The sequence below is a fragment of the Centruroides vittatus genome, unplaced genomic scaffold, assembly GCF_030686945.1.
Source record: "Centruroides vittatus isolate TY-2023 unplaced genomic scaffold, ASM3068694v2 contig_5, whole genome shotgun sequence".
NCBI classification, from domain to species: domain Eukaryota; kingdom Metazoa; phylum Arthropoda; class Arachnida; order Scorpiones; family Buthidae; genus Centruroides; species Centruroides vittatus.
Genome location: NW_027122286.1, coordinates 3,138,189 through 3,242,811, shown reverse-complemented (window position 1 = coordinate 3,242,811; position 104,623 = coordinate 3,138,189). Strand labels below are relative to the sequence as shown.

The 104,623-nt window shown below is 29.3% G+C and overlaps 3 protein-coding genes across 5 annotated transcripts; 2 read left to right on the top strand and 1 right to left on the bottom strand.

Annotated features, from left to right (window-relative positions):
- Positions 1-304: 304 nt before the first annotated feature.
- LOC136978180 (probable G-protein coupled receptor Mth-like 3) lies at positions 305-5,927 on the top strand. Its single transcript, XM_067273829.1, has 3 exons — positions 305-440; positions 532-1,475; positions 4,894-5,927. The coding sequence occupies exons 1-3, from the start codon at positions 329-331 to the stop codon at positions 5,911-5,913; spliced, it is 2,076 nt and encodes a 691-aa protein (XP_067129930.1). The 5' UTR covers positions 305-328; the 3' UTR covers positions 5,914-5,927.
- Positions 5,928-11,552: 5,625 nt separating this feature from the next.
- LOC136978225 (alpha-tubulin N-acetyltransferase-like) lies at positions 11,553-40,044 on the top strand. Its single transcript, XM_067273886.1, has 8 exons — positions 11,553-11,720; positions 17,398-17,458; positions 19,050-19,141; positions 24,403-24,574; positions 29,635-29,782; positions 32,750-32,802; positions 35,818-35,870; positions 39,263-40,044. The coding sequence occupies exons 1-8, from the start codon at positions 11,596-11,598 to the stop codon at positions 39,402-39,404; spliced, it is 846 nt and encodes a 281-aa protein (XP_067129987.1). The 5' UTR covers positions 11,553-11,595; the 3' UTR covers positions 39,405-40,044.
- A 13,711-nt stretch (positions 40,045-53,755) lies between these two features.
- LOC136978223 (uncharacterized) lies at positions 53,756-93,726 on the bottom strand. 3 transcript variants are annotated; one of them, XM_067273882.1, is made up of 3 exons: positions 89,191-93,724; positions 55,541-56,209; positions 53,756-55,093 (listed from the first exon to the last, which is right to left on the bottom strand). In XM_067273882.1, exons 1-3 carry the CDS (start codon positions 93,617-93,619, stop codon positions 54,099-54,101), a joined length of 6,093 nt encoding a protein of 2,030 aa, XP_067129983.1. In that variant the 5' UTR covers positions 93,620-93,724; the 3' UTR covers positions 53,756-54,098. The 3 variants fall into 3 exon arrangements, with proteins under 3 accessions (XP_067129983.1, XP_067129982.1, XP_067129984.1); XM_067273883.1 differs by having other exon boundaries at positions 54,665-55,093; positions 55,296-56,209; positions 89,191-93,723; XM_067273881.1 differs by having other exon boundaries at positions 53,756-56,209; positions 89,191-93,726.
- Positions 93,727-104,623: the final 10,897 nt, after the last annotated feature.

Sequence of the window (104,623 nt, the reverse complement as noted above, 5' to 3'; positions counted from 1 at the left end):
GGTCAGGGGCCTTACGCACCACTTAACTGCGCTTAATAGTAAAAGATAGGACTCGATACTCGTATATATGGTATATATATTGGCTACTCATAAACGTTTATGAGAATTAGATTCGGATAGGATTCACGATCCATCGAAGAAGCAGGTCTTGAACGCTTTGATCATTCAGCTGCCATTTAAAAATATTAATATAAAATTAATAACAATAAGAATTATTAATATTTTAAAAATTAATAATGTAATTAATATATTTGTAATTCATGCTTTAGTACAAAGAGTTTAATATTTTTTATTTGTTAGATCGATTCAGTCATTGAAAATATTCATCATGAAGCATCTCATCATCTTTATTTGGATGATAAATGGAATTAAATCATTTATTATACCAAATTTTAATAAAATATCCGAAGAAAGTCCGAAAAAAATTACAGAAATTACAAGTAATAATTAAAATTAATATGACATTTTTTTATTCTTTTATTTCCAAAATGATGCTAATTAAAGATAATTTTTAATTTGGAATCTTTTTAGGAGAAATTCCAATAATATCTCATGAAGAAAACTTATTAGAATGTGAACATGCGCACAAACATTGCATGAAACCCAATCCTCTACTGATGGGCAATTCATTTTGTCATTGTAATTCCAAATGTTACAAATATGGTGACTGTTGTTGGGATTCTGCACATGATAAAAGTGATCAAGTAATTCGTGTGAAGTTTGAGTGTATCCGTTTAAAAGACGAAAAAGATTCTCCAGCTTATTATATGATTTCTCATTGTCCTTCCCATTGGTTGGATCAAAAAACTAAATCTTGGTGCGAAGAGGTGGATCTCTATCCTGATGATCTTCTCCTTTACATACCAGTTACTAGTAAATCGAATTATTACGTTTATAGGAACGTATTTTGTGCCATGTGTAATAATGTTCACAATGTGCAAGCGTGGACACCATACACTTCGTGTTATAATCGCAGCCTAAGTTGTCTAGTAACGATTGTACCTCCTGACTTAATTCCAAAACCGAAAGAATGTGACTGGCATGGGATCTTTGTGTGCCATCATGGTTCTTCATCGGTTCGTTACAACTGTGCCACATATTATGCCCCAGTGAAATACACTGATTCGAATGGAATTGAATATATATACAAGAATAAATTCTGTGCCTTTTGTGCTGGTTTAACAGAAGATCAATTGCAATGTTCCATAAGATACTCTTTGCGTAAAGAATTAAATCTGGAATTATCCATTGCAATTCTCTTGGATGTCGATTTCATTCAAGGAGGAATTATTGTTGGCAACACAAACAGATGCCCCGAAGGAAATATATATGATCCATGGAAGAAAAAATGTCGAAGTATTTATTGTGGAAAATTGTTTTATTATAAAGATGGAAAGTGTGTTAAATTATCAAGTAGAAATGGAGATAATGATTTAATTTGGACTAACGGCAGTCTTGATAAAGATTGCGCTAAAGTAAGTAAATGATTTCTAAAATTTGTTTACATATTTAGAATTTCTTTGAAAATTTTAAAGGCAATATTTTCTTAAACTAATTTATTAAAATTTTAGTTAAGTTGATTTTAGTTAAATTTTAGTTAAATTAAATGTTAAATTGAGTTTTACTTGCACCCCTCATCAGGTAATACGTATCTACAATAGGGAAACATACAGATGTTACAAAATTATTAAAATTACAGCATTCAAATGATTTATATTATAACGAACTAACCTCTTTTGCTAAAACATACAGCGCTCCACTATATCGATGTCTTACCCTCGAGGCATCGTTCTAACAGTCTTTTTGTCTGTTTACGTGCTACTTTGCCCTTACCACTTCCTAAATAATGGGATGGAGATAGATGACGGGCGGGCTCAAGTTCCCACACGTTATCTATCTTCATCCCATTATTTAGCCTAAGTTAATAGTGTTGTGTGCACTTCAGTCGAGATGCAAAACAGATATACAATATTTCAAATGTTTTTTAAGAGAGGAGTTCACATCAACAACATAAAACCTACCTAAATCCATCTCAGCAACCATAGAACGTAGAAATATTTGGGAGATCGAGAGACAAATCATAAAAGCTGCAATAAAATTCAAAATTAAAAAATCTTCCTATTGAAATGGTAGATACAAAGATAACAAGGAAATACAAAACCAGTTAAAGAAATTACTGATTGACAATATTAGAAAACAAAAGATCAGAAACTACAAAAACTATTCGGATATCCAACGCCAAGTGAAAAGGGGGGAAGTAAGTTAATATTAAATAAGACAACTAAAAAAAATACCGAAAGTAATAACAAATATACTGAAACTAGGACTAGAATACAATATGCCACTAAATGATAAAGCAATTAATGTAGTTTCCGAAATTGATAAAGCAGTATATCAAATAAAACAAGGAAATAAGAAAAAATTTAAAACACCAAATAAAAAGTGACATTAAAAAATTAAAAAATAGCACTAAAAAAGGTGAGATAATGTTAATAGAAAGGAAGGGAAAAAATTATTCAAAAAAGTGTATAATATTAGCGAGGTTGAAGCCGAAGTTTTAAACGCGAAAACGTGTACGTCGGACGTTCAGCGCCGCTTTCCTGTAAGCCTAGAAGTTTGACAATGGCGTTTGAAAAGTCAGTGGAATCGTGCTCGACGTTTCAAATGCCATTGTCAAACTTCTAGGATTACAGGAAAGCGGCGCTGAACGTCCGACGTACACGTTTTCGCGTTTAAAACTTTGTCCTCAATCTCGCTATTGAAAAAAATATTTAAAGAAAAATAATTTAAATCTAATCAAAACAGATAAGACAAATCAAATCATCATTGTTAATAAGGAATAGGAAAAAAAAAGAAAAAATCTGAATTTGTGTTAACAGATGATTTTATAGAACTGTCCGAAGATCCAAAAGAAGAAATACAAAAATCGATGAAAAAAGAAATCACAAAATTATATAAACAGAAAAAAGTTACATCAAGTGAGAAAAAACAAATGCTCAACTATAATGACATTAGAAAACCACAACTTAAAATTCGACTAAAAACACATAAAGCAGGTAATATATGCAGACCATTAGTAGATTTTAAACATACACTATTATCTAATTTAGAATTATTTATTAAGGAGAAAGTAAAAGTAGTACCCTATTCAAATTATTCCATAAAAAACACTGATGAATTATTAAGAAAGTTGATGCAAGTAAAGATGAAATCAACATATAGGTTATTAAGTTTGGACAGAGTTTCTATGTACCCATCAGTAAAGTGGGAACTTATTGAAAAAGTCTACTTAATCTAGACACACATAACTGGTTACTAGAGTTAATAAAATATAGTTTTGTGAATAATTACTTTCATATCGATGAGAAAATATATAGACAAAAAAATGGTATTAGTATGGGTATAGTAATTGGCCAAAAACTTGCCGAAATATGCATGATAGAAATAGATTTAAAAAATTAGAAAATTTAAATGGAATAGTATTTATAGCTAGAAATGTGGATGGCATTTTAATAGTATACGACACGTTAATAATCAATGAAAATATAATATGCAACTATGCGAATACATTAAGCGATACTTTAAAATTTGAAAGCGAAACAGAAACTAAAAATTAAATTAATTATCTGAACATAACTATAAACCGCGGGAAAAATGTTCTTAATATAGAACCATATAAAAAAAGCTGCAATGTAGATAAAAATGTAAACTATAAATCGTATTGTCCTATAACAATTAAAAGGAATAATTTTGTGACAGCACTATCAAAGATATGGAACAGAACATCTAAAGCAGAAGATAAAGAAAAACAACAAAATGAATTAATAAATATATTTATACTAAACAATTACCTCAATAGACTATTTTTAAAAAATGGATAACGGAATTTATAAAAAATACAGATTTAATGTTAAAAACAAAAAAGATGATAATATATATATTATGTATTCCCTTATATTGAAGATACATACGAAAAATATAGAAATGTTTTCAAAAAATATGGAGTTGTACTAGCAGCCAAACTAAAAAATAAAATCAAAAATAATATTAATATCAATAAAGTTAAGAATAAAGAAACACTAGAAGAAGTAGGTGTTGTATATGAGCTAAAATGTACGTGCAAATAAACCAGCAATTTACATAGGTGAAACAGGAAGGAAACTCAAGACTAGAGTAAGGTAGCATGAAACAGCTATCCGGCTAAAAAATAACCAATTACCATGGACACTTCATTCTAACAAATATGGATGTGTGATCAATAATAATAATATAAAAATAATCCACAAAGGAAAAGATAAGTTTTTGCAAAGGTTCAAGGAACATTTCGCTATTGTAAGTGCACACGACACCATTAACTTAAATAATGGGATGGAGATGGATGACGTGTGGACGGAAGTGGTAAGGGCAAAGTAGCACGTAAACAGACAAAAAAAAAAAAAAAGAAAAAAAAGACTGTTAGAACGATGCCTCGAGGGTAGGGCATCGATATAGTGGAGCGCTGTATGTTTTAGCAAAAGAGGTTAGTTCGTTATAATATAAATCATTTGAATGCTGTAATTTGTAATAATTTTGTAACATCTGCATGTTTCCCTATTGTAGATATGTATTACCTGATGCAAGTAAAACAAATTTTTGCACCCGAAATGCATTGTAATGTAATAAAGGCTAACGGTTGTAATCCTTAGTAGTTTTGTCTCTGATAAAATGCGGTTATAGCTAAAAAACGATGGTTGTCTTCGGCATTAACCCTTGAAGTTTTTTAATTTTTTAAGAAGTTTTCTTTTAAAAGATTGATTTTTTTTAAAAAAATATTTAAAAAACTGCACCATAAATAAATAAATATATATATATTTGTTACTTATACAACCTATTTGTTTATTTATTTTTATTTAGCTCTCTATAGAGAAGAATTCATACATAATATACGAAAATGGAACAATGGTGTTATTAGAAGACAGAACTGTTTTCCCATCCGGAAGCTATGAGATTAGCAATAACGAGAGCATCTTGATATGCGCACAGAACGAAAGTATAAAAAAATTTTCCGAAGGACAAACATATTTAACCATCATATGCCTATCAATGTCGATATCTTGTTTAATTTTGAAGATACTTTTATTCATAACGCACGTAGAACAGCATAAACTATCAACTGTCTTAATGTTTTACTTATCTCTTTCGTTGTTCTTTGCTCAGTTACTATTTTTGATAGGTGAAGCAGAGCTTTATAAACCACTTTGTATAATTATTGCTGTAAGTACACATTACTTCTTTCTTGTTACAATATTCTGTAGTAACGTCCTTGCTTTTGACATCTGGAAAACGTTTACGAATTTAAACAGGACCCCAAATTATAAATTCAAATATCTTCCATATTATTCGTTGTATTGCTGGGGCATTCCATCAATTATCGTGTTATCAGCGGCAATTACAGAATGGGCATTTCGTGGTAAATTTTCTCCAAAGTATGGTCAATACGTGTGTTGGATTTCAAATCGTTTTGCCTTATTAATCTTCTTTGCTATACCTTCAGGGATAATTTTACTAGCTAATGTTGTACTGTTCATAGTTACTGCTTTTTCTATCGTTAAAGCATCAAAGTCTACGAAAGTAGCTCGAGAAAATGCACAAGATAAAAGGAATTTTCGATTTCTTTTATACATCAAATTAGCCTTAATAATGGGATTATCTTGGATTTTTGGATTTATATCCGCATATTCTAACAGCAATGTATTATGGTATTTATTTATTATACTTAACGGACTTCAGGGTGCATTTATACTCGCAGCATTCACTCGTATAGATACAATTAAACAATTTATAAGAAAAGTTCCAGGGAAAGAAACAATTTATAATTGTGGTTTGAAAGCTTCCCATATATCAATAGCTTGTATCACTAGAAGTAAGACTTGAGCTGTACGGAATGGCCCAAAGTCAGTAAACCATTGAAAAAGTCTAAATTGCTCTTCAAATATTTAATCATACATGTTCTAAACTCCGTTTACGATTCACATTCGCAAGTGTATTTAGAACATATAAAACATAACGAACTGATTTTGGGGCCATAATATATGCCGACAGTGGACTACCGCGAACACGCAAAAGTTACGGCGGTCGCGCTACGTAGTTTTTGCGTAACGTTATTCAATTTTGTACCATTTAATAACTTACGCCGAGGTTTCATTTATATTGGTTTTATTACTAAGAAGAAAGAGATTTTATAATAGAGTGCTTTTTGTTTAAAATAGAAATACATCTGTAATACTCTAATAATTTATATCAGCAGATTTTGTCATTCATTATATTGTTATACTTTTAAACTTTTTCTTTGTAAAATTGCTTTCATTTTCATATAAATTTACGTTGAAATAGCTTACGTTTAATAAATTTGTTAATAAAATTATACATTTAAACATACAGTAATTTCTACAAATTATTTTTTTTTTTTTTAATTTTCCAAACTTGTTGAACGGTTTCATCCATAATAATAAACAACGCTTTTAGCCCACGACTATAAATTAGATAGAGTTAGATAACCTAATAAATAGTATTTAACAATTTGGAGGGCTTATCATATCAAGGCCGACGGAAAGAAGGACCAGATCTTTTACAAAAAAAGTTAGTCTTTAATAATCACATTTCAAATTTAGGTAAGGATGATTTCGGGTACAAGGAGCCCTCATCAGCTTACAAACACATGGCACCAACATAATAATTATAATAATACTAATCGTTAACCAATACAAAGGAATATCTAATATTGATACATACAGTGCACTGTATTTACAATTTTTAATGTAAGCCACTATTAATAATAAACTATTAAACTAAATCCACTATTAATAATAAATATTGTTAAATATATTAAAAACCAAAAAGGGAGGGAAACTTCAGTCCCACGTTGTTATTAATTCTAATGTCTTCCTGTATTTTCAGAATTTCTAGGTGTTCCTGTAGTCTTCTTTTTAATTCTTCTCTACAGGAACACCTAGAAATTCTGAAAATACAGGAAGACATTAGAATTAATAACAACGTGGGACTGAAGCTACATAAGGGTGGATTGACATTGTTTTTACATAACCTTGAAACAGATGCTGAACAGATGTGGGAGTAAAGTCACATCACTTTGTAAATTAATTGTAACAAGACAGTTGACTTCACACAGTCTTATGGATCAGGTGTATTTGTTTTTGTTTTTGTTTAAAGTCTGGAAACCAATTATTTTAATAATAGCAAGTTTATTGTTAGTTTCCTTCCATTTTTGGTTTTTAATACAGTATACTTATATTACTGTATATATTAGATATTCCTTTGTATTGGTTAACTATTAGTGTTATTATAATTATTATGTTGGTGCCATGTGTTTGTAAGCCGATGAGGGGTCCTTGTACCCGAAATGCATCCTTACCTAAATTTGAAATGTGATTATTAAAGACTAACTTTTTCTAAAAGATCTGGTCTACCTTTCGCCAAACTATTTTCCGAGCATCGATCGGTTCGTTCCGGAAACGACGAACATTCGTCAATTCTCAAACAGTAGTTTGTGTCACTGCTTTTATAGTTATCAATAGTTCAAATCTGTCAATGGAAAAAAAGAAGATAGTGGATGGTATCACTTCACTTAAAGAGAAAAATATGAACGTGAAGAATTTTTTAAACAATAACAATAAAATGGTATTGCAAAAAGACAAAATAAACTACATAGAAAAATTAAAATAAATATTTAAGTATAATTTGCTTCTTGTTTTGATGACCATGTTAATTTTCTATTGGCTATTAATTAATATGCCTTTGGAGTCAATAAAAAATGAAATGAAAAATCAGTCACCTTAAAGTCATATGTGATCGTTGTGATAAGTTTGGGTTTAAGGAATATTAATAGCCAATAGAAAATCAATATAAATACTGTATTTAAACTATAAACCAAATCGAAAAATAAACCAAATTCAAAAATAAAAGACGATCTAATTTTGAAAATCCAGCTACGAGTTGCGTAACTTTCCCAGCAAAAAAATTAAAATTGTGTGTGACGCTTATGTTATATTTCATTTAAAAACTTTTTATATTACTAATCATTATAAAATGGCGAAGAGCTTAATTTTGAGGAGAGAGATGAATTTTATAAACAAATTGTAAATGTTAATAACCAGTAAAATCTTCATCCGACCACACTTGAGATATGACACATGACCCTTCTATCTCCTTTCCCCCTTGACCTTTACCCAACAAAATTTAATAGCATCAATACCCCTAATACACAAGGTTACGAAAAGTTAATATCAATACACTTTATACGAAAGGTTTATTACGAATGTCAACGATAAGACCGAAATTCCATAGAAAACCGGCTCTTGTGATGGGTTAAGAAACTACAGAAATGACGAATGAACACCGAAGGGACCAATGTAAATCCTTTTCTAGGGCCAGTTAGCCTACGGCGTATTCAAAATCTCAACGTGCAGCCAGCATCTCTCAGTACCTCTGTTCAAAATCTCAGATGACTTACGGTTGCTGCCAGCGTGCTTTCAGCAAACTGCAGGCGTCTTTTTCAGTGCTGGATACACCAGCAAACAAGATGGCAGCCATTAATCAATTAAATTCAAAATTGTCAACGCAAAATAGAGCTCTTACGAGCGCCATGCTCTTAAGAACTCTATTTTGCGTTGACAATTTTGAATTTGATTTCTTGATAAATAAACCCTGAATAAATTAAAATTTGGTTAGAACATTAATAGAATATTTTAATGTACTTGTATATTTACGTAAGACATCACATAATTTGTTTTAGTTGTTAATGTGTAATCTTAGGATTGATTTAATTATTTAAAACTCTTACTGAAATTTAAAAATTCTCCATCCCTATTTCTCTTTTCAATATATTCATTTTTCATTAAGCTGTTCTCGTTAAATAAGTTCAAAAATAAATTTAATAACGTAACGTGGAAGTTCACATCGTTCGCCATTTTTCGTTTTTCTCTTCCTAAATTCCCGGCAGCCAGCGTTTGTGTTCTCTAGAAAATGACAGCAGTGCTTCACTTCCAGCAGCATCTCACTGGATTGATGCTGAGATTTTGAATACTCCTCTAGTCACTGTCTATAGACAACTTGCATGGGACGTATTGGAGTCCCTGATGTACTATACATGTTGTGTATGTGCGTTTTGCTCTTGCCATATTTGTGACGTTTCCGTTCCTTTTAAATCTCACTGATACTTGATAGACTGGGTGCATTCTTTCATTTCTCCGCATAACTCCGCGTAAGCCGCATCTATTTAAAAATTCCTGCGGAACGCGTTCCTATATTCCGGTCGGAGTGCGCGCTGTCGGACGGCAAAAACGGCTCTTGTAGTAGCAGTTTACGGTGGAAAGCGACATGGCGCTCTTCATGGCACAGATAGTTTCGTTTTGGAATCCATTACGTGGTTTTATGAATGATAACTTAGAAGTTGTGAAAGCGCAAGTTAGTGCTCGTGGTGATGTGTCTTCTCGATTTTTTTTTTCCGATGATAGCCGGCACTCTAATTTTTTTTTCCGTGATTGCTTTGAATGCTCTGTCGGCAAGATAATTCATTTTATGATTAAATTTTACAATTGGGACCCTTCTTTTGTTTCTAAAAACTCATATTTTAAAATCATAAATAACTTCATCACAATATTTTCTTCTAAATGCCTACAAACTGCAGCACACTCTCATAGAAGCGGAGACGCAAAGCGATCGCTTCTACGGAACTGGATTTGTCAGTTTCGGGTTGTAGACTACGACCCGAAACTGACAAATCCAGTTTCCGCGACCGACGAACAGCTGTTCACCGTAGCGGCATAATTTAAAACTAACATTTACCAGGGGTCACCAAACTACGGCCCGCGAGGTCAGTTTTATCCGGCCCGCCGCACTGTGCCACAAATGAGCTAAAATATAATTATTTATATGGAAATATCATAGATTGTAGATAAACTTACTATGTAGAAATAATTAAAATAAGTGTAAGTAAAAATTCCAAAATTGGTCAATCTGATTTTTGCATCTGACAATAATATAATTTTTAGGAAAATCAGTAAAATGAAATTTTCGGCTTTTTGCGAATTTGGATATCAGAGCACTTTTTGTATAACTACTGTACCTGCAATGAAGTTTCTAAGAAAAGCGATTACGAGCTTGCTGCAGATAGTGTTTGCGTATTGGTAAATAAATATATTGGTTTTGTTTATTTTTTGTATATTCAGTATACTATATTGAACAAAATGGTTATGTGGCCCGCGCTTGTCATTCTTTCAGTTATCTGGCCCGCTATGAAAAAAGTTTGGTGATCCCTTCTTTAGACGTGTGTGCACCCACTAACCAAACTTTAAATGGGGGAAGGCGTAAATTTTGAATGGTTTACCTAATGAAGAGAAACGGTGAAAGTAAATTTTAAAACAGAATAAAACAAATTTGACAATTACAAAAATAAATAAATAAATAAATAAATAATAATTACCATACAGCATTTACAAGTGATGCTATGCAATGGTCAATAAAATTATCTTTACCAGTCGGATTTTGTGGGCACTAAAGAACTTTTTCTTTAGTGAACACAAACTGGAAAAGGTTTTTTGAAATAACCACAGGTAGAAAAAGTTTTAAAAATGATATCTCATTATTAATGGCTCTTAACTTCTGCTGATTTAATCCGTAACAAAGCAGTTATCCTGCCAAAAAGGGGTTTAATCTTTTTTATGGTATCAATAAGGCATCTCTGGATCATACTCATTCCACACAATCCACTATACGGAGTCCATCGGTTTTCGAGTCGAAAGAAGTATCAACTATTGTAATAAATTTAAACATTTAGTCATTGGATATCGCTAATCAATAGACCACGAAATCCCATACAAACGATATTAATAAAATAAAATGTGCTTAAATTACATGCGCTTATTTTTCTCGTTAACAGAAGTCAGCCATCGACAAATCACGCGGCCCGATAGAGTTAGGGTACGTTCGTTAAGTCGAACGAGTTAAACGCGTTAGTAACGAATCGTTCGAAAAGTAGTAGTCTCGCTCAGTGCGCATGCTCCGCGGTGATGACGTATCGAACGAAACTCTAACGAAGCTCACGAAGGAAAGAGTTAGTTTACTTCGTTAAGAAAATGGCGCCGACGATATCGATGTTTCTAGATGTACTCGAGTGTTTAAATTGTGAATTAAAAGGTGAAATGATTGAAATAACTGTCCGTCCGAAGCAACCTAAGTAATATTTTGGATAAGGCTGCACTAGCAACATTCATATCTTCGATTTTAGAAACAGCCATTTAGTTATACCGAATCGTTCGAAAAGTCTAACGAAACAAGAATAACGATGACGTCATTCTCGTTTAACTCGTTTGACTTAACGAACGTACCCTTAATACGTAAAACTTATAAGCATCAGAAATACAACATTAATAATATATAATGAGTTTAAATATTTCATTATCAAATGTCGGTGATTAATAAATCATAGCGCCTCATAAATTCGATATTAATTAATATCATAGTATGAAAGCTTCTTGAATATTTTACTCAACAGGAGTCGCTGTATACGCGACATTGGGAAAATTTGGAATGTAAACAAACATGGAGTTTTCCTTCGACGTAAATTTGATTCTTCCTGATAAAATTTGTGTGTTAGATAAAAATCTCAAACCAAGAAATATCCTGAACAAGAAAAACGTTAATAATTCTAAAAATTCTACAAGAAGGTAATAAGAATTTAGGTATATTTTATAACTTGCATGATTAAACTTATAATTCAAATAAGCATTAGTAATTACTTTTGTATGTAAATTTAATAATGTTTTTATTTTGATGATAATATTTAGATTTGATTCATTTATTGATATAAATTGTTATGAAAGTGATGTCATTCTCGAGATTACAGTTATCAGCAAACATCTTAAAATAAACTGAATGATAATGCATCAGCTGGAAGGTTACACAACTACATGACAGTTAAACTTTGCCAGGAAGTAAAAATTAAGCAACTGGAATTCTAAATTAATAGCTTGTTGTTAATGTACAGTACAATATATATTAAACATTGGAACTTTAATGTTAATAAAACTTAATTGTAAAAGCATCAATATTATAACTGCAAAATTGAATATAATATATCAAATGTTAATTTATTAAATCTGTACTTCTATTTTGTACAATATATCCTAATTCTAATAACTTTTAATATAGTTAATTCCCATTTTTATTATCTAATTGATTCCTGAAATATCATTGTTACGTGAACTGTCAAAATTTGAACTGTAATTATGATGGATGAGTGGACAGATGGTAAGGGCATCAACCTTCCACTCTGAGAATCTAGGTTGGATTTTGATCAGAGGCCTGGGGAATGTTTTAGAAGTGGTTTGACCTTGGATGTATTGAAACCTGGCTACTCCATTATGGGCCTGATCATACCTATAATGGCCTGGAAAAAAATCTTTTTAATTATGCAGGGTGGAAAGAATTTAAAAAAAAAAACACTGCAGACTCACTGTCATAAATTGAAAATTTATTCTTAGAAATATATATTATATCAAAACAGCAAAAAAATAGCTACAGTACTTGTGGAATTTCATATAGCTATAGTAATAAATTGATACTATTCAAAAATGGACCATAAAGGGGATTTACTAAGTTTGAATAAATTAGAAAATATCAAGATTAAATATATTTACATTCAGATTATGATAGTAGTTGTAGATAATTTAATAAGAAGTGATATCACTTTTATAATAAGATGCCGCATACATTGTGTTGCAATGCTCAAAATCTAATCTCTTATAAAATCCAATAAATACAAACATCTGTATTCCTACAAACTCTGCCATCAGATTAATTATCATTTTCATTGAGTAGCAGATTTATAAATTTGAGTAAAATTATTATTGTTGTTGTTTTTTTAAAATTACTGTTTTAAATGCTAAACAACTATATAAAAATTTCAAAGCAGATTGTCAAATTGTCACATTTGACAATTTTTGGTCTAATATTTGACTCATGTTTATATTCTACTATGACTTCATAATAATGATAATCCTGACAAATCCTAAGCACAGTGGAGCATCATTTACACTTCTCTTAAGGAACCTGTCCAAAAAGAAATATAATTGAAAGGACATATCTGGCCTAATTGAAATTTGAGTTGAGTTGCATGACAAGATGATAGAATTAATTGTTTTTATGACCAACTCATGTTATAACTGTTAATGAATGTTTTAACTTTTTAAACTTTTTAAACTTTATATATCTCTATTATAAAAAACAATTATATTTTTTTATTACATATTTGAAGCTGCAATGATCAAGTAGTGAAATTTATGTACTTGGTTAACAACAATAAATTCCAAAATGATTTTTTACATATTTAAAACTCAAATGCCACTGTAATGGGTGATGTACTGTCTTATACAATTTTTTTTTTTTTTTAAGTTTAGTATATTTATTAAGAATCAATAGTAATTCTATGTTAGAATAATTAAGAATTGATGTTGAAATAGTTCCTGAAATAAACTTATTTTCTTAAAGGAACATATTTTGTTTATGAACTTTGTTTTTAACAAACTGTAAGGAGAAAAAACCTCTCAAAATCATTTTCACCAGAAATTTATTACTTTTCTCACTAAAATTTTCAGATGTTTTTAATATCTCATCAGGAAATCTTTACATCACATGTTAAATTCCAAACAAGACAATATTGAATTTCAAAGATTTCATCTAAATTAACATGTTTGTAGGATCTATGAGTGCTAAGTTTTAGGCTTTATGGAGGACTTATCACACACTATATTAAAAACTGAAAGAAATACTACCAAATGCAAATTATACAAACATTTAGAAATGACTAAAATGCTGTAAGAATTGATGTAAGAATAAATAAAAACATGGAAACAACTAGATTTCATCTGGCATCCTTATTTAAACATCTGAAACCTATTAGACAGCAGGTAATACTTTCATCAACACTGGATACCACTCTATAGTAGCTCCACTTATGTAGTAGAAAACATTGTACAAGCTAACTGACTGCAAAAACATATGTGACCTTTCTTAAAACAGCTCTTACTTTTGTAACTATAATCTTGTTTATAACTTTGTATTATGTTTGTTTCCATAGATTATTTACTTCACAATTAATTTCATTAAGCAACAATTATAATCTCTGGTTGCTTATAGCAACCAGAGATTACATTGCTCTCCGTTGGCAACAAAATAGAATGTACCTTTTAAGTATGTATAAAAAACGTAATTTTAAACTACAGTATTTTAATCATAAATCCAAATGTTTGTAATGAAAAACCACTTGTTTTTTGTAGACTCCTGTAAACCCACCAAATTGTAACAAATTAGCTGAAGAGGGATAGACAGCCTGTCCGAAATGCATACCATTGTCATAATAAACCTGTGTCTACCCCGTTTCTGTGTGATTACTCTGACAATGTCAATAATGTGTGATAAGTCTTCCATAGAGCCAAAAACTTAGTTCTCATAGATTCGTATTATAATATAAGGACAAAAAGCAAATCATCAATGTTTGTAGGATATTACAAATATGTAGACTTTCCCTATATTTTGGTCACATCTTTTCTATTTCTGTTTTCTTTTTCATTTTTTTTTTAAGGTAATAATCTATTGTTACTCCTCATTCATTGAGAGATAATACATCCAGTGTTAAGATTAAATTTTTTATTTAATATGCATGCAATAAGCACGTGAATGCATATTGTATGCATATGTTATGCAAAATGTTATGTTTGGTCGACCCTGCTTTATGGAGCAGAGAGTTGGACAATGAATGCAAATAATGAAAAGAAATTAAAGGCATTTGAAATGTGGATGATTTGAAGAATGCTGAGAGTTCCTTGGAGGGCAAGAAGAACAAATGAAGATATCCTGGTAACTGCAAATCAGAAAAGAACCTTACTAGAAGTAGTAAGGAAAAGAAAAGTGAGTTATCTGGGGCGTGTACTGCAACACCAAAGTCTACAAAAACTATTACTGGAGGGAATGATTGTAGGGCAAAGAGGCAGGGGTAGGCCAAGAATGAACTGGTTCAACATCATCAGGAATTGGACATGCTTAACATATGAAGAGTGCTCAAGAGAAGCACAAGATAGATCATGGTGGCATGAAATGGTTGTCAACCTCCTGACAGGAGAAGACACCTAAAGAAGAAGCAGCATTCACAAATAAAAACTTGCTTCAATTTTTACAATTTTAAGTGTCTGAAAGCCACTTACTGAAGATATATTTTAAGAACAATTGCAGTTGTTCCAATCTGGTTTTAATTGTTCTTAAAATACATATTGGTTAACTGACTTTTGCACTATCTTGCAAATGAAAACTTTATTTATTTTATATTCCAGAAGACATAATTTGTTTTCTTTCTTTTCCAAACTGATTAATTATAGAGCAGTTTACTTTATAATTTAAAAATTTCACTGATTACATCACCTGGTTCTTATAGACAATTATAAATTTGTATGAAACAATTGATTGTGCAAAGTGACACAGTCTGTATGCATGCAAATTAAAAATTGTCTGTATTCTTTCCTTCATTCTTTTTATCAATTTTAAATTTTTCTTTTGTTTTAAAAGCAATCTCGGAGCTATTTTTAGATTTCTTATATAGTAACTGTTATATTGCAGAATCAAGAATTTTTTCCTCGGTGTCTCGAATTGAATTGGTTATGAATCTAAACACAAGTACCATAATTGGCTTCTCTTCTGTTGTATATTCATTGATGTTTCACATATGAAAGCCATACAAAAATAATAATAAATTTATCTAGGACTTAATCATATATGTAGTGAGTGTTTGACTAATTTGTACTGTTCTAAATTTTATTAGCATTATTGTATAAAATAAAATTAAAAACACTAAATAATACTATCATGTTGACACTATTGTGTAATAATTATAATAATTAAAAAATATTTTAAAGTTTAACACTTAATGTTTGTAAGATGAATCTGTAAATATTGTTAATAAGGATTGAGAGAAATAAGATAGGATCTAGTCCAATCTTAACTATGAAGCACATCACCCTCTAAAAGCCATAAAAATATACAACAAAAAAAAATCTGAAAAAGCAAATAAAATATATTTTTTGCCACTTATAAAAAAAAAACTATTTTATATCTATTAAACTAAACTATTTTCATGTAAAAGATTAAATTTTGGAGTTCGTTCTGCATTTGGGATTCAGACCAAATGGCTGAGCTTGCTTTTTTCTATCTGGCTTCTTTTTTGTGTCTATAGGAATGTACTTTATTATTTAAACCAGTGTTTCCCAACCTTTTTTGTGCTATGCCCCACCTAAGCTTTTCTAAAATCCTTATGCCCCCCAACATATATGTTGAGCTCTTTTGAAAGGTATCTCGTTGTCGTGTTCGTTGAAGTTTTTCTTGCACTTAATTGCTACACTGTTTTATTGTAACCACGATAAAACCCAATCCTTTCATCAAAGTCTTTTGCACTTTCCAGTCATTGCCAAACATGACCTGGAACACCACAACTCACGTCTGCCCACCTCGAGGTCTGGGCAAAGAATGTCCTTTCTCCTCTTTCACCGGCCTCAGGGTCTTGTTCATCTCTTTGTTCTCAGTGGTTCCCAGAATTGTTAATCCCACTCCAAGGGAAAAGGGTTATAAAGGGAAGTTCTAGAAGGAAAGGGAAACAAAGAACAAATAAAATTAAAACTAACTTAAATCAATATTTACAATAAATATGGCATACAGCGGCTATATGGTTAACTTAAACTCTGGATGAGTTCATTTTCGAATTGCCCCCCTTAACAATGAAATTGCCCCTCTGTGGGGCGTGGGCCCCACGTTGGGAAACACTGATTTAAACCATATTATTGCTTTAATTCAAAACAGAAATATTGAGTGAATAATATTACAGAAAATTCAAGCAGTATAGCAAAATAATAATAATTATATAATTTATTCAATGCCAAAAGATTATATTAAGGTAAATACAGAGCCAGAAATTCTCAGAGGAACCTAATTCTGATTTTTAAATTTTTCTCTTACAGATTTGATTTGGCTTTTGCTAAAGAATTAGGTATTATTTTATAAATGAATGACACATGTATTAACTATTTATTACTCATGCTTTCTGAGAATTAACATGATCAATATTATTTTCTCATAACAAGAAAATAAAAATTGAATTCTACATTTATCTCATTTTCTTTGAAGAATTATTATTTGTATGAGTCAATTACTATGCAGATGATTCACATTTTGAAATGTTTACATTATTTTAACAATTATTTTTTAAATTTACTATTAAAAACTAATTAAAACTTTATCTTGTAAAATAACTTATAGAAATGAATATAATATAAAATATTAATAATTAAATTATTTTTCTAGTAAAACTATGGAAAAACATTTATCTGAAATTATCAATGCAATGGGAGAAGCTTCTGCTAAGGTATGATTTTAATAAGTATTTATGTATTTTAAAACTGTATTTTTCTTATCAAAGTTTAATGTAATGAAATGCCATTTTAATAAATATCAAAGTTAAATTTTAAATAATGATTTTTGAAGTTATAACCTGATGATGATGATTTTAAAAAAATATTCTAAATATTCACAGCATTATACCTTATTAATTATTATATATTATAAAAAATAATTTATGTAATAAAAATTTTTGCTTTAACAGAGTAAAAATTAAACACAAAAAATAAGAAAAGCTGTCATTAATTTGAACCTGCACTACTGTAAACTTCACTTAACCTGAACTAAGTATTTATTTCACTGCTAAATGTTCCAGCAACAAAAAGTAATCAGAAACTATCAATTTTTTTAAAAACATAATGAATTTATAAAATTGATATGTTTTATGCATTTTATCATAAATATATAAATACAGTCAAAACACTAATTACTTCTTGAATCTTCAATAATAATTTTATTTTTATTAATATGAATTTGTTAACAATTTTAGGAAGGAAGAAATTTTTTGTTATTTAAGTAAAAATTAATAAATTATATAATAAATTGTCTGTATATTTTTCTTTAATATAACCCTGCTAATTTAAATTTCTCTCTAAACTAAACAACCCAGTACAATAATTAGTTCAGATTAGCAAGAGCATACCGTAGTTTGAACACAACATTCATATTCAGAGCTTTAATTTTGATATTCTCAAAAATATTCTGTTGCTATGGGAACAAAAGTTTAAGTAAAGAATAATCATCTGATTGGATCATCCATAATAAAGTACATAACTATAGCTAAAAAGTTCAAAAATATTATGTAATAGTCCCACTTCGTAATGTAATGGCTCATAACACTTGCTCATACCAATCCCAAAATTACATAATACACATCATCGATCAGCCTTTTTAAGGACTAAGGAACAATACACAGCATGGGATACTGAGTGTTACATTATTTTAGTAATTACATGTAAAACACAAAACAGTGACGTAAACAGTACTGTTTGCTAAGCAGCAGTTCCTAAATGAAAATGAATCTTTTTTTTTTTTTACCCAACAGTTGAGCATTGAGTAACATTTTTGTAATTCCCCCACCCTCTTGTAATGCATCATAATGATTACCTGCATATCTACCCACCCATATCTGCATTACATAATATATGGACAGCAGCCCATTGCTATGCTGTTCTTTACTTTGCTTGTTTCTATAGCAATAGAATGTCTTTTAAAGTTTCTAATGATGAGTGTTTAGTTCTTGCATTTCTTGTTGTTTTGTTTAATTTCTACTATGCTAAAAGCAAAAGTTTTTCTTATTAATCTTATAGTGGAGTTATATTAGTTTTTAAGAATTTAGACAACTTTGAAAATTAAAAATGCTTTGTAGTTCAGAAAATTAATAATAATAAAAATCATCTCTCAAGATACTTTTATTTTTTGCTTATAGAAGTTAAAATTGCTGAATGATAAGTATTGAATTTTATTATTTAGAATCTTTCTTTAGTACAATGTTTGAAATATTATTATATAATAAATTGCAATTTATAATTTTAATTAATTTAATACTTCTCCAATAGGCACAAAATTTACAAGTTGCAATTACTACAGAGGAAAAATTAAGATTTTCAGATCATCGACTTTATATCATGGTGGATGAAGAAGCTAATGAGTATTTATTATTTTATTACTTTAAAATACAAGTAAATGAATCTATGTAAAAGATAATGAACAAATTGATTTTAATTATAAAATTTTGAACCGTAGACTTTACCTATTAACTATTTATATTTTAATGATTGATTCAAGAAAGATTATTGTTTAAAAAATTAAGATTTATGACAATTCCAAAAATATATATAGTTAAAACACTTTTATAAAGAAATTTTATTCAAAATAATTGATATTTTTTCCACTTAGCTGTACAGTTGATTCTCAATAACTCAATTAAAGAGGAAGGGATAGAGAAGAATTTCTGAGTTAAGGAAATTACCATTACTTTAATGAAATCATAAGCATTCCAATACGAACAATACATACAGTTAGACTTAAATGTGTTATATTTTTGCTATTTCACAGTTTTATACATATCGGGCCATCCATAAATTACGTAAGATATTTTGGGGTGGGTGGGGGTCAAGGATTTCTTATGGTTTCTTATTCGGGTAGGGGTTATAGATCTTATCTTACGTAATATTCTTATTTTTATTTTTTGATCTTGTTGAGTGATGGAGTTTTGAATTTGGTTTTAATTTCTTAATTCTATTAAGAACGCTCATTGTACTAATGCTATTTTGTGTGACGTGATAGAATAATAACACTAGCAGAATCATGCTTTACACATTTTTTATCATGGGAGAAAGGCCGTGTAGTGGTTTCTCTCTGTTTTTTATATTAGAATAAGTGCACCACTCCCTCCTATGGGTGTACAACACTAAGAATACATAAACCAAAATACATGATACAAAGTAAACATAAAATTAGTATTTGGCTTTTAGTGAAAATTAAAATGTAAAACTAGAAATTATAAATAGTCTTTTCTTCCATACTTTTTGAACATAATTGTAAAAAACATCAAACAGTGGCTTATCAAGTGGACATGACCACCTGAAACCAAGCATAAAGATTTCTAATTTCAAAATAAGTCTATCTTGATTATAAATTGGACAATAATGTAAAGTTCTAATTGAATCCGAATAACTAAAGTACTATGGTAAGACCCAACAGGTACTTTACACGGGTTCACGTAAAAAAAATTATGCCAGGCCTGGACTTTCGCGGGCTCTGGAAATTATAACTATAATTAGTCAACCAATACTAAAGACAAAGTCAAGTTTTAATATGAACTAATAAGACTATACAAATTAGTAAATTCCAAAACCACAATTTATTGTATAAAGAACACTTATTTCGAACCGACAAACAAGAAAAACTTATCAATTACTACTTATAACTAGTCCCCTGAGACTTCCAACAAAAATCAAAATTCAATTTAAGACTATGTACAATTCAAACTTAGAACCTATGACTATTCGTCACCTCAGCTATAAGAATCTTTTATCCAATTCCTCTCTGTCGAAAAACTTTCTTATCCTTTTCTTTCAATCTGTAATCACCTGCTCGAACCTCGCTTTCAATCACCTTAGGTAGCACACCTCGCTCTCAATCAATTGGAAGCTCACCTCAATCGTCTTGTCGGAACTTGCTCGTTTTATAGTCGTGAGGTGACATTACAATCGTTCTGAAACCACCTCCTCATTAACATACTTAGATGTTAACAATGGTTTACATTTTTACTTGGTCAGCGTATTTCGACAATCGACTAACGACTTTTACATTACTTTCACTTAATTATTTTTTTACACAATTGAGATGTCTATTTTTAAGTCCTTTAGTAACTCCTGATTCTAAGTGTGTGTGTGGGGACTCCTCCCTTTTCTCAAGTTGTAACGTCCATATGAACTTTCGATTAAAGGCGCGCAATGGCATGTTCGTTTTTTTTCCTATGGCGCTTTGTCAGTTTGGTGAATTGGTTCTTTTATTCTTTTTGTTTGTTCCAGAGGGTGAGTGGGGAACTTTCACCCTAACTAAACATAAGCCTTAAAATAAAAATACGCATAACGAAAACAAAAATATAGAAAATAAAAATACAGCTCGGACTCAGTTCCTTACAATAATAGATCATATGGTCAACGGTGTCTAAGTTTTCTGTAGAGCAAAAGCAAGAGGCAGTTTCTGCCTGGTTATACATCTCCAGGTAGCTTCTAAAATTATCATGCTCAGTAAGAAGTTGAGCAGTAGCAAACGTTAAATCTCTAAGTGGTGATGAGAACCTGCAATCAACACTAAGAAAATAGTCTTGTTATTCTACCAGTTTTACTGCTCAACTATTGTTGATTTCACTTTTGCATAGTGTTGTCATAAATATAATTCTTAAGGCTGCTGCATGAGAGAGAGATGTGAGTGTAATCCAATTCAGTGTCCTTTGCAGCTGACTTAGCCTCAAAGTCGGCTTTTTCATTTCTTAGTATGCCACTATGGCCAGAAACAAATATAAAAGTTATCTTATTTACAAGATTTTTAATATGGTGCTGGATATATGCAAGTTTATTGCTATTGCAATTGGGATTTAATAGAGCTTTTAGGGCAGACTAAGAATCACTATAAATGTTGATAGACAGAGTTTTGTTTGGTAGTGAAGTGGCCCACTGAATAGCTTGATAGATTGAGGTATGTGGTGGGTATCTGTACCTTCTAACATACTTTGGGCAAAATATGTCAGTTTGGAGGAAGATACAGATACATGAGCAGACGTGAAGGTGGCTTTTGGACCCATCTGTGTTGATATTAATGTCTGCATGGTTATCCATGGAGGAAGCAGATGACACCAAATGTACCCCGGGGATAACCTTGTTTACAGGGTGATGATCAGAGATGGGATAATTGCAATGTGATAGCATATGAACAGCCATAGATAGGAGTAGAGACCGTTGTTGAGCGTTGATATCTATAGTAGTAGTATAGTAGTTCAGAACTTTTTCTACAATACATAGTGACAAAAGAAGGAACTCTGCTAGTATCAGAGAGGCATTAGTAGAAACAATTTTGCAGCACTTTGAAATTCTGATGGCAAACTGTCTTTAAAGAGAGAGTAATCATCTCAATCATGAACAATTTATTTTAAGAACTTTATTTTTTAATTATTAACAATCTATTTATTATCATCATCATTAATCAACATCATAATATTCATTTTATATTAATTTTAATTTTCACAAAAGGATGTTTCTTGCTACTTTTTACTATTCACTTGCTACTTTTTACTAGTTACATAACCCCAGCTAGAGGCCACATAAAGTAGCATTGCTTGTATTGTCCCATTATATAGAGTTTTATAAGCTTTATGATTTAGTCCCAGGTGCGCCTAGCACATTTTATCAGCATGTAGTTTATTTTTTTTGCTTTAGCCAAAATGTAATCAATATCGCAACAGAATGTGGTTTCTCTCTATTCTCTCTTGTTTTATTTTGTATGACGTTTCTGTTTACACATACACTAGCTAGTCGGTCAGTCAAAGTTTTTTACGTCCTTTTGTGAAAATTAAAATTAATATAAAAATGAATATTATAACGTTGATTAATGATAATAATAATAAAAAGATTGTTAATAATTAAAAAATAAAGTTCTTAAAATAAATTGTTCATTCGAATTCATTAAAGTTTTATATTTTAAAATTTGCTCACATAACCTTTTATAAATAATAGTACATATTAATTAACTAATTAATAATTATATATTTTGGATGTAAGGTTTTTAGGGTTTCATAAAAAAATTTTTTGTTAAAATCTTTTTATAAAATGATGCCTAAATATTACGTAAGATGGGGGATTCAAAGAAAATATTATGGTTTTTTACATGGGTGGGTGGGGGTCTAGAATGGCCAAAATTGCCCTTATGTAATTTATGGACGGCCCCTATACAAAATAAAAAATATCTATACTAATCAATAAAAGAAGTCCATTAAGTGAGCTTACTATCAACAGTCTATTTCTTTCTGCTCAACAATGTCATAAATGTGTTCAATTGTTTCAAAAATATCTTTGTTACAAATTTGATGTAACTTGTAGAAAGTCTTTTTGAAAATTTAAAAAGAATGCTAACTATAAAATTTGACTGGCTAATTTGCATTTAAAAATAGTTACTTTAGGCATGAAATGCTCTTAAATTTTTTTGTATTTTTGTGGCTCCGGGGCACTAATATGTCAACTATTATAATATATTCCTTCAAGTGTACATAACTAAATGTTTGATTTTATTTCACATTTGTCTTAATATCATTTTAATGTGACCAATTGAAATGCAATAGAAAACACAATATCAGACATGAAATAAATTCACTAGCATTCTAGATTTTGAGTTGTTCAAATGTAGGATGCATAAATCAATGCATTTTGACTTATAGAGACACAAAATACATTGAATTTATGGAAGTTATGTCAAGACAAAAATGATATTCAACTTAGCAAGAAATTCAATTAAAGGTGAGTTATCTATAGTGAACTGCATAGAATCAATATGATACTGAATAATACATTCTTAAGCCCTATTCCTAGAATAACATTTCCTGTCTATCATTTTCTTAATTTCATACAGTTGTTCCTTTTATTTGTATTAACTTTTAGTTTACATTGTATAGCTTATAACTATATTTTGTAGATATTTTTCATAAAAAATCACTCAAATAAAAATTGATGGTGCATTTTTTTTAAATTTAGCTCTATTAGCTTTTTGATAGAGCTAATTCATTCTTAATTGACATTGATGTTTAAGATATATATAAAATAATAAATATTTATTGCTTATTGGACTGGTTAATGTGCTGTAACATTTGATTGGTATGAGTTTCAATATATTAAAGTTGTATGGCAAATCACAATTTCATTCATTAAAAGTGCCTGATTTGCAATTAAGTCACCTATTTGAGCAAAGGATGGAAAAGATTTAAACTTTGATCCTTCGTAGCAATAGAATGCTATTTTACTGCTGCATCTAGTTAATGTATGCTGTATGAATAAAACAAATGCCAAATGCAACATAATACAACAACAAATGCAGTTGGACTGATATGCTGATATTGTTCCTACTTCATGTAAAATTGATTGAATAGGAAATAAAATATGTCTAAAATTGATTGGACAGACAATGAAAATAATTATATATAACATAAATTTATTATTTATCAATAAGTAATTTACATTTAAAAACGTTTAAGAAAATTTTTATATTAAATATAAAATTCAGTTCATAAAAATAGAATTTGTAGAGTATAAATCAATAAATAAATATTTAAAAAAAATAATATTTACTAAAATATTTATAAAATTATCTTGAGTTTTCAATTTAGTAATTTACTATTAAATTTATTTTTTTTAGTGACAGAGGTGCAGTTGTTGGTATTTTAAAAGTTGGATATAAAAATTTATTTGTATTGAATAGAGAAGGCAAACTCTTTGAATGTTTCCCTCTCTGTGTGCTTGATTTTTATGTGCATGAATCAAGACAGAGGAAAGGATATGGTCATGTTCTTTTTGAAAGTATGTTAAAGGTGAGAAATAAATGTAGTAGCAGTAATATATAATGTTTAAAATTCTTTCTGGATTTATAAACAGAATGGTACACAAAAATATATATTTTCAAAAACCATAGTTCCTTCTTAAATTAAGTTAGTGATAAGTAATAAGTCATCAGTAAGTTTTAATATCAATGATGGATATTGAATTTTCTGAAATCTGAAGTACTAAGAAATTTTACAGGATGTTGTGGTGTTAAAATACATTGATAAGTTACTCTGAAGTTATTGAAGGTCACAATGTTTTTATTTGTGTGGGGAAATTAATTGAATATCCTATCAGTTTACAGAAAAAGTGTTTATTGTTAAGAAATTCATTCAAAAGTAAGGCTTTTCTTCACATAATGTGCTATTATATTCATTGAATTTCATATTCATCTATGTAGTCTCAACACCCAGAACTATAGGTATCTAAAGTTGGAGAAAATTGAAGAATACAGTAATACCTCGGTTTTTGTTGACTTTGGTTATCGTTGGTTTTGGTTTTCATTGATTTTTTTACAAAAAATTTGTCTTGGTTTTCGTTGGTGTGTCCATATGACCTCGCTGCTAATTTTGCAAAGACAAAGGGCGAGCCACGCGTTTTCCTGTTCAGTGTGTTGTTGTTTCTTGTGTGAGCATTAGTCCATGCATCTAGCCAAACAACTCCTTTATGACAGCCGGATGGCCAAGCGATCAAGGTGGCAGCCAACTTCTCTGGGAGACCCAGAATCGAATCCGGATAGGTTGAAAAATCCCCAAGAATTTTTTGGTGGTCCGTCCAGATACGTTGGGCCCCATCCCTTACCAACCGGCTGCCCCCATTGTAGGCCTGGCTGAACCCATAATGGGCTTGCTAAAAGAGGCCCTATTAGTGCCCACAGGGCAGAAAGAGTTTAAAAACAATGCCAAACAATTCAATTGCTTTTCTTTCCTTTCAGCTCCATTGTGGGACCAGAATCGGCAGCCCTTCGAATGCCATGTTAAATGTTCATTTATTCATTACATTAGTAATTTATATTAAATTCTTATTGTTTTTAGTATTAAACACTATATTTATCTATATATATAAAAACGAATGTATGTCTGCCTGTCTTTCTGTGTGTGTGTTTGTCCTTCATGCATTACTACACCATTTATCTGATTACCATGAAACTTTGGGAAGTTGTTTAATACATTTCCACAAAGGTTTGTGGCATATGTGAAGACCACCATTTTCCCCTTCCAAAAATATCTTTATATGTGGATTAAGGCTTTTATGTCCAACAGATGGCGCTAACTCTGACGACCTAAGTTTGCTTTTCTGTGAGGCATTATGCTTTTCTGTGAGAATGGACTAAAGCAGATCATTTTCTATTTATCTATATAAATAAAATATAACGTTCATTTGTTCCTACCGATTCTTTTGAAATTTTGACAAAACATTGCATTCGAATACACATGTGTTTTTATATAATATACATGTCAAAATTCCCCCCATTGGGGGGAGATGGATAGGATTAAGGCTTACCGTGAAGAACTTGGCTTCTATTATACTATTTTAGATGTGGTTTTTTGCGTTTTAATAGGTTACATCAACAGAATATATACTAAAAAGGGATTTTTCGATATTCCCCAGCAGGGAGAGGGACAGGATTAAGGCTTACTGTGAAGAACTCGGCTTCTATTTATACTATTTTAGATGCGTTTTTAATTGTGTTTTAATAGGGTACATCAAGAGAATGTACACTAAGAAAGGATTTTTTGAAATCTCCCCCACGGGGGAAATGTTATACATTTATAATACATACATTTGAGCCACAACAACGCGTGGCCGGGTCAGCTAGTTCTCTATAAAATGTGTTTTTGGTATGTATTTCGGAGTGTATAGAACAAATTAATTGGATTTACATTGATTCATATGAAAATAATTGCCTCGATTTTTTGTCAGTTTCGGATTTCACCGATTGTTTTCGAACTGATTATCAACGAAAACCGAGATATCATTGTATTACAAAATAATTTGCTAAAGTATTATTATGCTTTTCATAATAATAACTTAAATTTTCAAAAAAAAATCACAGAATATGGCATGGACTTTTGCCAGTTGTGAAGATGTTGAAAATATTTGTATGACTAGAATTGGTGAGAATTAATATCAGCAAAGAACAAGAATTCAACTTAACACAAAAGTAAATTTATACATCAACTGATAGAAATTTTCAAGTTGAATCTCTGAAAATGAAGCTTTATATTTCAAAAGTATTCATAGAAGTAAATGTAGATCATTTTAAACACATCTTAGAGCATTAAAACTTTTATGAGATGTATGTTGATTTGTTCAGAAAGGGTATTTGATATGAATTTGAAAATAAAATAGCGTAAGTGGGACTTTTTAAAGTGAAATATTTTTTGTATCTTTCTGTATAGTACTGTAAAAATGTTTGAACTGTAAATTAAATTACAGTAGAACGTCGATTATCTGAAAGCTGATCAACTAAAAATGTTGGTTAACTGAAAGCATTCCAGTCGGACTAGATTAACTTCTAAAGTATAATTTTTTTTTGTTTTTATATTTTTCAATATATTTATTTTGTTAGTACAAAATAAAGAAATAATTTTTAACGATACAATAGCCACGATTATTATTAGAGGTTGAGGCCGAAGTTTTAAACGCGAAAATGTGTACATCTGACGTTCAGCACCACTTTCCTTTAAGCCTAGAAGTTTGACAATGGCGTTTGGAAAGTCAGTGGAATCATGCTTGACATTCCAAATGCCATTGTCAATCTTCTAGGCTTACAGGAAAGTGGCGCTGAATGTCCAATGTACACGTTTTCGCATTTAAAACTTCGGCCTCAACCTTGCTATTATTATAAAAATTTTCATTAGGCTTAACATTGATGAAAATTCAACGCAAAGCGACATGCAATGGAGAAAAATTTCAACATGAATATACTAATTATTGGGATATACTAATATACTATATTAATAATGTATTTTTTCATACATAATCAATTATTCGAAAAATTGATTTTCCGAACAACCCCAGTTCCCAATTGATTTGGATAATCGACACTCGACTGTATTCATTATCAGTTATTTTCTATAAAATATACATAAAACAAACCATATTTAAAGAAAAAGAATGAGATATATTAATTGAAAGTCTGACCATAAAATAATGTTTAACACTTGAAATTTAGGTTCATTCCTTCTAAAGCTAAAAGAGACAAAACAAGCCATATCAATACTAATTTTTGTAAAAAAAGCTGAAAACTTTTGTCTGTTTCACAACTGTTTTTTAACTACTAAAACCTGTCTACATTAAGTAATTAGGTTTACTGTCATTTCTTTCTTACTCGGTCTCTTCCTTCTATATTTATTTGTTTTTATACTTTTTTCTATTATTTAGTTGTGCCATTAAGAGATCCTAGTGTTTCCTGTCTGCCACTGTGAAAATATTTCTCTGAGTTTATATTTAACACCAAAAATACAGAGATGCACATCATCATCATTTCAGATGAAATGTAAAGTATCACATTCTTTTGCCTATATTGTTATATTATACCTTATACCAGACGTTAATGGAAAAAGGTGCAATATTTGTATCATTAAATGAAAATTTACTGTTGTTGTTGCTTGTTTATGAAGTATTAAATAACTGCTTTGATTGTTCCAATATAGACATCATATAAAAATTTGTTAATCTCTGGAAGTAATCTATATAAAGCAGACAATAAATAAGGTTGTTTTAAGTTAATCTTATGCAATATATTTTCATTCAATAACAACAAATATTAAAAATATTCTTTTGGTCAGCTATTTTGCATCTGTTTTTAGGAAAATAAAATATAAACAATAAATCATATATTTTTTACCATATCCCAGCATACTATAGATCATACTTTTCTAAATATGTGATCATTATTGAATCTATAATTTTCAAATCTGTAATATCAAACTCAGAAAATATAAACTCAATTCTTTTAACGTCAAAAATTTTTTAAATTTATGTATTTCATTTAAAAACACTTTTATTCAAATCATCACCCATGAAGTATAACTTTCTAAATCAAGAAAGTCTTGCCAATTGTACAAGGGCTGATTATTTAATTTGTGGAATAATACAAAAATTTTCTTTATTGACATCTTTATCTGTTGATTTATCATGCTTAAATTACTCTCCCTTGACTTGTATTCTCCTCTGCCATGTTCGTACCCATACATTATATGCTTTCTGAAATCTATTTTTGGCAAAGTCAGAGTTGTTGTGATTGACTTCCTTATATGAAAAGCACTACCAATTTAGACCATTTTTCAGTTGCAGAAACAAGAAGTCACATGGTGTTAAAGCCTGTGAGCATGGGCATATTATGGTTAGCATTGTCATGATATTGAAACCATTTCACATTAGTAAGTTCTGAATATTTTTCAGAACTTACTAATGTGAAATAAAGTTCTTAGAATCTTAGCATATTTAGAATTTCTTATTCAGAGTTTTTTCTTGAGGAACACAAATGAAATAAGGACTTTCAACATAGTTCTCACTTTAAAACTATGAAAGACTATTAATAAAAGATCTACAAATAAAATCAAGATCAACATGAACTGATCAGTATCATTGGAGTCTAATCACAAGGATACAAACAATATATTTTCCCATAGATTTGGTTAGGAAGAACAAAATTGAAACAATTTCACAAATTTAATGATCATGCCTTGTAAAATGATAGTGATTCTATATATCTTAATAGTAAATTTTTATTTAATATCCAAGTAACTGTTTCTAGACTGCAGAGATAAATGTAAACATTGATTTCGAATATAATGGAATTTATCAAATTAGTTAATAACTATTACATAATCATAATTTTAATATGGGTTAATCATTGGGTTAATAATTTCAATATAACAAGATCAGTAATGTGAGTTTTTTCAATATCTTGAAAAAAACCCATGTTACTGATGTTGATTATATTGATTAAGAAATAACAATTGTTTATTACTATTTATTAAATTTAATATCTTTACAGTAATACTGCATGCCAATGTAATTGTTTTTATTAAATATTTAGGAGGAAGATGTACGCACTTGTCATATGGCTGTAGATAGACCGTCTGCTAAATTTCTTACATTTTTAAATAAATTTTATTTACTGGAAGATCCTATTCCTCAGACAAATAATTTTGTCTTATTTGATGAATTTTTTATTGATAATCCAGGTATAGTAGAAACATATCTTAATATATAAATTAATTCAATTCTTTATTGTATAAACCTTAGTTCATTACAAGGAATTAAAATATTACATAAAAACTGAAATTAGTACAGTTTGACAAATTAATATACCATATTTACTCACATATAAGACAAGGTATGACTTTAAAGATCAAAAAAATTTATTTTTTTGATCTTTAAAGTCATACCTTGATCTTTGATCTAAAAAAAGATTTTAAAAAATTATATTTTTTAATACAATTCTAATTTTATTTCGTTTAATCACAAATAAAATATCAAATGCACATAAATGCATACATTGTTTTGCAAAAATTATTGACATTTTAAACTTTAAGGAAAAATCTTGTAAAATTGACAACATAATTTGTTCATGTAAAACTGGACAATCAGGAACCTTTATTGCCAATTTGAATTCTCTCTCCATCAATTACACTTGTGAGTTTCTCCTAATTCTGATTTCCGAATAGTCATCTGTTTTCATCTTTACTCAACAATACGCAAGAACAATTCAAATGACCCATATTAAAATACTTATGTTTAAACACCAGAGGGTGAGCATCTGCTAAAAAGTGCAAATACACTGTTGCAAAAATTATTGCAAAAATGCAAAGAATCCTTTGCTCATATGTATAGGACAACCTAGGTTTTGGAAGCAGCAAAAAATGATTAAAAACCTCGTCTTATATGTGGGTAAATATAGTAATAGCTTAGTACTACACAACAATAATTATTTTATACATATGTAAATCTGAAATTAGTAAAATTTAATAAATTAATATATAAATTAGGATATAATATATATAATTCATGATAGTAAGTTGTTGTTTATACCATACAACTATTCAATCAATTTGGCTTGAATGAAATCTATTATTTGTCATTATAGTCAGACCTTTTAACTAATTTAACTAACTACAGTCAGATTTAACTGACTTATGAGTGTGTCATTTTGTCTTATTTTCTATTTCTAATATCAAAATGTATAAAATCTGATTGATAGTGCTCAATCAGATTTTATTTAGTTGATCAATCAGATCATTTGAGCTCTAAATGGGACTGTTTTCTGGTATTATTCTAAGCTCTCCATCCTTTATTCTATGCTAGCCAGGTCTTAAAACATATCTGTTTAGACTGTAAGATAATGAGGAACAGTATTCCAACTAATCTGTCCATAATGGATAAAATTGAGTTTGGTTATTTAATCAACTAGTGAGATAACAACTCACATTAATAAATCAATGCTGATTATTATTAAAATGAAGTTTTCATAGCATCCAGAATTGATTATTACTCTTTTATTTCTAAATTTTTTCAAGGCAGTGGCGTAGCTACGGTTCTCTGGGCCCGGTGCAGAATCAGATTTGTGGACACCCGAAAAAATTTTTCGGTAGGGTGTTCTTTTTTCGTAATGGTAATTGGAAACATCCAAACGAAAACAAGTAATTTTTTCTATAAATTTCGGCTTTTGAATTTATTTATTCCATTAAAAACATTGCGTTTTAGATGTTCAATTTCTTTCGTTTGATGAATGATGCATTAGGTATTTTTTTGTTTTGTTTATGTAAACAGACTAAAATATTTTTGTGTAGTGGTTTATATAGTGTATAACTAGATTACAGTTGAGTTGCTGGTTTTCCTGTGTAGTAGGGGCCCCAGCTCGAGCATCCAAATGCCAAATTTTGCTTTGTTCTGATTGCCATGAAAAATTTTTCGGGCCTTTTTTCTTGCGATTTTGGGGCCCCCATGGGTCTATCGCTTTCCCATGGGCCTGGTGCGGACCGCACCTACCGCACCCCCTAGCTATGCCACTGTTTCAAGGAGTCCTTCCATATTCTGTAAACTAATGCAATTTTTATACTCTTCACCATAAACTGATTTTTCCCCCAGCCCAGCTTATTTAAGAACTTTACTTCTTACCAGGTAAAGCTCTTATTACTCTTTTTTTTTTTGTGTGTGTGTTGTCTTCTGCTGCATCTGAATTTGATGAGTCCAGTAATTTTTTATTTTATTTAAGTTAGCATGCTCTATATGATTATTAACTTGTAATGGCTTTAGCACAAAGGAAGAATGTATATTATTTATGTTAACTTTAATAAAAGTAAAATTTGATTTAGTAATATCTTTCATCCTGTTTGAAACAAATATATTTTCTGATGTTATTTATAACAGTGTGATTCACTGTTATAAATTATGGGTTCAAATGTGGATCCAATCATGATCCTATAATCTCCATAGTGATAAGTTGATTTCATATCATATGGTCATATAACTATTAATAATTTAGTATTTTGAAAGATATAGTATGATCACAGTTGTTACAGGGAATATATTAACATGTTATTTAGCCTAAAGTGACAATCACTTTTGCTAATTATAGTCATTCCTCAGTATTCATGGGAATTTGTTTCAGTTGGATACTGAAATCTGCAGATGTTCACTTCCCTTATATAAAATGGTATAATATTTGCATATAACCTATGCACATTCTCCCATATACTTTAAATTATGTCTAGACTACTTATAATATCTAGTATGATGTAAATACTTTGTAAACAGTTGGTATACTGTATTATTTAGGTAATAATGACAAGAGAAAAGTCTGTACATGTTCACACAGTGAAGATTATTATAGATCTAACTGCATAGTACATGTCAGCAACAAAACATTTTCATTCTTTCAACACATAGACTGCTTTCATTTAATGATCTGGAAGAGAATTTTGTAGAATAAACACAGAATATTTGAAATATGAGTACAAGTAAATTCAAGTTTGCTTTTTGGAACTCTACAATTATTTTTTTAAATCTTCAGATGGAACTTATGGATTCAGAGTGCTGATTGTATCTGATCTTATATTCAATTTAAACAAATATCAAATTTTTGTTTAAATGAGATTTAATACATTTATATAAAACCAAAATATTGTAATATGATTTATTTTTACTTTTAGTTTTTATCAAACCAGCTTCTAAGAGGAATAAAGAAGGAGAAATAAGTAAAGAGGTATTGATTTTGAATATATATTAGGTTTTAGAAAATACCTAATTTGATGTGATTAAATTTCACTATAAATATACCATTGCAGCTCATGATAAATCAGATACTGATTTATTAGTAAATATCATGAAGCTGTATATTTCATTGATATTACTGTCTCTGTAAAAATATCTTAGTTTACTATGTACAACTTTTATTTTTCCAAGTAGCTCAGAAAAAAATGATTTTCTACTGTATTTTAAGAATGTTCCAAATTTTAAAAAGTCATTCACATTGATTCAGAAATTTTCTTTATTGCAATGATGAATAATTAGTGTCCATAAACTATCTACATTGATTTATATGAATGATTAAATAAATGTAATCAAAATTTGATGATTCAAAATAAGTAGAAAATCATAATCAAATTTGTTCAAATTTATTTTGCGTTTTTCTTTCTGTTTAATCAGTTTAGTCACACTTTAATTATGAAATTAAAGTCCTTGTAATAAAACATTATTAGTGAAAGTTTTACATAATATATATATAGTAAGTAAGTAAGTATGTTTATTGTAATAGGGTTTAACCTGTTATAAGGGGGTTTCTGATGGTAACCGATCACAGTTGGTTTAATCTTATTATAACATATTATTTCTGTTATAATAACATCTTATCCATTTTCTTTAATCACACATTTTTTGTAATAGTATAACTTAGTTATTTAAAGCCACAAAACATATTACTCAATTACAAAAAACTTATTTGAGTTATTTATAAACTATAGATATATATAATTTTTAACAAATGGAATATTAGATGCTTAATATGTTCATTAATAATCTTGTTCAATGCACAGAGGTAGTATCTGAATCATAACTCCATTGCCAGCTTACACATTAAAACTTATACTTTTTGGATAAAACCTTACATTTATGACACCAATGATTGGCCTTCACAAACATGTTATAAACTGTTAACTTCTTTATTAATCACAGCTAATAAAGAACTTTTTATATTACAGGGTGAATTTTAAAGCATATAATCATTAATATATAAAGAAACTTTAAAATTGTATTATACCATATAGATTATTCAGACTATCACAATCTTTATTTTCTTGGGAAGTTGTATAGATTGCACCCTATGGAATTTCAGGACTTTGAGTATATATTTGAACTTGGGACCGAGACGAGTTCAATGATACCCTACTTTTGGAGTGGAAACCAAAAATAAGAAAGTTATCATATTTACGATTTCTTGCCTTTCACAATGCATTCTATGCCATTTTTAGAGTTTTTCACTAGGTGGCACTGCTTGTAGTTTGGTATACATTTCCTTTTTTCTTTTGTTCAAGAACTAGTGATGCTAAATACTGGGCGACCTTCCGGCGGCTCCCTTCCAGGAAGAGTCCATCAAGAGCACAAACAATCAAATGACACCTAGTGGAAAACTCTAAAATGGAGTAGAATGCATTGTGAAAGGCAAGATCATAAATATAACTTTCTTATTTTTGGTCTCCTGTCCAAAAGTAGGGTATTGTTGAACTCATCTCAGTCCCAAGTTAAGATATGTACCTAGTCCTGAGATTCTATAGGGTGTAGTCTATACAACAGCCTTTTCTTGAACCAGAAGATTTCAAAACATTTAGTATCACTTGAGAACTTTCAATATAACAATCTCTAGTATATTGGTACTATTCACTTAGTGTCTATCATGGAGAAAATTAATAATAATAACTTCCGAAAAATTGAGCACATTTCAATTCTATTTCTAAGAATTTCTGTTAATTTCTTCTCAAAACTCCATTTAATTGAATCACTTATCCAGATTAGTATCATATGAATACTTTTTGTTATCCTTAATATAGTAATCATCTCATACAATTATTTTATTGCCATTGAGTTTTTCTTGTTTAATTATTGCTAATAATTTGTTCTTTCTCATCTTTGATCTAAATTTCTAAATCATACTAAATCTCTTGTAAGTATTATTTTCTTCCACTCCTCATCACTAAAATTATCTTTTTCCAAAATTCTTTAAGGATTAAATTCCTATCGAATAAGGAGTCTAATGGAACTTTCACTATAGGTTTAGTTTTGTCGTTTATTAATCTAACCAAATATTCTATGTAACTATTAGATATTCCCAAATCCTTTTATATAAACTGATTAATTTCCTTAACATAATCAGACGAGTTTAATGGAAAGTTTATAATTATAATATTTTTGTTATTTTGCTCATTAACCAGTTTATCTATTTCAAATTCCAATGTACCATGTACTTGACAGTTGTTCTTAAATATTTCCTCCATTACTTCTATTTTATTGGATAGCTGAGACAACTTTCCATGTAAATATTTATTTTCTTCTTTTAAGGAATTGACCTCTGTTTTAATTCCTTGAAGTTCATTTTGGAGCTGCAAAAATTTATCCTGTATCAGCTCATATATCAATTTTAATGAGTATTGGGATTCGTCCTGTACCTGTAATTGTTTGTCTTACTGTTTCAAAATATTCATTAATTTTCGTGGTTCTTGAAGTCACTGGACTGCTCTTGCCAAGATCTTTGTCTATTTGATGATAGTCTTCACTAATTAAGTCATTTAATTGACTTTCTTTCTCCTCTTCTTTGAAATTATACTTGCATATTCTGCCTCACCCCCTTCTTTGCATATCCATTTGACTTATTTGTTTTGGAGATTGAGGTGAAGGACCTGGATTTGCTTCAATCCCGGCAATTAACACTAAACTTATAATTAAACCCAGAGATAATCTGTTTATAAATATCCACTTCTTTAGAACCATCATATTATAGCTAATTATGGCTTTCCAAATTCACTAATTTGCACTTATCAAGCTCTGCTAAAAAGTTCTCCAACACCTCTGACAACTAGCACACACCCCCCACATAATATATATACAGAATATATATTAGTAAAAATATTTTCTAATAATATACGTATAGGAAATTTTTTTGTTTATATTTTCCCAAAAATAATTTTTAGAATTTTTCATCAATCAATTTTATATATTTATATTATAGGATAAATCTCCATTAACAACAATGGATTCAAAGCAATTGATTCTTAATTCAGGGTAAATATCATATTAACTTAAATATTTTTGAATTTTATTTTGTAATAAAATTAAATTTTAACTGAACATTAAAAATAGAAAAAAAATTTTTACAGGTAATAATGTATTATTTAAAATTTTCTACAGCACTAGAAAAAAATACATATTCTTTAATTTAAAATTTTTTAACCTTTACATTAAGAATGATAACAAATATATGTATTCATTAAAGTATAGTATAAAATTAATGAATTCAACTACCTGTTGTGAGACTGGTCAAATCTGTGATATGCATGTTAAAATGCTCTTAGTGTCCACAGACTGAAGAGAGGACAAAAAATGTATGTTCAATAGTGTCAAAGCATTAAATTTGTACAAAATTCTTACAGTTTTACACAAGGATTGTATGTCAGCAGATAAAATATAAAACAATATTTCTTGTAAATTTGTGCTCCATCCTAAATAATCCCAAATGGTTGCCTAGACAGTTTTGCAACTATTTACAATTAATAGAAAAACATTAAAATGTGTTTAAAATGTTTTATTTATGTTTTTACTGTAATAAGTAACATTTTAATCCAGTATTTCTGAATATACAGAGCAAAATTTCATATCATATCAACACTACTTTGAAAAATACCTGCAAACCAAGGGTATTCACTACAGTGAATAGCATTCAGTAGTTCTCACCATTCAGAATGTTAAAAACTGGAGAGAAATTTTCTTACTTTCTCAGTGGATCTCGGTCTGAATCAGATTCAGTGACACTAGGAGTGAGTTAATCTAAATTTTCCACTTGTCAATCTGCATATAATAATTCTATATAAAACAAGAACCTTACTGTATTTAAACCTATAGTTATGGCCTTGCATACAGCTGGCTAGTCACTTGTAGCAGCTATTACAAACAGAAACATATAAGAAATATGATAATATAAATATAACTTAATTATTGTATTTACTTTTATATTTTGAGCCATTGTGAACAATTTTAAAAATCTGTTAATAATGCTCATAGATATAAGTGAACTTTGATTGAAAGTAAACTTAAGTATGTTAAGTTAGTCAAATTGTATCAGGTAATGATTTACTTGAAAATCCAGTGATCAAAATAGAATTTCCTTTTCTTTTCAACCAGTACAGATGGAAGAACTTGAGTATGAAATGACAGCATCTGATGTCCACATTTGCAATTATACACTGTAAATCTGAATACAACATTGAGCAAGACTTTTTTACTACAGTAGTAGTGGGCATATGATGCATCATATCCACTTATTGAGCTTGTTATGTTGAAATATTCAACATCACTTAAGATATTTTCATCAAGCCCAACTTAATAAATAAAAAGGGATAGTCATACTTTGGATGAAAGTTCCCAAAATGCATATATATGACATTGACAAAATAAAGCATTGGTGTGGATTAATGTTCTTTTCCTAAAGAAATAATTTACATGTGAAAAATTGTTCAGCTTAGTGGGCTTGTCTCAATTTTTCTCAATAATTGACTAAATAGAGGAAAAGAAAGGAATATCTTTATTAAGAACTTTTATTTTGAGATATTTAAAGTTTAACTTTGAGTTTTTTAATAAATTTTAATGTACAAAGGAGTGTCAAAAACAAGTTGTAATTGGTGAAAACTTTTTGTTCCTAAACAATATTTAGATGAAATCTGGTGGTAACACTGGTAATAATTCTGACAACAAGGCATAACAAATTTGTTGACATGGGTGCAGATGTTAGTCTGTTTTCAGTCTTGAAAGATGTTGCATTATTTTGATGTAGTGTCCAAATTAGAAGCTTTTGCAGTAACTTGTTTTTGCAACTCTACTGAAATTCAACATCAATTAAGGGAAATGAATGGTGAGAAAGCATTTTTGTGCCAGGTGGTTTCAAGATGGTACATGTTGTTTGAGAATGGACACACACATTGAAGATGGATTACCAGTAGTACATCCATCAATTTTGACAACAAAGGAAAATACTGATCACATTAATGAACTGATTGTGCAAACAGGCAAATCATGACAAATAGGATTGCCAATGAATTGAACATTTTGCATGGAAGTGCATACCACATCATCTCCAAGTGTCTACAGTTTCTATACTGTAGGTTTGTGCTCAAAGGATGCCTCATCTATTCACAGATATCTTCAAAGGGCAATGTTTTCAAGCAGCTCATGTTTTTCGATAGTTATTGCACAGGACAGAATTTTTGAACCAAATCATGACTGGAAATGAGAAATGGGTTCATCACTTCTCACCAAAACCAAAATGACCGTTGAAGTTCATTCCCTTTCTCCTTCTCTAAAAAAGTGCCAAATAGTTTCCTACTGCTGGAAAGGTGATGCTGACACTTTTCTTTGACATTTTGAATTCATGTTGAAATGGACTTGATTAATGTGGCTGTATATTATCAAACCTTGAAGAGGCTGAAAAAGGCAATTAAAGATTGCTGGCCAGGAAAATTGTCAAAATGTATTGTGCTTTTGCATGACAATGCCACACCTCATTTAGCAGATGTCAAAAAAGCTGTACTGGAAAAATTCAAATGGTCTGTATGGAAACATTCTCTTTATAGTCCAGATCTTGTGCCTTGTGATTTCCATGTGTTTGTTCCCATTTAAAAAGACTTTGTCAAATTGCTAATATGGATGTAAACATTACAAATGCTACACAAGAATGGTTATCACATGTTGGATGAGAATACTTCAAGAAGGAATAGGAAAATTCATGCCATGTTATGATAAATGTTTAAATAAATTTCCTTTATGTCAAAAAGTAGCACTTGAATTGTAAAGTCACACAAATAAAATTTTTGACTTGTGTATATAATTGTGTATATAATTATATTTTGGTATGAGCGCAACTTACTTTTGACTCTCCCTCATAGGATTCATTGTATATTAGGATTATCTGTAACTTGAGATTTGAGATTAAAAATAAGATAATGATTTTTAGTGCAGTTAAAAGTCATCAAATGTCTTAAAAATATGATTACTTTAACTGATGAAGCATCATGTAATAATAACTACTTATGTTTTATAAATTTCTTAAAATTAGAATATTATGCTGAATTCTCACTTTAAAGGAGCCTAATTGGAATTTTGTGGTTATCTATCAGCATTCTTAGAAAACATTTCATAGTCGCATACATATGAAAATGTAATGATCTCTTGCATTAACATTAACATTCCGTTTGTTTAAAATTTTAATATTCAAGATGAATTTCAATCAAAATAATTAGTGAATGAAAAGTTATTAATTCAATTCCTTAAATTGGAAAATTGCTCTAAATTGACTTGGTGTGCACACTTAAGAATTCTGTGTGCATGTGTGTGTGTGTGTAACTAAACTAAACTAGTATATAATTAAATAAACTTGATGTTAATATACTGGTTTTCTTTTACAGTAGTTTTCAAGGTCAACATTGTAGTAATTCATTGTATAATTCCTCATCTTGGAAAGTCTTGGGTGTTCCTCCACCGAATTATGGCGATCTCATACCAGTTTCAAATAAGAATGTAGAAACAGTTCAGAGACAACTTTGGTGACTTTTAATCTCTTTCTACCTATATACTTAATTGGAATAACATCAGGCATACTTTTATATATTTATCCACTTGTGTTCATCTTTGTCAGTTGAAAACTGATAGGAATTGAGATTCGAGTGTGTAAAAGTCATCCAACTTAACATCATTTACAATTTAACAATTTTAGAATTTTATTTTATAGATTTTTATATATTTTTTGTAATTATTACAGCTGTTTTTTTCTTTAATTTATTAATATTACAATTTATATCGTTTTTAGAAAAGTATATTTATTTATTTATTTATTGAATTTTTTATTTAAAAATCTCACAATATATTTATTTATACATTTTTTTTATCTAATTAATTTCTAATTATTTATTTTAATACAAAAAATATAATTTTATATTAAAATAAATAGCATGAAGTGAATTCAAAATTCATCCAATGCTATATAACTATAAATCAAAATTAATTTCAATAAATGCAATAATTGTATTAAATAACAAGACATTGATACTTAGAGATTAAACATAAGTTTGGAATGTCGGATTTTTCTGTGATAATTATCTTTAATTACATATATAATGCTTGTTATAGTAAATATAAAATTGTACTTTTAAGAATATAAAAATTTATTAAAAAGGAATTAATAAAAATATTTCAGATAAATTTTTATGAAAAAGAATTTATTTTAATAAAAAGAAACATATTTCTTGCTCATAAAATGAATGTATTCATAAGTACTGAGCTGTAATTTTTTTTAAGTATTTAAGTATAGATTACAATACATTCATATTAGTGAACTACATATATTATATAATTATTTTTCTAATACCCATAGTCAATTAAAATACCCCTATTTAATGATGTCTAGAGAAAGATTTAGCAGTCTATGTGTAACAAAATTTAATATGGTGGCTTTTCTGTAAAAAATAAAAAAATTAAAAAAAATTGTACGAAAATGTACTTTTGGCACTGCAAGCATTGAAAAAAACATGTGATTGCAACATGTGTGTTTATGCACACATGTTGCAATCAAGTATGGGCATAAAAATGAGCACAACTGTTGAATGTCACCTTGTTAGATATGATGGCCAACACCTTGCTGCAATGTGCATTTCTTTTGAAGCTATTTTATGAAAACAATAGCAATGCACTTTGGGAATTTCACCATCATAAGAATTTATGCCAAGAACCATTAACACCACAAGCTCTCAGGAGAATGATCACCCATTTCGAGAAAACTGGACATCTGGAAGTTTAACCTGATAGAGAGCACAAACCTATTACTTTAAAAATCATTGAATAGTAGTTGTTGAACAGTCAATGAATAATGTTGCAAGTATTGCACATGCAGTGTCAAGGCAGTGGATGCATCCAATGGCACAGTGTGGAACTTACTGAGAAAGCTGGGGGATTGTTATCCATATAAAATCACAAACAGCCAGCAGCTGCTTACTGCCAACAGGAAAAGCTAACTGACTTTTGCATTGACTGTTCTTGCCAGAATGGAAGTGTATGTATTCTGGTCATGGATGATCCTGTGGAGCAACAAGGCACATTTTAACCTTAGTGGAACAGTAAATACTTGATGAGTATTGCATTTAGGCTATGGAACACCTCATGTCTTCCAGCAGATTCCACTGCACTTGTTTAAAGTTACAGTCTGGTGTAGACTCTTAAAGTATCTTTAACTGTCAGGCTTTATATCAAGCTATACTAGTTTTAATTTAATTTTTAACAATAAGTCTTGTGAATTGTGACCACATTTTGCAGTTCAGATAATGAAAGTATAACAGTTGCAATATGCAATACCAACAAGACTCAGATACCCTGAAAAAGATGGTTAAATGTCTGCATTACTTTAATAACAAATGAACAAATACACAACTGAATTAAAGAGGCACATAAAAAATCATAGTATACTATACAATATATATAAAAGAATTTGGAATTAGATCTAGTGGTGAGATCCCTCTCACCACTAGATCTAATTCCAAATTCATTTAAAATTTCAAATTCATATGAAAGTACATATTTAAACTGAATATCATATGTCCAGGTTGAGACAGGTAAGTACTTCTGAATCAATCGAAGATTTTGTCTTCTAAAAAGACACCAATGCTCAATACTAGTATTGGTACTCAAAATAGCAGCCAGTGAACTAGCTTGGGCATACCATACAAATCAACATGCATTAGTATATTGTTCCCTTAATTAATTGCTCTATAAAATTAAATAAAGTTATGTTTCCCAATCAGAGGTTGTGACTAAAATATGTTTTGTAGACAAACAAGAGGTAATTTTGATAATAGATATGTCAGTCCCTTACAGTATAGAGCTAATTCTGTTAAATGTTACCAATGATTATGATTTCTGTAGTATATTAAATGAAACATCAAACCATGGTAACAAAAAGATGTTTTCTCTAACTCTTAGATACTTTGATTTCAAAAATTGCATTTCAAATTGCCTTCTTGATTTTTATGTTTATAACAAAACTACAGAAAACATAAATCAAAAAATTATTGGTATCTTGTCCAAATACAAATTAGACTTTGCACTACAAATTAGAATTTGCAAATACAAATCAGATATAACACACATGATAAGGGGCCATCCATAAATTACGTAAGGGTGATTTTGGCCATTCTGGACCCCCACCCCTGTGTAAGAAACCGTAATATTTTCTTTGATCCTCCCTCCCCTTCCCTATCTTATGTAATATTTAGGCATAATTTTATAGAAATTTTAATAAAAATAAATTTTTTTAATGAAACCCTAAAAACCTTAGTTCCAAAACATATAATTATTAATTAGTTAATTAATATATACTATTATTTATAAAAGGCTATGTGAACAAATTAAAAAATATAAAAGTTTAATGAATTCGAATGAACAATTTATTTTAAAAACTTTATTTTTTAATTATTATCAATCTTTTTATTATTATTATCATTAATCAACGTCATAATATTCATTTTTATATTAATTTTAATTTTCACAAAAGGATGTAAAAAACTTTGACAGACCAACTAGCTAGTGTATGTGTAAACAGAAACACCATACAAAATAAAACAAGAGAGAATAGAGAGAAACCACATTCTGTTGCCGTATTGATTACATCTTGGCTAAAGCCAAAAAAATAAACTACATGCTGCCAAAATGTGCTAGGTGCACCTGGGACTAAATCATAAAGCTTATAAAACTCTATATAATGGGGCAATACAAGCAATGCTACTTTACGTGGCCTCTAGCTGGGGTTATGTAACTAGTAAAAAGTAGCAAGTAAATTACTCTCTCTTCAAAGACAGTTTTCCATCAGAATTTTAAAGTGCTGCAGAATTGTTTCTACTAATGCCTCTCTGATACTAGCAGAGTTCCTTCTTTTGCCACTATGTATTGTAGAAAATGTTCTGAACTACTACATCAGAACTATAGATATCAACGGTCTCTACTCCTATGTACAGCTGTTCATATGCTATCACATTGCAATTACCCCATCTCTGATCATCACCCTGTAAACAAGGTTATCCCCAGGGTACATTTGGTGTCATCTGCTTCCTCATGGATAACCATGCAGACATTAATATCAACACAGATGGGTCCAAAAGCCACCTTCACATCTGCTCATATCAAAAGCCACCTTCACCTCCAAACTGACATATTTTGCCCAAAGTATGTTAGAAGGTACAGATATTCACCACATACCTCCATCTATCAAGCTGAAGAAGATGCTGTCTACCAAGCTGTTCGGTGGGCCACTTCACTACCAAACGAAACTCTGTCTATCAACATTTACAGTGATTCTTAGTCTGTCCTAAAAGCTCTATTAAATCCCAATTGCATATATCCAGCACCATATTAAAAATCTTGTAAATAAGATAACTTTTATATTTGTTTCTGGTCATAGTGGCATACTAAGAAATGAGAAGCTGGCTTTGAGGCTAAGTCAGCTGCAAAGGACACTGAATTGGACTACATTCACATCCCTCTGTCATGCAGCAGCCTTAAAAATTATATTTATGACAATGCTATGCAAAAGTGAAATCAACAATAGTTGAGCAGTAAAACTGGTAGAATAACAAGACTATTTTCTTAGTGTTGATTGCAGGTTCTCATCACCACTTAGAGATTTAACGTTTGCTACTGCTCAACTTCTTACTGAGCATGATAATTTTAGAAGCTATCTGGAGATGTATAACTAAGCAGAAACTGCCTCTTGCTTTTGCTCTACAGAAAACTTAGACACCGTTGACCATATGATCTATTACTGTCCAATTTACAATCAAGATAGACTTATTCTGAAATTAGAAATCTTTACGCTTGGTTTCAGGTGGTCATGTCCACTTGATAAGCTTGTTCAGAAGCCACTGTTTGATGCTTTTTACAATTATGTTCAAAAAGTATGGAAGAAAAGACTATTTATAATTTCTAGTTTTACATTTTAGTTTTCACTAAAAGCCGAATACTAATTTTATGTTTACTTTGTATCATGTATTTTGGTTTATGTATTCTTAGTGTTACACACCCATAGGAGTGGTGCACTTATTCAAAAAAAAAAAAACGAGAGAAACAACTACACAGCCTTTCTCCCATGATAAAAAATGTGTCTGCTAGTGTTATTATTCTATCATGTCACACTTGATGGCATTAGTAAAATGAGCGTTCTTAATAGAAACCACCAAATTAAAGCCAAATTCAAAACTCCACCATTCAACGAGATCAAAAAATAAAAATATTACGTAAGATGAGATCTATTACTCCCCTACCTGAGTAAGAAATTGTAAGAAATCCTTGACCCCACCCACCCCAAAATACCTTACGTTTTACATTGTGCTTATGGACAGCCCCTAAGCACAGTGCAAATGAAAAGATCTTAAATGCTAAATATCTTGTACACAATTCTGTTAAAAAGGATGTGATTTGCTTATCTATGATACTGTGGTTTTCATAAGTGTTTAATCACTTTTCAGTTTCCTTAAAATATGCAGAAGCAATTAGCAAGTTAGTGTCTAGGAGATAACCTTCCCAGACATGTTCCTACAAGTTTTCTATGACCAGAAACAATAATAGCTAAGATGTTAGTGTTATCCTGCCATAAAATATTGTATTTTCAAAATCTGTGACTGAAAGAATGCCATTTGCTAATATGTAAATATGTTGAGGACTAAGCTGAGAGAAGATGCACAATTAAAAAATCTTGCACTTTTTTATCTTATCTAAAAAGACAATAATATCAAATTATCTTTAAGAAGTTTACATTACAACAGTGCTCAAAAAGTTTTATCTTTATACAGGTGCTCAAAAAGTAAATAAGAAAAACTAAAAAAGTAAGGTTTGCATGCACAAATATTTTAGTCAGATTTACTTGAAATGATGCTGAAATATTTTACAGAGAATTTGATTTTTTGAACAGTAAATTAGAAATAATAATAAACTGTTTGAATGTAATATTAAAGTATTTGTTAATTTTTTATGAAATAGGTAAATAAAATAACTCCTTGTACTTTTAATATTGTTATAAAAAAGTAATTTTTGACAATACTAACAACAATATTTTTAAATGCCAAACATTAGTGCATAAATACTTACATAATATGAGTACAAGGGCTGAAATAAAAATAGTGAGAATAAAAGTGAATAATGAATAAATTTATTTTTTGAAAAAAGAAATTGAAGAGTTAATATTGGATGTATAAAAAGTTTTATCAAAGGACAGAAAACTATTTATTTCATTAGTTGTACTGTAAATATCACTGTCAATCGATTCCATTAGTCCTTTATTTTAAAAAAAATTTGTATTTAACAAAAAGTAGAAAATATAGCAGAGTGTAACTTACAATAGTCATTTTCAATAAAGTTTTTTTTACATTTTTAAGTTAATAAGTTTGTTTAAATAAATTTATCCTTTAATGATCTTGTTAACAATTTATTAGTAAGTAATCAAAGAAGTAATTAGAGTTTGTAATGTTTAATATTGTATTAAAATCATGGTTTGAATAAGTAAATATGTCTTGCATTATTTTAGAATCATTTTAAGAAAATGTTTGAAGTTATTCAAATGGACCTAGAATGAATTTTTCCTTAAGAAAGAATGAAAACACTCTTCATTTCCAATATTTTAATCATTTTCAGGAATGTGTTAGATCCACATGACTATTTCATATTATGATGATCAAAAGAAAATTTGACATTCAGAACTTTTAACTGCATCTAAATTTTGATAGAATATGTGTTTTGTTTCTTTACTACAAATATTCAATATTTCAATATTATTCTTAATCTAAATTTTATCTTTCATTCATGATATTATTACATACCAGAATATTGTTGTTTAAAATGGCATGTTCCTGTTAGAAATATTTTTAAATTGACTAATTTCACGTAATCTAAAAATATAATTTTCAGTTCCTTAACTAAAAAATAAAATATTCGCATTTTCAAAGATTGTGGCCATTTGGCCCTATGGTATTACAGTTAAACCATTTTTCTAATTGGTTGAACTAGAAACCAATTTTTTAGATTATTTATTTATATTTTATAAGTCATATATATTTATTTAATACTATGTTTAGGAAGATGAAGATAAAACATAATTATCCATCATGAAATACTATCTGAAATAAATTGAACAGATTTAGATTAATGATTTCCTTCTTTTAAAATGTAATTGAATATTTTATAAGAGGTAGATTACCAATGTTCTAAGAGTGACTTTTAAAAATATTTGTTTATTGCTTTTTGCCCTTAGTTACATTAAATTTTTGTGGTAAACAAAGCAGTTATTTAAATAGACACCCACAATTTCCGTAAATAATCGGGCTATAATTTGACAATAATAAATATGAATTACAAATGAATTTGACACTAGAGGGAGGTGTTAGGCACCATCTTGTATTAAAATTAATAATAATAATATTTAATTAAATAATTTAAACTGGAAGAAAAGAATCAGCCCAAAGCAAGACTCAAACCCGGAACTCCCGTTTACCATGCGGACGCATTGCCAGTTACACTACCCAGACCTCGGGTCCAATCTCCTCTTCCAGTATACATAAGATACAACCATCATCAGTTATTACGGTGTCTACTGCGGGTGCATTCGTGCCCTTGTCCAGAAGCATCCGCTCGAGGCACTCGGTCGGCCATCGCATACCCAACAAGACATAAATATACAAATATTTATATTTGTATATTTATGCCTTGATACAATTAATATTTATGCCTATATACAATTATTAATGCCTATTATAAATACAAATATATATCTGGCTATAATTTTGCAAATTATTATTGCCAAATTATAGTCTGATTGTTTACGGCAGTTGTGGGTGTCTATTTGCTATGCATCAGGTTTCGGTTGGTGTTAATATTTTACAGTTGTTTACATTTTAGGAATTTAAATAACTGATTTGGTTATCACAAAAATTTTAAAAATGTTTGTTTTCCATTGGAAAACTTGATATCAACTCCAAAGATCATTGTCAGACTTGCAAAACCATTTATTTATTTAAATTACAATACAAGATGTGCTGCATCATTAACTAAATGATTTTGCAAGTCTGACATTAATTATTAGAATGTGGAACGTGGTAACAAGCATAAATTGAGTCCTTTTAACTCGAACAAAAATCATCAAAGAAAGCCAAAAAATTACTAATATTTACTTATTGTGGTTTTTTTAATGAGGATACATAAATATCCTCATTAAAAAAACCACAATAAGTAAATATTAGTAATTTTTTGGCTTTCTTTGATGATTTTTGTTTGATGAAAATTCAAATTAAATTAGCTTCTTATTTCTTTATTTCAATAATATATCCCAATATTTTCTAAATATTTTGCATCTGGAGGATGCTGTATGTGTAATTATGATTAGATTTATATTAAGCTATTAGTTTCTAAATTCCCAGATTTGTGCTGATTATATTAATTTAAAATAAACTTAAATAAATGTATCAATAGTAACTGTTTCAAATGTCAGTTCAGTGGCTAAATCTGTATTATACATTTGCAAACTTATAAAAAGGAAAGTAATTAATACATTCTGTTTATATTATACTCTATACATAAACAATTTTTATATTTTATTTATCAAGACTATATTAAGTGCTCCAGTTATTCAGTTATATTTTATTGTTTCAACAATAATCTGAAAATATTCTAAAGATCATCTGAATCTTCCAGAATATTTGAGTCTTCATTAAATTGATATATGTTGCACCTTCAGATGCTTCCAGAAATGTTATCAGTCAAGAGATATGAGATAGAATATGTCAATTTAACATTATTAAATTAACATATGCAGTATCTTTAACTGATTCAGTCATAGATTTATGTTCATTTAACATCATTAAATGCACAATAATCTATAATTGAATGTTAATTAAATATTGTTATATACATGTAAATTCAAAGAGCCCATGAGAATTTATGGTGGTGGTTTTAAAGATATTTGTTGATATATTAAAAAAAGAGAGTTTGATTAAACTGATTAAAATTATTCAAATAAAACCATATTAAATTTGTAAGCTTTATTTAGAAAAAGAGGAAATCACAAATATACACCGAATAATTTTCATTTTTGTTTTAACAGAGTTCGATGTTAACATATAACGTCTATACACAAAAGTAACAGCAAACATTTGTCGTGAAAATTCATAAGGCTATTTCCAGCAACTTCAAAAAGACTTTTATCCAATTATAATAACAATTATAATAATAATATTCATAAGTCCATATTTTTTTTTTTTTGCAAATATTCAAGATACGATCCAATCCTTTTTATCGCAATATTGCATTTGGGAAAATCGAAACAAAATTTTTTTATTGCTTTTAAATTCTGACAAAAATTGCAAATTTTTCTTTCTAATTTTCTCTTTGATTTGATATTATCTAATATTCTAATCTTAAATTTTAAAAGCTATATTCTAATTTCAAATTCCAAACTTTTTTACAATAATTCTGCAGCTCTTAACTCATATAACTCATATATTTCCTCCTACTTTGCTCTTTAAATCGGTTTTAAATTCTAGTTCAAGAATTGCAAGAGCACACAACTGCCATAAAATTCAAGTGTATATATTTTACATTAATCAACAGAATTTGAATTAAAAAATAAACTAAAAATATAAAAATATATGTATATATATTTAGTATTTATATTTATTATATTAAATAATTAATATATATTTTTTTATAATTTTTAAAAGGTAAGTTTAAAAAAATCAGATTTTCATTTACATAATATACATATTTATCCATTACTTTCATTTTTTTAACCCCTTGATTACACACATACAATGTATCTTAAATCTATCAATTTAAATGCATTTACTCATATCTGCAAAATCATTTTTCTTAATATGAAAGCCATATCTTAAGATTTCAGTGTGCTAAATTCATCTAGAATACATTTATCATAACAATTTACACAAATGTGCATTGTGATCACTTTGAAAATTAAACCCAAAACTCAAAAAAGTTAATAAATGTAATTCAAAGGTCCAATCCTGAATGTGAATAAAGGAAAAAAATATTAAAATCTTTTATAAAAAGTAATCATTTGTTGCTCCTCAGAAATGATTTTAGTTATAATTATAGAATATTTTTCATTTTCTTTATTATAATAATCTATTTGTTGTTATTTTTTGGACCTCTGAAACATTTTTTATCTACAATGAAAGTCAAAAAATTATTTAATTCCTGGATACAATAAAAACATATTTGATACTTAAATATATTATGAATTACTGTATATAGTTTCCATCTTTGAAAGCTTTAAATCCAATTTAGAATAAATGTATGTGTGAGGCAAAAAATGGTTTGGTTCCTCATAGCACCATGATTATGGAGATAGAGAAATTCACATAATTGTTATAATTCATTATTAGATGTTAGAATTTTAAATGCATAATGAAGCCACTGATATTGAAAGACAAATAAAAATGTTTCATATATTCAGCTTTTCATTTTTAAGTCACAATATCAATGACTAAATGGTTAAGTGATAATAGCTTGCCATTTTGATGTCTGCATTCAAAAACAAAAATTAAAAGTCAATTTCAAAAGTTAACATAATAAATGCTCAAGTATTTAAAGTAAAACAAATACTAATTGGCTAACTAACAACTCTGAATTCTAATCCACAGTTGTGAATACAGACACGGGTCTGGGCATTTTCAGGTTTGTGATAGGTGATCTGATTCAGATATGTAGGCTTCATCTTTCATTGTTGGATCTCTGTTATGAGCCTGACTAAAGCTGTGAAGAGCATCAAAATACATATATATCATATCCATAGGGCAGAAAGAATGTAAAAAAAAGTCATAATATCTATAAAAAGAAAGTTTAATATTGACAAGAAAAAATATCTCATTTTTTCCTAAGTACACTTATTCAAATTTGATATAAAAGTTTCCAAAGATGGAATTTGAAAGGCTCTAAAAATGTTGAAGCATATTAAAATGATTGTAAGCAGGAATTGTTATATCAAATCATTAAAAGGATAAGAAATTTCTCATCTTTTAATTCAATTTTACTAAATCAAATGTTTTGAGTTTTGAGGTTTAAAATTATACAACAATCTATATTTCTCTAATAAATATTAATATTTAATTATAACATTGATATATATTTATATATATATATATATATATGTACAACAAAATATAACATGTTTCAAATACACAAGATTTTTTTCAAATTATTAGTTAAATATGCTCGAAACAAAACTCGAGTGTATTCAAGGGGCTTGTTTATTTGAAGCATTTGAATTTCATACAATACTAATGAATCTAAATAAACTCTGTTTATAATATGATAACAATATAATACAATTTGAAACAAAACCAATAAATATGTCTGACAATAAATAACAAGTTTATAAAAACATAAAGAATATTTAAAATGTTTACATCAGAGATTTTTGGCCTTAAAATTAATATTACAGTAAGTGATACAGTAAGTGTGTACAATACTGTTTGTTTTTGATTGGATATATTATAAAGTACAAGAAATCTGTTATAAAGGCAAACACACAGAATTTATTTCCAAACTTACTTTTAGCAGAAACATTAATATTTCAAGACTCTTCTGTTTTAAATCCTACTTTTATATTCAAAACACACATTTTCTACATTTCTGATAGTGGAAACAAAAGATCTCTACCCAATCTATCCATTCTATGCAATTCTAATTATATCATTTTAACTCTTTCTTAAAGGCTCGGAAATTCACAGACCAACCAATTTTACATTCTTGTCAAAGACACTCGAAGTTTTTGATAGATAAATAATTTTTAGTTATATGTATCTATCTAAGAGTTGGTTTATTTTGATTGTTTTTTAATTATAGGATAGTTTTTAAACCAACTTTTGCATAAGTTCCATCCAAGTTAGTATGCATCAAGTATGCTTCTTTAGTGATAAATCATTCATAACTAACAAAAGAAACTGTTTTTATATTTCTCTTCTACTTTATATTCATTATTTAGTGCTTAATTTAAGTATGAGGAAAAGGTTTGTGATCATGTAGGTAATTGTAATTGATTTAAATCAAAATGTATGAGTAAGAAGTGCTAGAAAATTTTTAATATTTAGATATTTGTATAGAAATTCCAAATATTGTTATCATTATATATTTACGTCAAGCAGAAATTTTATATATATTAGGGTAATCCTTATTTTTAAGTTTTGGAAAGTTGGATGGGCATGTTTTGAATCTGTTCCATTATGAAAAAAAATTATTTTGGTAAAATTTGGTTAATTTTGAATAATATTTATGGGTCACTACCATGATAAAAAAAAATGTCATAATGCTAAGAGCATAGGGCCACTCACTGTTTAAATAGAAATCTACATAACTATAGCAGTAGGAGCACAATATCATAGAACATGAGATAAAACAGTCCATATTGGGTCTTCTAAAACAACTCTAGAACATTTCTTAATGTTCTACAATCTTCTGGAACAATCTAGGGCCTAGACCAGGGGAGACAAACCTATGGCATGCATACCCAAATTGCAAGAAATCATCTGGCACATAACGGATGATATGATTTCAGTTTGTCACCTGTCTTTTTCAACCATCCTTTTGGTTTATCACCCGATCATCATTTTTTCAATCAACTTTTTTACATTTATTCTAATTAAAGCATATCCATTCCATTTCTTTGATTATGTTATTTGAAGTCTAAAACTTCACACACAAATTATATGCACATGGACTCAATGGTTTGCCATCCCTGGCCTAGACTATAAATTAGGCCACTTTAGGCAATGAGTCTAGACAGCCAAAGAGTGCAGATAATGCCAAAGCTGCAATTGGGATCTGGGATAAAACACTGATCCCTACTTGTCTTTAGAAACACACAGCTCGTGTGATATTGTAGCATGATAATTACCGAATGTAAATTTTAAATGCTTAGTAATGTATTACTTTAAATTTTCTTTATTTTTAGCAAAATATGTTTTCATCTTTGGTAGTAACTCTAGCCAAATTTTGGGAATATTACTTTTTCAATATTGGAACAAGTTAGTCAGATGCCCCTAGGCAAACTATAACTTTTGTTTTTAGCTCCTACAATAAGGACCACCCTAATATTTTATATATATATATATATATTAATATAAACTTACATTACTGCACTTTGGCAAACTGAATAAATCCTTACAAATGTAAATAAAATAATATGCTTATTAAAGTGCCTCAAACATAAATCCATTCAAACTGCTTTTCTTTGAGTAAAAATTTTGGAAATCTTGAGTTCCTTAAGACTATATTCATCATCAAGAGTTCATTTCTCTCATGATGGACATATATATAGTCTGAAAGCATTAGTTTTCTAAACAATTTCTTTATACTTAATGATAAATAAAATATTTGATAATTTTTTGTCATTAATACCTGTGATAATTCTGCATTGTAATCAAAATATCACTGAAAAAATGATTTGAATATAAATTTGTAAATTCAAATTTCTTAATATGGTTTCAGAATAACAGACCTAAGCAATTTGTGAGATTCATGAAATTTTTGTCATTTGACATATGAAATTCTAGAATTTTGTATGTTACATTATAAATGTTTAGAGTTAAAGAGCAAGTTCTCTTAAAAACTGAAGATTTAAATGTCTGGCATAATTCCTATAATTTAACAAATAATTCTAAAATCTATGATGTAATTAAATTGCATATAGATTTAAATTTTGTCATGTTTAATTGCAATATAAATACAGCATTCAGAACATACGTATTAATATTTGATTAAATTTTTTCTTGTTTTACAATATGTTAAGCTAATTTATTGTTCATTTGTAGCAACAAAACAAAATACTTCTTTTCTTTTATAAATAATTCCATATAGTAGTAGTTGTAGTGGTAGTAATAGTAGTAAATTTCTTATAAGATTGTTGTTAAATTTACAATCAACTTTGACAACAATTTAAAATTTAATTATGTGATTTTTTATATCAGAAAATGTATATTAAATAAAATTACAGATATTAAAATTGAAAATTATCAATATAAAATACTTATTTTATGACAAATTTATACTGGATATACATAGAATATGTTAACAGTTGATAATTTATAACTGAATAAACTTAATTATTTCAATGCAGAGGATAAATTTTCAAGTAAATAAAAGGAGCAAAAGAGTAAATTAATAAATTTTCCATATATTGTGGTGATATAAGTATTTTAAAATAATTTTGATAATCTGTTATGCTTATGATTATGCTGTTACTCTATCTGTCATAGAGACAAATTTTTTATAATTATTAAAAAGGCTTTTTTTTTTAAATTAGAATAATGTATTAGTTGTTGCATACAAAACTATTTTGTAAATCATAAACTATGGTTCAAATTGTAACTCTTTAAATTTAAACATTGTTCATTTGTAACTTTTCTTGTGTTAAAATCTATATAAAGAATCGTAAGAAGCTTCTATGCAACATAAATGACCTATGACTAGAAAATTGATATATAATAATTTTTAAAAAAAATTTATCTTAATAGTTTTTGACAGAATAATTTATTTTATTGTCAAGCAGAGATTTATGAACTTTTTATGCATCATTTTGTCATCATTAGCAAGTAAATATATTCTATATTTTAGTTTGATAAGGATAATAGTTTTTTGAATTTTATATCAAAAACAAGGAAAATATTAGATTTTGTAAGTTGTTTTTGCAGCTAAAGAATTAGCTAAGAATACAAAGTTGTGTAATGAGATTTTCCTTGACTGAGAACTTGCAAACTTTAATTCATTCATCTTTTCATTTAACACTTTTAAAACTATCCCATAATTTATAAACAATCAGGAAATCATATTAAAAAAACCATATAATTTCTATATTATAGCAGGTTTCTGTATAAGATGGATATAAGTGTGTCTCATAACAGATATACAACATAATGAAATATCTTCCATTATTAAAAGCTGTTCTATTCTTGTTTATTATATAGAACAGTTGATAATATGGAAATTTAATTTACTAGGACTGTACTGTCTCATTCCTAAATGCTGTTGGTAATTTTTGAAGTGTTAAATTGCATACATAAGAGTTTATTCATCCTTCAGCACATAGGTTTGTTTCAGTTCAGACCTAGTTGGACATGATATCACAGAAAATTTTATTTTCTAATTATAATAATATAGATTAAAATCTATTCTTGAATAATATAAAGAAATCAATAAAAATATTCAGTGTTTCTTTTTTGACCTGACCCTGCTGGTTTTCGAGGATATATTAAGAATAATATCACCATCTGCCCAAGGCAATATGATGCACATAAATAGCTTCTTTGTTCTCTTGTCTGTTGGGAATATATTAACAGGTGCAAATGATTCATTCTTTTCAACAAACTGATTCAATTTTGAGTACACTTCTGGAAACTGTTCTGAAAGAATCACTCCTCTGTCCGATAACTGATTTTCTATAGACCTCATACCACTCAACCTGTCTTCATAGGTAGTTTCTGTAGGATGTGGCTCTTTGATGACAGTTAATATTAAAGTGGGCACATCATCTTCCACTAATGGAGGTGCAAGATGTAATTTTGTACCCCTAACCACTACTTCTCTATCTAAGAATCCACCGGGTGATCCACTTCCTTCACTAACAATCATGATAGCTGCCAAAAGAACAAATTTCCTGTCTGGATTGTACTTTTCGCATAGAGTTCTAACTTGGCTGAAGATATCTGAACCAATTTCAGAGGCTAAGAGATCTGATCGAGATATATAGATGGTCTGAGCTTTGACTGCTTCCCATCCTTTACACAAATAATCCAAGGCATCATCTTGGCAGGGGAACATTAACTTAACTGCACCTCGACCACGTGATAGGAAACCCCTTCTGGCACAAGTGGATAAATGTCGCCTAGATGTAGGATCATCACGTACTTTCATCAGTACCTGTTTGCACAAGTTGCTAATTTTAGTCTGTGGACACTTGCCCTGATGTCTTGCCCAATGCAATTTTCTGCACTGTCTGCTACAGTAATAAGTATAACAGTTTGGACAAGTGCGAAATTTGGAACGGGCTTCGTCCACCGGCAGTGATTTATTACATTTGGGTCGTTGGCACTTGATTGTCCCAGTGGATTTAGTTGTTCCATGAACAGATTCCTGCATAGTCTCAAAAGGATTGACAATCTTATCTTCTTGATCATCATCATCATCATCTTCTGATTTACCTAAATAAGTATTTCCAGAGATAAAATTAGAAACAGAAGTTTGATTATTTGTTATGTGGATACCCTCTTGCACATATGGCATGCAGGGAGGTTCTGAGGGTTCCATAAGAGACAAGCAAGTAAGGTGAAGAAAGGAAAACATGCATAAGTAAAGGTTTGATACATGCAAAGTACAAAATTGAGCCTGTTTCTGCTCACTTACTCCTTTTCTTATCACCTGATCTGTGTGCTGAGTGTGTGCTTCAAGTGATGCCATCGGGTGCTTTTCACGAAAGGTGAGTGAAGGATCGGTGATTTCTGCTATCTTACTAGATGTTATAGGATTGCTACTTGATACAGGAAAGGATACATGCCACATAGATAATTTTCTACCACTAGTAACACTAACCATGCATTCCAAAGATGAGTGAGGTGCTTCTTCTGATGCAGACAGATTGGACGACTCACCTTTGACTGCATCCTCTTCTTCTCTCTGTTTCAGAACCTCCACGTTGCTTGTATGGCCCTCAGGATCCACCATCGGCTTCCAGTAGGTGCTGTGACAGAAGGAACCATGTGTCACCTGGTTGTCCTTTGGAAGAACTTCTTGGTTGCTGCAGCATTCAAGGTTAAGGTACGGGTGAGGTGATTGGGACAGAAGGAAAGGTGCTGGGCTTGGAGCGGGGTTCTTACCCTGGCCATCCTGGTTTCCACTTCGTTGAGTTGAATCTTGGGATGTAACTTTGCCTCTTTCACTCTCAGGAAATTCTCTTCGGAATGTTGAAGAAGGACTTGATGTTAATTCTCTGATCTGTATAGGATTAAAAGATTCTTCTTTAGCTGCAGTTTCCAAAAAACTATCTGTAAGAGGTCTTCTGTGAGTGATTTCAGCAGATGCAGGTTTTGAAGGTAAAGAGAATCTTTCCATGAAATTTGGAAACTGAAGATCCTGAGGAGTTCGTGCACTTGGGTAGATATGAGTTTTGGCAGTTGGCACATGTCCAATGAGTGGACTGGCATCTCTACGTGGTGTTGTAGGACTTGATGAACGGGAACTGAGAGGTATTGCCAGTAAGGAATCTAAGACTTCATCCAAAGATGTGCATTTTACATCTGTTGTTTGAGTTACCTTGCTACCTGGGAAGAGAAGTGATGATTCAGATACACAACTGTGTTGAAATAAATATGAAAACATAATATAATTATAAAGAAATTTAATATATCCATTAATTTTTTCTAGTAGATAGAAAAACCATAATGTTGTATAAGTACAATACTTTCAAAAACAATTTCTTGAATAATCAATTCAAATTCTTAAACTTTCCTCATAAAATGTTTAAGTTAAACATCCCAAGGACTAAATACTCATTTATGATGATTAAATACAGTCATTCTAATTTTTTTATAATAAATATTATTTGTAGATATATTGGGTTTATGCTTATATTTGTTGTTACATTCATGATTATAACTTTAATTAACACTTTACTCTTATATATATATATATATATATATATATATATATATATGATATTTAAAAATGAATACATTTTACAATATATTTATATTTATAATCTTGCTAGAGCCAGCTGAGAGCCATAAACACAAGATATCATTATTACTTAATTATTACTTTGCCAACTAATTGTTGCTATGTAAGGCTGAAAGTGTGTCACAAGAGAGGATACACTTTCAACTTTGTTTAAAAGCATCTTCATTTTTTTAATGATGTAAATTTAAAACATTCTACTTTTGGAATGTTTTAACTTTTTCACTTGTTTTGAATTTTGTAATTTGCGTTATTGAAAGCCATTAACAGTTTGGTAATTCAATTCCATGTAGCCTGAAGATAGTTTTTAAACAAGGTCAAAAACTTTTGTGGTTATAGGCTTTTTTGATAGAATTTTATGAATCAGTGTGATAATAAATTTACAACTAAGTAAATGTAAATCTGGAAGCAAATATAAGACAGAGGTTCAAATAGTATAGCTAGAAATACATATGCATATTATATACAAGTAGATTCAAGCCCCAAAATTTTCTTAATTATTTAATTAAAATTCAAAATTAATTTCTAATTATTAGTTACAGCACAAAAAAGTACCTTAACCATATACCTTTATTAATTGATTAAATTATAGAATTTGTTTAAACAGCTTATTTCTCTCCTAAAAATAATCCAGGTTTAGATGCATTTGACTGTAGAAATGAATATTTTAATTAATATATTACTTTATAATTAGTATCTACTAAAATTAATATTTGATTAATTTTACTTTTTTCAAACTTACACACTATTTTCATTATTAAAGTCAAAAGAACTTGTCTTCAGATTTGTTAATTAATTTTAAATTTTTCTGAGAGGTAGTTAATGTTTAACTGTACTTGTCTCTAGGAAAAAAAGAGCAGCTGACAGAGAATTTATCTACTTGAAAAGCATTAATTTCATGATGCATGCCATTTTCAGAATTCATCCAATTGTGAATATATTTAAGAATTCAATTTCAACATTAAATGCATGTATATACAGTCAAACCTGTTTTTATGCGCTCTTTTTATGTGCGATTTTTTTAATGCGAATTTTTAATTTGTGCGGTTTTCTTTGTGCAATTTTTTATTTGTGCGGTATAGTTGGCGACTAGTCTCATGCGATTCGTCATGTCTCACGTTGACTTATCATAGCTAAATAAACTTATTATAGCATAAATGCACTTATTATAGTAATATTATTGCATGAATATGCGAAAAATGAAATTATTTACTTTTTAAGTCAACAAAACACCACCTGGACAAAAATATGTAAAACAGACGATAGATCAGACGATGCAGTCAAGTGCTGACATCTGTTGTCAATAAATTCTATTTCGTATGGTTTCGAGTTATTTTCTACGTGAGACTTTTTTTATGCGGTCCCTATTCACCGCATAAAAAAATATTTTTTTAATTGTGTTGCGAAAACTATTTTTTATAGCCCCTCGTGAAGTTTCGTGCAATTTTTTTTATGCGTTTTTTTTTAATGCGGTCCCTATCCCCCGCATAAAAACAGGTTTGACTGTAAATGTTTTTAATAGAGACCTATCACTAATTATATAGACTAATTTATATATTATGTAACTGGTAAATAGCAACATATCATCAAAATATTTTTTTAATTAAAAGGAGATATTCTGACTTCTATAAAAATGTATTGTGTTTATTGCATTAATACTAGATATCAATAATAGAATCAGATTATAAAATTTAAATATGCAATACTATTGTTAGAAGGTATACAGTAAATACAATTGCATAAATGGTAAATTATGTGATAACCAAATTATTTAATAACTGGCCAGAAACATTATAGCTTTAGATAAAAGTAGTTTGATCAGCAAAAATCAATGCAAATTTATATTGATAGCTAATTATATTCTATAGCCTGTACAGTATATTAAAAAATGTCATTATTATTGTTGCAATATTTAGCAGCATGTTATGTTATAGGCTAAAAGACATTTGCCTAGGCCAGTGATTCTCAACATTTTTTATGTCACGGTACACTTTTAATAATTTAAGAATTTGGCGGCACACATGGTTACTTTGGTAAGTACCGCAAGACAAACAGTGATGTCATAACAGTGATTTTTGAACACAGTTGGTTATTTAGGTCACATTTTCTAAATGCCTTGGTAACTACCGGCAGTTACCGGTAACACCGGTTACAATTTACCAGGGCGGTAGGTAGAACTAATTGAACCACTTGTCTGACGTCACTCATGTATGGGTATTTGCAGTGGCAGCACACTTCAAAAATCTCACAGCACAGTGGTTGAGAATCACTGGCCTAGGCTTCTCAAGTGAATTTCAGATGATTTCCTGCTCTGATCTCATAGTTGGTTAGTAATATCAAATTTCCTGTAAATGAATAATTTTTAGCACATATTTATATGAAGATTTAAAAAGGTTGAAAATACTTTCTAAGACTAAATTATGAAATTAGTTCTGGTTAGTACATTTTGATTATTTGCTATTGATATTCAGTTTACAACTTGTTTGAATATAAATTCTGCATTTTTATCGACAAACAAGTTTAACCTCATTATAAACATTTATAAATAATTTTGCAAGGATTCAAAAAGTTCTTAATGTACAGTGTATTAAATATACTCATAATAAAGTCAAATGAATGTCAGATTATATCAGGTTGTAGGGTAGTTGCACCAGTGAATGACTATATTATCAGAAATTTGTTTAAAATAAGCACCACAGTAAGAAAAACTAATCAGAAGCACTGAAATACTGAAAATCAACTACATTTTGAAATATTCTCTTATACAGCATTGGTCATTCAGAAACATGTGATAGTGTTTGAAACATGGCAGCTTTCTTGAGGTGTGTGTAAAGTGTAATTTTGCTTGCATTGTAATAAGGTAAGAATTGTGGCAAGGATTCATATAGCAGCATTTTAAAATAATTATTTATTGATTTTCCTAAGCATTGAGTAAAGAAATAGTTTTGTAGATATTTAAAGTATGTTTTTAGTACAAAAATTTATTCTAACCTTTAAAGGTGTGTAGATGAAAAGTGATTCTTCTCCAGTGAAGGAACACTTCAGTCATTTAAGGGTAATAAAGTAATATGCATTATTTTCATTTCTGAGTGCAAAATTCAAAATTTGTGAATGTTGTTTAATACTAATGTATGAGTTAATGACCAAAAAACTAACTTGTACCAGTAAATGGCCATGTTTCAAAGTTATGTGGTCATTATTGCTGCACATTAAAATGGTTTGAGATAAATAGACATTTGAGTTTACTTTTATTCAAATAAATTCAAAATGGCAGATGAAAGAAGTATAAAAAAGAAAGCCTACAGATGTTTTCAATATAGTGAAGAAGATTTGTATGTAGCTGTAGAAGCAGTATGTGAAAATAAAATAAGTGCTAATAAGGCTAGCAAAAAATTTAACATTCCAAAAGGAACTTTAATAAATAAATTATGCGGAAAGATACCAATGGAGTGAAAAATGGGCCCTGCAGCAACATTAACTAAAGCAGAGGAAGGCAGGTTGGAAAAATGAATTATTGGGAAAGCCAAATTGGGTTTTCCCATGCATCCTGATGAAGTAAAAGATGCAGTTCAGAAAGTTATGAAAGATATGGAATGAAAGAATCCATTTTATATTGATCATCCGGAAAAAAAAATAGCTGAAGCTTTTTCTAAAAAGACACCCTAATGTAGCAGCAAAGAATACAGAAGTGATATCCAAAGCTCAAGCAACAGTTTCAGAAGAGAAGATAAGGAATTGGTTTCAAGAATTAAATACTGTATTTTATGGACTATAAGATGCACTTTTTTCTTCAAAAAATTGTCTCCAAAATTCAGGTGCGTCTTATAGTCTGTAGCGTCTTATAGGTATTTTTTTTAAAAATTGCTTAAAAATTAAGGTGCGTCTTATAGTCTGTAAAATACGGTAATTATTTGAGAGAAGAACAAGCAAATGATATTCTGCAAAATCCTTCCTGTATCTTCAATACAGATGAAACAGGGATGTTAGTTTGTCCAAAAACTGGGACCTAAAGCATATAAGAATTTTTATAACATTGCATCAAGACATGAAAAATAGTGTATCACAGTTTTGTGTAATTTTTCTGCAAGTGGCCAGTCCATAGATCTTATATTATTGCAATTCCCATACAAGAGAATTCCAAGGCTTTGCTGTAGGCAAAAGTGATTTAGGATGGCTAATAAGTGCCACATTTTATAAATATGTTGCAAATGTCTTCTACTCCTGGCTTCTGGATAAGAATATCTAGTTTCCTATATTATTGCTTCTTGATGGATATAAATTCTGTATAAATGAAAAAACTGTATAATTTTTGTGTTGAGAAAAGAATTCTCCTTTTTTGTTTGTTGCGAAATGCAATTCATATTATCCAGCCTTGTGATGTTGCAATTTTTTGATTGCTTAAATGTCAGTGGAAAAATTTCAGAAAACACAAGCAACAATCATCAAAATCAGTTTCTAAAACTAACTTTGCAGCTTTATTCTTTGAAGCTTACAAGAAACTTTGAAATTGGAAACAATTCAATATGGGTTTGAAAAAGTGGTTTGTTTCCTTTTCATCCAAATAGGGTATATTATTTAAAATGTATTTCTACAAGGTGTAAGGAATTGTTTCCTGAAAAAGAATCTGATGTATCAATTAATTATGGATAGCCATATAAATGTGCACTGAAAAGAATAGAAAAAGATTTCACTTAATATGTTATCAGATATCAAGGAAGCCATTGCATCTGATAACAATCAGATAAATTTAGGAAATTATTATTGCAATATTGCCTATCTATGAAACACATTTTTATATGGATTATAAACTGATAATTTCTATAACATTGTATATATGATATTTTTAAATTAAAGACCTTTTCTAAAAATTAATGTTTTTACTCCAGTTTATTAATCTGAAATTACATGACCAAATTACATAAAATTGCCAACACATATATAGTATACAACAATATAAATTGCATGTAGTACTAAAATTCTAGTTATTTATTATAGTGATTTTTAAATTTTAAAAACATCATGTCATTAATTTAATCAATATTACAGAAAATTAAAAATTCACTTTTTGAATGAGTAGTGCGAGTTCTTAGTAACCAGCAATGACCATTACTTATGTTAAATGTTTATTTGTTAAGTGATTATATTCAAATATCTTTATCAAGGTGCTTAATTGGTCATTAACTGGTGCAACTACTCTATTACTACTACCATTAATAATGCTAAGTAACTTTGCACTAGAGGTAGGTGTTAGGTACCATCTCTTGCTAAATTTAATAATCATAATTTAGCAAAATAACCAAGTATGGTTATATCTAAATTAATAGTTCTGGAAGCAAAAATCAGATGAAGGTCCTGGTAGTGTAACTGATAATGCAACTGCTTAGTAAGTAGGAGTTATTGGTTCAAATCCTACTTTGGACCAATTCTCTTCTTCCAGAACCTTTTAAATTATTAAAAATATTAATTTAATTACAATTATTATATTTAACAAGTAATGATGACTAATGCATACCTCTAGTGCCAAATTACTTAGCATTTACATATTAATAAGTTAGTAGTAATAGAGCCTGATATAATCTGGCAATTGTTTGGTTTTAATATAAAACTATCGGGTTTTAGACGTCAATATTTGTATATACTGGTAATATAAAAATAACCAAAACAGTTATAATGCACAACTAAAAGAAAATTCTTGCAATTGAGATTACTTTCCAGTGAAGTTTCTTCCCCAAATTCCATCTCATTGAGTTGATTTGCCATATTTGTCACTACTCAATATAGTTTGATCCAGGTTTGTTGAAAGCACATCTCCACACCAATATAAACAATATTTACAGTTTATTTACAATATATATATATAGAATATACAGATGGGAAAATACAGTAGATATAGGATACACAAAACGTGCCTCACGTACTAGATTGGCTTTTGGGAACTATTAGACTCTGGAGAAGCCTCAGTCAGCCTGTGGAGTGGCTCAACGGCATTGTTCGTCCAGTCTCAGCACTTACTCATCCCGAGATAGTTACCAGAGGAGTATGCTCTCTCTAAACTCAGCGGGCTTTTCAAGTGCCTGAGACTTCCGTGTTACTAGTCTCTTGCCCTTCTCTCCTCTTCTGTTCGCTCCGCAATTTAAGGGCTTTTTGGATAGAAACTTCCAACCAATCACAACCCTTCCTTGTGTGAACAGTTTTCACCCGGGTCTGCTTCTTATTGGATGATAGTGTAGCTTACATTTACATCCACAGATATTCCGACCCACTTGTTTACGTCCAGGAGTTCACCACCTGGCAAGTGGTTATCACCGGACCACACGTGAATCCAATTAGCGAGATTGGCATTTCTTTTGTTTCCTCTCTGTTTACAACCTTGTTTACAAGTCAATACTGTACATTTCCATTTTCTACTTTTTTAGTAAAAAAGATTATTTTTAAATAAATAATACAATGAAAAATAAAAGTAAGTTAATTAAGTAAATGTTGAAACTTTAGATAATACATTTTCTCCCTTTATCCAATTTTCAATATAAGTCAAAAAACCTAATAACTTTTGTTATTGGCAAGAAGCCTGAATATTATTTTCTTAGAACAACTATTTAATAATTTATTATTTTACTTTGGTAATTAATTGGATAATTAATTAATAAAAAAAGAAGTCTAAGGTGCCTCTTCCAGTGATTCCTGAAAGTATTAGGGAAAGATGGAGTAAGATCCTTCCTATTCATGGCCCAGCCATACAGGTAGGTCAGGTATCCAGCTCCATGGCAATTTTGACTTTATTCTCCAAAGATCACCATCCAGGTAACCATTGGAAAGGAGGCTTAAATGGATCTCAGATGCAACAGGTGGAAACAGAGATTAAATCCTGGCTCATTTACTTAGTAATCCAGTGCTGTACTATTAAACCATAATTGTTGTTATAATAAATTTTACACAAGTCTTAGTAATTACATTAAAATAATTATAAAAATGATAAAATAATCTTTGAATTTTAGTAGTATCACCAGTATTTCTTTAAAATAATTATTTTATTATAATTGTAATAATTTTACATTTAAAATAAAATAGTGATATTTAAGATAGTTTGAATTAATTAGCAACACTATCATCTAAATAAAATCAAATATAAATATCAATCAATATATTTATTAAATTTTGATATTTTCTACGCATAGCAAATACTTAAACTAATTATAATAGAATTTACTTAAGAAATTTCCTAAACAATTAGAACAATTTAACTTATGAAATGGAAATATAACTTCAAAGAACACCCTAAATTTTTTTTTTAATAAATACTGTATTTTCTCAATTTTCTTGGGAGAATCTCTCTATTTTAAAAATTGCTCTGAAAATTTTGATTAAAAAGTGAGATGTATTCATTATTAGTACAGGGTGTCCCAAAAGCATAGAATCATAAGGGAAAACAAATTAATTTATTTCTTTTTATTTTTTCAGATTAATACTTAAAAAGAGACATCATTATTTTAAAATGAATTTTTTAGACTAAATTAAAAACATTTTTGAAATTATTACATCTCATTTTTTAGGATAATTGTAGATTCGCATTAGAAATCAGCTTATATATAACTTAAATCCAAAAGAGAGAGTAACTTTTCAATTATTATAAAATAAAACTTTCTTTAGAAAATGTCTTTTAAAATATTTATTATTAAAAGTTTTTAAAATAAAATAATCCAATTAGAATTTTAAAATGTCCAAAACTGATAACCAAATGCAAATATAAAAATAAATTATAAGCTATTCAAACTCAGTAACTCATAAGAAAATTCATATGTAACTATATCATTTCATGTGAATGTAACTAATGATATTGCTGCATTATTGGAAGCATTAGTAAAAATAGTTGGTTTTTTAATGGAAACCAATCTACGTATCTTTATTAGTAATATTTATTACTAAGCTCGCCATTGAACCCAACAGAGCCATTTGATTTAGACTCCTGACAGAAGATTTACTCTCTCATATAAAAAAATAGTACAAAAGTAATATAAATTAGTGTTTTTTTTTATAAATGTTTAAAAGATCTGCTTGTTCATTTTATTTACATATTTTTATAACATGGCAAGAATGAAATCAAATAATTGTAGAATGAAGGAAAAAAGAAAGCCCAGTCATTCCAGGATTAGGTACTTACAGTACATTTAATTACATAATAAGTTTTGCAGGAACATTGGAAAACTTTACAGCAACAAACAATAGAGCACAGTGGAGATAGTTGTGCCAATAGTATATAATCTGTAACAGGTACATGAGAAACCAGTTTTTTTCCATAATTTTCAGAGAGAATTTGGGTGTTATATTTGTAATTGTTTTATACCCCATCCATCTGATTTCTCTGTCCCTTCAGTTCAATTTATCTTAACAGAAGAAATTTTTACTTATATCCTCCAAATATATTTGAATCTATGGTTTAATAATTTATTTATGTTAATCTTGAATGAATTTGATGATTTTATACATTAAAAATTAACTGATAACTACTAAGAATTATCTTTTTACCTTCACCCTGCATTATTTTCAAAACATTCTCTGGAGAGAATGATTTGAAGATAATCATAACATAAGAGAGTGATTTAATTCCTTATATAATTTTTATTTCATATAATCTCTATCGGAATGAAAATAATAGATCTACTATAAGAATCTAAATCAAAATATGCAAATTCTAAATTTTCTAATCAAATAATCCCTGTCGATTGCATCTTATTCACTACTCTCCTGATAAAAAATACAAGCATATGCTTTTATTCTCACGAATGCAACATCTGTTTACGACTAAATTCAAATTTTCGAAGGAAAAAAACCAGCATCACATCTCCATCCTCATCATCACCCCGACGTTTGGAATTGATTTGATCTCATTTACATTTAATATTAAGATGAAAATTAGGCTATTGAAAACTTGAAGATTAAAAAAAGCGTTAAATCTTAAAAAATTTATAAAATTCGTGATTAATTTATTAAATCAATACTTGATTTCACAATAAACGAGTGCGAAATGAATTTACGGATGCTGTTGCTATGGTAACGACGTTGTTGTGCACACTGCCATTTCTAAACAAATATTAAAATTTTTTTTATTAAAAAATATATATACAAAAACTGTTGAATTTTTAAAAATTTTTTTAATAATCACGAAAATTTTATACAATAATTTTAAAAAATTTGAATTTTATCAAATTACAGGGTATGTACAGTACAGTACCGTATAATATATTTGTAAAAGGTTTTTAAATAGATTTTTTTAATTTTTTTTAATTTTATTTTTACAATTGTCAAGAATATTTTTTTTGTATTTGAAGAATTGTTGTTTTATTTTGGTAATAAATAAATAATTAAATTAATAATATATAAAAAATATAATTTTAAGATTAAGTGAGCCAGATGGCGCTTGTCACGTTACGTTAAAAGGTCTGAAGTCTGTTCGTCTGGTTAGGATATTTTTTACATCGATTTGACGTCATCTCTTCAGTTTTACAATGAGAAATTCTAAAGAATGACGTCAAATTTACGTAAAAATGTGCACTATCTTAACCTCTCGAACAGACTTTGAATATATCACAGCTTTTGATATAGAAAAGGAAGAGAAAATACCTTCAATTCACAGTAAATATCCTATTCAAATAACTAAAAAGAATTTAATTTAAAAAATGATATTCCTATAAATGAAGTTATAGCGTGACAAAGTTCTATACTGTATATGAAATATGCCAAAAGAAAACAGAATAACGTTTCTCCAGGAATCAATTAAGTCGTAAAATGGGGTCTGTTATATTTATATATAAAATATTTTATATTATTATGCTATATTTTCAACGTATGTTACGTATATTTGCGAACATTTCATTAATACCAATTGAAATACAGTATTTTGCTGAGGTAAAAGTACTAATTTATGTCAATTCTTTCAGCTAAGTGCTGCTAATTATCTACTCTTACAGTGATAATTTGTCAGGTACAAATACAAAGAAACATTTTAATAATATTTTTTTTATAACAATTTTCTATTTTGCAAAATTGTTTTACTGAGATCTAAATTAGCGATTCATTAATGGAATATCATAGTTTTATATTATTTGTTTTTATTTTAATTATTAATTATTTTATTGAATAATAATCAATGACATTTATATACAGTTTGTTAATTTATTAATATTGAATGGATTTTCTTCAAACTGCTGATTATATCAATTTATAAATTTCATATAAGAAGATCCTTTCTGATATCGAAAGATGCCGGGCCATCTTCGGTTTTGGGGGCCTCTAGTATTGATACATTCAAAATAAAAAAAAAAATATTAAAAATTGATAGGTTTTTCGTGGAAATGGGTAGCCTAAATGCCTAACTATCTTATGGTAAATGATTCAAGAGGTTACCTTCATCTATTCTGCAATTTGGTGGTGGAAAAATGTGGTTATATGTTACCCATGTAATGCATATAAAAAAACTTTGAACTTTGAACTATTTTGCTAGTTACTTCTTTCCTTTAGCCCTTCAATTGTATTATACTTTTCAAATAATATAATTTAACAAAGAATAAAGGTTTTTTTTCTTCTTAATGCAATGGAATGCAGTTTGTAATAAAGATTTTTGATCCCCAAGCAAAGTGGCTTTGCTGATTTCTTGTTAAAAGGCCTGAATATAAGCAATAGTTTTCGATTTAAAAAAGCCTAAGATTTAATTAGAAACAATTTGACCAAAAGAAAAAAACCAAGTCAGGACTCCGCTATCAGGATAAACCTAAAATTTTTGTTATAAACTAGATTAAGATCTTAAAAATATGAGATCCAGTATAGTTTGAGTTAAATTATTCTATATAATTTGATCCAAAAATCAACGATAGTCTTTCTTCGCGTCTTTGATATTAAACTATGTTGACTAATATAACTTATTAATATAAAAATCATTACAGAAACAAATACTTTTTTAAAGAACGTAGTATTTTACTATAGTCTTGATAGAGATTGGCGAATACGTGAGCATTTCCAAAACATATTACCAAAAATTTGTTAAGAATTCATGACTTTCAATTCTTTTCATCTTTCTTCATAAAATGGAATTTAATTTAAAATCCAGCATAAAATTTTAACAAATATGAATATTAATAATTCCTTTTTTCCAATGACTTTTGAGCACTAAGATTGGCCTTACTTTACCGCTAGACTTATTACACCACCACAAGTCATTTAGTGTCAAGTTAGTGCTCACAAGTCATTAAGAAGACTAGACAAGAAACGTATCATAGTATTCCTTTTTTTTTTCAGTTTAAAAATTTGGAGACCAACAACTGCCGAATTATCGGGCTAGCAAATGGCTATAGTAATATTAATAATTTAAGTTAATTTGGTAGTTTGGATTTCTGTTTAATTCGCATTGTGAAGAACGAAAAAAATTTTTAAAAGTAAACGTCTTAAAGTCCATTGCAAACTATACTTGGGTACAAAATAACCACTTTAATTAATGTTCGATATAAATTTATTCAGAATTTGAGAGTATTAAATTATTTTAAAATATCTGAGATTCTCGTTTTTAGTTTAAAGGTTTCAAATAAATAAATATTCCATGTAGAGATTTTTTTTAAACTTAATAATTATAAAAATCGCTGAAGACAATGAATAATATATATATATATATATCAATTGTTTACCTATTAGAGAATATTTGGCATATAAAATTTGCTCAAAAAGTCACAGGACAAAATTTTTTTAAAGTGGAAATCGAAAGATTTGTGATTTTTAAAGCTTCTTTACATTTTTATTTTGACTTGCGTTTGGGATAATTTCTCATAAGTAAAATCAAAATATAAACTGAGATGATCAAAAACAGAATAACTATTGATATAAGATCCTTTCTATCAAGGCAAGAAATCTGATGGATATTGTTAGTGTACTTGTACTGTACAATTCGTTTGGGCCATTATGACACAAATTAATCAAATTCGCCGTTTGTTTAGCCTGAATTATTAAATTAAACATGAAAATTATTAAAATCTAATAGATAATTTATAAAAATGAGTTATTTTGCCATTTAATTTATGAATCTTTTCTAATTTTATCATTAAAACTTATGACCAAAAAATAAAAATAAAAAATAAGCCAAGTTACCATTTATTTATATACAGAGGAATTTATCAGTGAAGTAATTTAATATTTTTACATCAAATGTTTGAATGTATTGTATATTTTATTTTTACTCTTTGTCCTTTGGGAACTAAGAGACCCTTTTTTACTTTTCCGACTGTTATAGTCTATACCAGGGGTGGCCAACTTTTGTATACATAAGATCTACTTTTTATCTTAAAAATGCGTCGCGATCGACTTGTTGTCATAGGCATAGTGTAAGTGGGGAGGGGGAGGTGTGAAATACGTACTATGTTTATACACTGTGTTTCAGTACGTGGTGCACTTCTTATGAGTCGAGTCATAACTGCATGCATACTGTTGTGTTCGGTTACAAATATAATACATTAAGTCAAAACATCGCGAGCGATCGACCAAAATTGGCTTGGCGATCGACCGGTCGATCGCGATCGACTTGTTGGCCACCCCTGGTTTATACAACAGAGGGAAACGATAGCGATAGGTCAAAAAATGACCTCCCAAGATATATTTTTGGACTCGGGCACCTTGAAACGTCGAGAAATGCAAAAAAAAAAAAAAAAAAAAAAAATCGAGGATTTTTTCTGTATGTATGGATGTTTTTGTGTGGGGAATTTTTTTTACCTTTTTGGAAGCTTAATTTACCATAGTTTTACCAGGCTTTAAGTATCTTTCAATAGTTTTGTATAATTTCTTCAGAAATAAATGTCTATCCACTTATATTTAGTATTTACATTTATAAGCAAACATATTGATGAATTTTTTGAATGAATTATTGATATACATTTTCATATTTTATACACTTATTTGCAACGTTTACAATGGTACTCTATACTCTTATATTTAAATTAAACTTAATAATTTTATACTTTTTAAAATCATACTTGCTCGGTTTTTAATGTATTCGGATAATAATGTTAATGAAGCTATATAAATGAGGCTTGCAGGTTCATCTAATGATTTTTCATTTTCAGCAAACTAACCTGTTTTTAATTTTCTGTTACAATGCTTTTAAATTAGCCTAAATGTTTTTGAACGTGGAAAGGAAGAGCAGTTTTAATTAAATACAATTTCTAAAGAAAATGTATTAATAAATAAGCTATACGCGAATCAGTGATCTTTACACATACGTATAAATTGTACACACTTTTCATATACGTATAAGATGATAGTAAAAATATTGTTTTATTAAAGATTTTAATAAACAAATATTATTGTATCTGCTTAAAACAAATTTCTGACCATACAAATAATTTTGGATCAGTTTAAAAATCTCTTTTTTTAATATTCCAGCTAGAGACAGATGGTTAATAACTTTAAACCCGACGACATGTTATTAAAACATACAATTGACGCCGACCTTTTCTTGGAGGATCCTACGTCAACGACACAGCATTAAAAATTCTTCACAATATCACTCAGTTACAAATCAGTTGTATTTATATTCATCTGCAGACCTCTAGTGGAAAACTAGGAGAACATTGTAATTAACATATCTACGTGAATAACAAAGTCCCAAGGATAAATTTTTTGATTAAATCAAATTTTCGACCATACATGGGATTTTGTTATTCATGTAGATATGCTAATTACGATGTTCTCCTAGTTTTCCACCAGAGGTCTGCAGATGAGTATAAATACAACTGATTTGTACCTGAGTGATATTGTGAAGAATTTTGATGCTGTGTCGTTGACGTCTATTGTATGTATTTTTTAATATCATGTCGGTTTTCAACAACCTCTCTCTAGCTGGAATATTAAAAAAAAAAAAAGAAAAAAAAATTAACTGACCCAAAATTATTTGTGTGGTCAAAAATTTGATTTAATCAAAAAATTTATCCTTGGGACTTTGTTATTCATATTATAATTGCAATTAATATGGTTTCTTAATCTGTCTTCTGATGATGCAAATTATAAATGCATATAAATCTAATCAGCCAAGAATCTACTTGTAACTTCTAATTTCACTTACCACATTATCAGCAATTACAATTATTTGTAATCAATAAGTACAACATAAATTAATAAGCAAATTTAAATTATATAATATTAGATACTAAAATAAGATTTGTGTGCTAAGCATAGTCTGTTATGGTGATTTGGATCTATATTTTTCAACGAAAATGTTTATTAATTATAATAAAAATCGATTTTAGTTTATAAAACAAATATATATTATCATTACTTAAATTTTATTTCAATTTCTAAAGAAAACGATTTGCATTTGGTAGCTACACAAAATATTTCTAGAACCAAAATAAAATTTATCTAAACGATGTAACAATTCTAACGGTCGTATATACAAATTTTAAATACAAAATATTGATGCATACCATTTTATGCTAACATATCTTAAGAATATGCGCTAACGATAATTCTCATTTCGCAAGAGCAAAGACAAGAGTCTAAAAAGACGATAGAGATCTGATGGATAACGGCCATACACTTCGGTCGTGACAAGTTTTGACCAATCACACTTGCGAAACTGACTGCACTTCTGCTTATTCTGGTTGTATAAAAAAATCAGCGGCTGACAAACCACCCCCAAAAAAAGAACTTCCTGGAGTTTTTCGATCCCCTAGATTCGATACAGAGTTCTCCAGAATAGCAGGCTAACGTCTTAACCGCCTCAACCATCTACCTCTCTGCATAATTTACTTATAATGAATCAAAATTAATTGTTGTCCAAAGTTAAAGGAAGTAATTTCTTTTCTTGGTCGTTAAAGGATTCTGTATTGAATAATGTTAGTTCTAGAGCAGGGGTTCCCAAACTTTTGTGACTCTGCTTTTTTTAACCTGCCATCTGGCAGCGGTCCCCAATATATATACTACGCCTGTATATATATATTTTTTTGAGGGAGTAAACATAGACTAGGCAGCTAGGCAGTACTTTTTCCAAGAGTAATTGGTGCATTGGAATAACAAGTAAATAATAATAAACAAATAAAGGAAATAACTTAATAGCCCTTTAGGCATATAATAAATACTATATTTCTATTGTATGAAATGTTTATAATAAAATTTTCATATGCCATACATGCATTGACCACAAATTTTAACCTGTGAGATGAACCACAAAAGAGAAGTAAAATTGTCTAAGAAATTTTTTCTGTTTTTTTCTTCTCTCATTAACAGAGAAAGAACATAACATAATTCTCAAATAAATAAAGGTTTTTATATATACTACATATTTATTTAAAACGTTCTAGTAAGAAGGATCTCAAGATACACAATTTATCAATAGGTAGGCGTGTAAAAAATGTACTGCAGGACGCTGCCAACGAATTACTGAAGATTAAAATAATGGCTAACTTGGTCGCGGCGACCCTGACTAGTTTTGGCGGCGTCTCTGGGTACAGCAGAGCACAGTTTGGGGACAATTGTCGTAGAGTTTAAGAGAATAAAGATAGTTAATTCTTGTGAAATCAGAAGAACAGAATAAAGACAGGTTTTTTTTCTTTGGTTTGATTCGATTAAGGACACGCAACACATGGGCGATCTGCCGGGGGGAAATGCCTCCCGGGAGGTCTTTTATGGGACTGGTCCCTATTTAGGCGTTACTGACGTGAAGAAAATACGGAAAACTCCACGTGGCCAGCCCGTTGATAAGATGCGAACATATAACCAGTGTTCAGTGGTTTTATCTACTCGGCCACTAGTAGTCACGAATGAAGACAGGCCAAAGAAATCTTGAGAACTATAAGTATAGTCTCTCCAAAATAAGAATGGAGCCGATATTCATTAATTTACGCATGCTAAGGAAAATAGTTCCATGTTAATTACGAATTAGTACATAATATATATGTATAAAACATATTAGAAAATTATGTTTAAACTATTATAATCTATTTGAAATTTTCGACATTTTTGCAACAAATTTGGGATAAAAAACAAACAAAAAAGTCTTACGACATCATATGATGAAACTTCTTCGAATCCCGAATAAAACTATTTCAAAAAAAAAAAAAAAAATTGATAATGCAAACATCAGGTTTCGAAGAATTTTTGTTGTTTTTCTACGGAGGCAGAGTGATACATACACATTTAAGATTCAACACATGAATCTATTCTTATTCTGGGAAATACTAAAGTTAGAATTAGGGATCGAGGCAGAGACGGATTTAACATTTTGCCATCCCTAAGCTATAGTTCTTAGGGCCTAGGAGGGCTATCTAGTCGCTCGCAGACAATAGATACTTCAGATTTAAAATCTTACAGTTTACACCTATTATTTAAAAAAACAAAGAAGAAAAAATAAAGCAAAATATCAAGAGTAGCAATTGCTTTTCTGGCTCCTCCCTGCGGGCTCTCTTGGTAATGGGCCTTAGGAACCCTGACCATTTTTCACAACTCCGTTATACAGAAGCTGAAATTTTCTACGAAGAACGAGCATCATAAAGCGATTTCGTCAATAAAATTATTCAGAAATCATCAGCAGATGTCAAAATATGATTAATGGAATATATTTTCAGTGAAAACAAACCGTTTGAATATTACATTGACGTGTAATCATTCAGTTCTATTAAGCAATATTAGTAATTCCTGCCTCATATCACGGTTATCATGTTAACAGCTGTCATGTTAAATTATGAAAATAAACGTTTCAGTTGTTATCATGTTAACTGAACTGTCATGTAAATTAGTCATGTTAATAACAGTTCTAACAAGATATGGGTGTAAACATTAATAAGTGAGAATATTGAAAAAATTTAATTAATTAAAGAATTTTCTAATAAAAATCATTTTATTTTTAAGAAAACAAAAATGTTTCATTTACAGCGATTAACTTCCATTTAAAAAGTAGAAATAAAACATCAATAAAACATGGCACTGTGTCAAGACTCGATTTAAACTATTTCGAAACCTTACGCTATAACGTCTAAGAGGCAATTTCTCTCCATTGAATAAAAAATTTAATCCCTTGAGGCTCTAAACTGTGGCTTGTTTACTGCTATGGGTTTAACTTAGGGCAGTGGTTTTCAACCGGGGTGCCGCGAAATAGTGCTGAACAGCGCCAAAACACTTCTTACGTGTAAGTACTAAATGCGCAATAGCTCTGCAATAACAAAGAAGTAGGGGGTGTCGCAAAAAAATTACCGAGTGGAGGTATTAAGTATTATTAAGTATTTACCAATATTTAAAAAAGATTTAAAAACACTTGATTAAGGTCTCATCTTATATATAAAGCCATCCTATACCTGTATACCATAATGAATGCTCTGAAAGCCATATCAAAAAAGATATCAAATTTCATTATGAGTAGGACAATAAAATTTGAACCCTTTTTCTAACCCTTTTATTTTTAAGATTATAAATATTTTATAATTTTTTTAAAAAATATCAACTTAGTCTAATTATTTAATATAGACGATTGTTAAAAGGTACTTTCATAAATTATTAATCTTAACATTACAGAAGAGTGCCAAAAGTTTTTTAATTTCTATTTTGCATCAATTTTTAAATGAATTTTTATTTTAATATCAATTCTTTTTACAGTTCTGTTATTTAAGTTTTAAGAGATTTTGTAAAAAATATACTGAGAACTATGATTACTAGACTTGTTATAATTAAAAGTTGTGAATAGGACTTTTCAGATGTCAAGAGAAGCCTGTGCCAATCTTGACTTTACTTGATTCTTGCACATTTTTCATTTTGAACTTCTAGTATATTAAAAAAAAAAAAAAAAAAACAAAGTACAGTATTATATATTTTAAATAATATTTTAACAAAAATAAAGATATTTTTGTTAATATATAAGAAATACAATGGAATGTATACTTTCTAACGTTTTTAAACCCCCGAGAATGTTGGACCCAGGCCAAATGACTTTACTGACCTCTCTATGATAAGGCCTGGTTGTGAAGATGTAAATGCACATAAAACATGAAAATATAAGATAAAAATGAAGAACAATACAGTAAGACCCCGTTTAACGCTGCCTCGCTTAACGCTGATTCGATATAACGCGGTCTGCTCGAAGCCTAAAAAAAAGCTCAAAATGTATGCCGATTTTAATTATCGCGGAATTTCATTGATTCGTACATAATACAATTATTTACGAACACGAACCAATCGGTAAGAGGTAGCAAAAAGGAGTTTTTTCTTTAAATCTCCGTTTGTTTGGTGCAATTTTGGAAAAAATATAACATCATGGATGCCATAGACAATATCGGCTTGGCATGGCAAGAATTAACTGATAAATGCGTGAACACAGTGTGGAAGAAGTTATGGCTGAAGGTATCCAAGAATTCTCAACGAGAAGAGCCTATCGCTGTATCGTTAGGTTGACCAAATTGTCAATCTAATATATACAGCAAGAGTAGGAGATGCAGACGAGCAGGATATTGAAGAGTTACCACAGGTTTTTAGTGAGAGCCTTGCCAACGACGACCTTCAAGAATTGGCAGAAGAAGGAATTCATGTAAAACTGGAAAATAGAGATTCTGAAAACGAAGAACCCAAAGAATTTCTCTACCGATTTCCTTAGTAAAACTTTGGTAGCGAATGATCCAGATTTTGAAAGGAATGCAAAAGCAAAACGAGGCGTTTTGAATGCGATCTTAAGAATTTCAGAAGAGCCAGGACCTTTTCATATAAACAAGAAAAATGAAATTTACATTTCTGTGTGCATATGTTAATGTGTTATTTAACATATATTATTATGCAAATTAATATAAAAATAACCTAAAATTAAAGTAAAATCTGTTTATTTTTGGTCGCATGTTCACCTATTTCTATTTACTCTATGTTAAAATGACCTCGTTTAACACTGTTTTGCTTAGCGCTTTGTCGTCTAGGAACGCATCCCCCGCGTTAAGCGGGGTCTTACTGTATTTTAATTGTCAGAATATTCAGCATATTACTATACTGTAGATTCCTCTTTTTTATTTTTGATTTTATCCGCCATGTGGTACTAAAATGGCCTTTTAAATCATACCTACAGTGAGAACGGCTTGATGGTAAGGAAAGGGACCCGAGCGGCGCAACGTATCCGGGACAGACCGCCCATGAAAAATTTCTGGGTTTGCCAGTTCGGATTCGATTCTAGGTCACCCGAAGCGATAGGCTAATGCACAGGGACATCGAGAGGAAGGTGGGGGCTGGAAATTCTTCCCCGGGCCTAGAGAAAACTTAGTGATTCATAGTGGTTCTTATTCCTATAAAATTAACGTTATTTTTACTGACGGAAAATAATATCTTTAAGATTGCCTTTATTAATAAAGAAACATTCCATGTATTTCATTTTCTCAAAAAAACAAAAGGTTAAAGGGGTCCTTTAAGGGTCAAAAGACCCGCTTTGTCCCCCACCCCATTTAAGCTCTCGACTGCCGGTCCCTGCCAACACCTTAACCGCCTTGGCCATCTGGTTATTTTTAGTGTTCAATTACATTTTAAAATAATACATTTCATTAATATTTTAACAATTAAAAATCGACAAAATTATTGTGACATCGTCACAACGCCCGGCTGCAATTTTTAATCTCTTTAATTTAAAATATATGTCCTCGATTTTAGTAGTGTCTTGCCCCTGTACATTATACTTTTCCCGATAACAACAGTCATGCCGGCCATCTATCTAATTCCGTTCTAAAGAAAATTTGAATTAAAATAACGTGACTTCTGCTCCAGACCGGAAGTTCGTATATAGTTAATCGGGGCCTCCTGTCCCTAAGCTTACCATATCTGGTTTCGACTTTCATTTATCTAACTCCGTTCTCGAGATTAAGATAAGCAACAGACGGATACATGCCATTACTTCAATTCCAAATTTACCCCAGAAAGGAGTTAGATACATAACTAGTACGTCTCTACTGCTAACAGAAAAAGTATGATGTACAGGTACAGGAGCAAAACACCGCTAAAAGAATTAAGAACATTGCGGCGAAAAATTGCAGCCCGGCATCGTGACAATGTCGCAATAAATAATTGCTCGTTAGAATTAGTTTGGTTCATTTGGTTAAGACAACGCGACAAGTGAGAAAGAGATCTGCCGAAGGGTGTCATCCCAAGAAGACTTTTATGGAAAGATGGACCCTATACGTTCGATTCCACGCAGGCAAGTGCGATATGCTATCTGTAACAGTAATGATATAGCGCGTCTATTTCGCAGTAATTTAATAAATATAATATATATTTTTTATAAGTTATATATTTTTTGGTAGGAATTTTATTTTTTAATTTTTTGCCAATAGATGGCGCTACATGTAAAACAAGCAAATCAAATGTAGATAGAAATTAATTGATTTACAGAAATTCAATCGGTATTTTAGATTGGGATTACGACATCATCTAAGTTCGAAGTATGTGAACGTAACTGTTGAGTTTTGTAGCAATTGGTCGAACAGCTTAGGAGTATGCAGCGAACAAACAAACATCCTCCTTTATATATATAAATAAATACCAATATAGGGCAATTTTATCTGCTATGGTCTCTGTTTTACTCGGATTAGATGAGCCTCCATTATATAATTAATATTAAGATTTACGTTTAGTCTCAAGTTTTTTGAAGAAATAAATTAAAATTTATACTTATACTTTTAAGGATGATGGAAGTAACATTTATAAAAGATTGGATCACAGTAATCTCAAAATAATTTTCTAAAATCAGACGAAGAAGACAGCAAGACACCAACGTATAGCCATACAGAACAAACACAAATGTTTTTTTTTTTAAACATAAAGTAATTTATTCCTGAATTAATTCAGATTAAACTGGTGCTCGAAAATCGAAGAAATTAAACATAAAATCATGAAGCTGTGTAAATAAATTAAGCCATAAAAGAATTACGTAAATATTCGTTTGATGTAGACTATTTACATAAGCTTTTTATTAATTTATTATTATTACTTGGCTATTTTTTACATATTTAAAATAAATATTCTCCGGCAGTAGATTAATATCTTTTGTGTCTTTTTTCTAGATATTTAAATCTGATAATAATTGATCGTAACCTTATTACGTCGAAAATCATTTCATCTATCTTCATCCCGCACATAAATATGAGATTCAGGTCAGTATGGATCAGTGAATTATTGGATTAACTATGCCACACGAGTTTTATATATACATATATACATACAAGTGCAGTGAGATTCATAACAATATTGATCGAACGTAAAATATTGTAAAAATAGTTGCAAGAAATAAAACCATGAATTCCAGTTTTTATCTGTAGCTCATTAGTTTTATTTTTCCAATTGCCAGATCTACTCAGGGCTTTCTCTCAGAGACCCGGACCTGTCATAAACATGAGGTCCTAGATAATTCCGAAAACTATAAAAATGTATGAATAGAATAAAGAAAAACAGATTTTTCACCACTTACCAAAGGAAATTTTTAATTTACATCACTTTTCTATTGCTTTTTTTTTTTTGCATAAAGACAAAACTTTCGAGCCCATGTGATCTGGATTTCATGGAGTGCTGATGTCATCCTGTATTTGGGTCTGAGCCCACTCAATATTTATTTTCGACCCGCCAATGGCCAAGCGGTTCCGTTCCCTAAACACTGATAATTCGGTTGTGGGTTCGCGCCTCGCCAGGACGGGCTGACCAAATGGAATTTTCCAGGTTTTCTCCACGTCTTTAATGCCTAAATAGGGGACAGTTACCCTTAAAAGACCTCCCGGAAGACATCCCCTCCTAGACAGATCGCCCAAGTGTTGCGTTGCCGTAACTAACAAAAACAAACAATATTTATTTCCATGCATATATTTACTGGTTTAAAAATGGAAGTGGTGTCTCCTTAGGAATGTCATTTTCATGTTTTGAGTTAGGAATGTCATTTCCTAATGAACAAAATGGATGGTAAATAGTTTAAATTTGAAGCGTTTCATGAATAGCAGGTTGGTACAAATGATTTTTTTTCGATCTTTTTTCATATTATTTATTAGTAATTTTTGAAAAAGAGAACACACAACATGAAGATGTATAGTATTCTCCTTCAACTTATCAATATCATTAACAAGATACCAGCACCTTTGTTTCAATATTTTAAAGCTCTTTGTTTATTATTTTGCTTCTTAATTGTTCTGAAAATAATCTTTATTATTTTTTTTTTGTTTTGGATGACTTGTAACATTTTGTATATGTACCACATTCTTAGTGGAATGTTTAATACATTATGTAAACTCAAATTCTCATTACTAAACTAATCACAATCACTTTCAAAACTATCCTTATATTTCTGAAAATTCGTACTTTAGTGACAACCAGATTGCCAAGACAGATTCTGAGGGACCAAGTTTCGAATCCGGATTATACCCTCAGAAATTTTTATAAATGATTTGATCCAAACATGTCAGTGCTCATCATTTGGCTACCATATTGTGTGCCTGGCCAATAAACCTGAAAAAACTTCTTAGTGCTCGCAGAGCAAGAAAAGTTAAAAAAAAAAAAAAAACCTATATTCTTTCAGTTGGCTAACTATCTTACTATAAATTTAGTGGCTGTCTTGGGTTGCGCGAGGATCTAAGCACACTTGGACTTGCGAGGCCCTTTATATAAATTCATATAATCTAGAGCTCGTATCTCACGATACTTGACATTATATAAAGCTTAGGATCCTAGCTAGTACTGGTTTACAAATACTGGACTACCGAGTATCGATAAGCATTTATTTGTGCTTTTCTGAGGCCTTTAAAAGCAACAGATCTCAGACAAAAGCATAATTTGTCTATATCTAAAACTACATCTGTGTAAACATGATATTATTAAGATATAGATTCGGGGCGAATGTAATCCACTAATTAGGAAACGCTTATCTTTTAGATTAATTTATTATTAACAAACAGGATTTAAGAATGAAATTTCTATTTCTCTTTTAATTTATAAAAACATTTTTATATCAGAAACTTGTGGAATTTTGATCTATTTTTAAATCGCTAATACTAATCAAATTTGCATATCGATAGTAAAATCAATAAAATCGATAAAACAAACAAAAGGAATATTGTGTAATTCGAATAGATATGCCATAATGATGCTTACTATATCTTTATACGTACTCTTGATCTTCTTTGGTTAAATTTATTCTAAATAAATATTATTAAATAAACTTAAGTTACATAAAGACTAATCTGAGTATATTAAAAATGGTAGCCATAGAGGCACATACTAGTTTTTTGAACTAAATACATTGTTAATTAGATACTAATAAGTTAATTAATCTAATTAATCGGAGCAATAATTTGGAAATTAAATTAAGATTAGAAAAAAAAGGAGACAAAATAATTAAATGTGTGCGTTTAAACTGCGTAACCAGACACCTTTCAGCGGGAGGCAATTACGTCACATGATATTTGCCTGTCATGCAACGTCGTCATTCATTTATATAACTGACCCCCCTTTGAATTATTCATTAAATTCCAGTATTTCGATGCGATAAAGTACTGACAAATTGGTTCGAGTGCAAACGATTAGTCATAAATCTCCGAAACTTCGTCCAAATAGCGACATTCTTTGGGATAAATGAGGTTATTTCGTTCTTTTTTCTGATGTTTCCCTAATTTTTATACTTTTAAAACCACTCCTTTTAGGTGACAAAGATTATGAAATGACTCGCGATCCCCCGGTTGGAAACAATGTTCCGAGATAATTAAAGAAGTTACGCCTAGTGTATTCTGTAATTTTACCGTTACTGTGTTGTGTTAATATAAAAATTTCTTAGGATCATCATGTAAAGTATAAATGAATCTGAGTAGTAAATATCTAGAATGTGAGTAAATATAAAATTAAAATGTAATAAAGTTTTTCACTTTTAAAGTAAAGTGGAAAATTTTATTAGGCTAAATTTGATATTTACTCATACTTTAATGTAAATATTCGTACATTGAGAAGTTTATAAGTGCAGAAACATGCCAAATGTTTTAAAATAACGAAAATACAGCAAAATAAAGTACAGGATTCAACGTTTCTATGCAAGAATAGGACTATTGCTTATAAATATATTCAGGGCTAAGTTTAAATTTATATGGCTCTAAGCTACAAAATGCAACAGGTCCTCCAAGCAATTATACATTTAAAAGCGTAAGGCCTTATCTAGACTCTTAATTAACCGAGGTTCTAAGCTATAACTTGTTTAACAAGAAAATATTCGGCCCTGCGAAAGATACTACACATTTAATAATAATAATAAATTGAAATGCATAAGACAAACTGTAACCTCATAATACGAGGCCCTAAGCTGTCGTTTGTTTAATATATATGTAAATCTCTCTCAAGTACCGTACATTTAATAGAAACTTAATAAACTTCTGCGAGTGTTTTGTAACAATTAATCAGCACAAAATTTAATGTTTATAATTTTTGTCACGTTAAAACTGATCGATAAATCGAGATCTTTAACAAAAGGAATGTTGTGTAATTCGAATGAACGTACAGTAACGGCATCTACTTGTATGTACTGTACCTCTATATAAACATTACTTTTGATCTTCTGTGCATATATGTATTCTATGATTAAATTTAGTTTAAATAAATATTATTATATAAACTTTAAGTCATGGGTGTAAAAAAATGAAATTATTGCTGCTTTATCGAACGTATTTGTAACAAAATTCAAGTGCTGTACCAACATTCAACATGATACTTCCTTGTACGATGTCGTAATATATACAGTACCTATTATTTTACAGTCCTAGTCATTCTGCTTTAACATCCGTTTCAACATTTAAGGCTTTGTCACGTTTATATATAAACATTTTAAAGTTTTTCTTTTAAATATTTTCGTTTATCATTTACTTCTGCTGTGTTCTTACCCACTTCACTCCACTTATAGGTTATATAGATCCTCGATCGATCGATCGATACACGTCTGTGTTTTAACTCGATTTAAATAAAATTATCTCATTAAAAATTGTATTTTATAAATCAAATGTTGGCTTGAGATTTACAAAAAAATCTGATCACAGATATCTTGGTAACTGATTAATATATTAGCAACCTACCGCTAAGTTACAAACGCTGTTAGTTATAACCTTTGTAACTAACAGCGCTTGTAATATAAATTTTCGTTTAACATTTTCAACGGAAAATAGGATATTTTAGGTTAGAAGTAAAGCATATCTTTTATATATTTTTAAGTTTTCGTCTTATGAAATTTTATTACATCATATCTGCTTATATAAAACGTCATAAAATTTGATAACAAAAGCTTTTGATAAAATATGATTCATTTCTTCAGTTCAAAGAACAGATTTTGTACTAATTAAACTCAGTCTTTTGGGATATTTTCTATTTTTTAAATTTCTTTTCGTTGAAAATTATGTATAAAAATTGCTTCTTTAAAAACTACTTGATAAATTTATAAAACAAATAAATAGCGTAATTTTTAACGATAATTAACAACTGGCTAATAGAAATTAAGTATAAATTCTTATGTTTTGAGACATAAAAATGTTTCATATATATTGACATTTCACTTTAACAAAAGAAATATCCCGACCGATTTAACTAAGTGTAAATATCATTCTAAAAATAGTAAAATATCAGAAAACACGGGAAAAATCATTTCTATGTGATATAATACACCACACAGATCAATAACTTATGCCGTGAAACACTTCATTCTATACTATACAATATCCGTTGAAGGTACTATACGGGGAGGATATTTAACTTGTAATTCGTGAGAACGGAAACATTAATATAATTTGCACATAAAAAAGTAATAATTGTTCAGTTCATTGCCTGTAAGCACAGAATGTTATGCTTTACAACACTGATTTTTGTTCGAACGGGCTGGCTGGACCCCAATGCACTGGCCTCTTGCCAAATTCCGATATGATTATGACTACTATACGATCGTTAGCTTGTTTCTAATCATAAACAAACTCCAAAGATTGCTAAATAACGTAGGTAAAGTCTTAATAAGTCTTTGGAATCAACGTAAATAAAATACATAAGATAAACACTAAACGTATCATAAATAATATGGATTGTATTTGGTTTGTATATTTGGATGACATTTCAACTTTGTTTCGTAATATTTTAACTTTTATGACGTAAAATCCGTATTTTAAGACACGGTATATAGTAAAATTACATATTACACGTAGATCTTATATTGTAGACACAAGATAGTTTATAGATCCTGGTTTTTGAATGTTGATCAAATGCTTATGCCATTTTAATGTTGAAGTTCTTAAATAATCTTTCCTGCAATGTGTATCTCTCTAGTTCTCAGAAAAAATTCTTCTATTCCTCATAGTAAGTCATATTAAAGTGGACGTACCTTTAATATATGTAAAACATGATTTGCAAATAAACATAAAATACAAATACTTAATATAAGTTTCTACAATTGATTGATTCCTAAAAATCTGATCTATAGTATCTTTAAAGAATGTATTTTGTGAATCTTAACCATATCCTAATCAGCTCCATCCACTGGTCTCCATCACAGGGGAGGCCAGTAAAGCCATTTGTCTGTCTTCGCATTTGCGAGGACCTCAAAAACATTAGCTACGAATTGCTTGTATTCACATTCCATGTATTTCTTAATTGTGTATTAAGAAAAAATTATTTATTTTTAGAATAATTTTATTGTTTAAAAAACATAATACAATTTAAAATGCTTTTTTTAATATACTGGAGCCTGTAAAAACTCATTCCGGTCTCTCCACTTCTAAGAGAACTTGAATCTATGGTTTACACATATTTAAGAACTGACCCACTTTAGCATAATTTTCGATAAGAAGTAGGAGGATGTATTTTGAGAACTAGAGAGATACACATTGCATGAAAGATAACTACAGGTTTAAAATAGTAGATATTTGATCACAGTTTAAAAAGGAGAGGAGAAAAGTCCTTATTTGCTTCAAAATACGTATTTCTAGTCTTATATTGATTTGGTAAATTAACAAACATTAAATTAAGCCGTTCATAAAATCTAGCTGTAATATTTGAAAAAAAAATTATAAAATCATTTCTGTAATTGCTAATTTTTACATATTATTAACTCCACTAATCAATATGTTATTAATTTAATACTTAGTATAAGTCATCAATATAATAATTTTAATTGAAATTTATTTTAGTTAATGTTCCATTTAGTATAATCATTAATAAATATATATATATATCAATTGATTCCTAAGAATGTATGTTAAAAGTGTAATGGTGTAGAACAAATACGTTAAAAATTCTAAAAATAAATGAAATAAATGGATAAATTTTATTAGTAAAAATAATTAAAAAAATGTATTAAATTCATCTAACTAATTCTATTATGATATATAAAAACACTATACAGGGAATTTTCATTTTATCATAGAACATAGCCAACTTTTAAAGAGATTTCTATATATAGAAAATTGTCTATAAGTGGCCACGCTACATGTAGTGCATAAACTGTAAGACCAGATGGTAAGGGTGTAAGTTACTGTATATCATATTTTACACCCCTTCAAATAGGAAGTATACAAAGGAAAAGTGTGGGTCTTCTACCCACATCCTATTTCACTGTGGGCACTTTAATCTTTGTTTATTAGAAGAAAAAAAAGGAACGAAAGTAAAGTCTGTAGCGTTATTTATTGATTTTTTTAACGCAAATTAATGGCAAAAATCAATTTTCTATAGCTTAAACTACCATAAATAAAATATTGATGCAACTCTTCTCAGCCTTTACTACTTGGGTTTTTTTGTTTTTGTTTTTTTGTAACTCACTGAAAAATATTACGAACTTCATAAACATGTAGGAATTTTGGATGAATTTTTTTTTAATACAAATCTTTTTTACTTTTGCTCGTAACTTTGAGAGTGATGATTTAAAGCAATTCAATTTGCGACCCTTCGGCGATCGCGACCGACACATTGGAAAAATGGTGACTGCTTCCGTAGACATCATAACCACTTATTATATGTAACGTATATAATAGCATATTAATTACATTTATTTAAATTAAATATTAAAAATTATATGCCTTATGATAAAATATTTTGAAATTTTCTTTTAAAGAAGAAAATGCTTCTAAGTGAATGACGTGATATTAATTATGGATCACAAAAATCTAACACGCTACTAGCAACTGCGTGATTCCGATATTAAAATGAAATCTTTGAATTAGTTATAATGAATAAATACATTTTCCTTTAAATTATTCAATTCAATATTAATCTTTATCTATTTCGCTATTTAATAATAATAATAATTTTTTTGATTTCTTAATATCAGACAGCCTTTAAGTCTCTACCCTTTAATTTCAGAAATCCTTCTGATCTCTGTTCTAAATAAGCAGCTCAAAAGTTTTAATATTTAAAAATATATTTGATTTCAACAGAAAATATATTATATTTATAACAAGAGATATGAACAATGAATTTTTTAAAAATTAAGATAATAATTAAATTTTAAAAAAGAAAATAAATATTTGTTTTAGTTCAAACACTAAGACTACTAACCCAAAGTAAAGGCAAAATAAATAATATTTTAATATGCATATTATTGAGATATTTACTGAATTTATCTACTGAAACCTTATATTTCTATATAAAGTTATGACTTGTATATGACTGTATGATTTTTACAAAATATTTAATTGGCTTTCTTCTAACCTAAAGTAGAAACAAAATGAATAATAATTTAACTAGAAAGCAATTATCAAGATATTCTCTGGATTTATCTGCTGAATCCTTATACACGTATCTATATGTTAAAAATAATTATTAAAAAAGTTCAGAAACTCTTTAATTAAGAAATGATCTTTAAACCATTTATGTGTTAATAATATATATATTTAAACTTATATTTTTTCAATAAATAGATTAAAATAGATGTAAAAAGGTATCATTTAATAACTATTAAGTCAATTTAGTAAACAACTGGTCACTACAGGAATTTATAATAATAATCTTATTTTATTTATATATATATATAAAATAAACTATATTCACTCAAGCAAATCTTTTCCTTGTTTAGGTTGAATTTCCAAATGAATTTTTTATAAAGATTAATTCCAATAGTGCTAAAAATGGTTTAAGAAATTTTTAAATTGCACTTATTTATTTTTAAATATATGATATTTAAGGTCAACTTTATTAAGCCAAGATATTTCTTCCATAAAATTTTATAGGAAATAATTTTTCTAAAAATATTTTTATAGAATAACATTTCTCATATCAACATCCTCAGGTATTTATTAAATTTTCAAATATTTAAGATTATTTTTCTCAGAACAATCTAGAACAATGGTATTCAAACATTTTAACAGTGTGACCCCAAGGTAATTTTCCGTGACCCCAAATAGGGTCGTGACCCATAGATTGAATACCACTGATCTAGAATATATATCAATTTTCTCTTACTTTAAAAGCTTAAAGACTTAATTTACTTTAGAAGATAATTTATATAAATTTTAAAGTATTCTACTGTCTTAATTTTATTTGTAACATCTACAGTATACACATTATACTAGTTTTTGATTTATACAGTTAGAAAATTGTTCAAAAATCAAAAGTACAGGTTATTAATAATGCATATTTGATAATATAATTCCGGATAACAATATCTTATACAAGGAAAATAAATATTAAATTTATACTTATTACCAAAATTTAATTATATGTAAGATTAGATTTTTTTTTATTAAATAAATTTTTATTTTTTATACTATGAAACAGTTTATGCAGTAAAGATTCAATAGGTAACAGTGCTTTCCAAACTGTCTTTGTTGTCATGCCCTTTTAGCTGCAGACTGGAAGACCATGATATTATCCAGGAATGTGGTTCATGACCCCTAGAGGGTTACTATCCACTAATTGGGATACATTATTATGTAGCCTAAGTTTATAAGTTTTAATCAATCAAATAAATCAAAAGTTATATAAAAGTATAATCCATTTTATGCAGTAGATAATTTAATTTAATTGCTACATTTCTTATAAGTTTGTTGTTTGAATGTGTTTATCTCTCTTTATGGCTTTAGATCAAAAATAAAGGGAGAATTGCATATGAAAAACCTTGAAAAACTAAATAGAATTTATTTATATTTAAATTATTAAATAATATAATAAAAATATTAAAAATATGAGGCAGTTGTGTATATAAAGTATCTTGTTTGACAGAAATGATCTGAGTTTTTAGATAATTTTATCTATGAATAAATAAAGTAATAAATTTCTTAAATTTATAAATCATATTTTTTAATTTATTAAGAAAATATAATTCCTAAAATATTCTTATAATTTAAATACTAAAATATTATTATTCTTTTCCATTTTTCTATATTAACATCAAAGTATATAGAATTTAATAAATCAAATGGCATATCAGTATAATAGAAAAGATATTTGAAATTCAAACAATATAACTTCAAAATAATCTTAATATCAAATTTTTCTTATTTTATCTGCTTTACAAAAATATTTCTTTAAAAATAAATCAATCATACTAATATCCCTGTCCTAATTCCTTTTTGGTATCATCCTAAACCCATCTGCATTACTGATATGTTTTCAAAGACTTAATGGCATTGTGCCATTTAAGGGTGTGTCTTCATTATATTAATTTTCACTTGATAAAGATTTCAGAAAGTTTAGGATGTTATGTTTATATATATCTTTGTATCAAGCTCCATATTATTGCAGGAATTTGAATCAGAGTTTAATACTTGGCACTAAAAAACAAGACGTTTATTGGATCAGTTAAATGAAATATACTGTAGTTCATTAAATTTTTAAAATTTTCTGTTTTGGTGCCATTAATGAAATTAATTTAATTATAAATAATTGCATTATGTTATTCATTATCCTCTTGTCAAAGAACTAACATTTAAAATACAATTTATTTTATATTTTAATTAATTTATTGTTCTATAGTTAAATTAATTTAAGGACCTTATATTAAGCTTTCTTTGCAAGTTTATAATTTAATTTTTTTAATTTCCAGCATTTCATTCAACAATACTTCAAATTTCATAATTCAATTTTGAAAAGCCTATCATAAAAAACATAAAATCTCATCAAATTCTGATTATTGGATTAAATACGTTTAACATTTAAATTTAATGGCCAAACAATAAGTTAATTTATATTTTAATTATCAATCAGCCACTCCACTCCACTGTCAAAGATAGTGCAGTACCATTTATTAAAGAATGCAGTCTCATAAAAATAAAAATTTCTTATGGGAAAATTTAAATGACTATTGGAGAATGTCAGCCTAAGGCATTGTCAGTGATAAAAAAAAATTTTTTTTTATTTTCTCTTTTTGTCTGCTCCAAGATTGTTCATTCAGGAGTTCTCATTAAATAGACTAGCTAAAGAAATAGTATTTTTTAATGTTTAATGTATATGCTGATAATGATATATTAAAATGTATTATTGTTTAAAATATAAAACTATTGATTTTGTTGCAGTGAGAAAAAAAGATGGAGAAAGAGCAAAAAATTTCTATATTAACAGAACCACTTTGACTTGAAAAATAAAGCAAAATACAATTTATATTTTTATAATTTTGTGGTGACTCTTTGTTCAAAAATGAAAAAAATCATTGTAAAAACAAAAAAATTGTGATGCAATACTTGTAAGTAATGAAATTCGTTTACTTTTTTTAATATATACAATTTTTCTTGCTTTATATTTGTTTATTTTGATATATAAATTATTCAAGATGAAATTAATATTTCTAAAAAATATATATCTATCATAATCTTTGCAATTTTAAAACACGAGCAAAATATATGCCTAGCAATAACTCATATAATGTTTTTAATTAAGTTAGTATATTTATAACCTAATTAATTCAGAGCTTAAAAGGAAAAAAATATATTAAAATCTGAATAAATTTTAATTGAATTAATTGAAATGTGTATTAATATAAACATATATATTAAGGATATTATAAAATAGTTGAAGAGAAGGGAAAGAAATTAAATTGAATAAAATATTTTAAGATTAAAAACAAAACAGGAAAAATGTTTAATAGTTATTTTTTCATCTTTGAATAATTATGAATAAATTTAATTATATTTAAAATAAATTTCAATTGTTTATAAATATTTAAAAAACAAAAATATATATTGTATATATAATTAATTTTAATGGAGATAAATTTTTTAGGAATTTTTAAGAATGAATTTCAATTTCACAATGATAGTTTATCTTCAGTTTTGAAATCAAATTGCTGGATTGTTTTTAAGAATAATGACTAATCTAAATTTTAATTTTAAATGTATGTAACTTTTTTATTAAATGTTTTAGTTTGTTTTTATGGTTTGTAGATTTAATTTTACTTAATTAAAAATAAAACTAAAATAAAGCAAACAAAACAAGACAAACAGAACAAACAAAAAAATTTTGGTACAAACATTTAATGTTACAAATAAACAAGTTTTTTTATAACAAAAGATATTCGGAATGTATTTTTGCAAAACAGAACACAAGATTTCAGCATAATAAGATCATAAGGTAATTCCATATCTACGAAAGTCACGGATGACATACTCACCCAAGGGTTCTTTAGGATGAAGGTGATGCTTTGGAGGTTCGTGTTGGCCACCTGACTTCTGACCCACAAAAGAGGATTCCATCCACACCATTTTAGATCTCTGAGGAGAAGTGTCAGGAGTCTGCTGCTGTGTGTCTTGTGCTTCGTGCTGACTGGCACCCCATGATAACTCACTATTGTAAACACTTTGTATGTAAGAATACCTGTCCCTACAGAAAGCAAGAGGTCTCTCGTGTATGTCGTGATGGCCAGCTATTTCGGACACATTTGCAAAGAATGTGCCATTAGCTGGATATGAATCGTGTCTTCTATCACCCCCGTCTGAACTTTCCAGACGAGGGGAAGTAGGACTATACCTAGCATAAAGAGGACTGTGAGGCGCCGGGGAAAGAGAACCACTACCCGGACTCTGAGCCGCAGCAGCTGCGGCCCTCCAACCCAAATACGGTTGTCGGAAAGAGCGGTAAGCATTCCAAGAAGGTTGACTACTCGCTGTGGTAGACGGTACACTACCGGTCGATAATCTGCTACTGCTCCACCGGCTCAGACCATAATGAAAAGTGCCCTGCTCCCTCGGCGACAGAGAGCAGGAACTTCCAGTGGGTAGACTTTCTCTGGAGGAGCGTAACGAAGCAACATTCCTCCAATCAGTAGAATATTTTCTGGGAGTTCCTACAGTCAAACTAGAAACAGAAGGAGTTCTGGAACCAGAGGCTTTCCAACCATGTCTGTCAGACTCTTTCTTCAGCAAAAAACCTTCTTTTGGCTTCCTGCTCCATTCAGATTGCTTGTACCAGTCAGGCACAGTCAGATTCTGCAGTGATCTTTCTATTCTCAGCTCCCTTTCAGATTTAACTCTATTAGAAAGGGTATTCTCTGGTGCCAGAACTGCAGCCCTGTTATCATCTTCAAGTAAGAAATCCATACTCCTCGCCCTGGTACCATCTTCAATTGCAGGGGGTTGAGGGCTCGGACTGTCTAAGGCTAGCATGCTGATAGCTTTGTGTTTGGTATTAGAATCAATATTAGTCTCACTCACTTCTCTACTCACCAGTGTATCTAGATCAGTTTCAAGATAAGTATTAGTCTCTGGGATTCGATTCCTCTTCTGCCGATGCAGGTAATCGGTATACGAACTCCAAACGATGTCACCAGTGCAACGACGATACGGACTAGCGTTGGTTTTCGGTTGCGTTGCCGCATCACAGCTTTCGCATCGATCGACAAATTTCCGCACAGGCGCCGTTACGAAACCTGCCAGATCGGGTGTGCTCGATGCCAATCTGGCTCTGTCCTTCTTGGTTTCCTCACGGAATGTCTCGAAGCGTTTATCGTTACGAGGTTGCTGCCCGACGTTCAAGTTTTCGAAAAATTCCCTCCTGGCGTTGGTCAACTTGACTCGGCTGGAAATAGGTAAAGGTGGTTTGCTAGTTACCCTAAAGACTGTTGGCCTTACGGCCGCAGTCGGCTTGTTTTCTTGCATTCCGATCTTCTGTAACCCGTAGTGACCTTTTGCCTCGAATTTCGCCGCTTTTTCGATAACGCTAGCGGCCGAAACACATAGACGTCTATGACGCGCCAAGTCCCGTTCAGGTTTCGTCTGTCGAGTCTTGTTCAAGTAGTCGCGTATTCGCTCGTTGACACTTTTACCAAAGAGTGCTGCGAGCGGAGGACCCACTTTAGTAAGATCGGGCGTACTTCTGGCCCCGGCGTAAGTTAAAACGCCCGCTAACGCCCGACTGAACCTTGACCCGTCTTCCGACGTCGACAGGGTGCGTGTGATGTCGGGGGTAGAACGTGCCACACGATCGTCGTATCGCTGCTCATCGTTTTCGGTGTTGTCGTGTCGATTTCCTAACCAGGATCGGGTGTCGAAGTTGTAAATTGACGAGGTAGCTTCGCCCACAATCGGTGATTCAGCGTTTGTTACCCAAGTACGATCGTGTGCATAATGTTGTGGAGGCACACCCCCCAAAGGTTGGTTTTCCTCGGATAGGTTGAGATTCTCTTTGACAGATGGCGCCACTAGCCCACCAAGAAGTTGAAGAGGTTGATTTCCGTCTTCACTTCCGCTACTTTCTTCCACGTATCCCGAATCGTCTAGGGCGTCGAGGGCCTCTGCTGTTAATCCTGATATTCTGGTTACACTTCTCGGAACGAGGTCGTCTTCATTTTTGTTTGACTTGTCAACGTATAACTTTTCATTGTCTGAACAGTGAAATTCTTCAGTGTTCTGGTTTTCCCATTCTGATTCTGGCTCTTTCCCTCCAGGATCCGGGATTGGATTTCTGCCATAACACGTTATATCCAATATATCTGCTTTGAATTCGTTATTTATCGTGTTTAATTCCTTAGAATCATCTTTTAAATCTATAATTTCAGAATTTGATTCTTCATCTTCACTGTCAAATAAATTTTCGCAATGAAAAGACTCCTTATGATTCAAATTTGCACTATCTAAAGAGTTAAACACATTTTCGTAATAATTATCTGCTTTATCTGCTGAATTTTCGCTTACACTTTCGACATTTTCATCCTGAATTTCAGGATTTAAACATACAAATCCGTTATCTAAACCAGGATCCATTTGACTATCGTCCACTTCTCTCCTTTCTAGATTTAAAATTTGATAATCTTCATTCTTTGATTCAAAATCATCATTAGAAAATATATTCTCAAATTGATAAAAATCTTTAAACAAATCTTTAGTTTCTTTCGAACTTAAATCGTTGAAAGAATCCTGAGTTTTATCCTGTGAATAGGAGAGATTCGAAAATGCTATTTCATCTATCAAGTGGTTCACATGTGAATCCGGAGGATATATAGAGTCATCTTTTTTACTTAAACCACCATTCATAATTGAAAACGAATCATTATTAAATTCCTTAAACAAATCCTGAAATTCTAAAATTGCAGGATTGATTATGGGTTCATTATCTTCGATCGTTTTTGTTGGCATGAAAACTATGTTATCCAATTTGGATTCTAATAAAGATTCGTCTGAAATTGTTAAAATTTCCTTACCGTTTTCAGTTCCATTAAAATCTTCGTGAAATTTCTCAAATTTTAAGTTAAAAATGTCTTCAGAAGCATTAGCGATCTGTAGCGATTCCATGGATGCTTGTATCCTTGGTTCTGGTTTTGGTGTATTATCAATTAACTTAAACGAATCTATAAACTGACAAGATTGAGGATTTTCCCACACATTTTCATTGTCACTTTTTTCATTAAATTCTCCTAAATTTGATTTATCTGCCTCTAAATCGGTTAAATTATCTGAATCCAACGCTGTAGTTTTTATACTAATGGAAGAATCATTAATTTTTGTTGAATCTTCAGGAACATAATTTGTGTTATTCTCGTGTTTGTGGTTCTCAAACGTGAACAGATCGTGAAAAACATCCAAAGGAACTTCGATTTTATCGCATTCATTACTTGAATTATTAAAAGTAGACTCATCGGATTTAAACTCTGATTCGATTGTATTGATATTATTAAAGTTACATTTAGGATCCTCAAAACTGGATGTTTCAATTTCCTGTTTCTGTTTATAGTTTTGATATGACACACCGAAAGACGTGCTGATCTCGTCGGGAGTTGAATCCACTGTGAATCCTATTTGTGGCTCTTCTGGTGATTTATTTGCAATAAACCTTTCACAATTGGACGAGGAACCATCTAGAAGTTGTGTTTCTTCATTATAACTAAGTGTAAAAGTTCTAGAATCGGTTTGAAATGGGTTAAGAGTCTGTTTTTCGGCACTACACAAGTCAGATGCGTCCGTATTGCGCTTTAGTTGGTAGGTTGAATCGAAGTTGGTATACCAAAACTCACTATTGCTTGGACTGGATAAGGGAGTGCCAAACATACAGAATTCGTTGGTGACTTCAGAAATATTGAGTACGTCTTTGACCGTATTAACTATAGCAGCGGGCGTATCCATAAAACGATCGGCCATTTTGCTCTGCGCCTCCTTATCAGCGCAACTCTCTAATATCTCGTGGCAAACACTGTCTATCCAACGATCAATCCACTCTTCGACCTTTGAACCCTGGCAGGACGGCGGAACTAATAGATCTTCATCCGTGCGAACGGATTGCACACCTACCTCGTCGGCCTTCGATCCAACTTCCACAACAGTAATACGATCGTCTTCGGAGGCCGAATCGTCATCCCATGAACCCCATCCCAACGATTCTTCTTCGCTAATACTTTTTAGATCGTCCGAATTTTCCTCAACGATCGTCTCCAGGTACATTTGCCCGTTTTGTAACAAATCGGGGCGATTGTTCTGTACGTAAAGTAAGAGTAAATGCTCGTCGGACTTGTCCACAGCGGTGTGAACGAACGCATCACCCGAGTTGGCAACACTCTCCCAGTTGAATAAGTCCTCCGGAGTTACGCCGCACCTATCCCACGGGACGGACATGACTGTACTGACGAACTCACCTTCCCCGTTTGTGCGCCAGGTAGCACATGGTTGGGCGCACTCGACGTGGCAGTAACAGATGGTCGACCACCTGTCTATCCCGTCCAGTTTCCGGTGTTTTCAATGGCGAGATCCAATTGGAAAAGTGTCTTTGTGACGTCACACCGGTAGTGTCATTGACTGGCGACGTCACAATAGGATTTTTCTCTCCCTACTCTTTATATTTTATTTTTCAGTTTTTTAAATGGAGCTGTAACTAGGATGAGCTTCCGAAATCGTTACATTTAAAATGCCTGAAATTCTGCGAAAAGTCAGTTTGAAGTTTAAATAAATCCGTATTAAATTCGTCAGAAATGGGAGTGAATTGCGTATTTAGGGTTGAGATCTTAAGAAGGATAACGTAACGAGGAACTTGAAAGATTAAGTGAGGCATAAAATAACAAAAAAAGCAAATAAATAAATAAAAGAAGAATTGACTGCAGTTAAAGGTTCTAAATTATCCAAATTTTGAAAGAGGAAACTCAATTATTATTAATTTAAAAAGTACGGGTCGTATTTTTTAAAAATTCAAGAATGTAGTCGAACAAAGTGCGGTAACTTTATCACATTTATTCTAAGAAACAATTCCTTATGAATTTAAATTAACTCCAAAGTCTTCGATAATAATAATCCATCAGAAAAATAAATAAAATTTCCCACCAAAAAAATACCCTTGTACCTTTAAAAAATCCTCTAAACCTCCATTAAAGCTATATTGAATAAATAAAATTAATTTTTATAGAACCAGTTCTATATGCGAAAATGGTCCAGTTTCGATCTTAATTATAACAAAAGTTCAATTTGTATTAATTAAAATGAATTGCGTTACGGATGGACGGTTTGTTAATTAAATAAGTAAACGAAAAACTAAAATGAGTTTTTTTAGAAGATAGGAAATTCCTAATTTTCTTGATTTTTAAATTAATTTTTATGATGTTTATATATCAGATGTACTTTGTAAGTACGAACGTGTCAAAGTAACGCTTACGTTTATGGGTTTACAAGAATTTTGATAAGAAAATTAAATTTTTAAATGATATATTCGTTCGATATCGTGTAACTTTATAAAGAATTAAAGATATTTAACCTTGAAAAACAATGGTTAAAGGAAAAATCCCATTGTAAATAATGTAATTTTATAAACAAAGGAATTTTTATTGCTAGATACACGTTGCAGCTGTACATATATCTCATAAAGTAATTTTTTTTAATCTACTTCTTCAAATATTCATTATATAAGTGTACTTTTCTCTTCAATTATTCGATAAAAATCATAAAATTTGATGATTATAGAGCTCCTTACGCACGGTACTTGTACAAAATTAATTTTTTAGTAATCTAGTCGAAGGATGAAGTGCTGTCGATCGTTCGTGTCTTTCTGACTTTTTAATGAGATCTTCCAATTGCTTAGTTATGGTTAATTCGCAGGTGTTTTTCTATTGACATCTGTTGTTGTTGTTTCCGTTGTCTCGTATGCTCAAACGTGAGGGGGAAAAAAAATACTCGAGTAGAAGTTTCTTTTCTTCTCTTTGTTGTAGCTCTATTATCTTGTAAACTATAAATCTGCTAGATAGATTTTTCTAGAATATTTTCGGCCCTTAACCTGAAGCTTAGTAAGATAGACTGTCCCTAAAAGTTGTAAGATATTATTTTGTGCCTTCTGTATGCTTCATTAGAAAGTTGAGTATGTAAATGACACAAGATGCTTATAAACGATCTGTATGTCTTATAATAATTTAATATTTTATAAATGGCTTATGATCATAGACCATTCATAGCACATCTTATATGTAATCTGTAATGCTTTATGACATGTTATGAATGGTGTATAATGCCTAAGGCTAAGACATCTAGGCAATAAAAATCATATGTTACATAAGTGATAACTTGTATGATTTTTATAACTATGTGATTTTAGTGCCTAGATGTAGTAGCTCTAATGATGTCTTATATTCAGTCTATGATGTGTTATAAGAGGTTTATGTTATGCTATGAATTATCTATAAAGTTATGTGTAGCTGTAGCATGTGATGTTTTATGCATGGTCTATGATATGAGTGGTTTATGATGTGCTATGAATGACCTTATATTTTACGGTCTATGATATCTTCAATGGTGTTATGATGTGCTATGAATTGTGTATGATATTTTGTGTGTAGTCTGCGGTGTTTTTTGAATAGTCTATAACTCTATACGTTAGGAGTGGTTTGTGATATGCTATGAATAATGTATCAGACTTATTTATGATATAGTCTATCACGGGTTATCTATGTTGTAAATGTCTATGATGTGCCATGATTGATTTTATTATGTTGCTAAAACAAACAACTATTTTTCAAGATTATTTTTCTGTTAAAATACATCTGGGACATTTCGATTATTTGTGTGTTAACATAAATTATCTTTATTTTAGAAGATATAGAACTTCTTGTAAAGAATTCCTTGTAAAGGAGCTCCATTTCACGGATTTTAATTTTCTTTAATTTACGAAAGTCATTGATTTGTTTATCGAATGCGAATAAACGATAATTTAGAAAAATGGAAATATGTTTGTTGCATTTTTTAAACTAAATACTCGAGAAGAAAAAGAGAGATCCATAAATCTCTTCACGCTTCAAAGGGAAGAGCAACATTAATGTGAATTTAATGTGAGCGTGACTAGTGAAAGTGTCTTTCCATGTCTATTACTTCATAAATTTATTTATGGAAATTTAAAAATTCCGAAGTCTTCCGTGACTTATATAACGTAAGAAATGCGCTAACAAAACCCCTAGTTAAATGGTCAGAAATTGGGTGGATCCCCTTCACTTACTTTGAATTCTGCTGAGTTGCGTTAGAATAGGGTCAGTCAATTGTTTTATTTTATTAATTTTAGCATATTTTCTACGTTATTTAATACAGGAAATATTATTAAATCCTGCAGAACAAGTTTAAGAGTTCAATCATATTTTGTTTTATTCTTTATTTAGGAAAAGTTGAAGTGTTACTTTTGAAGCAAGGGCGCTTGCAGGATTTTCTCTAAAGAGGAAAAAATATATAAGATTTAGATCAAATAAACAACCAGTTGAGTCTGTAAAATTATGTTCCTTAAACAGATTTAAAACTAAGTACCCTAACAAACGTGGTCATCCAAAAAGTACAGCACCTGCAAAATGGCTTGAAGGAGAACTACAGGGGTCATCTCGTCATGCGCAGACTGTTGTTACTTCAATACAGAAACTATTAAAATAAAGACTATATAAATTTCTATTAGAAGAAACAAAAGAAAAAACTAAGAATAAACAAATTTCAGGAAGGGCAATAAATAGTCATTAATTATCCACCTGCTTTTGAAGACGATTCCAAGATGTTTGTTGTAAGCTACTTGGCCCACCGACCTTGATATCTTCATTGTAAAGGACAAGGTTAAGGATTTTTATTAAATTCCTAGTATGTCTATGTCTTCCTTATTTTTTTCCTGTTTAAACTTTGTTTTCTTTTATCATTTCTTCCTGAAACTTTGTTTCTTGTTACTTTCATTCCAATTTCCATTTGTTTTTTTTTTCTTTTTTCTTAATTCCCTCAAGTGAATTCGTATTTTTCCGATATCAGAACCTATTTAAATTTAAAAAAAAAAAAAAAAATCACAGTTTCCTTCTCGACATATCCCTTCGTGCTGACTCATTAAATTACAAAACTAGAAAACTAGTTTTACTATTTTAGATGTTACATCATTAGTAAACATTTATGTGAGGGCACTTAAACTCGATGGATATTTTTATGTTAAGCCATTTATCGAGTGCATAAATGAACCTAGTTATAATTATAGACCACTCAATCCTTAAAAAGTCAAGTGTACGTGTACAGTACATGTTTTAACTAAACAGTTTGCTGTTTCACGATTTCGCTTCTTGAACACGAATGGGTTAATCTCTTACCTTGCAATGTGAGTTTTATAAATCCAGAAAGGTACTAGAACATCTGATTAACCTTAAATCCTTGAAGAGAATCTTAAATTTTCCAGAAAGATGACTAACTTCACGCTATCCAATGCAAAATAACGAGGAAATAGTTCATGGTCAGATTAGTCAAATGTTGTAATTTCCACAATTTTAGAAGTTATTGAGGAAATTGTTTAATTTTTATTGTTTAAATGCTTAAAAAAGTAAAAAAAAAAAAAAAAGAGAAGAGTGAATGCACCTCTTTTGTTAGTTTACGTTACAAAATAAGCGCATATCCTGTTCGAAAACACGTGAATAAATGAAAGAAGAGAAGCGAGAGAGGGTGGATAAAACAAAAAAATGTAGTCGTGCAAGTTACCGAAAGTTGTATAGGGAGTGAAGAATCACGCTTTGGAATAACAGTCTTCCCACAATGTCCAGGAAACAACGGGGTCATGCACGATCTTCCGTTATAGAAACCATTTCCCACACTTTGCTTGTGTTTCTCCCCCTGTTTACTCTGTTGTAGTGGTACAATATGAGTTCCGATGCTCCCCGATTACTAAACTGTTATTCACTTGTTAAAACATTGAATATACTCGATTTAGAACTCGAACATATTCGTGAGAGTAAAGATTGTACTATATTTCTCCCCTTTTTCCTTATTCATTGAACAAAATCAGTTTCGTTACGGGATTTCCAGACAGTTTTATTATTAAAACAGCGTGAAAATATTCTTTTAAAAGATGTATTTATATACAGAGAGCTACGGAGAGACAAACGGGACATTTGTCTTAATCCCGTGGACCGAATAAACTGATAGACCTTCACGTAACAATAGACTCTTGTTACAGTTCCTTGACATTCAAGGTCATTTGGCTTGTTCCAATTAATGCCCATTGTCTTGGGTCATACTTGGTCATTTGTCAAATGCTAACGAACTACTTAGTGAACAATTTTGTTTAATTATTTTGTCAAACAAATGATTAATACTCTCTTCGAGATCATAATAAGAAAAGTATACCGTGTATCTACTTTAGTACATCCAATCAGTCCACGTTTTTCCTTAAATTTGGTTTGTAAGTCTTGTATAGGACTTAAATCTTAACAATTTTGTTTTATTTTAAATTCTTCATGGCAATATTTTTCTTACATGGCATTTCCAACATTGTTTTTCCCCCTAGAAATATTTTATCTTCGTAAAATCCTAAATTTAAGATAAATTTTAAGCTGTATGGATAATTTATGGTCACTTTTACTATATGGGTGTATTAAAGATTACTTAATACATTCATACAGTGAAAGTGAACCTAAATTATATTTATAACATCAAATATCAATAAAAAAATCAGAAATTGAAACATTTTCATGCGGTTTTTTTACATGTAAAGCATTTTCAATACGAATTGAGAACCACGATGATGAAAGAATTATTAGTGTAAAAACTGAAAATTTATGATTCACATGCAAAAAATCGCATTAAAATATCTCAATTCCTGATTTTTGTATTGTTTTCTGAAGCTGTAAATCATGGCCATTCTGCATAAAAATGTTTAATATCTGTAGTATTTATGAATACAAATATCACTAATAAAGACTTTATTTAGTTTTACTAGGGTTTATAAAATTCGAAATTTGACATTTTTCGTTAAAAAATAATGATAATAAATTCACTTGCAATTCCTACTATGAAGATCTCTTGTAGAAAACTTCAATTTACAATTTATGATAATTTTAGATTTAATTATTAATTTTAGACTTTACATTTTAATTGTTTTTTTTAATTATAAGGAATTATTATTTTAAATAATAATTGTTTCGATTGAGGATTTGGCCTGTGATTTTTATCAATTTCAAAAATTTGTTATTTAAATCCGTTAAATTAACCGTTATAATTATACCTTTTTGTGCTAAATTTGGATATTTTTTATTAAATAAAATAGACATTAAGGTTATTAGGTCAAAAAAATTACCAAAATAATAAAATCTTATTGATTTTTTCAGAGAAATCTAATTTTTTAATGTAATTTTTTTTTACTCGAAAACATCCTTTATCTTAGTTTATTTATGAGAAAGGTTAAGCTGACATGTGTTAGTAGTTAAATTTTGCTTCATTTTCAATAAAAATACATTTTTAGAACAAACAAACAAAAAAAAAAAGACTTTTGAAGTGAATAAATCAGTTTAAAAAATGAAATTTTTGCTAGAGTAGAGGAAAATGCTGGGTTCCTCCTGGATGCGGCTGAGTGTTCTTGTTCTTGTTCATCCTTCTATAACTATTGCTCATCAAATAAAAATGTTTTGAACAAGTTTTGGAAACTGTCAAATCTATTGCTTCTCTGAAATCCAGATTCATTTCTATAAAATTATTCATTCAGTTCAATTTCCTTTCACATTAACCTACATATATATAGGACTATATGCGTGTTGGAATCTAATTTCGTGAAGTTTTTGGGTCTCCATGTTAAATTTTCTACAACAAATATACAGAAAAGAAAAATGATTTGCATATAGTTTTAAAGGTTTTATTTTAATTATTTTCTTTGTTTAACGATTTTAGTTTATCACAATTCGAACTTTGTCTAAAGACTTTGCCTTATTTAATGAGTAAATCCATTCAACAGGCCCATTCATTAATATATTTAACCTTTAGTAATTTGAATAATAATAGAATTCTATATGATAAAATAATTTATAAATATGCAAATTATTAATTTGCATATTCATGCGAGCTCTTGAAGTTTAATGATCATGCTCCGGTAATTGTATACTTAATAATAATAATTTGATGCTTTAAGCGTGTGCCAAAGATAAAATAAAACGTTTAAGAGTTTATGTGAAAAATCGATTAAATTTACTTTTAAATTCAATTTTTAATTATATTTTTTACCTGTTAATAAATTTGGAGAATGCTTATTTTGTAGTAAAAATGGCCATAAAGTGTTAAAAATAGTGATACAACAAAAATAATTAATTGAAAAATTGGATCGTTTTCAAATATTATTTAATAATATAAAATTTTTAAAAATGAGAAAAGTCTTTTAAAATGTTTAAAAAAGTCACCTTTATTTAATCTGTATATGTCAAAATTAAAGCTTTAGCAAGAGCATTTTCTAGCTGTAAATTACATGAACTTTTAGGAGACAATTATAATTTTTCCTATATTCTAATTTAGGAGAGAATATAGTATATAGGATATGTGTGTGTATGTAGAAGATAGACGTCCTGTAAAGGAGACAAATATAAATTCTTTATACAAATCTTTAAATCTGTACTTCCTTCTTTTCTATATCTCTTTCCTGTAAAGGAGAGGAATATAAGAAAAAAGGAAGTTTATAGAAAAAGGAGAATTATATAAGAAATAATAACTCTCGTACACTTTATAACTCTTATAATCCTCCTGTATGTGTTAAAGATATGACTTTATAAAGTACATATAGGAGAAAATTATAATTTCTTCAAAACTCTCCTGTGCAGAAAAATACAGAAAAACTTGTTGCCTGTATAACTGTTTCTTAATTGATAACAGTACAATTATTATATAATTAACAAACTATATAATTCTGTAAACTATATTGTGGTGCAATATACAGGAGACATATAGGTAAAGTTTCGTGGTTAGAGCATAAGTGACCGGAATTTATGGATACAGATTGAAGATTGTGGGGATCCAATTAGGGGATTCTATTCTTCGAAGAATAGAAGTTTATTGAGAAGATTTTCTCAATCGATTCCACTCGAGATACAATTGATAGAGGATGGAAAGGATTCAGTGCATGACGGACACACTTGATTCATATAACACTAGAATATATATATACTTTTTTTATAATAGAAATGAGTTATTTATACCAAATCATTTTGTTATACCTAATAAGTCATTGACATCCCGCAATTAATTTGAATAGAATTTTTCAGTTATCTCCTTACTATTTTGTATCTCCTTCTCTAGCAAATTATATTTATTAATAACTAGTGAATATAAATAAATATTCGAATATCCTAAATATAATTTAGCATAGTTAATTTAATTTTTTAAAATAATTTGCTATTTATTTGAGTTTTTAAACTGTGGTCTATAGAAAAATGTAGAATTTTAATTAGCTTATTGATTTTAAAAAATGATTTAATTTTGTCAATACTTTTATAAATTTTAAACTATTGGACATTAAAAAACACCCAAACTGTCTGTAAAATATCCAATTTTTACTAAAATTAAACTCTTTTAAAGTTAATTTAAATGTTATTCGGTAAAAGAAACTATTTTTAAAAAGGATTTTAACTCTTAAACGTATTAATTAATCATAAAATTAAGCTATTTTGATAAATTAATTTATAAACTTTGATTTTAAAGCCATTTATAAACAATTTTCTATTAATAAATAATAGCGAAAATAATCAAACACTTCAAAACTTTTAACGTTATTCAATTAAAAATATTTATTAAAATTTTTTAATTAATTCAAATTCATATCTTTAAATCAGTTTTAAATAATAATTAAAGATTTTATCACATACAAAAAATCAACAGCAATTGTGTTTTCGTGTTCTAACTTATTAACATTGGCGTGGACCAGGTGATAGTGACAACTGATGGCACATAAAGATTAAATACATTAAAAAATAAAATAAAATATAACTCATTTTATCATCCATCAGGGAGGATTATTTTCATTAGAACAGAAGCCTTTTTTTTATAGAAACACTTCCTCTAGAACAGTTTATAAACGGTTCTTTGTCAGGAGTAAGTTCAAAAGGGGGCGATTTCGTCATTAATATTTTAAAAACACAAATTCCGGTTTTGTGTATTAAGAAACAAAACAGCAAACACCTAGATTAAATAAAACTGGTTATGAGAATCTTTGTAAAAATTCTAGTGTTATATATATTTATTCAAAGTCTAGTCATAAGTTTGAAACTGGTTATGCTGCTATCTTGTACTTTGAATATTATTTAAAAATGTGAGTAGGCAATAAGCGTTTTAAGGTAAACATAGCGATGTTTATCTTAATTTAAAGATAGGTTTAAGGTACTTTTTGTTATTTAAACGTAGCTACAAAATTTGAAAAAATCTTAAAGTAAGTAGAAGATGTTTTAAAATTTAAATTATATTTAGTTCAAGACATCTTTCTATTTACCTGAAGCTTCTTTAGATAGTTCAAGATATTTTAGAGGTATTTTTATTTAAATTAGTGCTATAAAGTACAAGATAGCTTGTCTTATATTTACCCATCATAATCTAAATTAAATTACCTTTAAATTACAGTAAAACTAAATTACAAAGTTCAATAGTTTAAACTAACTACAGAGTGTATATAAAGAATCTTGTAGATAATTCAGTTGCAAGGTACTTTATATATCTTTTTAAATTGTACTAAAATAAAGATACTTTATAATTAACTTTTAAAAATGTAATAGCTAAAAGATAGCTTAATATTATTATAAAGTTATATTAGGTATCATGTGTTTAATTTAAACTACAAGGCACTAAACTTTAAATTAACTGTGTCTAAATTATAGTTTTCATAATTTAAACAATTTTTTTTTCCTTATAAAACTAATTTAAGGTAATCATTAATTTAATGATACCTACAAGATATCTTGAGATGTTACTTCTTAAAAATTTCTTAAGAAGAAACATATGTCAAGAACGTAGTTCTAATTATCTGAAGATTCTCAATAGAATTTAATGTACTTTGTAACTGTCTTTACATTTTTAACAAGTATATCTACAAGATAGCATCCTTTAGCTATTTCAAGAAGGTTTAAGTTGAATAAAAGCTCAAATATATTGATAATTAGTGAAATAGAGGCGAACGTAAACATATATCTAACAATTTAGAAAGTTAAAAGATATAATTAAAATTCGACAAAAAAAAAGGCATATTCATAACTGAACACGTCTAACTACTAATAATTTAATTACATAAAAAGTAATTTTAATTTTAAAAAAATTGAGTTTTTAGTTAATTGTTTAATTGTACTATTAAGGTAACAATCGGTTATAACCGAAATTTCTAGAGCAGAAAATTTGCTAATGCTTAGTTAATATATTAAAATTTATGGGAATATTTTCTTTGATGTCGTATAACAAAGAATATTTTCTCAGAGTTATGTTCATGTTAATAATAATGATAATAGAAAAAAGAAGAGCATTTTTGTCAGTCTTCTCCATTAACGGGGTATTTTGTCACGCCAGGCCATTTCTTTAGCTTAGCAAAAACAAGGTCGTTTGTCTGTCCATTTTCAAATATTTGAATCAAACCAGGAAGTTGTTTGCTCTTGGTCAATCTTTGGGTTCAATGGAAGACATCTTTGTATCATTCTAGTTTTTTCCCCTCTCAATGTTGATAATATAATCTAATCAAAAATCATTCATCCGTGTTTAATGTCTGACAAGTTAATATATTTTTTAACATTACGATTCTACATTAAGAATTTCATGTTAAAAAACTGGGAAAACATTTTAAATTTTATCCATATTTTACATTATTTTAAAAAAATAAATATTTTAAAACATTTTAAGCATGTTTAATAATTAAGAATATAAATGTATTTAAATACATTTATATTCTTAATTATTAAACATTCTTAAATATTCAGTCGTTATATTTATAATGTTAATTGGAGCTATTTTATATATAGTATACTCTTGACATAATGGTCGCCCGATATAGCAAACTTAATATAGCAAACAATTTTGTTGATTCTTACTTTTCTTTATAAGTATAACAAACTCTTAATATAGTGAATGATTTGGCTCAACCCTTTGAGAGTTCACTATTATAGAGAGTCTACTGTAAATATTTTACTCGCTAAACATTATAAAAATAAATATATGTAAAATTATTTTATATTCTTTAATTAATATAATAAAATCATTAATCAGCTTATAATTACGAAATTTATTATAAATTCTTAAGTTATAAATTAATTTCATAGATTTATGAGTTATGTTTATGCTGTTTTGGCACAGAACCAGTTCTGTTTTCAACATAATTCAACTTTTTCATATTATTTGTGACCTTTTACTTGTTTGTATTTG

Coding starts and splice junctions, on each gene's coding strand:
- LOC136978225 (XM_067273886.1), top strand. CDS start 11,596: ATGGAGTTTTCCTTCGACGTAAATTTGATTCTTCCTGATAAAATTTGT. Junction 17,459..19,049: donor TGGGAGAAGCTTCTGCTAAG/GTATGATTTTAA, acceptor CTTCTCCAATAG/GCACAAAATTTACAAGTTGC. Junction 32,803..35,817: donor AAGGAGAAATAAGTAAAGAG/GTATTGATTTTG, acceptor TTTATATTATAG/GATAAATCTCCATTAACAAC.
- LOC136978180 (XM_067273829.1), top strand. CDS start 329: ATGAAGCATCTCATCATCTTTATTTGGATGATAAATGGAATTAAATCA. Junction 441..531: donor AAAAATTACAGAAATTACAA/GTAATAATTAAA, acceptor GAATCTTTTTAG/GAGAAATTCCAATAATATCT. Junction 1,476..4,893: donor TTGATAAAGATTGCGCTAAA/GTAAGTAAATGA, acceptor ATTTTTATTTAG/CTCTCTATAGAGAAGAATTC.
- LOC136978223 (XM_067273881.1), bottom strand. CDS start 93,619: ATGTCCGTCCCGTGGGATAGGTGCGGCGTAACTCCGGAGGACTTATTC. Junction 56,210..89,190: donor TCATCCTAAAGAACCCTTGG/GTGAGTATGTCA, acceptor TTCTCTTCCCAG/GTAGCAAGGTAACTCAAACA.